Here is a 144,179-nt window from a genome sequence, read left to right on the forward strand (position 1 = left end):
CCCACCCATAGATGCAGGCCCCACTCTTTACAATTCATGCAACACTATTAGGCCTGTTTTAAAACAAATGTTAATTGCATGGAGGAGACCACCAATATTTGCACTTACATGTTGTGTCACCTGCGTGCAATTTCAAATTTGTGTATAGCGCAGGAGAGAAGGAAACGGAAACGTGTACTTTTCATGTTCCCATACGTCTTGCAAAAAAAAAAAGTTAATGCTGCATGAAAATACACTTTGCAGGGGCGTTTACTGATGGATTCCTATGGAATCCACCTGGTTTTGACCATGTGCAAAACCAAGGCGGAATCCATAGGAATTCATTAGTTTCATGCCTGCATGAAAATGTCATGCAGGTGTGAAAAGAAACACACTGACAAGATGAAGGGAAAATGCAAAGCTGAGATCTTATCTCCGTTCTGTGCGCCTTCTCTGCCTTAAAATGGGGCAGAGGTAAATCAAAGTGTAAACCCATTGTGCTTTGCTTTTACGCCCTGAGTTTACCAATGCACCCTATTTATAATTACGATTTTCAATATTTATTGACATTTTGCAATCTGCAGCTCCCTTTATCATTGGTCACGGAAATCTTTGAATTGCTCCTTTGTTGTTCGGCCAGTCTCTACAATGTTGCAACGCACCAGAATCTCGTAGTCAGATGTATTCTGGGACCTGTAGTCCAGGGCACTGAACTACTAGCATAATAGGGTGGCCAACTTCTGAGGGACTTATCTGTACTGATGGGTGTTGTCCCACGCTGTGCACAGACCCTCTGTGGGATCCCAAAGGTCCCGGATTTGCTTCGGGCCTTGGCCATATCAAAGCCTTTTCAGCTCTGAGCTCATACTTCCATGTGATAACTGGAGGTCCAGGCGGCAGAGCAGCTCTCCGGCTCACCCCAGAGTCCATGCAGCAGCTTAACACGTTGCTCTGTACAAACAGCATTACAATGGGAGCAATAAGGCATGAATGGGAGGGAGGGAGACTATTAGCTGGGACTTTGCCCTTAAATGTAAATGGAGGTGATGAGAAATGGGAAGGGTGCATAATTCAGCGTGCCGTGTGAAATAAGACTGGTTTCAAAACCCAAGTGAGGTTGATTTGTCTCACAGTACTTTGCATGTTGCCATGCGGGACGGGGAACATAAAACTAGAAGTCAAAGGGCCTCATTATGAGTGTGCCAGTCCGGTAACAACGGTGTCGGTAAGCCTAGTGTGACGGCACCCGCTCGCAGACCTATATGGAAGCACCCGCACTGTTGTACATGGTGCTGGTGCTTCCATGCTCCCCATTCCCATTGAGTCCTCTGGGACTCATTGGGAATGGGGCTATACCTTTTCTGGCGCCTGACTTTCCGGACTGCCGGGGCTGTAACACCCCGGTAAATCCGGCAAGCCAGGAACCGGAAAATCTTGTAAGTCCGGCGGCAGCCTGTCGGTTTTACCGGCACGGCTGCCACCGGACTTGTAATGGGGCCCATAATCTTTTTGCTCAAGCTGTTTTTATGATAATGTATACAGTTTAAGTTTAGTCCATTATGACATGCTAGATTATTATATTGTGCACATTAGTTTCAAGCCATTTCTCTAAACAAAGCCTTAATAAATATGTATATCAACTAAACCTAGAAAGATTTACGTTCACCTGCTTAAATTGTCCACATCCTGCTTTTACCCCTGTCCAAAGTGTGCGATCCTGGGGAAATCATTTAATCTCACTGTGTGTTATCTGGAGTCCCTGTAAGCGATTCAGTTCATAGGTCACGGTAGTATATTATTAAGTTATTATAAGCTATTATAAAGAATCATGGTGTAATGACTATAGAGTTGCTTCATACCTAATAATAGTGTCTTTCATGTATTTTGCACCACAAAGTTATTGGCCACACAACTTACTCATGGCAACTTATTCTAAAACGACTTCACATGGTGCCTCTAAAATGGATGATGCTTCTTGCAGTGCCCTTGCTGTGAAGTTACTTACGTTGGTGTGAACACGTATGCAAATTGGGATGTGTGCATACATTTTGCCTCACAGGGCCTGGACAGGCCTCTAACTGATGAGTGTCCTGCATCTGTAATGGTCCTGTCGATTCTTTTTTATTGTGCTGTCTATGTGTAAAAATGCCAATGGACAATGATTTACCCAAAAAGTGAATGGGAGGGGAGGGGGAGCGAATGACACTGTATGGAACCGCGTGCATTGCAGGCCGCTTCTGATTTGCTACCACGTCTATAGCGTCCTTTGAAACCATTTTGTAAAGTTGGCCTCCCTAATAGCATTCTTCAGTCATTCTGAGGAGACGGGGGTGGGGGGGTGTTTCAAGGTTGGGATGACAATGGGCTGAGCTATATACCTGCAGGCTTTTTATTTTACTGCTGGAGGAGGCTTGATAAGGTGAGTTGTGATCACAATATAGCCACAGTGTGATTATGTTGTTGATGGGGCTTTTACTTTAATCTTATTTATGGGAGGGAGTACATATTCATATAGCCATCAGGTTTTCCAAGTATCCGTGTTTGATGCCCATTCCCAGCGCTCCAGATGGAATATGCTATGTGGATCCTATGATCTTGTGCAGGTCATGCACAGGTGTGTCCCCTAAACAGGTTCCACGGTTCCAGGACTTAGAAAATAAAGAGGCTGCACGTGGAGAAGGGCTGAGGCCATCGACTGGATTAGTTCTGTATTCTTGATATTCCACACTGTGGGTCTCTTGTTGCTTTCAAAGTAGTGCAACGCAAGAGGAAACAGCATGAAATGGTGTGTGCGCGCATGCTCCGTGCAGTGAGCTGTGGCCAGTGAGCAGCAGATGGTGCCGGGGGACAGTGACTGGAAATGCCTTTACAGCAGGGGCATTCAAACATGTATTATGCTGAGTCCCCTTGAGTAAGAAATTGTTCCCAGTGTGAAGACCACTGCTACAATCGTGTCTGAACAGAAGTCGGATCTGTTGGCCATGCCAATGTTTATGATACCCCTTGTGATGTTGCTGCCATTGTGTAGCTTGTTTCGCTTTTTTGTAGAAAGAGGAAAGCCACATTAAAATATGCCATAAAAATAAACTTTTTTAAAAATGTTTCCAGTGGAGGGAAATATGTATATTTCAAACGCAGAGCCAGAGGAGGACTTCTTTATTTCAGATATAATTTCCGGGGTATAATAATTACATTCATGAAATTCTGGCACATGTTGAATTATAAAACGCATCTCCTGACATCTTCATTTACAGGTGTATTTTGAGTTGGTCTATTGTGACCTTTGATGCTTACCAGAACGCCCTGATTTTCCAGGAAGTGCTAAGCTGACTCCACTGAGAGGGGCATCGATTTTTGTCAATTGTTAACTCAGAGCGGCAAGTTTGGAACGTGTAACTATTAGCCCGTCGTGTGCCGTGGAACCAGGAAAAAAAAGTCCAGACGAGCGAGAGGTCTTAGAACTGAGCTCAGAAAAAGCGGCAATGCAAGCGAATGCAAAGAGGCAAATGGAATGAAACCCTAGAGCAGGACATCGAGAAGAAGCGAAGCAAGGAGACCCAAAACGAAAGGCCGATTGATTCGATTGCCCCAGATTGCGGCCTTTTCGCTTCCGCTGGTCATCTCAATGACTTCCGCGTGGTTGCCTCCGAGCTTGTTCCTGGGACTCTTGCAGTTGTGCCTCGTTCCAAGGGATGCCCTTTCTTGTGGTGTGAACGGACCGGCCACATACTCGCTCTCGTTCTCAGCAGAATGGACACCCAACTCCTTCCCCAAACACTACCCCACCCACAGGCCGCCTGCACAATGGTCCAGTCTGTTTGGTGAGTCACCGCCCTCCTTTTCGACGTCAGCAGTTTATTTATATGTCAGCACCAGTGGTCGAAGTGTTATATGTATTATTGATGTGTGTCAAAAGTTCAGACATTATATGCTGTCCTATCTGGATGCGGTGTCAAGAATGACAGCAATACCTGAACGCCACATTCATATCCCTTCGAACCTAAAAGAATATTTAGTGGAAAAAACAACAAAACCCCATGTTAAGATTGTGTATAGGGCTCTCTTTATTTGTTAAATGTATTTGTTATATGTTGCTGAGAGATGAGTGTGTTGCATGTGTGGTGGTGCGTGTGTCATGTATGCTTGTGGCTTATGTGTGCATGCATGCAAGAGGGACTGCACTTAGGTGTATATGGCATGTACTGCACTGTCCCCCTCCCACTTCCCCCCGCACTTTTCCTCTTCCCCTGCCCTTGCACAATCTCAATGTCACCTGGCCTAGTAGGATCGTTGTCTCTGTCTTCCCTCTGTTTCCCCTCCCTTGCCTCGTCGCGCCTTGAATCTCTTGTGTATATGCGTGTTATAAATGCCATATCATATCATATCATATCATGGGTGGAGGATGTTTGAATTCCGTTCAGAACCGAGTTGTCATGTTAAGTGTGACATGACACTGCCTGTGTGAGAGGTATGCTTGCATGTGTTTTCTTGCTGCCTCGTTTTACTTATTCCGCTTGTGTATGTTTGAGTGTTGTAAGTGCATGGATAGATAGGTTGTTGTGCCAGTGTGTGGTTTTGGTGATGCTTGGTGATGGTTGCAGTGCACAGATGTTATGAGGTGATGATTGAGTGTTAGGCGAGTACCTTAGTGGTTTGTACTCTTGTTGGGTCTGTCTGATGTGGGCAATGTTTGGGAGCAGACTACAATTGTTTTGTGTCTGGAATTTGAGGGTGGAAGTTGGTGGATTATGTGCCTCTTCTGTGCTTGTTGATCCTGTTATGGGCAGCATCACCTTCCCTGAGTGTTAGTTTGTTGGACTCTGGTGGTCAGTATGTCCCGCCTAGGCTCTGCATCGATGAGACAGGTTGCACCCGGCTCCGGTGTGTGGCAATCCGTGATCTCATCCTGTTTTCCCCACCTCTTGGTGTATAGTTTGTCTTTGCCTGTTCCCCATTGGGTGTTTGTGCTAGGGTGGGGCAGACTTTTTATTCGGGGTGGAAGCTCTGGATGGAAGGCTGTTGGTTGTGGCGGTGGAATGCTGTGTGTGTGTGTCTGAGGTGCTTGATTGAGTCTGGTGTGTGTGACCTTCTGTATGAAAGGGAGATGTTGTGATGTATGACTGTTTATAGGAAGGGAGATGTTGTAATGTGTATTAGTCTTGTTCTGTGTCACTGGCCAGGAATGCATGCTGGTAAAATGTATGTATGATAGACAGCTCAGGAGAATGTTGAGTGAGTGTTGTGTGTGAGTGTTCCATGAATGTTATTTGGGGGCCTGAGCTGGATGTGAGAGGATGGCCGGTGGCTCATCCCTTTTTCTGTCACCATCTGTCTTAGTCCTGTCTACCTGTATTCTCACCATGTACATACTTCCACGTAACTGGAGTTGTGCATGATATGATAGTTTATTTATATAGCGCCTATACACAATGGCCTCATTACAGGTTTGGCGGTAGCAGTGCCTATAACAAAGGCACGGCTGCCGCCAAACCTGTGATTTTACCGGCACACGCGAATGGGCAATTACCGGGTCCGCCGAACTCCAACGGGCCCGTTGTTAGCATCCTCCCCATTCCCATTTAGCCCTATGGGGGCTCAAATGGGAATGGGGATGTACCAGGTCTGGGTCCCGCGAAAGGGATTTACTGGGCCCACCAAGGTCGGAATGGCCCGGTAAATCCCCTTTTGCAGGACCTGGACCCAAGTTTGGAGGTAGCCATGCCCTTATGTAGGGCATGGCTACCTTCAAACTTGTAATGAGGCCCACTGTCTCTTTGCACAACCACAGTCATCTTTATGACCTGGTCCATTGCTTGACCTCACCTTCCTTCATTATGGCACTTGGTTTGACTGTTGCAGACCCTATTGTTGTTCCATACTTTGCCATCTGAGGTTTGTACTGATCCATGTAATCTTTTGTCCTCTTTAACTGGTTCCGACCAATTCAATACTCCTTCCTTCCTCCCTTGAGGAAGTCTGAAATGCACCAAATCTCCTACTTCAAACATCCTCCCCCTTGTGGCCTTTCTGATATCAAATCAATTTTTCTAACACCTGCTCTACCAAACCAGGTGGGGGAAGGGCATATTCTGATGTTGGGCTTCCTTCCCTGAGCATCTCAAACAGTGAAATACCAATTGTGGAATGAGGAGTAGATCTATATGCCACCAAGACTTCATCTGCAGCTTTTTTCCCAATGTTTGTCTTCAGCAATAGCACCTCTAATACTGTCTTTGATAAATCTATTAAATCTTTCTACTATCCTGTTTGTCTCGTGATGATAAATGGAACTTGTTCTGTGCTTTATCCCATTGCCTTTTAGAAACCTTTCCATTTCCTCCGAAACCAATTGCACTCCATTATCAGCAATAGTGATTGACAGATAAACATCTCTACTGAAAACTTCATCCAAGAACTTGATTATATATCTTGTATATATGTTATGTACCCATGAAGTTTCAACCCAATGGGATAACATATCAACCAAAACAATACAATATTTAAAATGTCCTATGATGCCTAACCCTACACGTTCTGAGGGAATCTCGGGAATAGACATAAGTGTCATTGGTTCTATTCTTGTAGCGTAACTTTTTCCAGATTCTACACAAACATGATACTCCCTGACCAATCTCTCCATTTGCAAGTCCATGCCTCGCCATCAGAAATCTTGCCTTAATAATTGTTTTGTTTTTGACATACCTTGATGACACTCATGGGCCCTGGCCAAAATATTTCCTCTCACACATTCAGGAGGGAGCAACTTGTCTCTCCTCATCCACATACAGCCTTTACAATGTAACTCATTGAAAATCAACCTTACTGCATCAGGAATAGATCATTTTCCTATTTGATGACTTTTCATCCCACACTCAATGCGTTATTTGGTGTCAGTCTCTCAATACATCATCTTTCGACATTGCCTCCTGCCACTCTACCTCTTGATTCATCTCCATTTCCAATACTTGATCATCCATGTCATCATCACTCAACTTTAGTTCTTCAATCACAATTGTAAATCTACATAAACAATCTGCTCGCTTATGTTTTACTCCTGGCACATATTCAACATCCCATACTCAATCCTGAAGACTGGCAACCCACTTTCTAATCCTGGAGGAACCTTTATCTAAACCTTTGGTAGTTAAAATCTCCTTTAAGGGTTTGTGAACTGAGCAAATGATAAACTTCACGCCCCACAAATATGGATGGAATTGGTCTTTTGTCCATTTTACCGCTAATAATTCTTTCGTAATAGTTGAATAATTCTTTTCTGCTTCCTTTAATAGTCCGGAGGCAAACATGGTGTATTCCATCCCTTCACTCATTTAGGATAACACAGCATCCAACCTATGCTTACTGTCATCAGTGGTTACTATAAGTATCCTACTTGAATCATAACTATTTAATTTTGGGACTTTGTTTAGGGTAGATTTGATGTCCTCAAACTCTGCTTCGCACGTGCTATCCCACAGGAATTTAACACTCTTCTTTACAAGCTTCCTCAAGTTCACAGACTTTGTGGATAAACCTGGGATACATTTGGAATAGTACTCGGCTATTCCTATAAATGAAACAACATGTGCTTTATCACACGGGCTGGAAAAGTTCAGAATTGTATTAACAAGTTATACTTTTGGTCTGATACCTCTCTCAGAAAATTCATGTCCTACATACTGGATTACGGTTCTATGAAGTTTACACTTTTCTTTGCTAATTGTTAAAACCATATTCTAGAAAAGTGTCTAGAACGTTCTTCAATCTCCTATTATGTTCTTCAACAGTTTCAGCGTATATTAAAATATCCTCTTGAAATCATAATACTGCTGTAACATCATGGAATAATTGATACATAACCAGCTGGAAGACTGTTGCAGCAGACACTAGGCCGAATGGCATGTGTTTACATTGGAATAATCCTTCAGGCATAATAAACGCTGGGATATTCCTGGAGTCTGGATGTAGTACTATTTGATGGTGTGCAGACCTTAAATCTAATGTACTCATAATATTGGCACCCTTTATGGTGCTCAACATTACCGCAATATTAGGCAATGGATGTCTATCAGTTATCACAGAACGACTCACTGGCCACAAATCAGTAGAGCCTCAATTTCCCATTAGGGTTGTCTACAATTACAAGAGGAGAAACCCATTGAGAGGAGTCGGTCGTTACAATCAGACCATTCTTCTCCATTTCTTAAAGTTCTTTCTTTACAGCAAACCTGATATGTATAAGAACAGCACTCGTTTTCTGGACTACAGGAACACAATTAGATTTCATCCTTATCTTGTGTATGCAACCTCCATAACAACCTAGTTTTTCCATAAAAATCTCATGAATCTCCACAGCAGAAGATACATCTCTATTCACACCATGCACAGCATACACTGCTTCTTCAGCATGGGGGTCTACTTTTATTTTCAACCTCTTTTGAGGAGACCAGCTCACTAGGGGAAGACTCCCTTTATCTAAAAAAAATAGACTCTTCCTTTGGCAGTCCTATCTTTAAACTGCATTGTAGTCCAGATCCAGCCCAGTAGATCAATGCATTTCCCACCATATTCTACTGGTCTGATGGACAGACATTATTGTCTGTCCATTATTGTCTATACACCCAGCTCATATTTCTTATGTAACTTAGTTTTGAATATTTTCTTTGTCATTAAAGTGTACTTTGCAGCAGAATCTATGACCATTTCAAAGTCTATGCCATGTATCCTAATGGTTGACATCGGTTTCTCTATATCAGCATCCTCATCAGCACTGCTGTAAATAAATTCCTCCTCTACTGTACACATACATTCTTCAAGCTCATCACACAACTCATGTCCACATTCCAAATTCTCTTACTTTTTCCTACAGCAATTGGTGAAATGGCCCTTCTTAATGCATTTTTTACATATGGCTTTGACTCCCAGACATTTGTCATTATTAGCAAAATGATACAGGCTATCATCCCTCATCTCCTTAAACCTGGTGCCTTTCTTTTGATGATTAGCCTTCTCTTATCTAACCTTTTACTTTGTATGGCTAATACGTCCCAACTTGTGCTTCCTCACTCTTCTGTCTCTAGGAATCTGTCATTCGTTCTAATTCTTTGACACACTTGTGGGTGTGTTTTACCTCTTTCACATCTCTAAGCACTTCCTCAAGAGAAGGGTTGCTTTTAGACCATAATACCTCTCCAATCTTGCTGTCAGTGCACTCTGCCATGAATTGATCACAAAGCCTTTCTCTAAGTGTATTTCCAAATTCACAAGTACTTGCTAAACCTCTCATAGCGATAATGTACCAATCCACAGACTCATTCAGCAGTTGCTTCCTTTTACCATAATTATATCTCTCTAACACTATACTTATCGACTTCTCATAATGTCTGTCCAACATCATCATACATTTGTCATACTCAGACAAACCAGCCAACTCTTTTTCAGACCATGGTGGTAGTTTTTCAAATAGTTTCTGACCATAATTTCCTAAACAGTGTAATGGCAAACATGTTTTCTCTCACTGGCAAAATTCAACCTGTGTGCAGCCAGAACATACTGTTCAAACCTCTTTTTCCAACTCTTCCAATGACTATAGGGTTCATCTTGGCTTTCCAAAAAGTAATTAGTAGGGGGTATCACTTGCACCATGTGATACCAGTGTTATCTAGTGCACATCAAGAACAACAGTCTAAAATGTCACACTGTGATATATAAATCATAACTCCCTTGTGCCAGAGAGTTGCTAGAGTAACCATATAACAATCACAAGTAAGCATATATCACTGAGCTAAGAGGTTGCAGTGCTGGTTGCCATGCTGGAGACCTTCACAAAGTTTCCATGTAGAGCAGAGTGGAAATGACACTGTTCCAAAATCCATATGCCGATACAGGAGTGCGTTCTTCATTGAAACCACTGAACACCCCCTCCAGCAAATTGTCACAGTTTCAAAATGGGCGTAAAGCCCACTTCTGCTCATTTCGCTGCTCTGTTTCAGTGTCAGAGCAATGTTTATGACTGTAGCCACGGTAACAAAATGGCCACTATCTTACCTTACGGCATAAGGTGCTTCCTCTCTTGAGCAACTACACGCATTAGGACCAGCCGATCATTATGCGTCTACGTGTATTCGGAGAAGCAGACTGCGGCGGCTCTTGCAGTTGTCATGGAAACAACACAGTAGGTTCGAAAGAAGCACTGGAGCGTGCACAGGCCAACCTTTGTTGCAACCTACAGAGACTTTTGCGGTTGCCGTGGCGACTACTGCTCTACCTGAAAATCGCTCCAGAGCTCAGAAAAGCCTCCAACTGAAAAAAAGGCTCCAATTAGAAATTGAGAGGAATCAAACCACTGTAAAACATTCTGATAGCCGTATGTGGACTTCTGGAGAGGACAATCCACATCTACGTTGCAGCACTCCTCAAGAGTATGCCTCAGCAGCAAGGCTGGGTCTTCTTCTGACACCAGTCATGGCACTCCTCAACGGTGTTGTCTAAACCATCAATACCTAAATTCTATATCTTGCCAAAGATCCATAAATCATTAACAAACCCTTCAGGCCGCCCAATTGTGTCTGGGTCAGGATCACTTCTGGAACCACTCTCAAAATTCGCGGACAAGTATTTAAAACCGTTTGTTTTAGAGATGTACTCCTACCTACAGGACACCACTGAGGTCATTACTCTAATCGAAGACTATCCATTCGACAACAAACGACAAATCTTAGTCAGTCTTGATATAGTATCTTTGTATACTTGCATCCCTCAGGATATCACTTCAGAAGTTCTAGACGAGGTACTTCTGACTAAGAGAACGGAGGGTGATTGTCCCAATAGTTTTATATTTTGGTGTGCGACTATGTCCCTCAAAGAAAACTATTTTAGTTTCAACCAGCAACTTTACCAACAAGTTCATGGCACGGCCATGGGGTCATCCGTAGCTCCATCTGCAGCCAACCTGTTCGTAGAATACTTTGAAAAGAGTGTCATCTATAACCCCACAAATCCATTTTTAAGTCATCTACAGATTTGGAGGCGCTTTATAGATGACATCCTTATGATTTGGGATGGTGACATAGCCTCTTTCGAAGAATTTCAAGTATGGCTTAACGAACAAAACCTATTCCTCAAGTTTATAGCTACCACAAGCACTGTTGAAATTAATTTTCTTGACCTCACAATATGGGTTGACAATACTAATAACACACTTAAAGCTAAACCGTACCATAAACCTACGGACCGCAATTCATTGTTACAGTTCAACAGCTGTCACCCTAGCCATATCAGAAATAATTTACCAGTGGGCCAATTTCTCTGTCTCAAGAGAAACAGTTCGAGCACAACTACTTTTGAAGTAGAAGCAGCCAATTTAAGTTCCAAGTTATTGTCAAGAGGCTATCCCCAGAAAATCATAAAGAGAGCTCACAAACGAGCAAAGAATAACAACAGAGAAGCTCTTCTTGAATATCGGGCTAAATCTAAAGACAATGACCAAATAGTTTTTGTGAGTACTTTTAATACACTTTCTAATAAAGTGAATGCTATCATCAAACGTAATTGGCACATTCTTGATTCAGGAGAATGCCCTATTCCCAGACCATTATGTGCATTCAAAAGAGGCCAAAATATTAAAGACATGGTCACTAGAAATGACATATCAATACACCTGCCGCAGATGACTCTAACTGAGTCTTGGGGTATGCCAAAACCTATCGGACATGCGCCCTGTGGACATTGCAGTTGTTGCCCTAACACCAAGCGCACAAAGCAAGTTGATCTAGGTCTAAAGCAGCCATGGCAGCAAAGACAGTTTACTAATTGGAATTCACAGATGTTCGTGTATGCGATCTGGTGCCCCTGCCACAAAATATATATTGGCATGACGGAAAGGAAAATAAAAATAAGAATTACAGAACATAAAAGCTGTGTCAGGAATAAGAATATTGCAGCCCCCCGCGTCGGTCACTTTTTGGCTATGGACCATACACCAGAATCCTTAACATGGAGCGTCCTGTTACAAGTAGGAAAGGGAGATATCACAGCATCAAACAAGAAGAGACTGTTTGAGAAGGAACAACGATTCATTTTCCTCTGCAATTCAGTCGAGAGAGGGCTGAACAAACAGATTGAATGGACTAGTTTGTGAGTGATAATTGTGTAGCCATAGGGCTTAACTCTGCATTTATGCAGAAGTCATCCACTCCTATCCACACTACAAGACAGATGTTCCCCCTAGAATCAACAAGTTCCAGCAGTGTAGAGCGATATGCCAAAAACATTAGTCAGTCACGAGCACTATCCAACCTAGACTGTGGCAGGCGAGTTCAATACATAATATTATACAAACTTTTGAAGCATGAGCCATGTTGCTTAACAATCATGTAGTTCATTTAGCCTGTGTAAGGAACAATTATATACGGACTGTTGAGGTCTGAATCGTATTGCTCAACAACTATGTAGTTCTGGTGTAACATAGTAGTGGGGTTTTCACTTTGACCCACAGTGCGACAGGCACTACAAGTTAGACCCATTTTCCTTTACAAGATGGCCCCCTTCATTTTCTTGTAGACACCGCTGCCTTTGCCGTCTTTTATTTCTTTGCCCGGACCGTTTTTGATTTCTGTGCTTTTGCAGTATTTGGCTACCTTTCAACTCAGTAGCGTTGTAATGCCTAATGGTGACCAGTTACCGGCACAAAGGGACACTGTACACAGGACTACGTAGCTAGAGCCTATGCAGTGTTCAAGCTTTTTAAGGTAAGTTCAGAATGCACCGCAACGAGTGGGTGTTTGCTGTTCGTTACTGTTGTTTACTTTAAGGGGCCGATTCATGGAACAAACGTGCGCCGAAAATCTACGCGCAAGCAGGCGCAAGCAGACGCAAGCAGGCGCAAGCGGAAAAAAAGAGGCGCACGCGCACGCGTGCGATTCATGGAAGTCCCTGCGCGTGTCTTCCTCGGGATGTGCGCTAAACCCGTGCATGGCGCACACGTCACTGCAACATCCCGAAAGACGTGCGCGACGCGCACAGTGAAAGCGCACAACCTCTGCGCATACACTAGAAAGTGGGCGGAACACGGGGCGTAACGCGCGGAATGGGGAACAACTCGCGAAAACAAGGGCGTAACTGGGGATGTACTGCAGGGAAGCAGACGGAACGCCCACACGCATCCGAACCACACGTATTCATGGAATCGAATAGGGCAAAGCCACGCACAGCGAAAGACACGCACAAGCCCAAACACGTCCGCCACACGAAGGCAGGCGGTAGCGTCCCTGCGCATTACAAAAGTGGCAACATACATCAATAGTGCCTGTGCGAGCGGGGCACGTGTATTTCGGGGTTGCGCGGGAAGTTACACACGTGATTGAGCGGGCTACGTGTATTTCAGGGGTTCGCGTGAAGTTTCTCATGCGATCGGGCCTGGGGGAGCGGGCTACGTGTATTTCAGGGGTTCGCGTGAACTTTCTCACGCGATCGGGCCTGGGGGAGCAGGCTACGTGTATTCCAGGCGTTCGCGTGAAGTTTCTCACGCGATCGGGCCTGAGGGAGCGTGCTACGTGCATTTCAGGGATCAGGGGTTCGCGTGAACTTTCTCACGCGATCGGGCCTGGGGGAGCGGGCTACGTGCATTTCAGGGGTTCGCGTGAAGTTTCTCACGCGATCGGGCCTGGGGGAGCGGGCTACGTGTATTCCAGGGGTTCGCGTGAAGTTTCTCACGCGATCGGGCCTGGGGGAGCGTGCTACGTGCATTTCAGGGGTTCGCGTGAAGTTTCTCACGCGATCGGGCCTGGGGGAGCGGGCTACGTGCATTTCAGGGGTTCGCGTGAAGTTTCTCACGCGATCGGGCCTGGGGGAGCGGGCTACGTGTATTTCAGGGGTTCGCGTGAACTTTCTCACGCGATCTGCCTGGGGGAGCGGGCTACGTGTATTCCAGGGGTTCGTGTGAACTTTCTCACGCGATCGGGCCTGGGGGAGCGTGCTACGTGCATTTCAAAGGTTCGCGTGAACTTTCTCACGCGATCGGGCCTGGGGGAGCGGGCTACGTGCATTTCAGGGGTTCGCGTGAAGTTTCTCACGCGATCGGGCCTGGGGCAGCGGGCTACGTGCATTTCAGGGGTTCGCGTGAACTTTCTCACGCGATCGGGCCTGGGGGAGCGGGCTACGTGCATTCCAGGGGTTCGCGTGAACTTTCTCACGCGATCGGGCCTGGGGGAGCGGGCTACGTGCATTTCAGGGGTTCGCGTGAACTTTCTCACGCGATCGGGCCTGGGGGAGCGGGCTACATCCATTTCAGGGGTTCGCGTGAAGTTTCTCACGCGATCGGGCCTGGGGGAGCGGGCTACGTGCATTCCAGGGGTTCGCGTGAACTTTCTCACGCGATCGGGCCTGGGGGAGCGGGCTACGTGCATTTCAGGGGTTCGCGTGAACTTTCTCACGCGATCGGGCCTGGGGGAGCGGGCTACGTGCATTTCAGGGGTTCGCGTGAAGTTTCTCACGCGATCGGGCCTGGGGGAGCGGGGTACCACTCATTGTCTGCCTTGCGTGTAGTAGAACGCGTAGCCAACACCCGCTGTGAAGTAATAGCGTGTGAACCCCAACGGATGGAAAACACACGCACCGCACGAAAAGCACGTACAGAACATAAAGGTACGCGGGATCTCCAAGCCCTGCCAGGGCAACGCCCGTGCGCAAAACGTCACAGACGCGCTTATGCTGTAAGGGCCTTTGGTCCAATGAAATCGCGTACGCGTGCTGACGCGCTTACGCGCTAAGGGCCTTTCCTCGATTTTCACGCTGACGTGCAGGATTTTCACGTGCCAAATCACTCCGTATCAAGCTGGCCACGCGAAAACACACGGAAGACCACGCTCCTGCCCAGAAGGCCGAATTACTGCCCCCCAGTGCCCCGAGCAGCCTCCCACGTGCCATCTGCTGCTGCCTGCCTGCCTGCCTGCTGCCACCGTGCCCTGCCATTTGGTGCCTGCACATCAGCCATCTGCAGGGGTCCAGTTGCGGTGTCCACCCCTGCTGGTACAGAAGACTCCCGACTCGAATAACATCGCTCCACAGCCCAGCCCCAGGACCCAGTTGCCCACCCACTCCTGCCCCTGGGGTTGCCATGTCGGGCACATCCACATCTGACCCCAGTGGCAACCCCCGGCCAGAGGGGCAGAGGGGCACCAGCTTCACTGCCACCGAAGTTGGTGTCCTGGTGGAGCAAGTCCTGGGGCAGTATGATGCCCTCTTCGGATCGTCCCGCGCCAACAGGGAAGGACGGGATAGGATCTGGGCCGACTGTGTGGTTGCCATCAACGCGGAGGGGGTGGCAACCCGCACCATCCAGAAGGTCAAGAAGCGCTGGGAGGACTTGAGGTCCAGGACCCTCATGAAGGCCCGGCGCCTCGTGGAGGGGGGCCGGGGCCGCATGAGTTCCATCCAGTTGAGGGTCCTGGAACGCGCACACCCAGCGCTCCACGCCCAGGTCCTTGAGAGGGAGACCCGTCTGGAGTTGAGCGGTAAGTGGCCAAGCATTGCTGTGTGAGACAGGGCATGTTGCAGTGTGCTGGTTGTCTGATACTTGCCTGCATGTGTGACATAGGCCATGTACGCATGTATGTGTGCAGGGACATCATGGGAATGCATGTGCGACCTGTAATGTGTGAACCGCACGGTTGTTGCATGTGTTTGAATGCGACATGGGGAGCCCTGCGCAGATTGCACACATGAGAGCATGGCAGACTCTGTTCCTGGACATGGGTGGGGGCTGAGGGATGGGTGCTGATGCCAGATACATATGTGGTATCCATGTCTGTGTGCCTGACCTGCGTGTCTGTGACTTGTGAGTGCCATGTATGCATGACACATGTCTGTGACAATGTACAGATTCACTGATGCAGCCTAGTCATCCTTGTATGCACTGTGATTGGGGTGTACGGGGCCAGATGGATGTGACTGAGGTGAAGTGTGTGCATGTGATAGGCATGACCCATGATGCATGTGAGTCCCATTACATTGTATGATTCGAGAGTCCATTGGACATGCATTGAAATGTCCATGGCACGCACCATGACTGTCACTGTGTGTGTTTTGCCTGGACTGACACATGTGTTGTGGTGTGACATGATGGAAGTGTACTTTGACAGTGGCACTCATCTGCTATTGCTTCCTGTCTAGGGGACCATTGTACAGTACCCTGATGCTTGAGTTCTATGTCTCCCTCTACGCAGCGGCTAGTGAAGGAGAGGGCGGAGACGGCGTTGTGGAGCAAGGCGGCGGGGATGCCCCCACGGCTGCAGCGGAAGGGGTGGGTGAGCCCCCACAGGGGCCTGCTACGGCGGTAGACGGCGAGGAGCCATCCAGGTTGGTGGTTTCCACAGAGGAGGAGGAGGCCGCCACTGAGGCGCACATGGGGCCTGGTGGGGGCATCCCTGCTGGTGCAAGTGGTGCAGTCCAGGGGCAGGGGCAGGAGACAGCACAGGTCACCGTGGAGGGGCCTGTGCATGTCGCTGTCCCTGAACCTGTGGGTGCACCACCTTGCACCAGCAGGGATGCCCCGTCCCAGGCACGTTCGCAGGTAGAGGGGATGTCCATGTCATCTGACTCCCCTCCACCTGCGGACAAGGGGACCCCTGGCCGTGTGGAGAAGGTCCTGATTGGGGTCGCGATGCGCATGGCTGTGATTCGTGATGCCGTGCGTGCTTTCCAGGAGGAGCACGCACGTCATCACGAAGAGCACCGTGCCGACGTGGCCCAATTGGGATCGCCCATGTTCGGGGGTTTCCTGCATGGGTTGGCCAATCTGGCGGCCCTCTCCTCCTCTGTGGAGACTATACGCCAGTCGTTCTCCTTGCCGTCTTCCGGCCCAGATGCCACCAGGGCCCCCTGTGGACCTGCCCTGACCAATGCAGCCAGCTCGGTGGTGATCCCATCCCTGCCACAGTCGGGAGTCAGAGGTCCAGCAGGGGTGGACAACACAGCAACTGGACCCCAGCAGATGGAGGATGTGACGGCATCATCGGGCAGGCTCACCATGGTCAGGGCGGAGTTCTCCATGCGTCGGGCGTTGAGGCGGGCTGAGTGCCTCGAGGAAGCTCGCAGGGAGTTTGAGGTGAACATGGGGTTATCCCTGCGAGACCTCGGGGCCAGGACAGAGTCCTGCCTCCAGGACATCGACATGGAGTTCGATGATGCCCTGGCCGGCAACATCACAGAGTGAGCCGCAGGACTTGCCCGCTGCCATTGTATATAGTTCTTTAGTTAGTTAATGTTAGGTTTCCTTTATTTTTTGAGATTTTTTTGGACCGCTCGGACAATGGCCACTTTTCTGTATATATTTTTTTTATTAGGTAGTAGTAGGTTTCATTTATGGTGTTGGGCTCATGGACCCTGGAATATTCTTGTGTATAGTTGGATTTTTTAAAATACATTTTTTTGATTTATATTTGTGTTCACCATGAGGCAATGGTTTTTCCTTATTTTTTTTCACCATGATTTTGCTTTGGACAACATTAGTTTTTGGATTCCTTTGTTTTTTTGATTTTCACATTACTTATCGGACATGGCCTATTTATTTTGTAATCCCCATTGTTGTATGTTTGATTAGTTTACTTCATTTTCTTCGAGAATACATGTTTTTATAACTTTCTTTTGTGGTATTTTCTCATTGGTTTCATGCATGTCATGATATGGGTTTTGACATTCACTTGCACCCATTGTGTATGTGTGTGTGATGGACATGTGTTCATTTACATACTTGCCATTGGGGTTGTATCATGTAATTGCATTTGCTATGTGGGTGGATGCAATCCTTGGCTGGGTGTTTGTGCTGGGTATGCTGCCCATTACTGCCATGATTGTGTATCGTCAGGACCTGGGGGCAGGGGGACATGGTTGGGGGCCTGCTGGCAGGTGCCCCACAGTGCTGGGGGGTGGGGGGGTGGGAAACATGAGTTGGACATGGGTGGGGGCCTGCTGGCAGGTGCCCCACAGTGCTGGGGGGTGGGGGTGCAAGGGGACATGAGTGGGACATGAGTGGGGGCCTGCTGGCAGGTGCCCCACAGTGCTGGGGGGTGGGGGTGCAAGGGGACATGAGTCGGGGCCTGCTGGCAGGTGCCCCACAGTGCTGGGGGGTGGGGGTGCAAGGGGACATGAGTGGGACATGAGTGGGGGCCTGCTGGCAGGTGCCCCACAGTGCTGGGGGGTGGGGGTGCAAGGGGACATGAGTGGGACATGAGTGGGGGCCTGCTGGCAGGTGCCCCACAGTGCTGGGGGGTGGGGGGGGGTGGGGAACATGAGTTGGACATGGGTGGGGGCCTGCTGGCAGGTGCCCCACAGTGCTGGGGGGTGGGGGTGCAAGGGGACATGAGTTGGACATGGGTGGGGGCCTGCTGGCAGGTGCCACACAGTGCTGGGGGGTGGGGGTGGTGGGAGACATGAGTTGGACATGGGTGGGGGCCTGCTGGCAGGTGCCCCACAGTGCCGGGGGGTGGGGGTGGTGGGAGACATGGGTGGGGGCCTGGTGGAGGCTGCCCCTGGTGACTGGGGGGGTGGGGGTGGTGGGAGACATGGGTGGGGGCCTGGTGGTGGGTGCCCCTGCACTGCTGGGGGTGGGGGTGGTGGGAGACATGGGTGGGGGCCTGGTGGAGGCTGCCCCTGGTGACTGGGGGGGTGGGGGTGGTGGGAGACATGGGTGGGGGCCTGCTGGCAGGTGCCCCGCAATGCTGGGGGTGGGGGTGCAAGGGGACATGAGTTGGTGATCATTGGTGCAAGGAAACATGTGCCTTTGCTGGGGGGCATGCCCATGTTGGGTGGGCTGCCTGCGGGACATGACCAGGGATGCAGGGTAGTCCCCTGTGGTGTGGGCTGCCTGCAGGGGCCGTGGAGGGTGTACAGGGAACACCTGGGAGGACCCACACTGGCAAATCACATGTAGGACTCCCCGGCACCCCTGAAATACACGTACCCTGCTGAAATCGCGTGTAAAACTTCGTGCGCACCCCTGTAATACCCGCACGCAGCCCAATCGCGTGTAAAACTTCGCGCGCACCCCTAATACCCGCACGCAGGCCAATCGCGTGTGGAACTTCCCGCGCACCCCTGAGATACACGCGCCCAGGCCAATCGCGTGTGGAACTTCCCGCGCACCCCTGAAATACACGCGCCCAGGCCAATCGCGTGTGGAACTTCCCGCGCACCCCTGAAATGCACGCGCCCAGGCCAATCGCGTGTGGAACTTCCCGCGCACCCCTGAAATACACGCGCCCAGGCCAATCGCGTGTGGAACTTCCCGCGCACCCCTGAAATGCACGCGCCCAGGCCAATCGCGTGTGGAACTTCCCGCGCACCCCTGAAATACACGCGCCCAGGCCAATCGCGTGTGGAACTTCCCGCGCACCCCTGAAATACACGCACCCAGGCCAATCGCATGTGGAACTTCCCGCGCACCCCTGAAATACACATACCCTGCTGAAATCGCGTGTAAAACTTCGTGCGCACCCCTGAAATACACGCGCACAGGCCAATCGCGTGTGGAACTTCCTGCGCACCCCTGTAATACGCGTACCCTGCTCGCACAGGGCCAATCGCGTGAGGTACTTCCCGCGCACCCCAGTGATACACGTAGCCCGCTTGCCGTGCTGGTACAGGGTTGGCGCAGCCCTTTGCGCTGGATTGGGGATTTTGTGGCTTTTCCCTGCGCGGTAGGCGTTCTTGGGGGCGTAACTGGCGCTGCTGCAAGGTCGCTGCGCCACTGTGCGCCACGGCTGGTTTTGGTGGCTGGAATCCGTGAATACGCTGTGCGCGGAAATGGGTTTTGGCGCACGCGGCTGGCGCAGGGATTCGCACGCGCACACTGTGCGCCAGCCGCGTGCGCCACTTGTGCGCTGTATTCTATGAATTACCCCCTTAGTGTTGCCATCCGCCGACAGGCGGTTCCCCGCTTACTGTTGGAGTGAACTTTGTCTTTTCCTCCCTCTCTCCTTTCTGTTTCTTTCCCCACATCCGTCTAAAGGCACAGGAGAACACCTTAACAAGCCAGCTGTGTGGGTGAGGGGGGTTTCGTAATTCATCATTTCTCAAGACTGTCATGGCGAAACAACGTGTCTTAATTGCCGCCGATACCTGAGACTAAACAATCCTAGTTTAAGGTCAGTTGTGTTTACCATCTCCAACAAGACCAGATTATTTTAATTATTTCAGCACAGTATAGTCATTTTGATAGATACACTAGATATGACAAACGGAACACGTAATTAGAACAGGAGTTGAGAGCATTTACATGGTATAAGTCAATGGGGCTCACTAGTGCACACTTGGTTTACAGAGCGCTACCTATAATAGCACATGATGATAATAAATAAATGATTTGTTTAAAGAAAATTCGATTCAGGGGGTTTTTATGGTCACTTTATTAGTGATCCATAGAGTGTTTTCACCGTGCTTAATAAACTCCTGAATTATAGTAGATAACATATTGTTGTTACTGCTCCACCACTAACGAGGCTTTGCCTTCCCACTTTTTCCAGGGAATTAAACTCCTACACACAAAGACTTTTATGTTACTCCTGCAACTACTTACAAGTTGGCTGTGAGGTAACCCTTCAAGGTATTTATAGTCCAGAAGGCCGGCAAACTACTATATGTAGTGGTTTGAATTAATAGATTCGACTGATTTGTCTGGTTGTCTGTCTTTCTCTCCCTTTTTTTTGTGTAGGTTGGCGTCACACAGCGATAAGAGTCTTCCTCAAAGAATTGCCCCCCCTCCCTTGCACCAAGTTACATTGTCAATTTTTGGAAGTTTTCAAATAATTGTAATGCCAATTGTTGTTTATAGTACATGACCCCTGAAGAATTTCCCGTTAACAACCCTCTTGAAGGAGAATGGGAATGAAACATGTCGGGTTTTTTTCTGTGAGAAAGATGTCACAGTTACAATAAGGCATTTAGAGCTGCTTTGGATCCAGAACCAATAATAGGAAATTATCATTCACTAAAGAGATCCAAATTAGACATCCGTAATGTGGGCTAATCCAAGATGCTAATGTTTTTTTATATATTTTTTATGTTATAAGTGTTGTTTAGCATGCAATTGGATGTTTTCGTTTTAGTTGTGTAATAACCACCACAAAGAGCAGTATTTGTAATAATAATTGTTTTTCTGCTTTCTTGTTGTCCCCCCCCCTTTGTTTTTTTGGTGGCAGTGGTTTCTTCATGTTCACACGGAACTCTCGAGTCCTATCTCAGGACTTCTCTTGTCTTCACTTATTCTTTACTAGCTCTGCATTCAGTCATTGTTTGTTTCTGCTCAAATATACCAGGATTATTGTGGTTGGTATGCTGTTTTTAAGGAAAGAAAATCAAATGGAGTTTTAGAATATAAAATTTTGTAATAAAGCATACCAATATATATATATTTTTCCAATTATAGTTGTAAGTGTAATTTGTTGCAAATAAAGAGGGTAAGTAGTAAGGTTTTCAAATAGTTGAATTTGGATCCCTAAGGGAGTTGTGATGAGAGGAGCTAGGACCCTTCTGTTTTAGACAACGCAAGTATTTTTTGGGCACTGTCCTAGACCTCTCCAAAATAAAAACCCAGTCCTTCTCTAGTTCTATGGTACTCCTCAACGGTGTGCCTCAGTTGCACTCAAAACGGGTTGCAGCTTTTCCACCTTCTCCAAGAAATCAAAAGAATACAACATGATCCATGAGAAAACAAGAGTCCTCCCAGGGTTCGTTCACACAGCAAACGACCATGCAGCAGTTAGGATCGAGCAAAAATGAAGGTTCAAAATGCCAGTACTCAGCGGGGCCCCAGCGTTGTCCAGCTCATTGCCATTGAAAGGATGTAGACACAGCAGGTAGGTTTCGTTCTTCTTTTATTAAGAGCCACACACACTCCCCACTGGCTCCTTCAAAGTCAGCTTTCTTTCTGTTACTCTCCCTTTCTAAAGATGCACATTCTAATGGAAGGTGCGCATTCATACAATTCTAGATACATGTCCTAATTCACAGAAGCGGTTTATAATGGCAATACCCCATTGGTAAACACTCAGTGAATCAGGGCTACAGTGTTCTACATTCACACCCTTCAATATACAGAACACTACACACCTACATTCCTATTGTTCAACATGCAGAATACTAAAGTGAGCACACCAACTACTCTGGAAGCTTTATAGTTTTTGGTTTTGGCTTCTGGTGTTGGATTAGTGGCACCCATACGGAGTCAGAAACTGCTGGAATGGCTACCATGGCATGGGCTATGAAAAAAACACTGCACATTTTGCCATTTCATATGCCTGTTTGTTGCCTGTCACATGCCATGTGCTTTCTTCTTTTGCCCATGTGGCAGCAGGACATGGGCATTGTGAGAAAGAAAAGGGGTACAGAGTGATTGACATCCGAAGAGAAAGCCACAGGGCACCAACAGTGGCAGATTTAAGGCAAAGATCCCAGTGGAAAAAAATGACAAAGGGCCCAAGGTGGGCGGGTCATGAAGGTGGAGCATGGAGTGGGCAGGGTTGCACAATGATGAAGAATAGAGACAAATGTTACTTTTTAAGTTGTATTTTTTAGTTTTCTGTGTTGGGGGTCTGACTCTAACTGAAAACAGCTGGGCCCCCTCTCCAGGGTTTGCTGCCAATGGTGGTAATATTGAAAGATCAAGCCTGAAGCTAATGTTAGAAATGATAGTGTTCAAGGCAATGGGCCATGGGAGGTGACATTACAGGGGGCCACATAACAGGATAATTCTTAGAGCATACAGAACCATTTTGTGCATATTCCCTGTGTTCTTACCCCACTTACGGGAAATGTCATTGAACACAACACATTTAAAGGAGTTCACCTTTTAATCTGAAAACATACCAGGTATTACCTTTTTTGTGGGTGCTGCTTGTGGCACTTGAAAACCCCCTTAACTCCAACTCACCACCTCCATATCTCCTCCAGATCCACAGGGCCCTGCTGTAGGGCAGTGAATGGAAATGGAGAGGGAATAACAGTGAGGGAGAAAAGTAGCGAAGGAGCAGGTAACATAAACACTGATGTGACAGGAGAGTGGAGAATGAAGGAGGGCAGAAGCGTGAGGGTGAGATTGAGGGAAGGCAGGAGATGAAGTGATTGAACGGATCCAGGCAAGAGTAAAAGGGTGAATGGGTACATAGAATGAACGCGGGCAGGAGCATGGGGCAATACTTACTGGGGCACAAGAGTGAGGGGAAATGCAGGGTGAAAAGGATTAAAGGGCAGGGAAATAGAGAGAAGGGGGTTCAGGAGTGTAAGGAGAATGGGGAATAATAGAGGTTTAAAGAGTCAGGGAGAAACAAAGAGTGAGGGAGGGCAGGAGAAAGGGAGAGAAGCGAGATGAGTGAGGAATGGGTGGTGTAGGGGCAGCAATGTAAAGGCAAATGGTGTGATGTGGGCAAACGAGGGAGGGACAAATTGAGTGAAGGAAGGAAAGTGAGTATGTGAATAGCAGCAAAATGAGAAAGAGAACAGTATCCTTAAAACAAAGAACCTTTGGTAGAAATGGAGAAAGAAAAGGCGAGAGGAGGATTAAGGGACTGAAGCAAGAACAGAGTGTGACATAGTGTTCAAAAAGAGCAGGAAAGAGCGGAATATTAGAGAGGAAATTGCTAGTGAAGAAAAGGGGAGGGAAAAAGACTGCTGTATGGGAGAAAATGGAAGCAGGAGGGAAAGCAGGAAAAGGGGAGCATATTTGTGATGCGAGGTGGGTGGATGCTTGACCTAGCTGCCCACCTATATGCAGTCACAGCAGCAATAGATAAATGAACAGATAAACAATGCAAATGCAGTCACTTATATAAAAATGTTTGCTCCACCAGCACCCCCAGTTTCAGCTTTGGGTGAAGCTCATTTCAGTGAAACGATTAGAGGTTGATGACCCAGACACAGGGGTGCTTGGGTTAGGACTGTTGCCCCTTAAAAGGTGTGATTGGTGATGATAATAATGGGAGGGGCATTTAACGCTGTATGCTGTGTAAAATAATAGCTGAAGCAGATTACCTTATATTGAATTCTCCTTCACTGTGAATACCTTTTTTTTAAAAACCAAAATATATTGTTTTTAGGTCCAATTTCCTTTGAAGGCTGCTACTGCAATTGTGCATTCAAGGTGGTGAAAATAAAGCTAAACATGTCTTTTTGCTTGACCTGTTTCTATAACAATGTATGTAATGTCAGGTTGGTTTCAAATGTGATCTGTGTAGTTTGCAAAGCATTGATAGAAACACTAAGGGCCTCATTACAACCCAGGCGGTAAATTCCCTACTTTACCACCATGGTGTAAACTCTGTTTACACCATGTTGGATGGCGGATTTACCGCCCCATTCCAAGGTGAGTGGGGCGGTAAATCCCCATTCCCCATTTACCCTTCCCCATTCCCATTTTCGCCCCATAGGGCATAATGGGAGTGGGGAAGGCACTAATTACGGCACCGTAAATTACGGTGCCGTAATTAGCACCAAGGCGGGTTAGCGCCTTGCATTTTAACGCCTGCTAAAAGCAGGCGTTAAAATGGTAATCAGGCGTTAAGGGTTAACGGCGCCGACGGCGCCATTAAACCCTTAACGCCTGGGTTGTAATGAGGCCCTAATTATTTTGTTTTTGGAAACCCAAACCTTAAAAGATATTAAGATGACCTATCACTGGGAAGATATGTAGTCAAGTACTTAAATAACGGCCTGGGTACAAATACTGTGTTCACCACTTTAACGAAATGTGTGATCCTGGGCCAATCATTTAATCTCATTGTGCTTGATCTGCTGACACTGGGTGTCACTAGTAGTGATTTAGTTTGCAATTTATGCTATTAAGAAAATCCCTCATGGTTTACTAAACTATTGAGTTGTTGAATATTTATAATAGTGAATATGTATTGCACAGCATATTATTCTCTTGGCTTACACATGAAAACCTATTTTAATGACTTTACGAAAGGTATCCTAGGGTGTTTAAGAATGATGTCACTGCTTTTAATGTTATTTGCTGTGATGTCGCTACTGATCATGTTAATCCATGTTTATCAAATTAGTGTTCTGCATATCTTTTTCTGGACAGGTCGGAAGACAAATTAGAACATATCAGTGCATTGTATGCCTAACAGACCCACGGTGTTGTGAATTTGTTGTGCTGTTTATGTGATTAAAAACCTCAGGGAGTGGGGCCCCACGCAGATGCCCCTCTTTTGGCTGTCTTACTACACAGCAACATATTTCTTTCATGGCATTAAATGCGCACTTTTCCTTGTGTGCATGATACAGGTTGCTTTTTTCTGGCTGCTGTCATCTTAACTCAGTGGTATTCAAGCTTGTTCATACTAAGGGCCTCATTACACGGAAGGCGGTAATGGTTAACGACCACCGTTAATGGTAACGGTGACCGTTAACCATTACCGCCTTACTACGAGGTCCCTTAGCGGGTTGGTGCTTTAACGCCTGCTTTTTGCAGGCATTAAAAACCAACCCGCTAAGGGACCTCGGAGCTAATTACGGCACCACAAAATTGCCCTGCCCCTATGGGGCAGAAATGGGAATGGGGAAGGGCAATGGCGGAAGGGGGATTTACCGCCCCTCCAACCTTGGAATGGAGCGGTAAATCCCCTTTCCGCCAAGGCGGTGCCAGTATTTTACCGGCATGAGCCATGGCGCTAATAGCGCCATGGCTCACTGCCTTCCGTGTAATGAGGCCCTAAGCCTCCTCCCTCCACCCCTAGTAGAATATTTCTGACCCCCTACCTGGGAGTTGCTGCTCCCCATCAGGGGGCCTAAAGATGTCTAGGGGGGTCCCAGGCTCTTTAAAATATAAGCAGATTTTCTACTGCTTGTATTTTCTAATAACAGCAGTCTCTTGAAGCCTTATTTTAAAGTGTGTCCCCCCAGCTATCCTTTGGGCCCTGTAGTTTGAAGAACACTGTCTTAACTGAAATGTTTGGCAGCAGGCTGCAGATTGCCTTTGATTGCATCCAGCAGTGTTTACGCCTCTTTGCCATTTACTCTGCATTAGCGCCTTGCTGATAGACTAATTAACTAACTTTTCAGTGGCAGTTTAGTGTTTCAGCTGGCCACTGGCCTTTTACCCCCTGAGATTAAAGGGCATTCCTTTGCATCCATTCTTATTTAAGCAACGCAAGGGTGCCACAGACTGTCCACTCCTCCTAACTGTAGGCAAGGGGGGCCCAATCATATTGAAATGGGTCCCCACGAGCCCTGACAAATGTTTAGATGGGTCCTAAGAGCGAGCAGCACTAAAGCTGCTCTTTTTTGTCCCAATGTGCTTGATTGCCAGCAAGGAGGCACAAGGGCGTGTGTTTTGTGGCTGGTGTGAAGAGATGGTAAGGTGTTGGACCAGGAAACGGTAGGGCCTGGTCGCCTTTTGTCTGCCATCCGACTGCTAAATCTGCCTGTGGGCCCCAGTCCACTGTGCCGATTGCTCCTGTGTGCTGCATAGGTTACCAGGCCTAACATTGGTGACAGATGCTTCATGTTGTCCTATACTCTACATGCCTCCCTGTTCCTACATTTTGTTTCGAGTGCTTGTGGGGCATCGGAAAAGCAGGGACACTGAGCATCTCTCCCACTGCCTACTCTCTAGTTCCCCTGCCCCATGCCCTTCCCCACTCCTAAAGCCAATGGTAGGGGCAACTGGGGAAAGGCAAAACAATAGAACCAAAAAGCCACGCCGCAGCGGGCTGCACTTTTCATGCATTGCCTGACTTCCCACCGTCGCTGCCATGAACCATGGGGGAAGCTGCCGTGAGTGCAACAACTCTGATTGTTTTCCACAGTCAAGTTCCCTCCCCACACCCACGCACTGCCACAGTAGAGGAGCCAGTAACTAGAGGAGGGGCAAAATCCTTACACTTTTTGGCAGTCCTTGGCAATCTTTTATGTGTGTGTGTATGAGCAAATACTTGATATTGTTTGAAGTATCTGTGGTATTGATGGCAATCCGTGGCAGTGTGACTAGCAGCTAGCTAGGCAAAGGGGCAAATTCATTAGTATTTAATATTATTTTTTTAGCAATGGATAGAAATCCTTGGCACTTGATGTCAATCATTGGCAGTGGGGCATTTGACAGCAATCTATGTCAACAGGGCAAGTTCCTGGTCACTCGATTGCAAACCATGACAATGGGGTCGGCCCCTGGGCATACGTTGTAATCATTGGCAATGTTGCAAGTAGCACGGCAGTGTTGACAATTCTTGACACTTGGGAAGGCATTCAATGGCAATCTTATAATGGAGCAAGTACTTAGGCAGTGTATGTCAATCGTTGGCAGTGAGTACCTGGATATTTGATGCCAATTCGTCTAGTTGGGAAGAGTACTAAAGTGGTTGCTGGCAATCCTTTGCAATTGGGATATTGATAGTACTCTATAGCAAAATGGCACTAACCTAGCAAATTACTGGCGCCCTTGTCAGTGGTGCAGGTTTCTTGGCAGCTGGTGTAAAATCACTGCAATGGGGCTAATCACCTAGGCATTGTGTGGCAATTCCTGCCAAGAGGACGAGGAGCTGGGAATCTGAAGACAACCTCTGGCAATGGAGCAAGTACCTAGGAGGTTGCTTGCAATCTTTGGCAGTGGGGCACATTCCTGGAAATTTGATGTCAATACTTGGCAATTGGGCATGTATGTGGGCTGTTGATGTCCAATTTCGGCGCTGCCCCACCCTCACGGACCCTCTCCATTACTTGTTTGATGCACTGCCACATATTGACGCTCCACTGTTCACAAGGGCTGGTATACTGCCCAGCTTGACACTTAGGCGCGACACTGAGCGGACCCCCACCATTCTTTATTCAAATTCGCTGCGGCACATTGATTGCCACTCTACTCATGCAAGTGCCAGCACACCGCTTAGCTTGATACTCCTGTGCGACTCCGCACACCACTCATAAGCCTCCTTTGGATAGTATTGGCATAGCTAGCTCCATCCGCTCCTTTGGGCTTCCGCCACTAAGATACATTCATTTAGAACCGCTGCCTCCTAGGGGCACCCACTTACATGGCACCTTGGCCTCACCTAGCCTGCCCATGCTAGCTTTTGCGATATTCACACGACAATTGCTCTCTTGTGTGCAACGGCGTCTACTCAGAAACGGCTGACAGGGCTGAGACGCATAGCACACCCTGCCTCACTGTGCTTTGCCCATGCTGCTCCATCACGAGCGCTAGCAGAACCTTGTGCCTGGCATATGTGCACACCACCACTCCATGAACTCAGTTGATCCACACCACAGCAAAGACCATATCAATACTAAGCGCCCCGCTATCCCACTGGGCTTCCGGCAATAATCCTAGATCACAGGGTCCCCCTCCTGCCGGGTAAACGCCTGTTCAACATTGCATGGGCTCAACCGACATGGGCTCAATGGTGCCTACCCACCCTTTGTGAGGGATCATCACACCCCCATGCGTGGCCCACCTTTGTGCCACTGCATTGACATGGGAGGCCCCATCCATGGTATAGACTGCTTCAATCACCATTGCTCCCGCTCATTCTGGCACACATCATATGGCGACCTCCATCACTGCCATTTCTCCCACCAGGACCACTTCCAATTTGGCGCCCCCTCGGGTGGCTACCACTTCTGGAGGGCCACCATGATAACCACCAGTACTCGGCCCACATGCATCAGCCACAGTCCGCTTATCAATATTGTACCACAGCGCTACTCACACCCTGAGCCAGGCACCACGCACACCCCTCGTTACCTCTCCATTCCCCACTCCCCATTTTTTACCCTCTTAGCTGCTAACCAGCCATCAACTCTATTGCTCATTTCAGTCACAGCACTGTTCATACCTACGGTTCATTCTCCTTCTCTCTAGTGACTATCCAGCTTTCTTGATCAAGGACCATAACCACAATATATTACCGGTAAGAACCTCAACAACCAGATACTTAGACCTCTGGGACTAAGCCCATCCCATCTAACTTATTCTCTCTCTTTTCTCCCACCCTTGGTTCAATCTCTCTATTGCTACAATATATACCCAACTGGGCAAATATAACATGCATTATTACCTATGTTCTACCTTAACATGTACATGTGTATAATTGTCACGCCACTTCTCACTGCACCTCACCACATTGTATCTATGAATCATGTGTGTCATCATGTCAATTGACAAACGTTTTTCCATACTTTTCATTGTTACCAGTCATGGCAACTCACCACGTCACCAACATGCACTCTCACTTTGCCAAAAACAGCACAGCCTTGATAAAGACCCTTGATCGAAACACTTGTTGGCTTTCCCCATGTGAATAGCACTACAGGTGCTCTGAAAACCTTGGCAATTCTTTGCCCATAAAATGAAGACTCCACACTCAATCAAGTGTCATGACACATCATTTACCCATGCCACCAGAGCATCAGTGAATTCTTCACGAATCCAGCGCCAAAACAGACAGGGTTTCCATCCCATCCTCATACCCCCGCACACAGGACTTTGGGTGCTTGTCCCACAGAAACCCTGAAACTGGCAGCAGGAGGAACTATTGATTTTGGAACTAGATCGGCGTATGAATATGTTTTTCCTTTAAGTTCACACCCTCAATTTCTACGCAATGTAGGAAGTACATGGGCAGTTGTCAATCCGTGGCAGTGGAACACATTTCTGGGTAACTGTTGAGTACTTGGCAATAGGGAAAATACATGGGCAGTTGATTGCAAGGGAACAAGTACTTGGGCATTTCATGCCAAACCCTAACAATGAGGCAAGTATCAAGTTAGATGATGGCATGTATTGCAAATAGGGATGCTAATTGGGCAACATAGTGAGTTCCTGCATAATGTATAACAATGCCCGGCAATAGGGTGAGTATGGGAGCAATTCATACCAATATTTTTAATTGGCAACATGGTCAAATACTGCGGATTGGATTGTAATCCTGAGCAATGGGCACATTTCTGGAGATTGATGGGCATCATTGTCACTGGAGTGGGCTCCTGGTTCTTTGATGCCTCCGTCTGGCAGTGGGTTAGGTATCTGGGATTGTGATGATGATCCCTGGCTCTGGTGCAAGCAAGAGAACTCAGAAAAAAGGGTTGAGCCTTTCACACCCAGCACAGGCAACCACAAGCAGAAAATGCCAGGTTGACAACTGTTATATTTTTTGAATAATTCACAAAACATTGGCGTTTGAACCTGCAACTTTGTGCAGTCGTGTGACTCATTTAATTAAATTTAGTATTATCAGATAAAGCCAATAATCCATGTTAGAGGATGCTTATTTGTAAATTAAAGATTTTCACCATGTTTAAGTTTTTCACTGCATATATGAAACTATGAAAATGCTATCCCACATGGGTGGGGTTATCATTTAAATTGATAAAGCCTAGTAACTAAGAGGTACCAATAAAAAAAGGGGCTAGGTCTGGATAAAGGGAATTGAGAATATTTGTCCAATCCCAACTAAGAGCCAGTGAGCTGGCATCTCATCATTTGGACGTTTTTGAGGTGTGGTTTAGATGTTATAAGGTAACACACAATGGGAATCAGGGTGAACTGCCTGATTTCGCCTGAGTGGGACTGCTGCAAAATTGCTGGAAAAATAACATTGTCTGGGAGACAGGAATTGGAGTTAACCAGGAACAGATACAGGGGCTGGGATTTAGACAAGAACAGGGCAAATTAAAGCTGTAGGCTATTCTTGACTGAATCTGGAGAGGCCTTTAACCTGATGTGTCTCCTGTGTATCCAGAAGCCTTGGGGACTTTTCCCTATGAGATGAAACCCATAGATATTTTATGTAAGTAAACTGTTAGGCAAGAATTGATGTAGTAAGCCTGTGGAGACTACACCACCCTTGTCCTCTTGGTATTAGGTAACCCACCTATTGTTATAGGTCTGTACTACACAAGTTGGTAGTGTGACTGAGGAGCCAGACTTATCTCAAGAGGGGTAAATGGGAGCTCTAGAGCTGTATTAATGCAATGCACTAATACAAGTAGCCAAAGAACACTTACACTCAAGGTGTTTAGTTAAAATAATTATTTATTTAGTTAACAGTTATTTTTAAATAAGGATTATTTAAAAAGGGCAATATGCAACAATCAAAATACACTTCAAAATACTTTCCAGAATCAATACAAAAGAAGTAGATGCTCTTTAGAGATGCTTCATACACACTTCCCACACCCTGAGGTGATTTCACTAACTAGGACAGTAATTGCATTTGTACATCACTTATACACTTTGGTAGATTATGAGGTTGGCAGAAAGGAAAGGTTACAGAAAGGAAAAAGGTTAAACAGGTTCTCGGAGCATGTGGGCACTCTAGATCCTTCAATGAAGTCTAGATAAAAACTGTTCGCAGTAATAGTAGTTTAAAACCAATATATCACCTATGTGGGACAGAAGAATCAAAGTCAATGGAATAGAAGAGTCAGCAGGGAGCCAGGACAACCAAAGTCAACTGGAACACAGTCTATGGAGCTGAGGCACTTCTTACACAGTAAAAGACTTGCACAAAGTTAGAGAGTCTGTTGAAGAAAAATCACTGTAGGGTCACAAGTTGTTACACTTGTGAAAGGTTGGAGCTGAAATCATCTCTAGAAAAGTAGCTACTGCAAGTCTCAACTGAGAAGAGCAAGCTATAGACAATGTGGTAAGTACCCCAAAGTCAGAACAGTGCCTTTGGTTAGAAGAAAAGGGTCCAGCTGGCTCCTGTCTGGTTGCAGCAATGCAGATCCTGTGTTCCTGGGCCTAAGTCATGGGGACAAGATGGAGGGTGTCTGAGGACTCCTGCGGCAGCAATTCAATGGTCGGCCGCAGCTAGGGCTCTTTTTGGATCAGCAGCACTTTGTGGTTTCAGTACTCAGTAAACAGCACCACCGCGGATCTTGGATACCAACCGGTTTAGCTTCCTTCACTCCTTGAGTCCTGCACTCTGGTGAGGTGACTCGAGCTTGGGTCATCCTGCTTTTGGAGGGTCCTGGCGAGATTCCTGGAGCTTTTGGCTGGCTTACAGATGTTGCACTCGACTACATATTTCTCGAACCCTGACACTCGGTTCCTGCAAAAGCAAAGAAGTACAGCCAGTTTGGGAAGATTCCCCAGCAAAGTTCATTTAGGGGTTAGTTGGTCCCAGTAACCCAAGGGAAGAAGTCGTCCCTTCCGGAACTTCTATTATCAATCAGAAATAGGAGTTTCAGCACAGCAGCAGGGCTTCACTGGGCAGTTCAATGGTCCAGGAGGATGCAGCATGCTTCATTCACGGTTTCTTCACCATGGTGTTCTTCCTAGTGGTTGACTCTGTCTTCAGTCTAAGAAGCCTCACATTTAAGCAGGTTTCTCCCATTCATGTACAGCATAGTTGTCACTCATACAGCAGGGTGGCTGTCCTGCAAGGGCAGCCAGCCAGCCAAACAGGACTGGGTGCATTCAGGATATCCCTAGAGACAAAGGACGGGGGAGTTTCAGGCACCTCCCTCCCTGCGGTAGAAAAGCACAATGGTAGGAACATTAAACAACTGCCACCAGCCATTTAAAGCAGTGAGGATAACGTAAACAATGTTAGTGTACATGAGTAAGCAGGAAAAGGGGCTACTAAGTAAACCCCCAGTACTCTACATAAAATGGGATGTGTCGGACCTACAAAGAGAAAAGGTAAGTAAAGTCAATTTTACTTTACTATTCTTGGGAACATTAGTTCTCACAAGAAAAAGGTATTTAATCCCTATGAGAAATCTAAAGGATTTCTCTGTGACACTGCAATGAAGGTGTTTGGGGATGCTTGTGGTCTCGTGCAGAGGGAATGTGACCTAGCAGTTCGGGCTGGACTGCTCCTTTTGGGGTGGGGCCAAGCCTGATTTGCATATGGTCTTTTCCCTTCTGTAATGGCTTGGCAGGCGAAGAACGGTGGTCTGGAGGGTTGCCCAGAGCAACGCCAGTGGTTAAGATTCATTCTAAACCTTCCAGCCATCACCTCTTTGTTTTTGCTGTGTCACCCCGAGTGGGACGGGTATGCCCAGACGTGGGTCCCGTGCCTGCTGGGCCTAGAGACCCAAGCTACTCCTCACTGATAAGCCCCAACAAGGGCGAAACATGTTTGGGGATGCTTGTGGTCTCGTGCAGAGGGAATGTGACCTAGCAGTTCGGGCTGGACTGCTCCTTTTGGGGTGGGGCCAAGCCTGATTTGCATATGGTCTTTTCCCTTCTGTAATGGCTTGGCAGGCGAAGAACGGTGGTCTGGAGGGTTGCCCAGAGCAACGCCAGTGGTTAAGATTCATTCTAAACCTTCCAGCCATCACCTCTTTGTTTTTACTGTGTCACCCCGAGTGGGACGGGTATGCCCAGACGTGGGTCCCGTGCCTGCTGGGCCTAGAGACCCAAGCTACTCCTCACTGATGAGCCCCAACAAGGGCGAAACATGTTTGGGGATGCTTGTGGTCTCGTGCAGAGGGAATGTGACCTAGCAGTTCGGGCTGGACTGCTCCTTTTGGGGTGGGGCCAAGCTTGATTTGCATATGGTCTTTTCCCTTCTGTAATGGCTTGGCAGGCGAAGAACGGTGGTCTGGAGGGTTGCCCAGAGCAATGCCAGTGGTTAAGATTCATTCTAAACCTTCCAGCCATCACCTCTTTGTTTTTGCTGTGTCACCCCGAGTGGGACGGGTATGCCCAGACGTGGGTCCCATGCCTGCTGGGCCTAGAGACCCAAGCTACTCCTCACTGATGAGCCCCAACAAGGGCGAAACATGTTTGGGGATGCTTGTGGTCTCGTGCAGAGGGAATGTGACCTAGCAGTTCGGGCTGGACTGCTCCTTTTGGGGTGGGGCCAAGCCTGATTTGCATATGGTCTTTTCCCTTCTGTAATGGCTTGGCAGGCGAAGAACGGTGGTCTGGAGGGTTGCCCAGAGCAACGCCAGTGGTTAAGATTCATTCTAAACCTTCCAGCCATCACCTCTTTGTTTTTGCTGTGTCACCCCGAGTGGGACGGGTATGCCCAGACGTGGGTCCCGTGCCTGCTGGGCCTAGAGACCCAAGCTACTCCTCACTGATGAGCCCCAACAAGGGCGAAACATGTTTGGGGATGCTTGTGGTCTCGTGCAGAGGGAATGTGACCTAGCAGTTCGGGCTGGACTGCTCCTTTTGGGGTGGTGCCAAGCCTGATTTGCATATGGTCTTTTCCCTTCTGTAATGGCTTGGCAGGCGAAGAACGGTGGTCTGGAGGGTTGCCCAGAGCAACGCCAGTGGTTAAGATTCATTCTAAACCTTCCAGCCATCACCTCTTTGTTTTTGCTGTGTCACCCCGAGTGGGACGGGTATGCCCAGACATGGGTCCCGTGCCTGCTGGGCCTAGAGACCCAAGCTACTCCTCACTGATGAGCCCCAACAAGGGCGAAACATGTTTGGGGATGCGTGTGGTCTCGTGCAGAGGGAATGTGACCTAGCAGTTCGGGCTGGACTGCTCCTTTTGGGGTGGGGCCAAGCCTGATTTGCATATGGTCTTTTCCCTTCTGTAATGGCTTGGCAGGCGAAGAACAGTGGTCTGGAGGGTTGCCCAGAGCAACGCCAGTGGTTAAGATTCATTCTAAACCTTCCAGCCATCACCTCTTTGTTTTTGCTGTGTCACCCCGAGTGGGACGGGTATGCCCAGATGTGGGTCCCGTGCCTGCTGGGCCTAGAGACCCAAGCTACTCCTCACCGATGAGCCCCAACAAGGGCGAAACATGTTTGGGGATGCTTGTGGTCTCGTGCAGAGGGAATGTGACCTAGCAGTTCGGGCTGGACTGCTCCTTTTGGGGTGGGGCCAAGCCTGATTTGCATATGGTCTTTTCCCTTCTGTAATGGCTTGGCAGGCGAAGAACGGTGGTCTGGAGGGTTGCCCAGAGCAACGCCAGTGGTTAAGATTCATTCTAAACCTTCCAGCCATCACCTCTTTGTTTTTACCATACAAAAAGTAGACACCTATGGAGTTCGTCAGACTCCAAAAACAAAGGAAACACATAATCAATATCAGGTCAAAACACATGAGAGAGTGAGAAAAGGGCTCACTCACTCCAGGGTTAAAATTAAAAAAAGTCCTTAAGTCCAGCAAAACAGCTGGGGGTCTCTAAGGAGGGAGTAATTTAGCACTAAAATGAAAAATCTCCTGAGCTTAAACTTATCCAGCAACACCAGGCCTTGTGGGGATCTGTTTGACTCAATAGCTTTCCAATTATTGATTGGGTGGGCAGACAAAGTAGACCCCTAGAATTTTCTTACCAAATAATAAATGAATGAACTGCCCTGTAGCCAACTAAAACAGGGTGATTAAGTTGAAATTCGAAATCAACAACATCGCTTCCAGTGTGAATAAAAAACATACCCTGTTAAAGTGTTTTGGGACTATTTCTCATTGCCATCCTCAAAATTCCATAAAGGGAGGGATGCGTGAAAAACCAAATTCCCAACTGTTAACCATTTCCCAGACCCTGTCTTGAAGCAGAGGGGTGCTGAAAGTAAACTGAATATCTGGGGTTTGTGCTGGGGCAGAAATGTGTCTTGCCAAAATTAAATAAAGTGAAGTCTCTGAAAAGCAATCTCTCTACTGAGAGTGGGAAAGTGACTCCTAGTAGGAGAGAGATTCTTCATTGCATTCTGGTGAAGGAAGAAGGGTTCTATATATATAAAAAGTATTTTGTTTCTAAAAGTCTACTGTGGGCAATTCCAAGTGCGCAGGGAGATTAAAAAGACAGAGCACTGCATGTGACAAATTGCTTTTGGAAACAGAAAAGTGCTGCACATCATTTAAATGAAACTTCATGTAAAGTTAGTACCAAGTGTATGATCCGCTCATGTTTCAAGGTGCTATATGTTATTAAAAGTGAACCCCATTCAAAGTGTTTGACTGTACATGTTGTGGGGTTGACGAATCTGTGATCTGTTTTATCCTGAACGAACTAATGTTTTCAATTTGTGTAAAAAGAGATTATTAGTAAAGAAAAGCATTTGGGCCCCGGAGTGAGGGGGCATGATTTGTGATTTTGTACAAATATATATTCTTTCTATACACAGGCCTGGCTTTTGGCTTACCTATTTCTAAAGTGTGAGGCACCTATGTGGTTGTTTATGAATCACAGACAGGGGTAGATTGAACTTAAAAGTAATATTGGTGTAGTGCTTTTGATTGGGGGGGAACTGAACTCCCTGTATTGATTGTTACCGCATAAATATCTCCATCAACAGATTCATCTGTCAACTCCATAGATGATGCTTGTTTTGTGACATAACAAGGCAGGAGTGGTTTGTCCTCAAATCGGATTTATGGTGGTCAAAACACTGATGATTGTGACCACATGAAAAACCTTTTGAGCGAGGTAGCCGCGGCAGATCAAGTCACTATAGGTGCGATCAAACTCATGATCAAGGACCTGAGCGTTCCTGGGGATTTATATCGTACAGCCTCATATCTGTGGGCTACACTCTTTTTAAACATAATTGAGTCAGTGCTGTCATCTAGGGTTTTACTGCAGGTGTTGTTAACCTCTTCGACAGTGCCCATTTTTAGGAAAGCACAGACAGATGGTAACTATTGTTATAGACCCATTTCACTTAGTGACATCTTACCCAAATAATGGTTAAGGCTATTTAAATCACATTGACATATCGATAGAGCACTCGCACCCCATATCAGACAATCAAATTGGATTTCAATCCTCACTAGGGACAGCATAGCAATGTTTGAAACTATCCTTAGCAATGTACTAGTTGCATGTGGCCATGAAGTGGACACGCTTCCTGGGCTTCAGGGACGTGTCTATGGCATTTGATAATGTGAACTGTGCTGTGGTCCATTCTCATTACCTTGAACGTGGAAGAGAGTCTATTGAGGAGTAGTATTGTGCAACTGTACACCAACATAGATGCTTATGTTTCGTATTGGAATTTTTTTTAAACTCCCCTCAAATTTGACTTTTCTAATGATCGAAGGCAAGGTTGTGTTAAAGCACCGCTACTGTTTAATGTGTATGTCAATGGGCTTGAATGATATATCTATTGGGCAATGCCTGGACGGTAGGTAGATCTGTGCCTTTGTCCACATACGCTGATGAGGCGGTGTTAACTGGCAGTAACTCAGCAGCTCTGCAACAACTGACTAATAGGCACTTGAAATTCATGAGTTCCAGACATATGCCCATTAATACAGCAAATTCACATGCAATGATATACAATAATGACAAGAAGAGGCTTTACAAGCTTAAAGCGTATGGTGACGTTCAAATACGAGTAAGCTCCTATGATTGTCTGGGTGTTCGATATTCTGACAATAGCACATGGAGTGGCCAGCGAATACGACTAATATGTTGTTTAAAAAGCCACACTCATTGGGGAATGTTTACAAATTGAGCGGCCTATGTTGGGAAGGCATTCAAATCCAGTTTAAAAATTATTTGAGGGTAAGATATGTGGTACTGCATTACATGGAATAGAAATATGGATCTACTCGAGATTGCTAGTATTGGGAAGTTTAAAAATTATTTGAGGCTAAGATATGTGGTACTGCATTACATGGAGTAGAAATATGGATCTACTCGAGATTGCTAGTATTGGGAAGAAACACACACATTCTTGAACATTCTTATGAAGTTAACAGCTAAGGATTTTATATATTTGGAAAATTCGGTGATACTCATAACTGCCAAATTATCATATATTACGACTCAACATCTGGCTGAATGATAAGGCGCTTTTAACTCGCATTATCCAATAATTTTATGATAATATATTATTTTTGATTGTTCTGTATTTTAATAATTTTAATGGATTTTTATTATTCAAAATAAAGGTAACATGACTGACTGAAAATCATTCCCGAAATCAATTTCGTTCAACATGCGCAAGGCATATACACGTATCCACCTTCTATCTAATATGTTTAAATGTCAGCGTATATGAACTGCTTCTACTAAGATGTGTTACAGTGATGGTGTTCCAATGTCATATCCCTTTCTGCAAACTCAACTACCAGCCTAACAACTCCAAGGCGGTTATGTATCAGGGTCTGTTCCATCATAATTGTATTTTAATGATATTTACAATGTATTATTTAAATAGCACTTTCGTCAAAGCGCTTTCCATAGCACATATGTATATACTATTTTTATTACACAATCATATCAGAAGGAAGAAAGGTAAGTTGCCCTTGTCGAGATTCAAGCCTGCACCTGCAGATCACACACTGGTCTTAGCAACAAGCGCCTAATCCTTCGAGTTAGGCACGCTAGGTTATAAATCCTGTATACAAGATAGAACTGAGGCTGCTTTACAGATACAGTGCCAGGGCGACATGTGCCGTGCCAATGACTTCTGAAAGGGAGATAGTACTGCCATGTCCCTCATCACCTCTGTCCCACATCACGTGACTGTGCGGCACATCCTGTACATCTGAATGGGAAATGTGGCCCACTGGGTTGTCTACAGTAGGGTCCAATGATATTGAAACAACAATGTTCAACAAGAATGCCACCTTGCCGGCTCTCTTGTTTATGAATCCTGCGCTTGCCTGCTCCCTCGTTTATGACTCCTGGGCTTGCTGGCTCTCTCGTTCATGACTCCCACACTTGCCGGCTCTCTCATTTATGACTCCTCTGCTTGCTGGCTCTTTCGTTTATGACTCCCGCGCTTGCCAGCTCTCTCGTTTATGACTCCTGCGCTTGCCAGCTCTCTCGTTTATGACTCCCACGCTTTCTAGCTCTCTCGTTTATGACTCCCACGCTTGCCGGCTCTCTCGTTTATGACTCCCACGCTTGCCGACTCTCTCGTTTAAGACTCCTGCACTTGCCGGCTCTCTCGTTTATGACTCCTGCGCTTGCTGGCTCTCTCGTTTGTGACTCCCGCGCCTTTTATTGTCAGTAAATGTGGAACTTGGCTTTTGTGGGCCAGTTTAGTGCTGTGTAGTAATTACAGCAGGCACACCGAGTGGATATCACGTTTCCCATCGCTCATAATTAGTGCCAAAAACGTAACACTGAGGTTAATCATTATCGTGTTTGGAGCTATAACCCTGATATAAATTAGGGAAACATATTGCTTGTGCTATCTTTCACATATTACCTGTTTACAAAGCTTATACTCTCACTTACCCGGGACCAGGACCAACTCCTGGATGTTGTTGGGGAAGAGAATGGCCTCACTAAGAGGACAAGCCAGCCTAGCCTTTCCATCATACCCCTTGCGCTGCACCTATTGATGTACAGGCCGCCCCCACCATGATCCTGAACAAAAACATACTTACTGGAGCCACCTCTGTCCCACAGCACCTGACTGTGAGGGAAGTCCTGTGGGTGGTCGATATTGGTGAGGGCTCCTCCCTCTAGTGGTGCTATCTTTACCCCAGCCAGGAAAGGAGTTTGACAGAGCAAGGGCAGCCCCAGTCCATCTCCCACTTCTTCACCTTTTCCTTTCTCCTCCTCAGACTAAGAGAGTGCTAGCTTACTTCATTAACAAACTGACAGCCGTAGAGGAAGGGCAGGCGCAGCTAGCAGAGTTTAGGTGGGAACTGGTGGTACCTGTGAGTTGATGGGGCAGGTCCTGGTGCAGGTGCAAGAGTCACTGGAGGTCAGGCAGCAGAATGGTATTCAGCAATAAAGTCGCCTGACAAAAGGTCTCAAGGGGGCAACATTTCCCCATATTTGCACTCCTAAGAAATGTAAGCACTTTCCCCAAATAATCTAGTATGGGAGTATGTAACAGCAAATAATACCCGCCCTAGAATATGTGGGGGAAGGTCACACAAGAATTGAGGAAATAATGGGATGAGTAACTGGAGGCAGGGTGGGAGGCAGCATACACATGGCTGGAGGCAACTGAGGTTTGGGCAGAAGCTGCAGCAGCTGCAGGACAAGGCTCTGTTGAAGCACTTGCACTGCATTGTGAAGCATTGTCTGGGGAGGACAGCTCAGGGGAAACACGCTCTCCTTGGAAGCAAGATGACATTGAGCAACACAGGTTCGATCCCCGGGTCGGATCATAATCAAGCCCCTAAAGAAGCGTAGGCACAGAGACATTACGACTCAGAGGATACGCAGGTTTCCCAAGATTAAGCCTTCGGGCAGAATATTGCCTCCATCCATCCCTTCTGCTGTCATTGGCAACATGGCCCGCTGCAGCATCTCCCACGGCCACTAGGTGGTCAAGGCTAGCCTAGGTTGCACATAGTTGCATAACACCTTGTCAGATCTCCTGGCCTGCCAGGAGCCGAGCCCGTCCCACATGCAGGTCTTTTTGGGGTGGGATAGGAGTACTCTTTCATACTGCTACAGTCCACTACACCACCTCCTCATCACAGCAGCCCTCAGTCAGTTCCAATCATAATTTCAGCCACAGCCAGGTTGTCCCACCGCCAGTGGGCAAAATCGTGAAATTGACCCGTGCTTTTTTTTCAACATATCCACCATTGAATCCTTTTTGCAGGGCAAATGTCCCTTTCAAATCTCAAACCTCTATTCGTTTTGGATTTTTCCTGTGTGCTTTCATCCTGGCCTTCGTTGTTAAAAACAAATTCTGTTTATGATTACAAAGCAAAAAAGTATTTGTGAAATATGCAAATTGTTATATTGTTTGCTATAAATATCTGGTCATTTAAAACAGATAAAAATCACTGCATCTGGATAGTTCTTTAGGCCACCCCTTTCACCCTAGATTGCTTGATCACCACTCTTTGGACGCTGGATTCTTTGGTCTCTTCCCCCTTTTGGACCTTGGATAGTTTTTGACCTTCCTTCTTTGGACTCCCCATTAAAACACTGAATTATTCTGATGAAGTGTACTATTGTGTGTTTATTTGTAAAATATTTTTAAAGGTTTGTAATAAACCGATAAAATAAAAAAAAAAAACAACACTGAATTATTAGATTTTTGGATTTCCCACTACTGGGTTACATTTGTGCTTTTTAGGTGATACTTTCGTTTTTTTCATGGGGTATTTGGGTAGGGGCCCCAATGGCCGCATTCGTTCATGTTTTTCTGTTTTTAATACATGCCATGTTTCTTGATTCCTCTTCTCCTTCCATTACAGTGCATTTCTGATCATTTAGAGTCACATCTATTCAATTTTGAGGGTGGGTAGGTGAAATAGAAGGCTATAGATAGAGAGGATATGCTAATGTCTCCATTCTAGGTGTAGAAACCGGGACATGTACAGGCTGGGCGTGTACGTTATTTGCAGGATGGGCTACTTACTGTTGAGCTTATGGCCCTTTAGGAACGTGCATGCAATGAATGGATTCACAGAATAACTCAGAGTTCAAATAACAGAACCAACTTAGGAAGATGGCAAATTACTGTTTTATTAACAGTTATCTAAAACAGGGAGTTACAACGAACATCAACAGACGTATGCTCTATTTCTCTCTGCGATACTATCACACAACATGGACTTTATACTAGAAATACATCAGAGGTTATGCCATTCTACGTGGCAAATAATAAAAAACCTACTGGGGATTGGGATAGGCTTAAGGGGAACTTCTAAGTATACTATCTGTTTGAACTGGGATTGTAATTGGCTGCCCACTGTCATATGCCTACCTCTAAAGCATGCCATCTTCAAGACCATTATGGTACACGGTTTCTAATTGATCTTCAAACTATATGGATCTCTCCAATTGGTTGGCACACTTGTGTCATGTCTGGAACATTCGGTTAATTTAGCAGCACGTAAGCCCAGACTCAGGTGCTGTCACGTCCCCGGTCCTGCCCTCCTCCCGTCACTCACCAGGCACCATCCGTTCCCGTACCCACCACCCACACCAAAGGGGAAGACACGGCAGGCGGGGCGTCCAAGGGGGCAGAACCACCTCTTTCCGCCCATTTCCGTGCTGGCGCCTGCCACGGCGTCTCATCCATGCCCGACGGCTCCGGCGTCGTCGGCTCCAGCTCCTGCGCACGGGGGAACCTGATTGCGTCTCGCTCAGACGATCACGTGACTGGCCACGGGATCGTCTGTAGCCGACGCTGGCGTCCACATCGGACGAACACCAATCACTGATGGCGTCCGACCATCACGTGACGCTCCTGTGTGGTCACGTGCCCTGTCACGTGATCTAACTTTCCTTCAAAAGGAGCTGAGAGGAAACACTCAGTGCTTCACAGCTGTTTCCACCAGAGACCTGTTCGGCATTACCCTTGTTCTTCTTGATACACTTTGGAACTCGACCATGGACCGTTACTTGGACTTGTCTTGGATTTCCCTTTTGTTTCAACGCATCTTCTGGACCCTTGGAACTCTTGACCCCACTTTCTGGCCCTGGAATTGCTCTGGATTACCCTTCTGTTTTGGCGAACTTCTATCCACGCAATTCCTGTCGATCACGTTTCGTCTCCTGAGTCATTTGGGGTTCACCACCTGGACCTTGGATGGATTTGCTATCTGGTCACGCTCTGGCTACCGGTGTGAGTTGGAGGAAGTGCTGTACATCCCAGCCTGCTGTCGGTCTTCCCTCGTTGTCTATTCAGGTCTACTACCTGTCCTATCATCCCCAGGGTAAGCTTTGTCGTTTTTCCTTGTTTGCTTGCACTGCCATTATTGTTCAAAGTATACCTGATCCTAACCTTTGCCTAACAGCACTCAGGGGTCCTTCCGGTGTTCCTGGTATCTGATTGACGACACCACTCATCACCTGTGGCCTCAAAGATTGCTAGGGCAGTTTTCTTTACCTGCTCGAGCGGTACTTGGGGACGGAGGTAGTTTATAGCTGCACGACCATCAAGGCGGATCACCAAGATCAGAACAGGTGCAAGGAGATGATCTGACTCTACCTCCCCACCCAATTAGCCCAGCATCTCTCATTGCCCATGCCTTCTTCCATGAAGATTGTCTTTGAACTTGGCCTTGCACAGAATCCTTGTCTCTGGGAATACATGATAGTGTGGGCATTCACTATTGTTGTTCTAGGACTCTATTGTCATCCTTAGCTCAGGAGACCACAATTTGGTGCATTTTGCAGGTTTTAAATGTCTTAAATGAATACAACTTGGCACTCTTGGTATTGTGCCTTTGTACCTTAGCAAGGGATGATTCATCCTTCGCACATTCACTCCTTTCCAGAATATATAGCCGACCTCGGCTGCTTCAGTCTTGACTCCAGGCCAGACAACCTCGCCATGCAGCTCCCCGATTTCAGCTTATTCTTGCTGTGACACAATTCTCCCTTTCTTCTTCATAGGTCCTGGCTCGCTAAAATTCATGATACCGATGTCCACTTCTATACAATGGTGGCTACGCCTGCATTCTATTCACTACATATAGCCAGCTTCTATGATGACTTAGTCTACCTTGCGTTTCAGCACCTGTATAATTATTGAACAGTTGATTCTCTGTAGCACTCCATGCACTTGTAATCTTCTTTTTCATATTTAAAAGTACACTTGACTCTTTACTTCATCATTAGTTTCTGTAAGATCCATACATACTCTTCAACCAGTATCCTGCAATGTCGTTCATATTCTCTTATGACATCACAGACTTCTTTCTTTGCTCTCTTTCATAATCCTTCAGGGAGTTACTCCCACAGATTATCCTCCCTTCGGGGATGCATTCAATAAGGTTGTCTCAATGGGTAACTTCTTTTGAATATACGCTGCGTTATTGGCACAACTGCTGGTGTCAAACATGGCATGATCTAAGGCTTCTAACATATAGGAGGTAGGGGGGCGGATTTCCTGCAGAGGCAGCAGCTGCTCCTCTACATTCCCCCCTCTGGTCGAGTCCTCGACCACCTCCTCAATTGTTTCCACATCCTGGTATTTTCTCTTGAAGAAGTGTTTCTTTGGTGTCCATATCTTCATCACCCCCTCAGGGTGCTGGCTGATTTGACATGTTCATCTAGACTCCAGGTCATGTAGTTACATTGCCCATTCGGAGTACAATAGACCCATCGTCCCACATACTTCTTATGATTCTTTGGATACTGTGACTTTGTTCCTTCTGGTGCTACAATGCTAGTCTCTATATATTTTCTGACAGCTTCATCAGTCAGCACCTTGGTGCTATGTTCAGGCTTGACATCGATCATGATCTTCATTCCTACCACCTTTTTTGCTGTTTTCTTGCATTGCGCAATCACTATGCTGATTACACAGAACCCTGCAGAGTCATGCAGTTGCTCCTCTAAATTGTGGTACCTTCTGGGCAGACTGCTCGTCTAACCAGGCAACTGCTCTAAGTAAATCCGCTTTACTCATGAATAGAAAATAGTGGGCTGTTTCACCCGTGGTAAACTCCTTTTTGGTTCATTCTTCCAGGTGTAAACTGGTACAGAGGCTGCCAAGAATTGTTTTGCTAAAATGACGCTGCTGTGCGACTCACCCCCCCTTTTGCGCCAGATCAGAGCAGCTGCTATTTACAGGTGCTATTTCTAGTGGTAGAATAGGTGTAAATGGCAATCATTATTCTGGTGGTCGGACATTTTGCACTTAAAATACATGCCGAAAGACCATCTGTTTGTAAGCAGTGAAATCAGATGGATTCCATGTGAAGATGTACTCTGTGCGAATGAAAAGAGTTGTTTTGCACATGAAATAAATGCAGAAGTTCTAATCATGTGTTACATGCCATCCAATGGTAGGCATAGAAGTGTGTCAGGTGGACATTTAGTTTCTGCCTGTTTTTTCCAACTCGGCCGGCCCATCAAAATGAGGATTTCACTGTCCTTAGTGGCAGTAATGGGGTTTCCACTGTACCAAGTTCTGGTTTGATGTGTGAAGACTGATACACATTGCTCACTATATTCAAAGGTTTCATGTCCCTGATCCAGGTAGCATGTAAAACCCTGCATAAAATGGCCTGATACAACTCTAGGGTGATGGAGTCCATCACACATCTCTTGTCCAATAGGATGACACACCATGAAATGGTATATTCTTGAAAAATGATTATACCTGCAAGAACGTAAGGCCGTCTACCTTTTTCCCGATCATTCCTCCTTCATCTATCAAATTATGTAGTGCATGGAGAGATTTCTGTGCTTTTGATGATTTCTCCAGGTTATCTTGTCATCGTTTAGAAGACACATCTAAAAGTAGTTTGGGTAATAGTCAATCCTCCTGCTATAACAATACATTTTGCATAAGGCAGACATTGTTCTGAATTATATGAAGGTGGCTGGGTCATCAACATTAGGATGAAAGACATTACACAATGTATGTATCTAGAGGCACAAACTGCCATGATTTATCTACCTGAGACATGAGTATTAATCAACTGAAGTTTGAGTTTTAATTTTTTAGAAGTCATGACAACTATTTCCTGATGGGTGACCTGTGCCCAAAAAAAAACTGAACTCCTATACATGAGGAATACCCAAAACATTAGGTGTCACTTTGGCCTAAATGAGTTTCTTCTATGAGGCAGACGTCTAAACTAATACGTGCAATATGCCACACTACCACTTGGATTTTTTCATCTATTTGTTTAATGTCAAAGATTATCTTCATCAATCCACACCACTACAAAGCGTTCCCACAAGGCAAATGAAAAATAACTGCCTTTTCCTTTTTTCTTTTTTAGGAATGCAGCACCATTTAGTAAAAAGAAAGAGTTGCGATTAATCCTTTGCACTCTCTTTATTACACCACTGTAGTGTACCATTCCTGTGTTTCCACCTTTATGCAGCCCCTTTCCACCCCACTTAGTGTTAAATACTGCTCCTTTGTTCCCACATTTTACCCAGGCCAGTCTCCCACCCAACAAAGCCCAGACAAAAACAACTTTAACAGCCTCCCTCCGTGGGCACTATACTGGTGCATGGCTTTCAGACTCTGTGTCTTCTGTCAGCTTAACCCTAACTCACCCACTTGCTCTTCCTCTGCCAAATTTGGGTCAGAAATGTTTTCACGTCACATGGGGAGTTAAATGTGTGCATAGTTATTGTACATAGCCCACAGTCGCCTAGAAAATCGTATCTTCGTTCTTCAGAGCCTAAATCAAATTTGTATCTATCCTTTGGGAAATGTTTTTCTTGCTGACCCATTTTTAAAAAAGTGTAATTTTCACTGGGGCCTTAAGAAAATGTACTGAACTATTTCCAGGAATTTTTCTCTGGGCCATACCACCTACTGGATTCTTGTGGGCCCTTTAAGTGTTTTTTTTAGGAGTTTAATATCGTACTGTAGTAGTCTTCAAATTGTTAATAGTAAAAGGTTTGGGGGTTGGGCCGATTACTCAGATACTTTTGGAATGCCTGGACAATGAAGATTTGAAAGCTGTATTCTGTCCTCAAAGGTATCCATTTGTCTTCCATATTCTGCTTAAATGAATCAAAAGTATAATGCTCTCAGCATATACCTTGATTGCTCCTTCAATAGAAGACACTTGTTTCTCAGTTGTACTGTCTCATGGTAATTAAATATCCTTAACACGGTCCGTTTGGCTGTTTTCGTCTCCTAGGTTGCATCCACAACTTGGACTTTGTCCTGTGGGCCAATGGCTCTTTGGTCTCACCTGGGGTTAGGATGTTCGTAGAGCTTGGAAAGCCACAGCTGCTTATCGAAGAAATGGGGTTAGCCGAAGACAAGGTATGGAGCTGGTTCCAGGCTGACCCAATTCAATCAGGAGAAGGAAATACTACCACCACCATAAGCATGAACTCCTCACACCCCCTTGTGAGTTACAATTCACTATTTACATTTTGTTCCACTCTATAGTTTTGTTAAATATAATACTTAGAATGTTTTATATTTGTGTCTAGGTTTCTGTGATTGTGCGAATGGTGCCAAGTCCTGATTGGTTTGTTGGAGTTAGTTCTCTGAATTTGTGTGAAAACGGCCAATGGACGCGCGGAGAGAAATGTGACCTCTTTCCATGGGATGCTGGGACAGATAGCGGGTTCACATTTTCATCTCCAAATTTTGAGACCCATCCTCAAGAGAAGGTTTCTCAGATCACAGCCACAAACCCTTCACATCCAGCAAACTCCTTTTACTATCCAAGGATTCAAAATCTGCCCAGACTCGGACACTTGGAATTTAACCTGTTTCTCGCAGAAACAAATAATGCAACCTGGAATGGAGTTGAAAGTTCACCTGTTGATACAGAGAAAATTGTTGTCAAATGTGTTTTCAAGGAAGAAAACCACCAACATAGCAATGACACGGGACAAAGCCAGCAGATGGGAAATGCCAGTGAAGAAGAATTTAAAATACCTGTCATGGTGAAGGATCACTGCGGAACAAGTACTACTTGTTTACTTTTGTGAGATATTTCTAAAGCAATGACATTTGATATAATATATTTAGTGAATGGGTAGAACTTGAAGTGTAAGACTGAACAGATGTTTTGTTTGTTGCGGATCGCATTTATTTTGTGTTTTGTGAGGGGATCTATTTGTGGCATTGTTGCTTATGCTGCATTTGAAGTTGTGAGCATCTACTTCGTTTTTTTATTTTCAATTTTAATTTATTAACAAAGCCCACTCTACAGAATCTTAACAACCAGTATAACAGTCCCATCACAAGAATAGCTAATAAGTTCTAAACAAGCCCTTGTCAAAGAGTACATTTATAACAAGAAACAAGTGTCACTGACATCTTTGGCTGAGGGAAAAAAACCTATGTCAAGCCGGGACATCTATCAAATTGTAATAAAGCAGTGAGCAAGATCAAGAAATGGTGGGACACCTTGATTGCATACCATAAAAGGCTCTTATAAAGGGGGTGGCATCGTAGGGGTGGCAATTTTGTGAGAACAACCTCAACCCCAGTCAGCAATAGAACTCTAAGAACGGGCCCCAGATATCCGGAATAGTATCCAGGACTCCACTATTCTTGTAGACAATCCTCTCTAAGGTTGACAGAGTTAGTAGATCATCAATACAGTCTTTGATGTTCAACCAATTTGTTGATTTCCAGGTAAGTAGAATCATTTTCTTTGCCAGAATGCATCTCGTGAGCAGCCAAGCTATTTTTCCTTTCATTAAGTCTTAAACTAATTTGTCCTCACACAGGACAACTAGGGAGGCTTTCATTGACACATCAGTTTCCAGCACAAAATTAATTCTCTTCTATACCACGTTGCAGAACTCGTTGATCTTGTGGCAGAACCATATCAGGTGGGTCAGTGTCCCTCTATCTTTCTTACATTTCCAGCATACATGCCTGTCCCATAGGCTCCTTCTATACATTTGCTCCCATGTCCGGTATGTTCAGTACAGCAGAATAATCTGACAGGCTCTCGGGCTCCAGTCTTCTGATGTTAGCCGCATATTATTGCTACATCTCTTCCAACATCCGTGACTCAGGATTCCTTCAAATGTTGGAGCCCACATTGACAAGATTTCTGTGTCCTCTTCGCCTTTTGCAGCCAGAAGACTATAAAATATGGCTCGCTGATCGGCATTAGCTATGGAAAGTTCCATTTGTGACCAGGCCTCATTTTGGGGAAGTGAGCAAGGTGTACGTCCCATGTTCTTGGTCAGAATTCCTCCCAGTTGTGGACATTCTGTATGGGTACATTCTCATAGATAATGTTGCTGACAGAGTAGGCTATAAGGGATCCAAATCCCATATTTGAGTGTACTCTGACATAGCAGATACCACTCAGATACCAACTGGGGAAAAACATAAATCTGGAGTTGAACCATGGTGAGGCCTCTAGGAAAACATACGTGTCAGCGCTAATTCTATGAGATATAGAACACCAGCTGTCACATAAATACTTTGTGGGGGGATTCTTCTCTGGCCACACAGAGAATGCCAAGTGGTGGTTGGAGAAATTGGGAAATTGGGGAAGTACATACCCACTGAAAGAGTCAGCAGTTGCAGTTTCCAAAGGGCTTATTTTGGTGGTTTCCCCACCCATAAGATCATTACATCATAACATCAATTTCCTTGAAAAGACCTTTTGGTGTCCTAAGAGGGAGCATTGAAAGGATATAGTTGATTCTGGGTGCTATGATCATTTTGATGTTGTTGACTTTTCTCCACAGGGGAAGTTTAAGAGTGACCATCTCTCTGAGTTCGATTTGATCATGAATAGCAGCTTTGCAAAATTTGTCTGCACATTTTATTCACCTCAGTGGAGTTCTAGATTCCCAGGTACACCACGTGAAATTCCAATGATCAAACAAATCACTTATACATTTATGGAAGGACTGGTAAAATCTCTGACTTGTTCCAATTCACCTTATGACCCAAGACTCCGGATAAAGTTTCAATCACATCCATAAGGGAGGCCATGCTTATTTCAGCAGGATCTTGTTTGACTACCAAAAGTTATTCTGTGTATAGCCAAATCTTCCCTGATTCTCACCCATAACCACATCCTCAAATGTTTCCATCTTTCCTTAGCATAATAGCCAGAGGTTCCACTGCACCAATGAATAACAGGGGAGAAAGTGGACAGCCTTGTCGAGTACCCCTTTGAAGGCCAAAGTTTCTAAAATGAGTCCATTGGTGTGAACACTGGCCGAAGGGTCTACATAATAAAACTTCACCCCTTGTCAAAATATTGGTCCACACACACACATGTCCATGTTTGCAAAGAGATATCTCCATCCAATCCTATCAAATTACTTTTTTGGCATCCAGAGAAATTGTGGCCATCGGATTGGAGGCAGTCCTAAAAACAACTGTCGTTTTTTCTCATATTGTGCGCAACATGTGCAGGGTTCAAAATTGAGGGGCGATGGGAGTTATATAGCTCATGCTTGTGGCCTGTGTTACCGTGACTCCAACAGCTACCAGCAGCTACTTTTGGCTCCCCAGGCTAACTGATGCTGAAACAACACAACCATGTCAATTTAACTCTGTGTATTTGGGGGATTCTATAGACCAACATTAGGACACATCTATACGACATTTAAAGTATGAGGGGTCATAAATAATGGACAAAGTGAAATGTTTGCATCTTATGCTAAAGTTAGATTTGCCAAACGCTATGTACAAGCTCCTGGTTCCGCAGTGGTAGTTCCTGGTTACAGGGTTATGCTGGATACCCAGGAGCTGCTTTTAGCTCCTGCTTTTCAAATTTTAATTTCAATCCTTGCATATGTCCTCGGAACAAAGGCAGTCAGGTTTTCATTAACCAGCAGGGGTATCACTTTTCTGAGCCTCTTGAACAATACCTTGGCTAAGATCTGACAATCAGTGTTGATCAAACTAATAGTTCTGTAGTTGGCATAGAGCATTGGTGACTTGCCCTTCTTCAATAGGTTAGTAATTAAGGCACGCCTTAGGGAATTCATTAAAGTGCCTGATCCAAAAGATTCACTAAACAGTTCAGGGAGGAGATTTATGGCAAAGCTAGGAAGGATATGGTAGAATTCTGTTGGCAGTCCATCTGTGCTAGGTGTTTTATTCGTGCTCAGACCGAGCACATTTCTTCCACATAGAGAGACATGTGTAGTCTCATCTGTGAGTTTGTGCAGGTCAACTTGAGACAGGAGAGTTTCTATGTCCATAATATTGCACTTGGCATTATAGTTTTATAAGTTTTCATAGAACATCTTAAACTCACCATTGATTCCTGCTGGGGTCCCTTTTAGGGTATCCTTATAGCCATGAGGACCCTACAGCTTTCCTCAGTCTTGTATCTATGGGCAAGGTGGTGATCGCCTTTTTCTCCCTGTTCAAAATAGTGTACCCAGATTCTGAACATGGCACTCTCCACTTTGTTCAAAATTATCTTGATCTGCTCATATTTTTTCTTTCTATGTCCCTCCAGGAGGGTTTTATTTTTCGTGACTGCGCAGCGTTGCACAAGAACCTTTGCATTGTTAGATAAACTTTTCATCTCCTTTTCCTATAGGGTCCTGTCATATTCATTATCACCTCTCTCATGCCTTCTGTTCTGTTTCAGTCAACAAAGTATATCACTCAGATAATTTCATCTTTTGTGGTATCCCTCTTTATCACAGGTGTGCTCATCCTCCATACTTAGGATTTAACACGCATATACATGTCAAGGACAAATAGACACAGACTAGTGTGTGATCCATCACTTCAATGGTACCTATCTCTGAGTCATAACAGCTTGAGGTCGCTTGACCTGGTGTTAAGAAGAAATCTATTTATGAGCAAACATCGTGACATGCTGAATGGAAGTTATTGCCTCTTCTGGATGGATGCTCTAATCGCCAGATGTCTGCCAAATTAAACTCATTGTTCAGGTTGCCCAATGCTCGCTTTCTTCTTTTAGCGTATTGAGATTTAAATGAATTGGAACAATGGCATGGTATCCAGCGCTTTGTTGAATTCACCACCCAGAATAATGGAGTTAGCATTGCAGTCTTTAATATGTTTATTAATTTACTTAATTTCTAAATCGCTAAAACAGAAGCACATGGGTATAGTAGTGCTAGACAGGAAGTAACAGAATACACAGAGATTAGTTCCACTGACGAAGGCATTCATGAACTGGGAGGGCAGGAGTTGTTTAACCAAAAAATATCATTTTCAGACCACGCTTGAAAAGAGCCAGAGAAGAGCAGGCCTTTTGGTCCGGAGGCAGGGCATTCCAACATCTTGGTGCCGCGTATGGAAAAGATCCATCAGCGACGAGTGATAGTTTGGACTTTGGGGTTTGCAGAAGGCAGGAGTTGTTCGACCTGAGCGTTCTATGATTAGGGAGCCATGACAATCTGCCTGATAGATAGCCCAACCGTTTCCCATAAATACAGTTAGGTGTAATGCACAGTGTCGAAATTTGATATGTCTGTCGATGGGAGCTAATGTAAGGACCTAGCATCAGCTACATGATCGGACCTACGCAATCCCATTACTATGCAAACTTCATTAATTTGAAGAACCTGTAGGTGATTGATTTCACCCCTACCAATGCCTTGCAGAAGGCTGGCGCAATAGTCAAGACAAGCTCTAATAATCACGCGAGCAAGAGTGGCGCAGATGGTGGAGTCGAAAAAAGGTCTAAATTGTGCAAGTAATTTGATGTAAGAGGAGGTGCCTGAAACTAGGCTGTTGATGTGCGCCTTCATGCTGAGTTCTTGGTGGAGCACGACTCCAAGGGTCTTGGCCTTTGGCAGGGTAGCTAGAGTGTATTCAGCAATTTGAAAGAACTGGTTGTCAGCATCAAGCTTACGCAGCTGGGGTCCTGTACCTGTAATCATGATTTCACTCTTTGTGTTGTTTACTGCCACCTATTATCAACCCACCTCCAAGGATCACCAACAAGGATTGATCCTCTCTGGGCCTGTACCCCATGCAGCTTCAGGAGTGGCCCTGCTACTCTACACCCTGACACTGGATGCTGTGCATATAAGCATGCTGCACCTATGATGACCCACAGTGCAGATAAGGAGCTGGAGCACCCTGCTAAAATGGCAGCTGACCTGAATCTGAAAATTGGATGCCCCCTCTCTATAGAGTGCCTCGCTGATGATGCTTTGAGCAACAGTAATGTCTCTATGGCCACGCATTGCTATTGGTCGGCGCCTCCAGCCTTATATTCAGCATTGGAGGCAAGCCAGCAGCTGAAGCTGGTCCACCTCCAAGGATCACTAGCAAGGATGATCATGTCTGGGCCTGATGGGGCTGGGCAGAAAGGGCACCTCACTCTGCCAATGAACATTACGCTCCTTGACCTCTCCAGCTTATATCTGACATCGCTGCCTACCCCTTATCTCATGAGACCGCAGAAGCGTAGCATCCGGCTGCAGGTAGGCAAAGTGCTCCCAGCATTCCCGACCATTGTGCACCTAGGTCTGCCCCGCTATGTGCAAGCACATAGGCTAACATGTGTGCCACTCAGCCCCATGCCGCCCCAACCTGTTTCCTTAAGCCCAAACGTCCATTATCACTTATCCGCGTTTGACCTGATCGGCCTGCAATTGCAACTCCACAGATTAATCTAGCCCACCCCTCCTGCAGCACTACACGCACCATGGTTCTGGATCCCCCAACTTGCAATTTAATTGTGTGCACAGTACAAAGGCAACACGTTCTCCGCATCTACTGGCTGCTGTTGCATTGTGGATCCTACCTGCAATCTCTTGATGCTTGGCGCGCCCGCCTGCCGTCAGCCTGCATCCTATATTGTGTATCCCGGCATACCACAAACTGGCAACCTTGGCCCCAACATGGCCAGTCTCTTGACCCCAGAGGTCTACACCACCGCAGCAGAAGCAGTATTATTCCAGTCCAGTAAGTGACCCGGATATCACCATTTACCTGAGTGAGCTTCGCACCAATACTTGCAACGCAGAACAGCTGGAGTTCAGAGACCCTCTTGCCCTCACCAGACAATGTCAAGAAGCACACCACAGATGTACACACTTCTATCGCATGCCACACGCCGGTCATAAACTTTAACCACTGCACCACACTCTGTCGGAAATCCACACCCAAGCTAGCAGTTTTCAATGCACGTGAGGCCCGGACTCCTGCAATTGTGGCTGGCTGCATTCCTTTATCTGCTTACAGCATTGTACGTACTGTGCCTGCTCATAGGATTGATCCATACTATACTGGGGATTGCCAGCTGGGTGGAATACCCAATGATGTACTGAACATTGCTAACTTTGTATCTGATATGGGTCCATTGCATGTTTGCTCTGTAAGAAATGTACCCAGCCCTACATGTGAGGCCCCATGCATGGTATCACAGGTGGACTGCCCTGTACCTCTGAAAACGACTTGTTTGATTAATGCACCTTGCTCCCCCCTTCACACCATGAAAAATGTATCTGGTTCCCCCAATGATGCCTCACACACCATATTGTTTCTAGTAATAGTTGTGTGCTAAATGCACCTGGTTCCCCCCTCGATGCTTCTCACGTGGTATTATTGCCAGGCTGCCTTGATCTGATTAGTAATAGCGGTGTGCCAAATGCACCTGGTCCCCCCATGATGCTTCTCAAACTGTATTATTGCCTGACTCACTTGATCTGATTAGTAACAGATGGGTGCCGAATGCAACTTGTTCCCCCTATGATACGGTTTGTACTGTACCACTATCAGGCAACCAACTTGCTCTGCCGAACAGGTGTCACCCAACCACATCCAATTCTACTAGTCCCAATGATCACACCTCTATCCCCATAGTAAAAGTCCCTCACTTGAACTGTGCTCCAATCAACACTTGCTCCGTACCAGCGCATGCACTAGACATCAATGACCTCTTCACCTCTCGCAACCTAGACCCCATGGCAGTTTTTCTGAAACATGGTTGCTGGAAGCATCGGGCCGGCCCTCTCCTTAGCTGTCCCTTTAGGTTATACCATCTTCTGGAAAGACCGAATCAACACCAGAGGAGGAGGGGTTGCCCTAGTGGCCAAAGATTCCATCCCCATTGAGGAGACTGTTAACCATCTGCCATCTTAGGTATTTCATACATCCATGGAACTACAAATGTGTAAGATAGTCAATCAAATGAATGAATACAGTGAAAGAGAGTTCAAGCTGTACTGAAATCTGAACAATCCTTAAGCCATGCACATGCCTGTAAAGGGTCTGGTGTTAACTTCACCACTCATGGTAGGAAGAGATTCAATGATGTAGGTTTGAGGAAGGTAACTCTAACATCATGCTCCCGAGCAACCTTCTTGGCCTCACAAAAGCCATCCTTTTGCCACAATGTCCTTTGGATAATCACTGTAGATCTGTATAGGGTTGCCACATGATAAGTGGTCCCGAGCTCCTAGCCTTTTGGAGCATAGCTTCTCTTACAGAGGTTTTGACAAAGGAAACAATTAGTTGCCTTGGTCTTCTGGGGTCCTTCTTGCCAGCCCTGAATACTACATCAAAGTCATTCTTATGTAAGGTAGCTCTCCTCTGGCACTCTGACAACACTTTAAACACCAAGTCAATTGGGCTGCCCTGAATGTAGTTTGACTCACGAACCCCGAGAAGGCAAAGGTAATTCATCCTGCACTTAATCTCCAGGTCAGAGGCTTTTCATCTGCAATTTATTAATCTCATCACTAAATTCATTATATGCTCTGTAGCCTCCAGAGATCTCACCCTCTAGGCTTCCTGATTTCCTCTCCACTGCAGTCACGTGCCCCTCCAGTGATGAGATATTACCCAAAAAATCAGGGAGAGCGATCTTCATTTCACAAACATCATTCAAACCTCGCTTCAGAAGTGCATAGATATCTGATGAACTCAGAGTTTCCTTTCATTGGTCACTATCCAGTGGCACATCAGGAGTTTGCTTAGTCTTTTTGGATGTTGTGTTGTTAGGTGTGTCAGTTTTCTTCTTGCTGGTTATCATAGTATTTGGCAGATAGCCTTCTTCTTCACGTAACTTAATTTCGGCTAGGGGCCATAAATGTTTACAAAGAAAAAAAGATCAAATAAATACAGTTGAAAGCATCCCAAATAAATGTCCTAATTACTCAGGCAGATTTAAAGAGAAGCAGATTATTAATTTAAAAAGACTTGGCAATGACTCTCAGCGGCCACAATCATCTTAATACAGATTAGAATTAAATATGGGAGGGTGTCATGGGTTCTAATGAACAGTAAAGCTTGTAGTTCTGGGCCTGAGGGTCACGTTCAAGAGTCTGATCCCTAACAGGGTAGCATTTGAACATGAGAGCATGTGTCCTTCTGGCATATTGTCACAGGCCTGGAGGCTTGGTTCGATTAGAGAGTTTTGTGAGGGTCGGCATCTCTTAATAAAGTTCAGTAGACCCTTGGCTGCACCATAGTCTCTGAAGTCTATTAGAATAGTGTTGTATGCATCAGTTCCCTGGCCATGGATCCTGGTGCATCGTGTTATTTGAGCCCTTGTGATAAATAGGCACCCCCTCACCACCCGAATCCAATGAATGCTCTTGTTTAGAAGGGCGTTGCAGGGCTCATGATGGTTCGGGGGCAGATTAGACACGGGGGGGTCATATGCCTTCCATTATTAGCCATTATCACGCTGGGGATACAGTCCTGCCCAGTTATAGCCCTTCCGGGGACAGTGGTGACCCCAGCTTTCTTAGAGCGCGGGACATGCATCAACTGTGGGGGGATGAGAGGGCAGTTGATATTTGTGACAGTAGCACAGTTAGTGGTGTCTGGCTTGGTCAACCCCTCCGTATTCACTCGTTTGGTTATTGGGGGTACACTGAGATCACAGCTGTTTTTTTGGTCGATGCTGCTCTCAGGGTCAGCAGTGCTATTTAGTCCTGTTTTGTGCACAGGTGAGCCAGCTTCCTCCATTCTGTCTCTGGTCCCTCCCACGTACCCCTGGCCCAACAAATGCCTCTTTCAGATGAGCCCCGGTTCCTGCCCACCAGTTCCATTAGATGAGTAATACATTTTCTGAGTGGCAAGAGTTAGCCAGCACCAAGGTGCATTGGCATGCGCAGGGTGATGCCCCCCTCCCTTCTGATGGGTTCAATTTAATGTTGGCCAACTGTTCACAGGGTAGGGGATTATCTGATGGATATTTATCGGACACAGGGTCTCTATTTGCTCCCACAAGTACAGTGTGTAGCCCCCTATCTGCCACTTGTTTGGCCTCAATTGTGGCTGTTCGTTCGTTCACTAGTGACCGATTAGCAGGAGCATTCGGGCTATTGTTTGACTTGATAAAGCTAATGGAACATGTGAGCTCCTCGGGGTCAAACCTTTTTAGATGCAATGTTGGCCTCCTGTTCAGAGTTGTTGTATTGCAAAGAGCAGACGGGTCCCAAATGATCTTCGACTCAGGGCCGCTAGGGACCCAGGCAGATGAACCCATGGGAGCAGACACTCTGTGTTGGAGTCACAAAATCAAATTCAGTGGCCACCCCTGGGGGTGCAACCATAGACTTGGGCGGCAACACTGTTTCCCCAGTTCCCAGGCCATCAGTGGCGGAGCATGTCAGTCTATTGTATTCGAGATTTGTGGGGCCAATAGTGTTTTGAGCACCCTCTGCCCATGGATTAAAACTGAGAGGTGGACCAGATGAGCCCAACAAAAGTAGTTATTTTGCTGATAAGGGAGTGAACATTCTCAGAAGATCTTGAAATTGTATCTGGGTCAGCTGAAATGGGCTCAGTGGGGAATACGGCTGGCTGCAAAACTGTTGCTTAAATGTTCCTTTTAACTGACTAGATTTACCTTTTCGGTGCAGCGACCAGTGCAGGGACTAATATTGCTGTCACATCAATGCTATCATGGGCCCCAGGTGCCTCGAGGAGTAACATAGTCAGTGCGGTTGCTGGATTTCAGCTCTCCAGTTTCAAGTTGCAGGCAGATTGGAGCCAAACGTCTGTACGAGAACATCCCTGCTACGCCTCTGCTACGGGCTGTTAGGTCAATGTTAGGTCAATGGGTGCAGCATGAAATGCTGACATAGATTGGCTCTCAAATGGTTTCTGCCACCTACCATCTGTTCACTTACTGTTTGCTCACCCTCGCTCAGTTTCCCTGAGACTGTGCCAAGGTTCTATCAGGGTTTCCATCAGTTCAATCAGCTGATGTCGGCACAGACCCATTGTGAGGAAGGGGATTCGAAAACAGCAGGATGATGGTGAGACCAGGCTCCACGGCCACCACCGGTGATTAGAGGAAAGGCCCTAGAGCCATCAAGCCGCACTGCCTAGCGCCACTTCTGACAGCCACCGCCAGCATAGATAACCTATTCAATGTAGCTTAGCCAATGGGTCAGCCTGGGTGGCAGGCAGGAGCTGCTTGCTCAAGCTAATACTACTTCACGCTACTGCTACGTCACATAAACCATTTTGTTATTCTCAGTATTGGGCTTTGCCGGGCTAGACTGATCCCAACCCCTTAAAATATAGATTGTCAGACCAACAGAAACAAAAGAAAAACATTTCATGATCCTCAAATTGAGTAAATAAGTGCATTTTTACCATGTATTTGCTCCTGAACTTCTGACTCTTTATTTACATGTAGTTATTAAGTGCTGCTACACCACTGTCTGTAATGACTCCAAGTGATGTCAGTGCTGATACTGTGTGATGGGGTCCATGGGATGTGGTCTTGCCTGCAAACATAATATGGTATCTTCCGAGTTAAGGGTTAAGTAAATGTTTATCTGATCTGTAAATAGTACAATTTCTTCAACAGAGCTTCACTTGAACATCAGGGATCCTTGCACTCTTACAGCGTTCCTTCAGTGTTCCTTACCAATTACCCTTTGTGACATATGCCATACACAGAGAAGAATTGCATTGATTACCTCTGGCCCTTGGGGCCACAAATAGTCAGGTGTTTTCAGGCTACAGAATATTTACAGAAAGAATGCTCATGAAGTAGGAAAATATTTGAGTCAATTTAATGCATCCTTAAACTGTCTAAAAGATCAATGCATTAAATAGGTATTACCCTTATTTTAGGATGAAATTGTGTTAAAACCAATAGATCATGTATGAATAATTACATAGGTGCCATTGTTATTGAAATGATTGTCTTATTTCAACACAGATATATTACATGATAGCTGCACTGTACGTGAGAGCGTATCCTATAACTCAATTTATCTACCTCAGAAGGATGACGGTCTAATTTATCTGTGGCAGGATTTAAATCTACTGGTTTCTGTCAGATCTCACAAGCAAGCAAGCACTTAACTCACTGCTTTAGCCAACTCCTCCAAGCATATTGCATAAAAAGAGTTGATCAAAGGGAACCTAAAACCAATTCCAATGTTTACTGTGTATTTGGAGTGAGGAGCCCGAAATGAGACACAGACACAGAGGATTCATGGTGGTTGTTATAGACTTTGTTTCAAATGATAAAGGGGTTGGAAAATGCCTCACTGTCCCTAATCTAGCAGATATTTCTCTATCTCAACCAAAACTAAGGGTCTGTCAAGTGTCAAGATGTCCAAAGCAAAAATGTCCTGTGTCTAAAATCCAATCCCAGCCCTCACATTCTAAAACTAACGCTAAGGTGCTAAGGGTGTTTTGTTTTTGCCTGAAAGTGCACAAATGTTCAGACTCAACAGAAAGGTATAAATCCAACAAAGGTTCCAATAGGATAATGTACTCAGTTCTGGGGAATTATTCCCTTCACCAGGTTCCTCTTCACCAAAAAAGAAGTTCAAAAGAATAACCAAGTTCTTTATAACCTAAGAGGATAACCTCTTCCTTTTGGTGTAGCAATCCACTCCTGGGAAATTAATCCCATCCCCAGATCTTTTTCGCATTTAGTGCAATTCAAAATCCCAAGGGCTTGAATCTTCATTGGGATTCTCTTTTTATGATAACACAATTTGTGTGTGGGTCTCAGACTCACAGAATACCTGGTAAACTCTCCTGTCAGGTTCTCTTTCACCTTCAATGCAACTCAAAATCCTAAGGGCATGAATCCTCCTTGGGATTCTCTTTTACCATTCATTTCACACACTTGATTTCACTCGGTTTTGCCTGGTATACTCTCCTGCCAGGTCACAGTTCCAAAATGTACGTTACTCCCTTTGGTTTGCCTTAGGAGGAATGAGACACTTCTCCTGGTTCACTCGCAGACTTACACAGCCTGGTTTACTAGCCTGTCAGGCTTTTTCTCCTCTTATTCACACTTTCTCTCCACCATAACTTTCTATCTCTCCACATTAGGGCCAGTGCCCTTTTATTAACAATGTTTGTGCTTGGCTTCCCTTCACCTTCTAACAAGCGGGTCCTTGAAGCTTGTTTGTCACTGTTCGTGCCTTCAATCTCAACACAGCATTCACCCCTAGGTGCAGCAGTTGCCCACTCACTCTCTATGGGCTCACTGTGTGGCTTGAGGGATCCTCGCGTCTGTCGTTCCTCCTCTTTTCCTGTTCGCTGACTTTGCGGACATACATTTAGCTGGGTAGACTTTGCACCACCTTCCTGTGCTTCTGCTGCTTCTCCTACCTGCAGGTATTCAACAAAGTGCTTCAGTCGGCTCGGCCACTGTGCTCAGAAGCCTTTATGCTGCATTCCCCGGTTTGCCTGTTTCTGGGATTCTGCCCGGTGTCCGAATAAAGTTGCACGGTTCTCTCCCTCGCGAAAGCCTCGCTGCTGTCTTTCCCCGCATCTCCACCATTCGTGTTCCGCTCGGTATCAGCATACGTTACAGAGTGTTTCTCTCTCTCTCTCTCTCTCTCTTTCTCTCTCTCTCTCTCTGTTTCTCTCTCTCTCTCAGCTGTGTCCACTTTACACTTCCAGGCACTGCTCAATATCTTCCAAACACTAGACAGCTGCGTTGGCTTGCCGTTTCTGCCACTCTTCATTATTCCATACCTATTCCTCGTTTCAGTACTTACAAAGGATCAGTATTAAATGATACGGTCAGCAAACTTGGCAAATTGTTGAAGGGGATTACTACAATAGGCCATTATGGCATCAGGAATGGAGGGAGTATCCATAATAGAGAGAGGGGGAGACCATGTCTCACCTGGTGATGTTGTGTCATTCCCCATAGAGTCACCTCCCCCCATGTGATCCTCCCTCAAATAGCCACCCCCAGGGTCAGGATCAGGTTGCAGCTGCTGTCCCCTGGCCACATGGGGAGAGGCTGTTCAAGGGAAAGGAGTGATGACATCATCAGATTCATCATATTAGACAGACATTTTTCTTTTTCTTTATTGTTTTGCATGATATTGCTATATTTATTCACTGGTAACATCCATTAAATGAATTCTTCCTCTTCCGATACCCACAACAATGAAATAGGCGAAGTCCTCTGCGTGACTGAAGTAAGCATACTAGCTCTTTTAGTTTAACCAATGGTTTAGCACCACCTCCTCCCTTTAAGACATAAAACATAACACTCAGACAGCTCAAGCACCTCCCCAATGTCTGAAGACACATTCTACACAGGAGCGCATGTGGGGCTGCATATAGGAATGTGATGAGGAAGAGGAGGACCTCAGTATATTGAATAATACTGGTCCATAATCATAGCATTAACAATGCATCCCTCTTCCTCCTCGCTGTTTTAAAAGAAAAAAGATATAGAAATCAGTGCCAGGACTCTGACCAACACTCCTTTGTACCTTTCCACAAATCATACATTCAACATGATCCATGAGGAAACATCTGCTTGAACAAACAATCAATAGGACAATTGACTGCTAGGACCCCTGTAAAATCAGCAGTCTTGTTGTAAAGTTGAACACAAAACCACTCAACTGCAATATAACTGTGCCACTACTATGTAGCAAGACCAATAGAGACACATTTGGGAACAACAGTGGGATTCAAGAGGAGACTTCACAATCAGTGGCACATCCAAATGGAATGAAGAAGATGTAGGCAATTTCAAAGGCCAGACAATAAGAGATAGAGCTGGTTTATTACATTGCCATGCACTACAATACAATGAAGGCTACCTGCCACCTTATCCGACGCATAACATACTGGCCTTTTCCATCTACAAATGCTAATCCTCCCTTAGTACTGCATATAGTTGCAAAATGTCCACCCTGTATCACTTACCAGGGCCAAAGCCCACATAGCAATGTAAGCATTTTCACAGCCCCAGCAGCCCTAGCAGCTGTAGCCTCATAGTAGTGCTTTTCAGCTACTGCTACCTTTTTAGAATTATTGCCCAATTCCAAAGCTAGACACAATGCATAGAATACAGTTTGAAATCCTCTAAGTCCCCCTGTTCCTCATCCTTTGCAGACATGGATGGTTCAAGCTCCCTGGTAGAAAACAAGTCCTGCTCATGGAATGGAACGTCTAAAACAGGGAACAGAAAAGAAGTGCCACTTCAATTAATATAAAGTAGGAGTAAGAATCAATCTTGTAGGAGTAGACTGAGATTTCCAATATCATACCATAATCCCATAATATCAGTACTCTTGATACTTTTCTTCAGTGGTGGCCTGTGTATAATGGGTCCATCTTGCCATCTGTCATTATCAAGCACTGCATGAAACCTCTGGTGGAACTCCTTGCCAACACTGACATCAAAATACACTTATATCCTAATAACACACAGCTTTACCTAAAGATTTGCATCAATGACATCCATCATCTGAAGCACCGTCTCCCCCCCTCTCAAACATGGATTTCAAGCACCTGCCCAAGGTTCAACCTGACAAAGAGCAAAATAATTATCTTAGGAAATCTGCCCAAGCATGCCTAAGTGCAGAGTCGGCTAATGGAAATGAAGCGCAACAGATTCATACTTCAACTCTCACCCAGTGCAAATTCGCTAGGATTTCCATTTTTTGAGGAAATCCGAAATAAGCTGGCAAAGGTTCCCTGAGATTGTTATTTTCTTCTTTGGGGGAATCCAGAAACACAGTTTCAGTGAAGCTTTGAGCCCTGTGTGCCTCCCAGCAGTTTAATTGTTTATGGGAGAGGGAAGCCTGCAGGAGGGGTAGTGTAGATATTAGAAGGCCATTAGAAGGCCTGCAGGGGGTATGCTCTGATTGGCTGTGTGTGTGTGTCTCTATGGGGGCAGGGGATCTGATGGACCTTTCGTGTTAAGCACATGACCACGGAAACTTGTCCCCTTATATCAGTGGCTGCATTTTGCTAGATATATTTGTGGCTGTAAACACCTCTTGGATCGTATCATAATCATCACTGTTGTTGTACCCAGACTACTCAGACACTTTTTAAGGTACGTTTAGGCTGATACAGTATTGACCAACGGTGTTGTTGGTGGTCGCGTGTCGTACAGTGTTTGACCCATGACCCATGCTCTGCTTAGCTGCACTTTTTCCATTCTACCGGAACTTTGGTGCATGACGGCTCAGAGCAGAGGGAGGGATTGCGGCCTATGCTTCACTCCCCCTTCCCTGGGGTCAATAGGGTCTCCAGGGCTCGAGTCCTGAAAATGAAAGTAGGGGGACTCTCACGAGCATTGTTAGTTCACAAGCATCAGAGTGAAATACCATTTCATTAAGGCTTACCTTGAAATAGTTAAGTGTCTTGTTTCAGAGGTGGGAGACAAGGCTTTGATTACCAGCCATAGCACTGCAGCGTGATGCTATTCATTTACATACTTCCCAACCTTTTGAGACAACGGGGTGGGTGATATCCTATTAAAGCCTATGGATGGCTAAATGGTGCGAGACACCTGCCCAAATCTTTTATGTTGTTAGGTATGCATGGTGTAAAGCCTAAACATCTTCAGATGGGACTAATGTGTAGGTAGGCAGTTTAGCAATGGATTGGAAAAGGGGAAGAGGTTGAGCACAGTTGTGTGAGGTTTACTGTCTACAAACTGCCTGAGCTTGAGATTGCTGCACACCCTCCTCCGTCCCCTCAAAATGCAGCAGCCCTTTGCTCAAAAGACTTTTCATCATTTATTTGCAGTTTTTTATAGGGAATAATGGGTTAGGAGGGGAGTGTAATAGGGAGTATGGGGGACCAGCCCCCCATAGAAATGCTGTGAAAATGCGTGAATTATCCAGGTCGGTGGAATGTCACAGATTCTGCGAATAAACATTGTGTGGAGCTCACGTCCATAGTACACCAGTGCTTGTGCAGAAACCCTGGTCAGAAACGCACTTCTTGCAACCCCTTTCTACAGTTGACATTCTCCCCAATATGACAATGAAGGTGCTCGGCCGTTTACATCCTAGAGCTTTACACATCTCTACATCACACATCTCTACATCACACATCTCGCAAGGTGGGGGAAGTGAGTGAAACAAAGGAGGTGGCAGATGGGCAGGTGTGTGGATGCTTTTGTCCGGTGAGACCCGCCAAAAGCGAGTGAGTTGAGAGCTATGTATTTATTTACTTTTTTAAACACAGAGGGCAGGCATCATCACCTACTGGTCCTTTGACTTGACCCTTGGAAGTATGAGCCCTGGGCTTATTTGTTCCAGACTTCCGTTCACTGCAGCTCTCCGGGTGCTGCTCCAGGGATGAAAATGTTCCCTAGGTATATGGCCAGTCCCGCTTTTAAACACACAGTGGAAGGGTTAATTAAAAGATTACTTTTTTATTTGGGCAATTCTCGTTTGCAGGTCTTTGTTATGTCAAACACTATGAAAGCCCTCTAGTAGTTTCACATCGATAAGACCAAGCAGCTGTACAGCTGCTATGTCTGTGCTTTGTGCCGCACCTTGGTCCCGTAATAGGTTGGGAAGGTAGCTTGAGCTTGTAGACAGAGGACAATAGGGTGGATTTCAAGGTTAACCTCTCAAACCCGGGCATATGTTATTCTTGCAGCATGTCATTATTTCCCTTTTCTGTTCTGCTTAAATTCGATTAGTTGGGGTCCTGCAATGTATCATAACAGTCTCCAAGGGACCAGCCATAAAACAAGGGACTTGTAGCACGCTGCTTAACCAAAGTGCGTGATCCTTGGAAAATAATGTAATCTCACTGCACATTGCCTAAATAAATTGTGAGTTCTAAAAGCCTGCCATCTTTTATATATAACAATACCAGTACAAAAACACGTCAAAATAAGTCTCTGATTGATAAACATCTTTGAGCAATGGTTGCATTAGGCTCAACCAACTTTAAAGGTAATGACTTAACAATAAACCATTATACTGACATGTTGGTTGGAAACACTGAGATGTTTCAGCAGAGCATGCTTCGAAGGCCAGACTCCAAAGATAGTTAAAGAGGGTGTGAGAATATAACTTAAGTGCAAGTGTGGGGAGTGAGAATAACAGACCACCCTGATGCAGAGTGAGAGAGAAAACAGAAATAGTGCGTTCACCTGAATCGTACCCAAAACGAGAGCAAAAGAAAGCCAAATACTGAAGAACAGAAAGGGCATCAGAGAAAGGGCACACAAAGTGTGATCAAGTGGCATATGAGAGCCAGGTACAGCATAGGCCAAAATACTGGCTTAGTGGCAAAGAACACTGTTGTATGGTGCTCATGACTGCCCTTTCTCGCCCCTTGATGAAAGTGAAATTGATAGCTGAGGTTTAATGCTCTACCAGCAGGGAAGTGTTTGTAATCAGCCGGGTAGACTGTTTGATAGACTGGGACTCTTTGCTACCAGCCAGTGCTGTTATGTTAATGTCTTTTTTCCCTTTGCAGTGAACCAATCAGATTTCCAACTGGATTTGAGAGGTTTGCCATCCAGCAATCATAATAGTAGTCACTTGACTGAAGAGGCCCAAAACGAGACATCTGAATTCACCCGTGGTAAGTGTGACAGATTTATTTCAAATGTTTTTTATTGAATTATTTATTCATAGAACTCACAGGGAAAGCAATGCAGTTTTGGCACAAAACACTTAAAAATGTACCGTGGATAAAAGAGTGAAGGACATGGGTCCTTGGCAATGGGTGGAGAGGATGTGACTTGAAGACCAGATGTTGTAGGGGAAGGTACTGGTAATGAATTTGAAAGACAAAGTTAGTGACATGCCTTTTCTAAGTTCTTCTTTTGTAATTGTTCCAAGAGGCTTCTCTGGCATTGAGCAATGCCCTGCAAACCCAAGACCGCTGAGGATTATGCACGGGAACAAAAAGATTTTACAGTAGAAGAACTCAATGGTAATAAAGTGTTAATTTGCAAGGCTTACAGAGTAACACTTTAATTGGTAAATGGAAGGACTTCAAGCCGAATCGCTGAGTATGTTTGTTTGTTTGTTTGTTTATTTATTTATAATGCGCCCCATACCCATAGGCAGCAGGGCGCAGCAGAAAGAAAATGCGAGGCTTACAATGTTATAGAAATATACAGTTATGAAAAATTATCAACATATACAAAAGAAAATTACAGATATATAGAATATACAATGTCCTATACAATGATATACATATACAGCAATATATGTGTGTGCAAATATGTAAAGGTGGAGAAGTAGGATTAATATGTGTAGATATGATATAATGTATAGAAATTGTTCAGGTAGGTAGTAGGCAAGGTTATATAATACTGTTAGGGCAGTGACTAAAGGAGACTACGATGATGTGTCTATGGGTTATTGGAGTTCAGGTGTTTAATGAAATTCCTTCTAAAGTGTAAGTAGGGTTGGTCTGCTCTCAGGCTATGTGGTAAGGAGTTCCAAAGTGTAGCAGCTTTCACAGGGAAGCTGTTACCTCCGATGGTGGAGAGTTTGAATCTTGGGATTGCCAGGCAGTTAGAATTCACGGTTCTAGTCTGTCTAATGGATGACTTTCTCTTTAATTTGTCCATCAGGTAGCTGGGAGCAAGATCTAAGGTTGAAAGATCTGCCAAAATCTGAAAGTGGTCTGTGCCAAATGTCCCTTACAGAGACACTGACGTGTTTTAAAAGAAAACGCAATGAGGAAAAAGATGTGGCACATGAATTTGCACGTGCCTTAGTGCAGGCTGGAACCAGCTTGCCTTACAACAAATGCAAAGGTACCCCAGGGCTCTATGGCAAGTGTGTGCCCCTGGAATGACAACTTGCACCAGGCAGATGGTCCAATTGGTAAATATATACCAAGAAAAAATTCCCAACATATAGCTGCAACTTACAGCAAAGATACTCTAAAGTCAAAGCAGATAGTTATAAGGATTAAGGTGGCCAATTTTTCCCATCCACAACCTTCAAAAAAGAACAGGACAGACTGTGGACCAGTGTTAAAATTGGGTTGCATAACAGAGTTTGCGTAAACATATCAATTATCTGAACCATTAAATGGCTGACATAAAATAGTAATAAATAAATAATCAGTCCTTGCTATTGCAATTTTTTCAAAAATAACAATATTGGTATTTAATCCGAATATTTTTTGCATACATAAAACTCTTAACAATAATAAATCATTGTGCATCCATTAATACATGAAACCATTATAAATACTGAAAACCAGAATATACACACAAAAAATGAGGGGGGGGGCGAAAGAAGAAAAAATAGACATGCGTGTTCAAAAATAAGTCAAACAAACGAAAGAACACAGTCATTTAGACACACAAGCATTAAATGATTGTAAAGTATCTTGAGTTCATCACATACATTACATGATTGAGGAACCCTATGTGAAAGGAGTTGAAACTGTACCAAAGAGTGGGACAAAGGACCACACTCTGTCAGCCCAACATACATGAAAATCTAACTGCGGTCTACGTCAATAAGGCCTATGCTGCAGGCAATATTAGAAGTGTAACAAATCCTTATACGGTATCATATTATGCAATACATGTATTGGACCATCAATATGAATAATGGGCAACTTCTTCATTAGGTGAGTTGACGTTTCGGCTGATGTCTAAGATTTTGATGACGAAAGCCTTCTTCAGGACCCAAAAACAATTTCTTTTGGAGGACCCTTCGCACATAGAGGAACCAATCTGCAACTTTAGCAAAAGGTTTCAAGAAAGGATACCCAAAGGTAAATGACTCCAACCGAACTTGGTTGAAAGTAGATAGATGAGTCCACACAAATGAGGTGGTTGTCAGACAGAGTCCAGCAGAAAAATGTTTTGTGGACTGCCCTCAATTCGGGCCCAGCGGGGCCCCCTTTACCCATATAAGAGGGATTCAAAGATGTTTGTAGGGCATGCTATGATGAAAACATGTTTTAATGCCAGTCGTAAGGCAATGTCCTCTGGGCTCAGAAATACCTCAGCAGCCAAATGAAAAGGTGCATCAGAAAGCCAAATGAGTATTGTATACTCCGTGTGTTGAACGAGGTTGCAGAAACACAATAGTGCCTCGCGAGCCGGAAAGAAAGCCGTGTTGGTAAACATGTCACCCAGAGTGGGACAGGTATGTCCAGACTTGGGTACCGTACCTGCTGGGCCTAGAGACCTAAGCTACTCCTCACTGATGTCACCCAACAAGGCTGAAACATGTCTGGGGATGCTTGTGGTCTCGTGCAGAAGGGATGTGACCTAGCAGTTCGGGCTGGACTACACCTTTGGGGGTGAAACCAAGCCTTATTTTATTTGCATATTGTCTTTCCCCTTTTGTAATGGCTTGGCAGGTGAAGAACGATGGTCTGGAGGGTTTCCCAGACCAATGCCAGAGGTTACGATTCATTCTAACCCTTCCAGCCATTACCTCTTTTGTTTTGCCATTGACACCTATACTAATGTCACTTATTATGTTTACCTACGCCTGTTTACCTGATGTAGCCCCTCGTGCCATGAGGTGAGGGTTTGCCAGATTGTACGCCTATACTAATTTCACTTATTGTGTTTACCTACACCTGTATATCTGATGTAGCCCCCTGTACCATGAGGTGAGGCATTGCCAGATTGTAAACCTACACTAATGTCACTTATTATGTTTACCTACACCTGCATACCTGATGTAGCCTCCCATACCATGAGGTGAGGTTTTGCCAGATTGTACACCTATACTAATATTACTCCTTATGCTTACTTGTACCTGCACGTCTGATGTAGCCCCCGGTACCATGGGGCGAGACTTTGCCAGATTGTACACCTATACTAATGTTACTCTTTATGCTTACTTGTACCTGCACATCTGATGTAGCTCCCAGTACCATGAGGTGAGGCGTTGCCGGATCTTGCATTCACAATCTACCCTTTGTAGCCTTCATGCTCAGTTCTACACTCTGTGGACTGTACTCCTGCACTTGTACTGTAGCTAGCTTCTAGATGCCTCAGGGTTTTGTGCCCTACAATAAATGTTACAATAAAATAAATATATATGAACAGGTTATGTGATGATCTATCTAACGGGAATGCCGATTTCAAGGCCTTCCCAAGCAAGACCCTTCCGACTTACTTGATTGAGTTGTAAAAGCAGCTTTAAACTCCTCCGATTTGATTATGAATGTAGTTGACGTTGTGGTCCATTCCGGTGCACTATTTAGATATGCATGTGAACTGAATCGCAAATACCTAGAATGTTCCTCTTTGTATGGCATGAAAGAAAAGTTCATTCCAACTGTCTTCTTTAGCCAATGGTTCTCTGTATTGGAGGCAGTGAACACCATACTATTGTTGTGGCAACCTTTTACCGATTTTCTCCTTAGTGATGAGGCCTCAAGCAAGAAATGTGAGGATCTGAGGGCACACATTGATAGTGAGGTGCAGAAAAGCACAGTCTACTTTGTTCTTAGATTTTTGTAAGAAAACATGACGGCTGTAGTTGATATAATGAAAAGGATGGAATCTGAAAACACATATATTTACCAAGTGTACAGTGTCATTTGAAAGGAAGCTGGGTGACACTTTCAGTGACTTTGGCCCTGTAACATATGCACTACTGGAATGTCTGCCAGTCAGACAAAGGAATGCTGAGGAGAAGTTTTGTATATTCTTCTCCACAATACATGAAAAATGGTAAGCAAGGCTCTGTAGAAACATCCCATCAGCCACCATGTCATTCGAAGTGAGTAATGCCTCTTTGTTGTATGCCATGCAAGTACTTGATCTCTTCCACAAAAAATGAATTGTGTCCAGACTTTGACAAGTATGCATTTATTTTTCACCATTTGAATGACTCTGAGACTGTCCAATGCCTATTTGCCAGTGCCTGTGCCTGAGAATCTCCTGGTACATGAGTATTGGGTGGGCAACCACCCACAGTGGCTGATATATTAGTTTGTGTGTTGCATATTTTGGCCTTGCCCGGGTCCAGAGCCGATGTGGAAAGGTCATTTTTACAAGTCTTCATGGGAAGAAAAAAAAGGGTAAGGATGGGCAAAGAGTCCCAGAAAAAGTATTGCTTGATTTACTGCAATCATTTTGACTTGTAGAAATGTTACTTATTACTGGATTAACATATTAATCTTTATTTTCCGGAAAGTTTTCATAACATCTTGTTCGGAGAGATATTACCCTACTTATGCACTGAAAGAAACAATAAAATAATATTTGTGTGTTCACAGTGGCAAAAACTGTTATCTGCGATTTTTTTAAGGGTGCAAACGGGAAAACACTGATGAGCACAGACCCAGAACATTTTTGAAAACACTGGAAAAACACCACTGGAAGTAAAAACAAAACACTGAACACTAAAATTATCGTAGCTTTACCATCACCTCAGAACTCTCATTCAAGACACACATCTCCAAGAGGACCGAAACAGCATCATACCAGCCCATGTTCCTCTGAAATGTCATGCCTTTCATCTCTGCTCCAACCTTCAGAAAAAGTAATCCAGCCCTGCTCATCTCCCACCTGAACAGTGGCAACTCCCTAATCGCAAGGGTTCAGGATGAAACCTAGGCCCCTCTAACACAGGACTATTCATAGGACTATTCTGAGAATTGTAGCTTGACAGCAGATTTGAGAGCAGCATTCAAGTGAAATTATACCATTGGCTAAAAGCCATATGCAAGGGTTGAGTCTTATAGGCATTCCTAAACTTTAAAAGTTCTTCTGCTGGGTCTTAAATGTAGAGTAAATTGAGTTTGTGGCCATGGAGCCATGAATGTGGCACCCTGTCCCTCTGAATCTTGTAACGTTAGATATGTGAATGGTAAGCCAAGAATGGTAGGCTGATCTGAGGTATTTATCTGCCACGTATGGCTGAAAAATCTTAGACACTGTATTTAGAGATCTGTGGACAATGAACAGTAACTTGAACTACGAACTTTCTTTTATTGATAACCATTGTGGGAACTTCAAGTCTGTGTGATGCGGCCAAAGCTTTGGAGTCCATAGACGAGTCATGTAGTTGGATTCTCAGCTCTCTGAAGCTTGTTTAGTGGTTTTGCCAGGCTCCCTCTATAAAATGCATTCCAGTAATCAAGCTGAGATGTCACTTTTGGAGTAAAGGTGGATCAGAGTGAGGATCCCACTGAGAGGGTAGAGGTGATGGAAAATGATTTTTGTGACTGGATTGACGTGAACTGAATGAGACGCAATTGCCATAGTTTACCCCAATGTCCCATGCCTTTGTTACTGGAATAGGGGTTGGTCCCAATACGTCTTGCCACGGGGAGATAAATGGAGGGAGATCTACTGACCCATACACATGAGATGTGTCTTAGATCAATTTAAAATGAGCCAAGTCTGGTACATCCATTGCTTAACTTGAATAAGCCTATCCATCACTAAGTGGCAAGCCCAAGCTGGGTGTCTTTTGAATACAGCTGGAATTGTATTTAGTATGTTTTCCAAGCTTCTCAATAATGGGCCCTTGTAATTATTTAAAAAAAGATTAGAAATAGAGTTATTCTGTAAGCAACCTCTTAAGTGATGTGGGGAAATCAGAAGGAAATTATACCTTTCTGATGACAAGGAGCGTGACATGGGAAGAAATCTAGGAGAATGACATTTTATCTAATAGTTGAAGTTGTTGGAAAATTATTCTACTAATTGTAGTGTCGGCATAATGATTTCACAGAGCCCAAATGTAAGAATAGATTTTAGTCTGATTAAAGAAGCACCAATGGCATCAATATTAACAGTGCCAACATGTCACATGTACTTCGCTCATAGAGCTGTATATTGCAATCATAAAAGAATGTATTCATTAAATTGGTTAAATGAAAGCAGGGGTGTTGCTAGATCAGGAAAAGATCCGAGGCTACGCTAATCTTGGGACTGTCGGGACTGGGGGCTAGCTAGCCTTTTTGGTTGTAACCCCTTAGCTTCTATCCGGGGCTACAACCAAAAGACCCGGGGCTATAGAGCCCTAAATCCACCCAGTAGCAACGCCTCTGAATGAAAGGCATGGTTATGCCAAGTGGCAAGGTTATGTTATGTTATGTTAACTGAACTTATATAGCGCACGGTCACCCAAGGGCATCATGTCGCTGAAGAGGAGAGCTGCTTGCTAAAGGAGAAAACCAGTGGAAGAAGATGACTAGAAAAGGATGGTCTTAAGGGCTCTTCTAAAATCAAGATGATTGGGGGCGTCTCTGAGTGACAGTGGAAGGTTGTTCCAGAGTTTGGCAGCTGCAATGGAGAAGGCCCTGCTGCCGATGGTTGGCAAGGTGGCTCCAATCCCTTATATTGGTGATCATTTGTGACAGTGAAGATATATTGATCACTTAACAAAATATATAAATGTACATGGGCTGGTGTTGGTGTGCTGTGCATATTGATTTCAGTACCCGAGATTTGTGCATGGCAGTGCATGGATCGAAATTGATATGGTGCACTGTGTCAGATGTCCCTCACAATGAAGCTGTTTGCTCCAGTGTGATGCACTTTCACCAAGCAGATATGATAGGCTGTATGTTTAAAAAATCCAATGGTAGTGTTTCCCAAGTAAAAACATGATCATGCTAGGATGATAATGTGTTTCAGTGGGGAACAAAGGCATAGCTTTGTTTAGCTGTTGTCACACATTTCTGTAGGGGCAATGTAGATTGTAACACCACAAGAGTAACAAGCTACCCCCTCCTCCTGTTCCCTAAATATGCAGCTTTTGAACACTTAGCAGTCAAAAAATTCAATAACTGCAGGCGAGTCTTTAGCTTTTGTCTCAAAATATTAAAACCACAATGTATTCATTTGGCCAAGAAAAACATATATACACTGATTATGACAACTCATCTAATGAAATAACTCACAGGACATATATATTCAACATATTAAAGTGCAATCATGTAATCTGGGGTTCGTTTTAAAGTGCCATTTGTGGAAATACCGTACATTTTCAATGATTTCTATACATGCTACACCATGGTAAAACAGTAATCATGGTGATCTTTTCAACCTCAGTAGATTTTTATTTTTGAAATTTCAAATGTGGTATATACAAACCCGACTGGGTTTGTTGTCTGATCACTGAACAGACATTTGTTTAGTTTACAAAAGTCTCACGTCCTTCAAAAACTGGAAAAATAACCCCACAGTAGTGTGGGGCAATTTTTCCAGTTTTTAAAGGGAGAGATTTGTAAACATTTGGGTCTAGTTCCTCTCAGAATGGGTACCCATTATATTGGAAGTGCCAACCATTCTAGAAGTCTTGCCAACATAGTTGAAGCTGCAGGGAGGCAGTTAGAAACATTTCTCAATTTATATTCATTAACATCATTTTAAAATCAATTATTTTCTGTAAATTCACAAACAGTAATAACCACATGGATAGTCTCCTATGACTTTAGCCCCTTTTCTTTTCGTCTTGTACTTGGCGGACATAAAATCATCCCAGAAAAAAAGTGCAAGCATTTCCACTGAAGCTCGAAGGGACTACTTCCTTGGATCCTTTATGCAGATGATGTTGTTTTTATTGATCAAACGGCAATAGGGCTCCAGCGGCGAATAGTGGAATTCAAGAATTATCTCAACCAAAACAAAATGAAAATCAATGCAGATAAATCAATGATCCTGGTAATGCAATCTGCACTAGGCGCCAGGAAGAACAAGACCCCCTTCACTTGGAAAATCAAAAAGCAGGTCTTGAAAATCATTGATACTACAACATACCTTGGGGTCAGAATTAATCAAAATATCAACAAACAGGCGCAATATAATTTAATCAGGGAAAGGCTAGCTAAACTAACAACCAAGGGGAGGGCCCTGCACCGGAGATACAGAACTTACTCCATGATTCTGATTATCTCCTTTTACAAACAAAAGGTCGTACCTATCCTGACCCACAGAGCCGAGACATTTCTAAACCTGTCCTGAGCAGTATGGGGGAAACTTGAGGCCTATTTTTTGCGGAAAATTCTCAGACTTCCAAACTGCCTAAAAATGGCAACAATTAGATATGAGTTAAGACTTCATCCATGGTCTCAATAGTCTTATGGAAAACACTCTCCCTCTATCGCAAATGTCTATTGGAAAATCCTCCAATCCCTTTTGAGATTTTGGTAAACTCAAGGAACAACAAGGGTGAGAAACTTTTTTGTATCTGGAAACAGAAATGTAGTCATCTATTATTACAGAACAATATTTCAATAGAGACACTCAAAGATAATCCGGATAAGGCCAAGAAACTTCTACGAGAGAAGGACTGGGCTGAAACGGACTCCCAGAAGGCTCAAAATATCTACTGTCATAATATCATCTCGGAAAGGAAAAAATTGAATCACCCTCCCCCCCGTACCTTACAAGATTCCCTTCATCCCACAACAGGGACCTACTGATGCGCTGCAGACTCACAGGCCGATTCATGGAATAATTAGCGCGGAGCAAGTGGGCAAAAACATGCGAATCGCAGTGGAATAGCGAAAATCACAGTGCAAGTGCGAAAATCGCACGAAAAGCAGCGCACATCGATTCATGGAAGTCCGTGCGCGAGAAAACCAGCGGATGTGCGATAAAAAAGTGTGCAGCGCACGTTGGCGCACAGGCCATCTAACAGCGTGCGCCAGGTCACAGCGAAAATCGCACAGGCCACAGCGAAATTCGCACATAGCGCGGCGCACGCAACAAAAGTAGGCGGAACACGGGCGTAACACTCGGAATGGGGAACAACTTGCCAAAACGTGGGCGTCACGGGGGAAGTACAGGGCACAAGTGCGCGGAACGCCCACACGCTCGCCTACAACACGTATTCATGGAATAGAATAGGGCAAAAAAGCGCACGCTCAAACCAGCGCACAGGCACAAACACGACCGCCACAAGAAAGCAGGCGGTAGCGTCTCTGCGGCTGTAAGAAATGTGTGCCAAAAGGTGCGCCAACAAATAGCACCTATATACTGCCATGATGAATGTCCTATACTGTGGCCCTCCTGGACAAATGACGTGCAAAGGGGTACCCACAAACACGGACACCCGCTGACAAAAAATACGTGTGCGTGTATACCGGGGTGCGCGGGAAGTCTCACACGCGATTTGGCCGGGTACGTGGATTTCAGGGGTGCGCGGGAAGTTCCACACGCGATTTCAGCAGGGTACGTGTATTTCAGGGGTGCGTGGGAAGTTCCACACGCGATTTCATCAGGGTACGTGTATTTCAGGGGTGCGCGGGAAGTTCCACACGCGATTTCATCAGGGTACGTGTATTTCAGGGGTGCGCGGGAAGTTCCACACGCGATTGGCCCAGTGCGAGCAGGGTACGTGTATTTCAGGGGTGCGCGGGAATTTCCACACGCGATTTCAGCAGGGTACGTGTATTTCAGGGGTGCGCGGGAAGTTCCACACGCGATTTCATCAGGGTACGTGTATTTCAGGGGTGCGCGGGAAGTTCCACACGCGATTGGCCCAGTGCGAGCAGAGTACGTGTATTTCAGGGGTGCGCGGGAATTTCCAAATGCGATTTCAGCAGGGTACGTGTATTTCAGGGGTGCACAGGGAAGTTCCACACGCGATTTCATCAGGGTACGTGTATTTCAGGGGTGCGCAGGAAGTTACACACGCGATTGGCCCAGTGCGAGCAGGGTATGTGTATTTCAGGGGTGCGCGGGAATTTCCACACGCGATTTCAGCAGGGTACGTGTATTTCAGGGGTGCGCGGGAAGTTCCACACGCGATTTCAGCAGGGTACGTGTATTTCAGGGGTGCGCGGGAAGTTCCACACGCGATTTCAGCAGGGTACGTGTATTTCAGGGGTGCGCAGGAAGTTCCACACGCGATTGGCGCAGTGCGAGCAGGGTACGTGTATTTCAGGGGTGCGCGGAAATTTCCTCACGCGATTTCAGCAGGGTACGTGTATTTCAGGGGTGCGCGGGAAGTTCCACACGCGATTTCAGCAGGGTACGTGTATTTCAGGGGTGCGCGGGAAGTTCCACACGCGATTGGCCCAGTGCGAGCAGGGTACGTGTATTTCAGGGGTGCGCGGGAATTTCCACACGCGATTCCAGCAGGGTACGTGTATTTCAGGGGTGCGCGGGAAGTTCCACACGCGATTTCAGCAGGGTACGTGTATTTCAGGGGTGCGCGGGAAGTTCCACACGCGATTTCATCAGGGTATGTGTATTTCAGGGGTGCGCGGGAAGTTCCACACGCGATTGGCCCAGTGCAAGCAGGGTACGTGTATTTCAGGGGTGCGCGGGAATTTCCACACGCGATTTCAGCAGGGTACGTGTATTTCAGGGGTGCGCGGGAAGTTCCACACGCGATTTCAGCAGGGTACGTGTATTTCAGGGGTGCGCGGGAAGTTCCACACGCGATTTCATCAGGGTACGTGTATTTCAGGGGTGCGCAGGAAGTTACACACGCGATTGGCCCAGTGCGAGCAGGGTATGTGTATTTCAGGGGTGCGCGGGAATTTCCACACGCGATTTCAGCAGGGTACGTGTATTTCAGGGGTGCGCGGGAAGTTCCACACGCGATTTCAGCAGGGTACGTGTATTTCAGGGGTGCGCGGGAAGTTCCACACGCGATTTCAGCAGGGTACGTGTATTTCAGGGGTGCGCAGGAAGTTCCACACGCGATTGGCGCAGTGCGAGCAGGGTACGTGTATTTCAGGGGTGCGCGGAAATTTCCTCACGCGATTTCAGCAGGGTACGTGTATTTCAGGGGTGCGCGGGAAGTTCCACACGCGATTTCAGCAGGGTACGTGTATTTCAGGGGTGCGCGGGAAGTTCCACACGCGATTGGCCCAGTGCGAGCAGGGTACGTGTATTTCAGGGGTGCGCGGGAATTTCCACACGCGATTCCAGCAGGGTACGTGTATTTCAGGGGTGCGCGGGAAGTTCCACACGCGATTTCAGCAGGGTACGTGTATTTCAGGGGTGCGCGGGAAGTTCCACACGCGATTTCATCAGGGTATGTGTATTTCAGGGGTGCGCGGGAAGTTCCACACGCGATTGGCCCAGTGCAAGCAGGGTACGTGTATTTCAGGGGTGCGCGGGAATTTCCACACGCGATTTCAGCAGGGTACGTGTATTTCAGGGGTGCGCGGGAAGTTCCACACGCGATTTCAGCAGGGTACGTGTATTTCAGGGGTGCGCGGGAAGTTCCACACGCGATCTCATCAGGGTACGTGTATTTCAGGGGTGCGCGGGAAGTTCCACACGCGATTGGCCCAGTGCGAGCAGGGTACGTGTATTTCAGGGGTGCGCGGGAATTTCCACACGCGATTTCAGCAGGGTACGTGTATTTCAGGGGTGCGCGGGAAGTTCCACACGCGATTTCAGCAGGGTACGTGTATTTCAGGGGTTCTGGGGAGTACCACACGTGAATTGGCCGTGTGGGCCCTCCCAGGTGTACGCTCCACAACCTCTACGGACCCTGCAGGCAGCCCACACCACGGGGGACTACCCTGCACCCATGCTCATGTCCCGCAGGCAGCCCATCCACCATGGGCATGCCCCCCAGCCAACCCACATGTCACCTTGCACTACTGATCAACAACGCATGTCTACCACCACCCCCACCCCCCTGCCACCATGGGCATCCTCCACCAGGCCCCCACTCATGTCTCCCACCACCCCCACCCCCCAGCAGTGCAGGGGCAGCCTCCACCAGGCCCCCACTCATGTCTACCACCACCCCCACCCCCCAGCATCCAGGGTCACCCTCCACCAGGCCCCCACTCATGTCTCCCACCACCCCCACCCCCCTGCCACCATGGGCAGCCTCCACCAGGCCCCCACTCATGTCTCCCACCACCCCCACCCCCCAGCCACCAGGGGCAGCCTCCACCAGGCCCCCACTCATGTCTCCCACCACCCCCACCCCCCAGCAGTGCAGGGGCAGCCTCCACCAGGCCCCCACTCATGTCTCCCACCACCCCCACCCCCCAGCAGTGCAGGGGCAGCCTCCACCAGGCCCCCACTCATGTCTACCACCACCCCCACCCCCCAGCATCCAGGGTCACCCTCCACCAGGCCCCACTCATGTCTCCCACCACCCCCACCCCCCAGCATCCAGGGTCACCCTCCACCAGGCCCCCACTCATGTCTCCCACCACCCCCACCCCCCTGCCACCATGGGCAGCCTCCACCAGGCCCCCACTCATGTCTCCCACCACCCCCACCCCCCAGCATCCAGGCTCACCCTCCACCAGGCCCCCACTCATGTCTACCACCACCCCCACCCCCCAGCATCCAGGGTCACCCTCCACCAGGCCCCCACTCATGTCTACCACCACCCCCACCCCCCTGCCACCATGGGCAGCCTCCACCAGGCCCCCACTCATGTCTCCCACCACCCCCACCCCCTGCCACCATGGGCAGCCTCCACCAGGCCCCCACTCATGTCTCCCACCACCCCCACCCCCCAGCCACCAGGGGCAGCCTCCACCACGCCCCCACTCATGTCTCCCACCACCCCCACCCCCCTGCCACCATGGGCAGCCTCCACCAGGCCCCCACTCATGTCTACCACCACCCCCACCCCCCAGCATCCAGGGTCACCCTCCACCAGGCCCCCACTCATGTCTACCACCACCCCCACCCCCCTGCCACCATGGGCAGCCCCCACCAGGTCCTCACAAACCCCAATCATGTGCGTAATGGACAGCCTCCACAGCCAAAAAGCCCTACCAAGTAACCCATTCACCCACATGGAAATGGAAATCACATGTTACACCCCCAATGTTCATTAAGCTAATGAACCCATGTCCGTCACACACAATGGTTGCAATTGAATGGGAAAACACACAACATGACATGCATGAAACCAATGAGATGATACCACACAGTGAAGTATGGAAACAAAATTGTATTGAAAAAAATAAAGAATGCTAAAGAAAGAAAACAAACTACAATGTGAATGAGAAAAAAAAAGCTGCATGTCCGTATAAAAACACAAAACTGCAAATCAGAATCCAAGAAATATTTGCCCAAAGTCAAAAGTAAAAAAATCTCCATGCAATAAAGAACTATGTAAAAAACTACCAAGGGTCCATGAGCCCAACTGAACAAAGGAAACCTACTAAAAAACCTACCTAGAAATCAACTATATACAAAAAGTGGAGCAGTGTCCGTCGACTCCAAATCATAATAAGAAAGAAAGGAAACCTAAAACTAAAGAACTATTTACAAAGGCGGCGGGCAAGTCCAGCGGCTCACTCCGTGGTGTCCCGGGCCAGGGCATCATCTAACTCCTGTTCGATGTCCCGGAGGCGGTCCAGTTCCATGGCCCCGAGGGTCCGCAGGGACGACGCCGTGTCCTCCTCCAACCCCCTGCGGATTGCCTCGAGGCACTCGGCCCGCCTCAGGGCCCTCCGCATGGAGTTCTCCGCCCTGACCATTGTGAGCCGCGCCTCTTCCGCCCGCCGCCGCTCCGCACCTATGGCGTGGCCCAACCGCTGCCACACGGAAGACACTCTCTGTCCTGGGTCCCCCTGCCCTCCGGCCGATGCCTGCCCCTCCGATGTCGAAAGCCCCGAGCCTTCATGTCTCCCACCATGTTGCTGCTGCTGGTGCTCTGCCTCTGCCCGTGCACTGCCTCCTGCTGCCTGCACATCCTCCGCCGGCTGGGGTGCAGTTGTTGATGTGGCCACCCCTGCTGGACCTCCGACTCCCGACTGTGGCAGGGATGCCTCCTCCACCAGCCTGGCCGCACCGTCAGAGGCAGCTCCACAGGGCACCCAGGTGACTGATGGGTGGGAAGATGGCACAGAGGACGACTGGCGCGTAGGGGGTCCAGTTGAGGAGGGGGTCGGAGCAAGCCCCATCAGACAGAGGAATCCGGCCTGGGTGACCTGTCCCAGCAGGCTGACGTGGTCAACGAGCCATTCGAGATGACGTGCAGTCTCTCCATGAAAAGACTGCAGGTCACCTCGCATGGCCCGTTGACGCAACGCCACACCAGCCAGGACAGGCTCAACCCGGACCTGGATGGCCACGTCCGCAGGCAGAGGAAGGCCAGTTGACGTCAGCTCATCCCCTGCCTGAAAACGGGTCTGGAAGTAGGCATCCCTGCTGGTGCAAGATGATGCAGGGACAGGATTGGGGACAGGATTGCACACAGGCACCTCCACGGCCGCCTGTGCTGCCTCCTGTCCCTGGTCCTGCACTGCACCACTAGCACCAGTGGGATCCCCACCTCCAGACCCCGTCTCTGGTGCTTGCACGGCCCCCTCCTCCACCAAACCCCCCACCAACCTGGATGACTCCGTGCCATCTTCCCCTGTTGGGCCCTGTGGGGTCCCAGCTGCCCCTTCTGCTGCCGAGGAGTCCAACTGCAACCTCCACCTCTTGGACCTCCTCCCGGCAGCTGCGGCCTGGGACGCGGCACCGGACTCCTCACTCCCCGATGAGATGACAACACGGGAGGGGAGCCGGGCCTTGCGTCTCCGGCTGGCAGTCGGATCCCCGCCGCTGTGCTCCACAGCACCTTCTCTGCCCTCTTCATCAGTTGACGCTGCAGACAGGGAGAAACAAAACACAGGCATCAGGGCACTGTACAATGGACACATACACGCATGACAGTTGCACATGAGTGGCATTGGCAAACCTCAGACATGTCATCACAATCCCCAACACACATGTCATTGCAACTCGCACACATGAGCCATACCAAAGCCATATCGCAACTGCCACCACCATCCCTACACATACAACAGCATCAGCAGCCAAAGGGGAGCCAGACATCACATGCAACACAGGAAGTGCACCACACATGTACACACACCACCACACTTGCATGCATGTCTACACCTCTGCCAAGTGTTGCACTGTTCAGACGGGCATCCATGTCACATCTGACAATCAGGCTTCCACATACCGCTGTCACATGCATCCATGTTGCATCACTGTTGCACCCTTGTCAAATACACACACATGCACATGTACACAGTGCTCATACATGCAGCCGAAAACAACATACATGCCTGACATGACGGACATGTCTACCTACATACACATTCATCCAAACATGTGTGCACGCACAACTGCATTTGCCATGCAAGCCCACACACACAAGCACCATCCATGTCTCACACATTACAGCCCTCGCATGTGTCAGCCCCACGGCCCTGTACACCCCCACCCATACTCGACCCCATACAAACAGATGTGCAACCGGCACAATGCCGAATAATCACCACACGCACTGCTCACAATCAGGATGCATGTACACTCACCGCTCGACTCCAGACGGGTCTGCTTCTCTAGGACCTGGACGTGGAGCGCTGGGGATATGCGTTCCAGGACCCCCATCTGTTCCCCATCTGTTCTTCCAACAAGTGGCCCCGGCGCCCCTTGGCATCCGCTGCCTTCAAGAGAAGTCACACTTTCGCTCCCTTGACCGTTCGGGCGGCCAGCTGTTGTACGCTCCCCCAGTAGTGTGCAGGATCATAGTGGCAGCATGTGTCCTGCACAACGTTGCAACACGCCGGGGCCTGGCCGTGGACATGGTGGTGCCCCCCCATCCCCAACCACATGCACAGCCGCAGCGCATGGGAGGGGAAAGGGCACGGGGGGAGGCAGCCCGTACACAGCTAGTGGCTAATTACTTCACATAGAAATCACACCCCTGTGGAGTGCACACTGCCCTGGCACATTCCATCTGACAATCAATGATGACGCAACCTGACACTGATCCTGAATGTCTGGAGAAAGAACCGTGAAAACCATATCAGCCTGAGATTGTTCACCTGGAAGTGTCACAATGTGTGCATCCCTACCCACACAGACACCACCAATGCAGTTTTGTGAAGTTACACATTCAACCAGCTAAAATGAATACCCACTTGCAAAATGCAACAAGAGGACAGTGCCATGTCAGCCAACCCAACCCCAGCACCGCCACACGACACACCGTGCCATGTCATGCTATTTGCAGGTAAACAAATTAATCCCCACAACATGACACTAGTGTCACAATGTACAGTGTCCCTATTAGAAACTTGCAACACCTGAAATGCTCACAGTAATGCCGGACCAACAACAAACTAGAGCACGTACTACCATTAACATGACATCACTAATGTTAAATATTAGTAGTCTCACCACCTGGAAATGCCTGCACTCCCACCACTACCAACTGTGCAGTGTTGGCGCCATGTAGAGTTGTAGGTGCACTGCTGCCAACATGGACCACATCTCCAGACTAGAGGTCCTTGTGTAGACATGAGGAAGGGACCTGCAAATTGGGAGGTAGACACAGAAGATGAGTTACACATCAATGCAACATGCAGTGTACAACACAACAGCAATATGCACTAGGAATGTATACACAGTATTGACTACAGACTGCCCACACAGCTCATGGGAGTCCAACGTCACTGTGTAATTCACTGTCACTTGGGCACACCCTTTGCAAGCCCATGGAAACGGGAAGCAGGAGGGGTGTGTGTGACTCAAACCCAAGCATCTGAACCAAATACATTACAAGCCTGCATGTGCCCAGCCACAATGCAGCGTATGCCCACAGGAACCACGGAAGCCAACAAATCGTCCCAAAAAAATTGGGAATAAAATAAATAAAAATAAAAAAATAAATAAATAAAAAAAATCAAAAATGGCCATTGAAGGGCCCGTGGGGGTTGGGGAGGCCACCCAGGAGGTCCGAGGACAGGATGCACACCAGAACCCACCTGCGTGGATCCTGGGAAAATAAAACACCTCCATGGGCTCATGGCCCACACGGCTACCCTATTGTGGGAGTATCACTGCTGTCGCTATTATCACCCTGTGCAGCTGCATAGTCTGCTCCTCCATGGCTGCAAGCATGCGGGTGTGGTAGGTCTGGTTCTGGAGGATGAGTGTGCGGAGGTCCCCATGCAACAATTCACGGGATGCCCGGACCTCCGCCCTCGTTGCCTGCATCTCAGCTGAGAGCGTACGGGTGAGAAGCTCCAGCTGCTGTTCTGTCCTTTGGTGTGTTGAAGCCTCAAGCTCAACAAGAGTCGTCCTGAGGTGAAGGAGCTCCTGCCTCAGGGCTTCCCTGTGGCCCTGGGACTCAATGGAGATGGCCTACTGCAGAGTCGCCAGTGCCGCCCGCCTGTCCCTGTTGGACCCCAACATGTCCTCCCTGTGTGACTGGCAGTTGGAGTCGGTTGCCTGCTCTAGTCGCTCCATCAGCCTTTCAGGGGGGACAATGGAAGTGGCCACCCTATCCATGGCCTGAGCCATCATCTCGGATGATGCTGCCTGTTGGGTTGCCATACCGTAAATGGATTGCTCCCATGCGGTATTGCCAGGTGGCTACGGCCACCACGTCGGCGGGCACCACACCTGTCTGGGGCAAGGCGAACTGCGCCTTGCTGTGCCAGCACTGCCTGAGGCTGCAGGACTGCATTCCCCCTCTGATCTGCTGGCCCAGGAACAGGATCAGATGTCGCGGAGTGTGACCCTGCATCCGTAACCACCAAAGGCGTAGCTGCCAACACTGACATCCCCATTGAGGGTTCTGACCCTGGTGCAGGTGGGTGAGACAGAACAGAATCCCTCCCTGGAACACTCACCTGCGACGGCACGTAGGTCTCATCCGAATCAACACCTGAGTACAGCTCGGGGGAGGTGCAGCCAGAGACACCCCTTGAGAGCACGACCTGCAGCACTTGTGGGTTCTCACCCACCACCACACCACGTCCCTCACTGGTGGTTGGTCGGCCCTCAGACCCCTCCTGGATCTGCACCATCTCCACAACCCCAGCAGTATCAGGTGCGTCTTCCCCTGCAAAGACATTAAAACAAAGAAATGGAAACAGGCATTAGCACCATGGCACACAATGAGGGCTGAGAAGCAAGAGAACCAGTACTTGTTTGACACATGTCCCACATGACTAAAACCCTCCCATGCATGCACCCTCACTGCGTATGAAGGGCAGGCAAATGGCACACACTGATGACACCAAGATGGAAGATGAACACATTTTCTGCATGCTGCCTGGCAGTGGCATCACACATTGGCCTGTGATTGCCAGGTGAAACACACATGCCATCACACGGATGGCATGTACCATTGCTATTGACTGAAGATGGAGAGGAGGGCAGCACCTATTCATTCAGTCCAGTTCCCACATGTAATAGCTTTTCTAATTCAAACAGGTCAGATTCTTCACCTGGAGCTGCCAGTCCGAAATGGTGCAATTGCACAGGGACATGTCTGAACAAATGATATCCAGGTAACAAAGTCACTCCACTTTACCATAGCCATGTCAGACATGTGACTAGAGGACTGCGACATGCCTAGTAAAAGTGGTGGAATGCAAACAATCTGACTAAATGAACAGTGAAAAATTAAGCAACAATGTTGTGGCAAGGTGACACTTCAAGGGCAACTGGCGTGCAGTTGGGCTAGATGTCTACTGTTGGCAGAAGGGATACTGCTATGGCCAAATGCAGCTGCGCAGGATGTATTGCATGAAGCACATGGCTGACCCATACGACTCAGGCGCACACACTCTCACCTGGCACACAAACAGAAGCCCTCACACACACCATGCACATGGATGACACACACATGCATGTGCACTCACCGGACAATGCCTCGTAATCAGCCAAATCTCCCACGCCTTGGATCTGTTCCTCCGTGACGTAGGTCCCAGCGACTGACTCATGTGGAGTGAGTTCCATGTCTACTACTGGAGACCCACCTCCAGTCACTAGAGTTGCGGCATGACTTGAGGCCAGCTTACTCTTTGCCCTGCGCTTTAGGTCATTCCAGCGCTTATAGCAATCATTGGCTGTGCGCCTCACGATTCCAAGGGCACTTACGATGTCCGCAACGGTCTGCCAGTGTGCCTGGCGTTGTGCAGGTGTGGTCTTGGATCCTGCAACAATGACCATCTCGTTGTCATGTGCGGACACATACTCGACAAGTGCATTCAGTTCGTCATCCGTGAAGCTGGGCTTCCTGGATGGGCCGGACGAGCACTCTTCCTCTTCCGCTTGGAAGGTGGTGGTGATTCTGAGTGTCCTGCGCCGCTCTAGACACTAGGGGCAGGAGCCCTGGTGGACTCTGTATCAGGAGTGTGGGATTGCACACTCAGCATGGGAGTTGGTGCAGGCATTGGCTCTAGTGTGATGGTGTCAGGGGGAATGTCAGCAGCATGGACTAGGACCGACACTGTCCGGGCTGGGTGTGTGAGGGCTGGGGTGGATGGAGCCGCAGCTGCCCCTGCAGCCTCTCGGCCCTGCCTACTTGGTGCAGCAGATGACCTTGCTGCCCCAGATGCACGTGGCATGGTGACATCAACGTGCACCAGCGCACGTGTCATAGGCCTGCTGACCTGGAAGTCAGCCATGGAGTCAGCCAGGTCTGGTGCCACAATGGGCTGGTCCAACAAGGGCTGAGCATGGATGGTGTCAGCCATATCAGCCTCAACGGGAGGGGGGGGATTATGGGTGCCCTTGACTGGTCCTCCACACATGGGGGGACAGGCTCACCCTGCAAGTAACAACCACGTCCCCTACCGGATCCACCACGGCCACCACTTGTGGCTCTTCCACCTTTGCCACCCTTACGGAATCCTCGCCTCCCAGCCATGGCACTGATGTTAATGTGCGTATGTGAGTGGCTGTAAAATATTGTCCTGGGCAATTGGGGGTCAAAGGGGTTGGGTACCAGATGGTAATTGTACCCTAGTGCTCTTGCAAGGCTGATTGTAACCCCTGGGGAAAGATGACGGGTCACGCTACGCACAGGAGCCCCAAAAAAGGGAGATGACGTGCACGCAACCCCTCCTAGACCACTTGTGCAGAAAGAAAAACCTGCACTACGCTGTGGCACCCAGTAACACAAGAATGAACGTATGCGTGTCACACGCAGCCTAGAATGACCTCTGAAGGGGTAGGCTACACACGGGGCAAGCACAGATGTTAGATACGTGCGTGACTCACCGTCTGCCAGGTAAAAGAGCGTGAAAAAGCAGCGCGTTTGGTTGGCAACACCCCCGCCAAAAGAAGATTTGTACGCTGTCTGAGGAGACAGGACAACAGTAGAAGGGAACACTGTTTGAGGGAACAGGCCCAGGTAAACCAGTAAAAGAGAAAAAAGAGAAAAAGCTGTCAGAGGTAACAGGGAATACGAACTTGAAACGCCGTGAAGTAAATCGCGTGTGAAACGACAAGAAGTACAGAATTCACCCACTCGCTCTCCACGAAAAGCACGTACAAGGAAATGGTGTTCTACGCGTACCTTTTATACAGGCCCACACGTCCAGCGTCACTTACGCGGCGTGTACGCGCTAGGGCCATTTCCACCAATTACACGCTTTGTCACTTTTGCGTGTAGGGCCATTTCCACCAATCACACGCGATGAGACTCTGACGTGCAGTCTTTCCATGTGTGCTCTGTCATCACGTGCTGTGTGGGAAACACCCGTGCGGGTCACGTCACAGACGCGCTGAGGGCCTTTGGTCCAATAGAATCGCGTATGCGTGCTGACGCGCTTACGCGCTAAGGGCCTTTCCTCGGTTTTCACGCTGACGTGCAGGATTTTCACGTGCCAAATCACTCCGTACCAAGCTGGCCACGCGTAAGCACACGGAAGACCACGCTCCTGCCCAGAAGGCCGAACTGCTGCCCCCCAGAGCCCCGAGCACGCTCCCACCTGCCATCTGCTGCTGCCTGGCTGCCTGCTGCCCCTGCACTGCTGGGGGGTGGGGGTGGTGGGAGACATGAGTGGGGGCCTGGTGGAGGCTGCCCCTGCACTGCTGGGGGGTGGGGGTGGTGGGAGACATGGGTGGGGGCCTGGTGGAGGCTGCCCCTGCACTGCTGGGGGGTGGGGGTGGTGGGAGACATGCATTGTTGATCAGTAGTGCAAGGTGACATGTGGGTTGGCTGGGGGGCATGCCCATGGTGGATGGGCTGCCTGCGGGACATGAGCAGGGGTGCAGGGTAGTCCCCCGTGGTGTGGGATGCCTGCAGGGGCCGTGGAGTTTGTGGAGCGTACACCTGGGAGGTCCCACACGGCCAATTCACGTGTAGTACTCCCCAGAACCCCTGAAATACACATTCCCTGCTGGTATCGCGTGTGCAACTTCCCGCGCACCCCTGAAATACACGTACCCTGATGAAATCGCGTGTGGAACTTCCCGCGCACCCATGGAATACACGTACCATGCTCGCACTGGCCCATTCGCGTGTGGAACTTCCCGCGCACCCCTGAAATGCATGTACCCTGCAGAAATCGCGTGTGGATCTTGCCGCGCACCCCTGAAATACGCGTACCCTGGAGAAATCGCGTGTGGAACTTGCCGCGCACCCCTGAAATACACGTACCCTGCTCGCACTGGGCCAATCGCGTGTGGAACTTCCCGCGCACCCCTGAAATACACGTACCCTGATGAAATCGCGTGTGGAACTTCCCGCGCACCCCTGAAATGCACGTACCCTGCAGAAATCGCGTGTGGAACTTGCCGCGCACCCCTGAAATACACGTACCCTGCTGAAATCGCGTGTGCAACTTCCCGCGCACCCCTGAAATACACGTACCCTGCTCGCACTGGGACTATCGCGTGTGGAACTTCCCGCGCACCCCTGAAATACACGTACCTGCTCGCACTGGGCCAATCGCATGTGGAACTTCCCGCGCACCCCTGAAATACACGTACCCTGCTCGCACTGGGCCAATCGCGTGTGGAACTTCCCGCGCACACCTGAAATACAGGTACCCTGATGAAATCGCGTGTGGAACTTCCCGCGCACCCCTGAAATGCACATACCCTGCAGAAATCGCGTGTGGAACTTGCCGCGCACCCCTGAAATACACGTACCCTGCTGAAATCGCGTGTGCAACTTCCCGCGCACCCCTGAAATACACGTACCCTGCTCGCACTGGGACTATCGCGTGTGGAACTTCCCGCGCACCCCTGAAATACACGTACCCTGCTCGCACTGGGCCAATCGCGTGTGGAACTTCCCGCGCACCCCTGAAATACACGTACCCTGCTCGCACTGGGCCAATCGCGTGTGGAACTTCCCGCGCACCCCTGAAATACACGTACCCTGATGAAATCGCGTGTGGAACTTCCCGCGCACCCCTGAAATGCACGTACCCTGCAGAAATCGCGTGTGGAACTTGCTGCGCACCCCTGAAATACACGTACCCTGCTGAAATCGCGTGTGCAACTTCCCGCGCACCCCTGAAATACACGTACCCTGCTCGCACTGGGACTATCGCGTGTGGAACTTCCCGCGCACCCCTGAAATACACGTACCCTGCTCGCACTGGGCCAATCGCGTGTGGAACTTCCCGCGCACCCCTGAAATACACGTACCCTGCTCGCACTGGGCCAATCGCGTGTGGAACTTCCCGCGCACCCCTGAAATACACGTACCCTGATGAAATCGCGTGTGGAACTTCCCGCGCACCCATGGAATACACGTACCCTGCTCGCACTGGCCCATTCGCGTGTGTGACTTCCCGCGCACCCCTGAAATACACGTACCCTGATGAAATCGCGTGTGGTACTTCCCGCGCACCCATGGAATACACGTACCCTGCTCGCACTGGCCCATTCGCGTGTGTAACTTCCCGCGCACCCCTGAAATACACGTTCCCCGCTTGGCGTTTGCTGTTTGCCAGCCCGGTGAACTGGTCCAGGGTTAGTGCAGCCCTTTGCGATGATTTAGCGATTTTGATGGCTTTTCCTTGCGCGAGGGCGTTCTTGGGGGCGTTACTGGCGCTGCTGCAGGGTCGCTGCGATTCTCTGCGCCACGGCTGGTTTGGGAGCCTGAAATCCATGAATACGCTGTGCGCGGAAATCGGTTTTAGCGCACGTGCCTGGCGCAGTCAATCGCACGCGGACACTCTGCGCCAGCCGCTTGCGACACTTTTTTGCGAAATTCTATGAATTACCCTGTTAATTTACTGCCGTCAAGAGAAGTACAGTGCTTAAGAAGAATGATTAAAATGCAAGACACATGCTGTCGCTTCTGTAGGATCCCTGAAGTATTGGAAAGCACGAGGCATTTGATACTTTCTTGCCCGGAATTCCAAAGAATAAGGAGTCTGTATTAGAATGCCTTAGGACAGCTGATAAAGTCGGCCAGACATTAGATGCACTTAAACTGGTGGAACAGATTTTTCAAGCCCTGAGGGAAGGTGACGAACAGTTTAACGATAAATAGGGTAACAAGGAGGTCACCTAAAGAGACTGTGAGAATGGAATAGTAAATTTCTGTATGTTAAAGGTTGACATTTTGTGTTTGGCAATAAAACAAAAAAATAAAAAAAGATACAAAAAATAACTTTAGGTAACTCCCACAGAGTCATTTGAGTATTTGATCCATTAGTAGCATCATGTTTACAATGAACTAAATGGTCTCTTAGTTTCTTAACTCATTTTGTTTCAAAGAGTGGATGTTGTTAGTTCGGAATGCTCAAATTCACCAGCGGCCAATGTTCATGAATAGCTTGTTTAATTAAAGTGAATTTAGGATGGTAAGTCAAAACACAGACAAATCGCTCATTTGTTTTTCTGTATGGTTTTTCTAAGAGATTCTCACGTGGTGTATATTTTGCTCTCTTAGATGTTGAAACCAATTTATTTGCATATCCTCGTGTTAGCAAACAATTATCAAGGTCTGCGACATGTTTCTTAAATTAAGTAATCGAGCTTCAATTCCTCCTAATTTTCAAATATTGTCCAAGAGGAAGATCATCTTTTTGTGCTCTTAGGTGGAAACTAGAGTACTGTAAATTAGTATTCGATCAGTTGGTTTCCTAAATAAGATGCATACCAGTCTACCTTCATCATGGTAGATGCGTAAATCCTCAAAATACATATTCAGATTATGGTAATGTAGAGTGAACTGAATGTTAGGGGTTCTTTCATTTAGCAAAATATGAAAATGTAATAATGTTTGGTAAGTTCCTTCTCATATAGTGATAACATTATCAACATACTGTTTCCATAGACATATAACTGCTAAATAAGGGGTTAATACCTGCAAGCAGATACAGATATTTAATTTCAAAGAGCGCCATGTAAATGATGGCCTAGCAATGGGGCAAAAGCAGCCTCATAGCTACACCCTTTTTTTTGTAGAAAACATGAATTATTGATTGAACATATTTTTTTGTTAAGGCAATCTTGAAAATCCATAATTAACCTAATGGAAAGTTCCTTATCGCATGCTTTATCATCTGGGGTAGTTTTAATACAATTCAGGGCTTCCTCTTGTGGTATGTTTGTTTATAATGCCACAATATCAAGAGTAACCAGAAGTGGAGCATCAAGTGAAAAATATTTTCCTTCAATTATTTGAATAATATGTGCAGTGTCCCTGATATATGTAGACCTTTTTTGGCATAATGGTTTTTAAAAAATCAACACATTTTTACTATGGTGTTCTAGAATGCAATCACAAGCAGATATACTTGGTCTACCCAGAGGATCATGAACATTCTTGTGAATTATGATAACACATAGATAGGTTTGCGTGGATTGTCACTATTGAGAAATTCTAATTCTTCTTTTGTTATGTCTTGATTTTCAAAACGTTTGTGAGTGATATTGAAAATTAACATTTGAAGTTCTGGAGTTTGGTCTTGTGATAGCTTCATATGATGTTCTGGTACCAAAATTAGGTCAAACCCATCTTTTCATATTCATGTTTGTTTATGATAACCAAAGACACACCTTTATCTGTAGATTTAATAGCTAAATTTGAATCGTTTTTTAGTTCAATTAGGCCTTGATATTCTACATGTGAAAGGTTGCTTTTAAAACCCCATGGATGTTGCAATATGGTATCCAGTTCTTATAGTACCACTTTTTCAAAAGTTAAAATGGAGGCAGATACCATTGAACGATTTGGCGTAAAAGTAGATGTACTTCTCAGGCTAGAAATGGAATTACAAATGTGTATTTCATAATGTTTAAAAAATCAATAATACCTCCCTCATTCTGCTAAAACTGTAATGAGAATGAGAAACAAAGTGGCAGCGAGGATGCCTGTGTCCCGAGAGATCACTTTTCTAGCCAATAATACAATTTCACCATAGTAATTGCCTTATTTGAAATTTTAGAGGTAGGCCTACACTTGTTTGTACTTGCCTGGAGTTTTAAAATTGCTGTATGATTAAAATATACTACTTCCTAGTGTGAATGCCAGTATTGAACCCTGAATGATTGTGCATGAACATACTGTGTGGTTAATATTCTTATTAATTACTATTATTATTTTTTCATTGGTATTATCAGATGTACTGATAATACTAATGATAATGATATCATGTTTTAATAATGTGCCCCATTCAGGATTCCTTCTGTTTCTAAACTGTGCAGTAATAGGCAAAATCATCATCCTGCAGTAAACCAAATGTGTAACTACATTTTCCACACAGACAGCAGTGCTTAAATGTAAAGTAACACATAGATTTTGGACAAAGTGGATTCACATAATTTCAGGACGTTGCACTATGCTTGTTTTTAAGGCAAGAGGTTTGCTGTCCTAGGCGAAATGTTTACAGCAAAAACAGTGGATTCATCTGTGAGATGATTTCTGTTTCTATCCATATCTCTACGGGGAAAATAACAAAAAAATGGGAATCTTTCTACGCCCTACTAAGGCAGAGTGGTGGAAGAAATTAATGAAAGGGATCACTTAGACAAGGAATGAAGCACAATGCACAAGGTCGGTACCCAATGGAAAGTGTAAGGCCTTCTCTTTGACTTCTAACATTTGTAATTTTTTTTATCGAACAGATACTAAGTGAAATAAAATGCTCATGGAACTATAAATAATGATTTGGGTTACTTTCTTGTAACGTATTGGCATTGTGATGTACACAAATATTGTCAAATATGGGTCTGATGCAAAGATCAACTGTAGATACATTTGTTTAAAAGGTAATAGATTTTAGTACAGTGAATGTCACTGCAAATGAAAAAGAAGCAAGTGGCTTTCATCAGCCACAGCCCACCCCATCAACAGTACAAAACATAAAACGGCCTAAGAAGAACAGCCTGGCAAAACGAAGAAGGAAACCTTAGCTCAAAGGATCAGGAGGACAGTATCACCAAAACAAAATGGGGGCAGACATGGCCAATCAGGGACATGAGTCAAAGCAAGAAAAGTGGGTATCATGCGAGTGATTGGTCAAATGCCACTAAATGGGGAGGCTGGACTGGAAATGAGGAGGTGGGTGGGCCAAAGGACTAACATAAGCTTTAAAGTAACACAGAAAAATTACTATTGGCTGAAAGGAAAAGGTATTCAGGGTTAGGTTGGGGAGGATGTCATGTGAGAGGAGAGGTTACTGGGATTTAAGCAGAAGAGCAGAGAGCATTCCTTATGTAGAATAAAACTTAAGATGGAGATTTACAGAGTCTTAGAAGACATGCATAATCATTTTTTCAAATGAGTTATTTTAAAATCCAGGTACAAAGCACCTTTTTGGGATTGATTCAATTATTCATTTGTCCAGTTTTGTAGCAGGTGGCCCAGTCCCTGTAGCTTGTCGAACATATGTAAATGATTTCTGTAATCAACAGTCATTTTGAGATAGAAGTGCAGTCTTCATAGTGCTTTAGAAACTAAAAAACAAATGGCTATCGATTGTCACAGACTCTTCATTAGCCAGATTGAGATTGTCTGCATAGCTTGCCTCCATCTAATGAATGTCTTTAGTGTTGGCTTCCAAAGTTTGCATTCTCTTGGATTATCCCGTCTTGTATATTCCAGGAGAATGCCTGCATTGGATAAAGGTCTTCTTTAGTGCTGGCTTCCAAAGGTTGCATTCTCCCGGAATATACAATGTGGGATAATCTCATTGATTAAGCTTATTCCATCATGTATACTGCAAAAGAATGCAGAAGTTGCACCCCAGTACTAAACAAGACCTTAATCCAATGCAGGCAAATTATGCAGACAATCAAGGCTTGTTTTAAGAGGATTTCAGTGCAGGGCACAGATGTAAATGAAGTGTCTGAAGGCACACTTTATTAAGACATTTGTACTAAACCAGTAGCGCTACTGCTTCATAGAGCCTGCTCAAAGAGATTCCATGTGGGTGTAGGGATTAGCATGGCCATGGACAATCAATGGATGGGTAAATAACCAAACAACACCCTAGGCTGTGTCTTTACTCGCATATCATGGCCCTCCTAGCACTACACCAATGCAATAGTTTCGACATATAAGTGGAGCTCAAGTGTCACCAAATGGGCAAAACTAAAAATCTTGAAATGTGGGGGGTGTGCTAAGCAGGGGTGTTGCTAGATCTGGAAAAAATCAGGGGCTAAGCTAATGTCGGGACTGGCAGGACTCAGGGCTAGCAAGCATTTTGGTTGTAGCAACTGAGCTTCTATCTGGGGCTACAACCAAAAGACCCGGGGCTATAGCTCCCTTAGTCCCCCCCCCACCCCCTAACAATGCCTCTGGTGCTAAGGTTGCAAAGCTAGTGACTGATGGTGTCAATGGTGGAGAGGGATTGTTTATGCTAAGGGAGGGGATGTTGATTTTCCCAGTCTGTATAATGCAGAACCCCACCACCATCATATGCTGGATGTCGAACCAGGTAGTTCTTGAGGAGATGGGTTTTCAAGTCCTTCAGGGCAAAAGCCTATGAGGGATGTTGCCCATTGTAAAGCCGGTGGGAGAGATTTCCAGGCTCTTGCGGCTCATCCTGAGAAGGTTTTTCCTAGAGGTTGGATCCTTTTGCAGAAAGGGAATTCTAAGTAGCACTTTGCTGTGTGTCGCATGAGATTGCCCTGCGACAGACGGTTTGCCTCTTACTGAAGGTGTTTGGATGGCTTTATATGTTAAACATGCCATCCTCAACATGCAAATGGGGCTGATTGAGAGCCAATGGAGTGTAACTAGTACAACAACATGCAAACTGTAATCATGTGCAATGTTCTGTTCCACGTGAAAACAGCTGATGCACAGTGGGCGTGGTCTACCAATCTTTGAGAAAATAAATGGTGCATTTGGTTAACCATATGTCCATTAATAAAAATGTAAAACTATATGTATCAAACTGTTTCCCTTTGCGTGGCCGTGTGGTTGTCCATCTCATGGAGAGTTGCCTTCGCACCATTTGATTCACGCACCCATCTACTGATCCTTATAGCTTTCTCCTCTTTCTACTTTTTCTCCTTTGTTATTTTTCTTACTGTTCCATAACTACGTATTATTCTTACGTATGTGTGCTGATTAAGATGTTTCTATTCGACAAAAGTTTGTTGCCTGTGGTACAATACTAACTATTGCTTGTTCTCTTCTTAAGGTCGAATCGTCACCCCCCTGGACTGTGAAGTCTCCCATTGGTTGTCGTGGGGACTTTGCAGTCAGTCATGTGGAAGCGGCATCCGGCAAAGAACAAGATACATTACTCTTCAACCAGCTAATGATGGGGATCCCTGCCCCCCACTCTTGGAAAGGGAAATGTGTGAGCAGCCCCCTTGCTCTACTTACCAACCCTCCACCACTGAGAGTGCGAGCACTACACACGCACCAGGCAAGAAGATGCTAAGTTTGAAATGGAAACCCAGCCAGAGCAAACCTGGTGTTCTGTGGAGAAGCATCTATCAAAAGCTCCTGGGTCACGCCAAAGGTAATATGTTCAGGACAAAAGTACATAGGAGATACATTTAGGTTTCTTAAACATATGTTCAGCCCTTAGCCATTTCCAAATATAATCTTTAACATGGATATGTTGATGCAAGTGACTCATAACTCCATGATTGTGGTGGGAGTTCCAATATAACACATGATTTTAAACAATGCTAACCCTGCGCGTTTGGCATTCTCGTTGTATAATTTCATCACCTTGAAATACAATGGTTCTCTGCATTCAAGCTATACGTCATTAAATTCGCCATTTATCATAGAGAAGTGGGCTTGCTTAAAGGGAAATTAGGCGCTTATTTTTCAAAAGACGTTCTTACCAATACGTCAGAGGTATCCATAAGCCTGTCTCTCTGTAGGCCAGTCAACCTCTTCTATGACATTGTAATCTCCCTTCATCCTAAATTCATTTAATTGATACTTCATATTGTGGTAGAGCCTACATGCACAGTGCCATCAGCCAATACCAAAGACAACTGTTTTACTCCATGTGAGTCATGTTAACCATTTATCAGTTTGTATGCGATTGAAAATCATTTGCATACATTTTTACACCAAATAATGTTCAAAACACTGGAGAACACGTGTGAAAATAATTTGTGTGCAAGTTATATGAATGCATTATATTTCAAATGTGAAAACACCAACAATGGGGTATTGACTTACAGAGACATTGGAAATGGGTGGAGAACCTTCATCACCCACCTACCCACCTACCTACTTCCGGGCACAATGATCATTTCCTCAACCTAACGGCAGTCAGCCTAGCCTACCCTGAAAAGTGCAGCATGCAATTTTGGCCCAGTCAGTCACCTTATGAAACTGCATCTCACAATACACTGCTCCTAAATAGGAAAACTTTGAACGCCTAAAAATGAATTTCTTTTGGGTGGTGCTCCATCACCATCAAATACTACAGAGTGCTTTACCTGTTCAGTAATCTGTTCATCTCCATTTCTTCTTGGACAGCGCTCCATTGCCATTTGCCTCGGCTTTCCCCTATTTAAACCCCCTCACATACATAGATATGGCCGTATGCCACTGGGGACAACCGAAATGCAATGAAAGAGTAGGGAAATCCACCTATAAGACTTTCACATTTCATTTTATTTTTAATTAGGCATACTCATTTCTTTTCTTTTTACTGTTAAAATAATCATGATAGTTAAGGTGAGTTTTGCTACTGTTTTTTGGTGTTTTATTTTAATTGTACTCTTTTTAAATTTTTTTATTAAACCTTTTCAGCATTCTGTATTCTTTAACTTTTTAATTACAATGGATCCTATCTTTGATGGTACATGTATAATTGCATTAGCATAAATCTAGCAAATGGATCGTCCACTTGTATTCAGTGGTTTCGGGCACAATGTTCTGTCACTCACAGATATCACTACCATCAGTGTCAGCTACCTAGTCATCAAACTCCAGATGGCAGGCTTTAAGTGGACACCATCAAAAAGTGATGTCTCTATGCGCTTATTGGCCATCCTCACTTTGGTGTTCAAAACCACTTTTCAATTTACCCATCCCCATTCCCATTTGAGCCCCCATAGGGCTCAATGGGAATGGGGAGGGAGATAACAATGGACCCGTTAATAACGGGCCTGTTATTAGCTCCCTGGTCCTTTAGCGGCTCCCACTAAGGGCGCCTGGTAAAACCAGCTGCCCTTGGCGGGACCCGCTAAAGGACCTCATAATGCGGTGGTAAGGGGTTAACGGCACCGGCACCCTTACCGGCGCCGTTAACCCCTTACTGTCAACTTCGGAATGAGGCCCATTGTTCTCTTAAGGGCCCAGTTTTGGAAAGTAAACACTTTTTCAAGCCATAATGGCATTAAGTCAAATTCTCGGGCAGTGATACATTCTACAAGAGCTTGTAGTTTATAGCACCAATGGTAGTCAACATCAAGGGTGGAGCCATTGGTTCTATTCCAGGATTTAAGTGGCTACTCCCAGGAAGAGAGAAATGTCAACTGTGAAGTGGATTTTAGTACTGCTGTGTACTGGGAGGCTAGGAGATTGGAAGCCACCACACAGTCCATTAGACTTCCTCAAAGTGAGGAAATTACCTTGCCACTTTGAGTAGACCAAGGTTCGGGTTCAGTTTGCATTCTTGCCTCTCGCTGATGTTAAATCCAATGAAGGCAGTGTTCCTTTTATTGATTGTGACTCATTACACAACCCAAATGTAGGCTGCGTTGAGGTTTAAAAAGTTGCGGCACTGTTTGGCCTGCTGCAGATTTTATGCAATTCTGTATGCAGTAAGCAACAGCTAATTAGTCCTGATTATTTATTTATTTAATGTTATGTTTATTTCAATTATGACCATTGCCCCTGCATGACAGAGCTCTGTACATGAATAATAAATATACCATAAAAAAACAATACAAATACTAAACGAAAATACCAGCATGCAGCAGAATTAACACAATAAAGTCAGTGCCTCACCCAGGAAGTAAAATATCATACAAGTATGAAAAAACTAACAGACAAAGTTAGGCTTTAAGCTATTTACAGAAGACGGGAGGCCATTGTAGCAAAGCGTTGTCCATAAATCTCCTGTACCGGAAAGAAACAAAGTGGAATTAAGGAACCTCAAGTTTGAATCTCTTCAGGCTCCTGAGAGCTCTAGAAATATTGGACACCACTAGTTTAAAATATAAGAACATATGGGTCCGGATAGCTTTCTGATAGTTTCAAAGGTCAAATGGATTTATTCCCTGCATAAAAATACAATGAATCAATGTCGAGGGTCCAAAATCAGATCTTTAGCCTTAACTTATACTCCTTCATTTTGTTAACTATACATTGATCCTCGTTAGGTCAATTTTTAGAGTTATATTTGGCTTTCAAGTCAGACCATTCAGCCTTCAGTAACTTTTCTAATCGTGTAAAACATAAACTTCAGCAACACAGGCGCACAATTTGATATTTTACCCTGACACTTATTTTGACTAGTCTAAATGGCGAATCAATGTCAAAAGGCCAAATTACAGAAATGTTTCTGTGGTGCAAGTGCAATGTCGCACAGTATTAGTCCCAGGGCAAAGTTTGCATCTCATTTCACCCAACACCCAGCATCCCTGAGATAGGTAGGGTGGGGTATTCGAGGGCTGAAGCAGCTCTGAAGTGCAAGAGGCAGAGGGTCTCCAGCCAAAAGAGAACATATCTGAAGAATACCTTCTTGCAGCTACCAACTATGATTCAATAGCAGCTTTTCTTACCCGAACTCTGAGCAGCCTGATTGGTTGTTCCACAGCTCAGAGCATTAAGTACTCTGACGGATAAACCTGTGGCAAACATTTGCTATCTGATGATCACTGTATCAGTATACTAATGATCCACACACCCTGTGGGACAACTGTGGGGACTTATTCCAATTTAGTGACAAGTGAAGCGAGTATGAGGACAGCAACAATGGATTCTCTAGGTCTAAGAGCTGTCTATGCTTATTTTAATGTAATCACAATGACTGCAACATTTACTGTTTGTACTAGTATCTCTTTTTTTCTATTTAAACTATTTTATGTATTGCCATTTGTTAAGACGGATTTCTGAACTCTGTCCTGGTGGCGCAGAAGTTCAGAAGGCCAACCTAATTACTTGGAACAGGGTAACCTCTGGACAAGCCAGACCAATCAAGGTAGCGATCGCGGCGGTCAAGACTAGGTCTCAAGAGGGGTGAGGGTGACTGAAAGCCCGCAATGTGCACACAAAGCAAGAGCGCTTACAAACTACTCCACACAGTTGTTATATCAAAAATAGATACACATTTATTTTAAGGCCTTTAAAACAATGACCGTAGCGAGAAAATCACAATATCACAATATTAAACCAACACATACCATATCAACACAATATATATACAAATACACAGTCGCAAGCGTTTAAAGCACGAAATATGTAGTCCACCTGAAAGGAAAGGAAAACAAGCAGTGCGATAACGCTTTAGACTCAGTTCGCCTTCAGAGGCACCTAACTAGATGGAAGTCCGAGCCCTGCGAAGAGTGGAGCCTTGTGCTCAAAGTACCTGCCACGCCGGTGCCAACGGGCAAAAGGGGAAGCTCTTCGGAGGAAGTCAGGCAGTTCGGGTTAGTGCACAGCAGAAGGAGAACAGGTTCCGCAACTCAAGCGCAGCCTCCACAGCGGGCAGAAGCAGAGCGCGAGTACGGCCAAAAGGGTGCTGTTTTTACACAGCAGGGAAAAGCAATGGGATACTGCAGGAGGGCAACCAGATCCTAGCTAAACTACTCACCGGTCCCCGAAGCAAGCAGACCCAGGCTTCTCCACATTAGTTTCAGCAGCTGGCAGGTTCAGAAGAGCAGGGAACGCCTTGTAGTCGTGTAGGGCAAAAAGACGTCCCAATCGACGAAACCAGCACAGTTTGTTGCCGCAGCAGGACAACGGAGCGGCCGTGTGTATTCGAGCCAAATGTACACTCCTCCCTTCAGACTTGGGAACGCCAAGTGTACGAAGCGTGGGAGAGTGACAAGGACTCGGAATACATCACAACCTGGCGGCAGTTACAGAGCAGGACTCCCTTGTAAGCTGGTCAGTCAACTGGATGGCCCAGAGACACTTCCGAAGGCTTACTTGGCAGGAGATGATGAAGTCGCCGGGAATAGCTGTTCCTGCTATTCCAAAGGTCGAAGCACCAGTACAGGCCTTCTGGTTCGATCCAAGGAGGAAAGGGTTTCACAGGACGACAGCAGTGCAAAGGAGGATTCCTTCAGCGGGTCACCAGCGATTCCTCGGTCCAGCCTCGTAGTTGCAGGATACTTGGCTCCTGTATTCCTTCATTCGTGAGAACTCAGGAGATCGACATGGTAGTGGTGTTTCCAGCTCCCTCTTATCCACGGTTCCCTTCGCGCCAAAACGGAGGGGAGCCAATGGGAGATCCGCTCATCAACACACATACCATACGTGGACCAATCACGGACCACGGTGGTCCCAGGCATTCACACCACCCTAGACTCTCTGGCACCCAGGATGTGTATTGGGACCAGACATCCCAGCCCACACCCTGGAGGCACACAAACGACATGTAGAAGCCCGCGAAAGCAACCACGTTTCGCGGGAAAGTACATGCCCAAATAAGGAAGGCCCCGGGTCGCTCGACCTGGGGAAGGTGAAGGGAGCAAGACGGTCAGTGACAAGACAAAGGAGCCTCGTGGTCTGGCCATTTTGGGAGCCAGGCCACCATTTTGGGTTCAGTGCGAAAAACGTGCTCAGAACGCCAAAAGGAGCTCAAAATAAACAAAACGATCGCTGCCACCATTCGAGTCCCTGAATGACTTGCACCGATCAAATACCATCCTAAAAGAGTATCTAGGGCCTGTAGAAGGCTAGAGACCCAAGAGAGCTGTAACTTAGCTTACAGTGCCCTCTTGTGTCATGTTGCACTAAAGCCGCAACACGATAAAAGAAACTACGGGAAACAGCGTTCCCCGGTACTGACTGTCTTAAGGGCATGTCAGTTTCCCCCGTAAGAAAAGGAGCGAAAGCCCAGAGGAGTGCGGCAGAAGGCTGCACTTCTCTGGCAAAGTCAGGCATAAGGTGAAAACAACAGCAAAAAGTTTAGGGGTTGCCACATGGAAGGAAAATTACCTACAATTATGAAATCTTTCCTAACACTCGCCCCTCCCAGACTATGGACAGGGGGAACTAATCCACCCCTGGATGAGTCTCTTGTTCAGGTCGGTTAAACATTCTGGACAACCCATCAGCATTGCTATGTTGGACACCTGGCCTATGCTCAATAGTGAAGTCGAAGCCTTGTAGACTTATGGACCACCTAAGCAACTTTGGATTCTCCCCCTTCATGTTCATTAGCCACTTTAACGGCTTATGGTCAGTCTGCACAGTGAAGTGGGTCCCATAGAGGTAGGGCCTCAGCTTCCTTAGGGCCCACACAACAGAGAAACATTCTTTCTCTACCGTGGACCATCTGAGCTCTCTGTCCTTAAGCTGGCGACTAATAAAACCGATAGGGTGTTCCTTACCCTTCTCATCTACTTGTGATAGTACAGCTCCTATCCCAGTGTCAGAGGCGTCCGTCTGCACGATAAAAGGTCTTTGATAATCCGGGGCCCTAAGGACAGGGGCCTGGCACAAGGAGTCTTTTAAGCCATTGAAGGCCTTCTCACACTCGTCGGTCCAAGTTACCTTCTTGGGTTTCTTCGGAGTTGTGAGGGCAGTCAGAGGAGCAGCTATGGTGTCATAGTCTGCCACAAAAGTGCGATAATACCCCGTGAGTCCTAAGAAGGCTCTCACTTGGGTTTGCGTAGTGGGGGTAGGCCAGTCTTGTACTGCTTGTACTTTACTGGGTAGAGGCTGTATCCTCCCTCCACCTACTTCATGTCCAAGGTAAACCACTGAGCCTTGTCCAATCTGGCATTTACTAGCCTTTATGGTCAAGTGGGCTTTCTGAAGAGCCTGGAGCACAATCCTGAGGTGTTTCACATGGTCTTCCCAGGTGGCACTGAAAACTGCTATATCGTCCAGATATGCAAGGCAGAATTCGTCCAACCCATTCAACACATGATTCACAAGCCTCTGGAAAGTGGCAGGTGCATTCTTCAATCCGAACGGCATTACCCGGAATTGGTAAAGGCCGTCTGGAGTAGAAAATGCTGTCTTCTCCTTGGCATGTTCTGCTAAAGCTATTTGCCAATAGCCAGCAGTGAGGTCAAACGTGCTGAGGTACTTGGAGGCACCCAAAGTATCCACCAGCTCATCTGTTCGAGGCAAGGGGTGGGCGTCTGTCTTGGTGACAGCATTCAGAGCCCTGTAATCCACGCAGAACCTCAATTCAGAAGTGCCTGCCTTTGGAACCAACACCACTGGACTGGACCAAGGACTACTAGAGGGTTCAATCACCCCAAGGTCTAACATCTTGTTGACCTCGGTCTTAATATAAGACCGTACTTTATCTGACATCCTGTATCCCCTACTTTTGGTAGGTACACTGTCTCCTGTGTCAATGTTATGTTTGCACCAAGGTGTCAAACCAGGCGACTGTGAAAACAGGGGGGAAAACTGCCTAAGCAAACATTTCACCTCAGCCTGCTGATCAGAAGTCAGATGAGGGGCCACTCGGACACCCTCAACGGAGCTATCTGAAGGACCGCTTTGGAACAGGTCGGGGAGAGGTTCAGACTCCTCTTCCTCAACGTCTGACGCCAGTAGCAGTGCTGCGATTTCGACTCTTGGGACGAAAGCCTTCAGCCTATTCACGTGGAACACTTTTGTTATATCAAAAATAGATACACATTTATTTTAAGGCCTTTAAAACAATGACCGTAGCGAGAAAATCACAATATCACAATATTAAACCAACACATACCATATCAACACAATATATATACAAATACACAGTCGCAAGCGTTTAAAGCACGAAATATGTAGTCCACCTGAAAGGAAAGGAAAACAAGCAGTGCGATAACGCTTTAGACTCAGTTCGCCTTCAGAGGCACCTAACTAGATGGAAGTCCGAGCCCTGCGAAGAGTGGAGCCTTGTGCTCAAAGTACCTGCCACGCCGGTGCCAACGGGCAAAAGGGGAAGCTCTTCGGAGGAAGTCAGGCAGTTCGGGTTAGTGCACAGCAGAAGGAGAACAGGTTCCGCAACTCAAGCGCAGCCTCCACAGCGGGCAGAAGCAGAGCGCGAGTACGGCCAAAAGGGTGCTGTTTTTACACAGCAGGGAAAAGCAATGGGATACTGCAGGAGGGCGACCAGATCCTAGCTAAACTACTCACCGGTCCCCGAAGCAAGCAGACCCAGGCTTCTCCACGTTAGTTTCAGCAGCTGGCAGGTTCAGAAGAGCAGGGAACGCCTTGTAGTCGTGTAGGGCAAAAAGACGTCCCAATCGACGAAACCAGCACAGTTTGTTGCCGCAGCAGGACAACGGAGCGGCCGTGTGTATTCGAGCCAAATGTACACTCCTCCCTTCAGACTTGGGAACGCCAAGTGTACGAAGCGTGGGAGAGTGACAAGGACTCGGAATACATCACAACCTGGCGGCAGTTACAGAGCAGGACTCCCTTGTAAGCTGGTCAGTCAACTGGATGGCCCAGAGACACTTCCGAAGGCTTACTTGGCAGGAGATGATGAAGTCGCCGGGAATAGCTGTTCCTGCTATTCCAAAGGTCGAAGCACCAGTACAGGCCTTCTGGTTCGATCCAAGGAGGAAAGGGTTTCACAGGACCACAGCAGTGCAAAGGAGGATTCCTTCAGCGGGTCACCAGCGATTCCTCGGTCCAGCCTCGTAGTTGCAGGATACTTGGCTCCTGTATTCCTTCATTCGTGAGAACTCAGGAGATCGACATGGTAGTGGTGTTTCCAGCTCCCTCTTATCCACGGTTCCCTTCGCGCCAAAACGGAGGGGAGCCAATGGGAGATCCGCTCATCAACACACATACCATACGTGGACCAATCACGGACCACGGTGGTCCCAGGCATTCACACCACCCTAGACTCTCTGGCACCCAGGATGTGTATTGGGACCAGACATCCCAGCCCACACCCTGGAGGCACACAAACGACATGTAGAAGCCCGCGAAAGCAACCACGTTTCGCGGGAAAGTACATGCCCAAATAAGGAAGGCCCCGGGTCGCTCGACCTGGGGAAGGTGAAGGGAGCAAGACGGTCAGTGACAAGACAAAGGAGCCTCGTGGTCTGGCCATTTTGGGAGCCAGGCCACCATTTTGGGTTCAGTGCGAAAAATGTGCTCAGAACGCCAAAAGGAGCTCAAAATAAACAAAACGATCGCTGCCACCATTCGAGTCCCTGAATGACTTGCACCGATCAAATACCATCCTAAAAGAGTATCTAGGGCCTGTAGAAGGCTAGAGACCCAAGAGAGCTGTAACTTAGCTTACAGTGCCCTCTTGTGTCATGTTGCACTAAAGCCGCAACACGATAAAAGAAACTACGGGAAACAGCGTTCCCCGGTACTGACTGTCTTAAGGGCATGTCAGTTTCCCCCGTAAGAAAAGGAGCCAAAGCCCAGAGGAGTGCGGCAGAAGGCTGCACTTCTCTGGCAAAGTCAGGCATAAGGTGAAAACAACAGCAAAAAGTTTAGGGGTTGCCACATGGAAGGAAAATTACCTACAATTATGAAATCTTTCCTAACACCATTGAAAGCTTGTGGGTTTGTACAAGGACAGCATCACAGCAGCAAGAACACCTGTTTCGCAGTGAATGCCATTTTGCCATTTTGAAACAGGCATTCTTGAAGCCATGCCGCTTCTCTCCATACCTGAGTCTAGCGGATTATGAAGAACGTGTATTATCCTCCTTAAGAAGCAGCATAATACAAATGTAGAGGATGGAGAAATTAATTGAAACTTTGGATGAAGCAAAGCAACTGTGTACATAAAATCTCTTATTTTTATATGGAACATTGATCAGTTCACTATAGTCTCCTACATTTATTTTCTCAAAAACTATCAGTAGGACCATAGGGCCATAAATAGCAAGGACACAAATGAGCGAAGGATGGTTTAAAAAAAACTGTTTTACAAGCAACAAAGGAACAGTGCTTTCAATCTGCGACTGTTTACTAAATTTAATACAAAGAAAATTCATATGTCTGCCCAAATTTCTAGTGATAATTAACTGTGTGTCACTGATTGTGTTACCTTTGGCAGGATTAAAGAATACAACAAGAGAGCTACATCCAGTACTTCTGCATTCAACTTAAAGAGGTCTACGTGTCATCATGACTGTCATTTTCCACATAAAAGAACGAATGCTGGAGAAATATTATGTATATGTGTTATGTGTTGTGTTAATATAATATCATCTCCGAACATTGTGTTTGTTGTTGTATTTTTTTAAACATTGTTATCAACTATTGTTAAATGATTATAATGTGTTTCCTAGAAAATATAATTTAGGGGGGAATATAACCACCAACATATCTTAGAGAGAAATTCATCTTAACAAACTCTACCAACAAAAAATCCTGCTCATTCCTGGGTGATATCCAGGTAATGCTACAACTATCAGGACCAGTCACACTTGATTTTTATCAGCTATTTGAGATATATTCACGTACCGAGTAACACCTGTCAGGTTTCTGTTCATTTAACAGTACCTTGTTGTTAATGATCCCTTTTGTTTTTTTGGATGTACAGCTATGTACAGCAATGCATGTCCATACGACCCACAGAGTTCGTACAGATATTGTGGGATTGGCGAGTCAAAAATAATGCAGCCCTTCCATTAGTAGCCGCAGTCACATGGAGAAAGAAAGAGTCAAATATCAGTTCTTCATGAAAGAATCAATAACAAAGGTATGTTCCTCAATTACTAGTGATTACACTAATACATATACTTCTAAAACCATGTCCCTCGATTCTTTTCACATGGATCCTCTCCTTTGGCTGCGTGCCTGTGTGCCGGACATGGCAACCAGCTGGCAATAGGAAATCTTCGCACAGTTCACATAGCTATACAATGCTATCCATAAAAACTGAAATAACAATGTTTTCTTTAAGGCAATTTAAGCTACTACCATAAAATCTACAAACATTGGGAATGCCAAGATTACGAATACTACAAATACTTCCCAAATACAAGTCGCATTACAATCAAACCTATTAAGGTTTCTCATATCCACTACACTGCTGCTTTACAGCACTTGCTTTAAATATTAGTTATCGTATGTCAACACTAAATTTAAAGTGAGTTTTATGTAGTAATGGCACAGTGTGAGTTAATGTTGGATTGGTAGGGAAGGATAGTTAAAGGGAATACATCTGGGAAACGTGTTTGTAGTAATCTGTGGCAATGTTTGTTTACTTTACTTTTTTGTAGTTAGTGGCCTTAACACACTCTCAAAAACAAATGTTTTAGTGAATTTCCACATTTAAAAACTATTTATAGTTCGAGATCTGTGGTGTGTGTGTCTGTGTGTGTGCATGGGTCTGTGTGCGTTTGTGCTTTTGTGGAGGTGTCACCTGCATCATCACAATATTTGATGTCTGTACTCATAACCTGCATCAGAACCCACACCAGGCATATGCACCAAAAACGAGAAACCAGAAAACACACCTTGAACCTACAGCCAGAACTGATCGCAGAATCAAAGCATAGAACCCACACCAGATTCTGCATTCACACTCCACATCTGAAATCTGCACTCCAAATTTGCACCGAAGATCTGCACTCCCACACCTAATTCTCCCTCTCAATCACACACCAAATCTGCACTCCACGTTTGCATGTTTCTCTCCTGCTTCTGTTGGATTTGCTCAGCTATTCTCTGTGTGTCTGAAGGCATTATTCAGCGAAATCACTTTGATATGTGGAAGCCACATGTGTTGTGGTTTTCTCTCCTTCTGGTTGATCTGCTTTGCTAGCAGTGTGCTAAATCAAACAGAACAAAAGGGGCAGCATCAGATGATGCATGTTCTAGGTCTCTAAAGTGTAAAAGGAAGATGTAAAACTAAGATGTAAGCGATTAACCTCTTTCGTAACACAAGAGAAGATTTTTAAACCGGGTGGAGATAGGCTAAGGCACCGAATGGAATGTTTCCGACATGTTCCCCCTCCACCTTCAAGTGCCTCATAGTTTTATGCTAGTATGAGATTTTTTTGCTGGCGTAAAACCAGTGGACTTCCATGGCACCTGCCTGTATTAGCACCTTCTAAAAGTCGTAGGATGGCTAAGAATCCATTGTAAATACTGCTTGCCATGCGTAAACGGCAGGCAGCATTTACACTTCTTGCAAAACGACGTGGGAAAACAAGGCGTAAAAGGATGTTGGCTGTTTGTACTCTATTGTTTTGCACTTCAGTTTTCAAATGAGGAAAATCAAAATGGGGGGAACCCAACAGCACTTAAGTACTAATGTTGTTGGTCGTCTTCAAGCAATTATCACGTATTATAAAATAGCACCCTCTAGGATTACTCTACTTAAAGGTGCTTTTTATTTTTTATTCCAGACCAGCTGCACATGTTAATGCTTTCCTCTTCTCTTTGATCTGAACAGTTAGCATTGCACTGAGACTAATATTTGAATGGGAGAAAGATGAGATTGCATTGTATGTTTCAAATGACTTTCATATACTCACCTTATTTGTTTACATCAAAACCTACTGAGAGGATGTGGAATATAGCTAAATATCCCAGGTTTAGCTGATCTAATTATTTTTTATTTAGTTTGGGATGGGGCAGATAATCCTGCATCTGCCTAGAACCCTCTGGTCGGTTGTGTAAAATGGGATCAGGGTGGAGAATGGCCAGCATGGCTCGAAGTACCTCCAAGTGAATCGCCTCTTCTTGGGTGTTTCCTCTTATCACTGTGGGAACTTGACTCATTGCCTCTTTCAGTCTTTCACTTAGTGGCATGGTACCTATATATTCCATACTCGCTGGGTCTGCAGGAATGTTCAGCATAAAGGCTTCAACAATTTATTTTGTTCAATCAATCTTCAAACAGTGCTTTGCTCCTCACCACTTTTCAACTTTTATCCAACATCAGCCGATTTTATTGTTCACCCTTTTAAAAAATGACTATTCAAAATGATTGTCATACACTTTGCACACATTGGAAGCCACTACAGGGTGACCTATTGGAACTAAAGGAATTGTCGGTCACTTCAGAATAGTATAAAACATCTCTACCCATGGATTGTAGGTGTCAGGAACTTTACCTCTTGTTTGGGCAACCATCTTTCTTCAATGGCTTCACTAAATGCCCTTGTGTTTGCTGCTTCTATGTTTCTTTGGGATCCTTCACAATACTGTGTGCATCTTCTGGTCGGATAGTAGCCATTCGCATTCCGTAAAGTACTAAGATACATCCACCACTACCGTGCCCCCCGCCCTTGTCAGAGTGCTTAATTAATAAGGGACAGCGTTTAACATTTTGATTAATAAAGCATGGCTCTTTTTGCCATGGTCCCATTATTTAGTTGTGGTAAAAGGAAATCCTCATCAGACCTTTAGCTAGCAAGAGGCCAGAGAGACTGCAAACTCGAGATTGTAGACTTATTGGAAAGTCCTTCATATGCTCCTGACCCAAAACACCAGTTTGTCACTGCCAACACACTACTCGTCACCATCCTTCATCCATCGTACCTTCCCGTTTCCTCTATTAGGCCAAGGTGTTGCACACTTTTTTGAGGGATCCACACTCCACCTTCCATCTTTTCTGCTCCTTGTTTCATTGTGAAGAATCACCTGCAGGTTTGCAGCATCACTCTGATACCAAAGGCCTGTTGTCACATCAAAACCTGGTTAGTTGTGTATGTTGGTGGCAGTGGAGGGGGGATTTATTTTGCACTGTGTGGGAAGGACTTGGGGCTTATGGGAGATAGCAGGGTAGTCCTCTTGGCGAAATGAGCAGGGATTCTGGCCCCTGCTCCAACCAATGCCTGATGAATGCCTGACAAACACCTTCCCTTGACAGGTTCTTCTCTCCATGGGCAAAAGTCCCAGCAGACCACTGAATTCATCACCTAAGCGTGTTATAGCGAGTGTTGAGGCACCTCTTAGCCTGCCAACAAATATACTAAAGAAGGTGACTTTGATACTCAAATTACAACCTTCCCTTTCACTGAACCTTAACTTCACGCCTCCAATAAGCCTTGGCAGGTTATAGTAATGCCTGATATTCCATCCCATCCCTTTCCATCATCTGCCATTCCACAGATGCTTGTTTTGTCCCTCAAGGGGTAAAATGTATCTATTTGAGACACAGAGTGAGAGAGATAAAAAGAGAGAGAGGGAGAGCTAGGAGAGATACAGAGGGTGAGAGAGGTGGCAGTGGGATAAATAGAAATCAGGCATTTCTGAAAATGGCCAGGGGTAGGAATTCAGGGTTGCAGGTTGTTTTGCCTTGTAAGGCCTACCCCTATCTTTCTCCACCTAACCAACCCCCCCCTAAGACCTCCTACTACACTACACACACACACACACACACACAAACCCACCACAGACAGCCACCACAGGCCTAGCCATTAGCACATCAACAGTAACTGAGCAACAACTAAGGTCTCCTCTTTAGCCTTGTCACAGACCCAGAGTGCTGTACTCTTTCAGAAATTGGTCTCTTCCCTGTGGATAACATACTCCCATATTTCTCTTCTAAACCGTAGAAGCCGATTGACACTCGGGAACCGGGTTCTTCTGACCTGCACCCATCAGAACCATAGGGTTTGCATATGCCTTTCCCACTGATCCACCAATGAAACCACCCCTTTTCTTTTTATTTACAAAGGCAAGTGTAGTGAGGCCACTAGAAGTCACGAAGGGCACTATACAAGACCACTTATATTAACTATAATGTCATTTTTATTTTTTGCCTTGACTGCCTGATGTATCCTTGTGCGGCTTTTATAGGCTGGGCAAAAGCTTTCTCTCCATTCTCTCAACATTTGAAATAATTGTTTACTCAAATGGTGTGGGATATATTGACCCACTCAACGCATTGCCCCACATCACTGAGCTGCATTTGCGCAAGAAACAGCAACCTGGGTGCGCTGGCTCCTGTGCGCACCAGGACCTCAAAACTGCGTTTTGGCAGCAACAGAAAAATGGCTGCACCATCTTGCCTCACACACTTCAGGCAAAATGGATCAGGGGGACACACTGAAAAAGTATGCCAGGGTATTCTGAGACATATATATGGAATCAAGGGAACCGGCAGCACTGCATTGCTGCAAAAGCCAAAAATTCACCTTCAGGATGAAACATTTTCACCCTTTTAAAATGCTGCTTTGGTGCCAATTCCATCTGTCATTCTGAAACCACTGTGAGTAAAAAGGCCCAGTCAAACCAACTGTCAGAGAAATCAAAAGCAACTTCATTTTTACCTCGCACGGGAACACATGTTTATTTCTTGACAAAATGTATCCAGGCGCAGCAGTTCAAAGAGACTTTTTACTCTCTGAGCCAGGTCAAGGATAAATGTATCTATACTTTAGAAAAGAGTCCTGCTGCAAGGAAAATGACTACAGCTTCCATGAGAATGGCATTCGGAGGAGCTGCAATCTGAATTAAGGAAATAAATGATAGCAGTTTTTAACACGTGTGGACAAATGGGCTGTGCTGACTGAAGAGAAAAAAAATACCTGTTTAAAACTCAATTGTTAATGAAAGTCTGCTTACTTAGCCATGCAAAGGAATTATGTTAGCAGTGATAATACACACATAGGATATCTTCTGTCATAGGTTTGTTTAATTCAAGACCCAAAGTAAGAAATTAAACAGTTTAAAACACATAGGCTGGTGTTGCAAACTCTCAGGAAAACCTGTTATTCCAGTTGCCAGCCCTGAAACACCTCCAAGGAAGGGAGATACACCCTAAATCCAGGACACGTAACTGCGAAGTGCCAGCTTGAAAAACTTTGAATGTGATAGAACAATGAAAGTTCACATGCTCATCAGACATTTGTCTGTGCTCCAGGCTGGGACAATAGCAGTCCTGGGACACTCACCTGTCAAGTGTGAAGGGACCATAAAACCTTCAATTAAGACTGAAAACCTCCTTGCCTGGAAGGAATTGACAGCTGCTTGCAGTTGGAGGAAGAAATAAAAAAACAGGATCAAGTAACAAAGGTACTGCCTTTTGGTGCCAGAGACTATGTTATAAAGAAACTTTAAAGACTCTTATTTCTGTAGCAAGAATTAGCAGAAATAAATGTAAAAGTTTGCAGTGTTAAATCTAATTTTGGGGGCCATCTTTTAAAACTTGGTAAAACTCATTGCCGCATAGGGAACAGAAGTTTCAAAATATGACAGATTCCCAGGAAAGTATTAATGGGGCAAACATAAGATTTTGTACATATATCCCTTGGGACAATTCACATTTGTGTATAAAATTGTGGAATTTTAGGCCAAATCTTTTATGTGTAGAACCACCAAAATGTATCAGAAAGGCAAAACAAGGTTGCACAGACTGGAGGTTGGGACTTATCTGTGCTGCACATCATATGTAACCTGTGGGTATAATTTGCCAAGAGATTGCAAGTGTATAAATGTATGTTTTTGGCAAAATCAGATTTTCAGTAAAGTAAATGTGGGACTTTCTGGACATTGTAAACCTCACCTTATAAACCTGACATCATTCCCTTAGAAATTCAACCAGCAGAGAGCAAGGCAGAGATTACTATCCTTGCCCAATCCTATTGTTAGGGGTGTGTGTAGTAAAGCCTGCGCCTGTCATATACTGTGATGATGTCACCTGGCATTATAAATAAGAGCCCCTGACAACACACTGATTCCTGACCGATTCCAGATTTCCTGCCGGCGTCCTGTCCTGTTCCTGTCTTCATCTTACATTTATTCATCTAGACTCCAGCTCGCAACCACAAGGCCAAACCTTGCTGATCTTGCTTCAGCTAGGCCTCAATTCTAAAATAATCCCCATAAACCAAGGGAAACGCTGTGGTGTTTTGGGAAGCATCTTGAATTAACCTATCTTGTCACTTACTGCATGCTGCTGCCATCATGCTCTCCTGATGCCCTATCTTATCCGGTAACCAGAATTGCCAGTCCAGAAGAACTATCCTTTGGTTTCCAGTCCATGCGCACCTGACCCTGTCCCGCTGATTTTGTCCGGCTGTCCTTTGTTAGACCAGATCGGTGTGGTGACCGAGCGCTGACTGTCCAAAATCCAAACTAAAGTGGACTGTGAGTATCAATAGGAACCATAGAACCATAGTAAACTTCGCCTTGCTTTGTTCCATCCCAATCTCTAAGCTATCCTATTCTGACCATGATAACTTATAATATTGTCACAATCATTCTTGCTACCCTGCTTTGATTCCTTGTGCTAGCGCCAACATCTTTAATAATTGTGTCGTGTAAAATTCTCAGCTATTAATCCTGTTTTGAGTGATCGGACTGGGTCCGCCAGGGCGGGCACAGAGGTGCTAGGGTTGAACTCGCGAGTCAACCCCGGGCTTACTGTGTCTCAATCTGGTAGCCTAGCCTGAATGCCCTAGTGTAGAGTAAAACTGTCCTTGTCAAAATTGATTTCTATTCCTTTTTCACGCCTTCATTTTCTCAAAAATGCACCTCACTAGATCTTGCATAACCTCATTTCACTTTCCTATTGTACCTATGATCCATACCTACACCCCAACAATCGCATCACGATTTACAATATTTCACCTGTTTTTATTCAAAACCGTTTTGGTAAATTCAGGCGGGAATTGCAAAAGTGAGTTAATTTTACAATGTGTCATTTTGATTATAAACTGTTTTCAATCTTCCATTCAATTTTGAATTGTATGCTTTTGCTCAATCCATTGCTTGTGATTGCTAGTATATTTCCAGTGTTGCTCCAGTAAAGAATTGCTTTTGTTTCAAGCGTTATATAAACATTCATTGTGTTATTCATCCATTTCTGAGTGTCATTTTAGCATTGCCATGGTTTAAAATCCGCTTTTCTCTCTTGGTTGGGGAAGGAAGATCGGATTTAAATTCTGTTTCTTGTCTGTCATTCCTGATTACCTGCTGAGTCTGTTTATCCACTTAGAATTGATTATTTGTGGGTTGAGGGAACCTTGCAGGGGGAAATTCTAACTCCAGTGCTAATTTACCTAAAATCAAAAAGTGCACCTATTCCCTGGTGGTTTGTAGATGTGTCAATAGAAGGTTAAACTAAGTGCATTGCTTACATTAATATTGTTGTTATCACCCCATTGGTGATTGCTGCCCCATATTAAAAATTGTATGATTTCTTTTGAGTTTTCAAATAAATAATTAAATATTACCTTTACCCACCAGCCTGGTTCATGGTCCATTGTGACCCGGGATATTTAAAAAGGGGGTCTGATATGAGTGGTGTACTATCTCAATATTGAATCTAATCTAACATAAGCATTTCAATTGTGCGCTGCATACTGGGCCGAGACTAAGGTGTGTGTCGCCTGATTGAAATCCTTAACAATGGGATGGATGTAGGGGAGGCAGGTGGGGAATGTGATATGATATGGCATTTGTAACGCGCCTATACACAAGTGTTTCAAGGCGTGAGAAATAGAAAGTGGAGGGCTGCTGTAAGCTAGAAATGTTGCCTTTATATTACCTCTCCTCCTCTGAAAAAGGTATTTTAATCTGATGCTTCCGAAAAAAGTATAACACTCTATTATAAATTCAAATGGATTACATGTGTTGGTCTTTCAAAAAGAAATTGCTTCTGGAGCCAGTGTGTATTGTGATAAATTCATCATCATCAGTGGACGCTCCTGGTAGTCGTTTCTCCTCATTCTTTTTCCTCCTCACATCCTAAGATAGTATACGTGCTGCTAGGTATCCTTCTGCCTCCACTGGTTGCAGTATAAAAGGTATGTTGAAAGTCTTCTGTACATCCTCTGTGCATCCACGCAGTAGCCTTATAAGATTGAAATAGACAAGGATATACTTGTCAGGAAAACTGCAGTTGATAAATAGGATTAGACAATTTGCACAACCCTAATAATCTAAAATTAAAGTGAACTAACGCTTTATTAAAACAAGCTGTGTGTGATTCCCCAAAGCAAGCCATGCCCTGAACATTCTCCAGTGATTCTAAATTATGAAACACATCGACATCTACTGGCATATGCTTTACAATAACCATGACCAATCCTCATTGATCCATAATCCGGGGAAGTGAAAGATTATCCCAGAGATTCATACAGAGTGTTCACATTCTCATGAATCAGTAATAGCCTGGCGCACATTGATTATTACGTTTTCATCAAGGTACATTTTGGATACTACGTAACATAAAAGTAACATAAAAGTCAAGGCACAAAAAGCACCTAAAACCTTTACAGTTAGTGAGGTCAGCGAAAAGGTTATACTAATACAAGGCTATGAAATACCAGTACTCAGTCATTGACTGGATTTAGAGCTCCTCAGAGGCTCTTGAGCAATGAAACCAAAAAGCTGCAAACCAGGATCATGCCATTAAAAGGCAGCCTGACAGTGAATGTGACCGCCAGGTTTATGATTGTTGATTTGATTTTCCTTGGTGGGTAGTCAACCCTTTCGGAGGGCTTCAAGGCAAAGTTCTGCCAGACAGGTGTCAACAGTTACTACAGCGATTCTAATGGACGTGGTAGTAGAGGCCAAATCTATGTCACAAATAACAATTGAATACATGATCCTTATGGTAAAGTACAATGGGGCAGGGGGCATTGTTTATCATACAGGGCATGCCCAACATCCCCTCAAAAGAATGCAGATGGGCTGGATGTATCAAAAGAGCATTGTTCTTCCAAGTTGCCACTGGGGTTATCCTGCAATAAATTAATTGAGCACTATTATTTCAGCTCTGTTAATAAGCAATGGTGCATTATGTTTGCCTATAACGTTTCTATCAGATCCACAATTGGCCAAAAGATGTTGCACTGTTTGCTACTGCTATATAGTATAAACAGAGGAAAGTGTATTTTGAAAAGTGATTCAAAGTTGGTTTGATCTGTATGTACTACACATCAGAAAATGCAGGGCAAAATTTACTTTTTAAAAACGTTTGTGTTCCCCTGGAAAATATGGGGCTCATTTGGATGCGTCCTGCAGGGTAGATCCGAGGCAGAAATAACATGCCTAAACATGTTACAAATGGTGTATCGCTCCCCGCATTTTTAAAATAATTGTGGACCTTTCCCCCTCTAAGCACGCATGACAAAACTATCCATGTACAGGTGGGACGATTGCACACAGGAACTGCCTCTGTACATACATGCGGGAACAATCTTTCCAACGATTTAATGGTGGCAATGCACTCGAGTTTTCCCTCCTAAAATCACTCATGAAAATAGCACCTGCTTTGAACAGGTGCAATCAGGGATGGAGAGTAACGCCAAATGCCCAATTCAACTGATCAGGCAGCAACAGCCCCTCTATCAGGCTACTTATGGACCCATTAACCTATTAGGTAGTGGGGTAAGCATAAAAACAAATGACCACAATCTATTAAATGGATCACCACGGATGGAGCAGGACAACTTTGCTTCCCGTGAGTCAAATTCCAACATTGTTATGCTTTGTTGGGCGGCAGCAGTCACAGGAGTAGTAGTCCAATAGCCTGCCCTACACATTTCCCAGCAGATAGCAAAGTCTGCCCTGCATCTCCCCAGCAGGTAGCCAATCAACCTGACCTTCAACCTTCCAGAAGGTAGGCCAACAGTCTACCCTTCTGCCCATTCAGCAGTTAGCCCATCAACATGCTGTGCAGCCCCTAGCTGGTAGCCCTACAGCCCCCATACGACATAGCGGTTCAGACTTCCCAGGCACCCCTACAGCAGTGGCACCAGGCCAGGAGGAAGGAGATGAAAGTGCAAAGCGTGTACATGCCACAGGTGGGCCCCAGTTGTTTCACCTACCTTTCACAGACCAGCAGGCCCTCACCAACTACCTCCTGGAAATGCCCAAAATGTTCTCCCTTGTGGCCAAAATAAAGGTCGACCTAGGGCCAGAGGACATCATAACATCCATCTCCCCTTGCCTTAGTTGCTCACTGTTCTCTACTTTTCTTTATCTGTAGCATGTCCCAACATACATTGGCCCTGCTGGATGGATCTACACAGCATATCTTTTTCTGCGTCCTCTCCCGGTTTCTAACCACCACGATGCAACAGATGTGCCACCACATTGCGTTTACGACGACCCTGCTGCCATCATTGGCATTAAATCTAGTTTCTATACCATTATTGGATTCCCCAAAGTGGCGGGTGCCTTAAATGGTACAAACATGGCCTTCGTACCAACCAGGACATAACAGCAGGTCTTCCGTCTTCCATCAAAGTCAAAATGATCTATGGCACTGACCTGATCTCCACACAAATGTGTGTAGGATTTTCAGCCTTATGTGACAAGGTTCCAGTTGTTAGAGCCTTTCCCTCCTTACCTTCACTCTCTCCTTACAATCTTCTCTATTTTACCTCTGCCTCTCACACCGCCTATCACTCCACCTCCTGGTCTTTTTGCTTCTCTCACGTCTCCTATCTCTACTCTTCACCTCCACCTTGATCGTACTCCTCCACTCACTCTGTTTCTCTACTCACTTTCCCCTTTGTGATTTTATAGCCTGCCTCCACTCTCCTCCTCCCTCCTAGTCTAACTCTTCGTCTTGCCCTTCTGGTCTCCACTCCCTCCTAACACACCTGATCTTATTCCTTTCTCTCACTCTCTCACCCTTCCTGGTCTTATCGCCTGTGTCCAAACTCCTCCTCTGTCATAGTCTAACTCTGTTTCTCACCCCTACTGCCTCCATTCCCTTGCAGGTCTCATGATCGTATTCCTTTCTCTCACTCTCTCTCACATCTAGACATACAAAAAAATTGGCACCACTCTCTAAATCCCAACACCATACCATCCTCAAACCTCACCTGAAAATCTTTCAATACAAACTGACTCTCCTCTGTTTACATAGCCCTCCTCTTCTGTCTAGAGATTTCCTTGAGACTCCTTTTGGTACACAGGTCAGGTGTTTCCCTGGTCCATTCTCAATATTATCTACTCCCAACCCCTCCCATTTCCTTACTTTGTGGGCTGAAATTCTTCCTGGGAGTCTTCATAATGGCCCTCAAGCCCACTCCTTTTCAGCCTCCATGTCCTGTCATGCGATTTCTGGCATCATTGGTTCTCTGTTCTTCTCCTGCATTCGGTAGATCACTGTCCACAAAGGTTTTGTGGAGTGTTCCCTCGTCTCTCCTGGTGCTATGAAGCTCCCTGCTGGTTCCAGCCCCACTGCTGCTTCTTCACTGTTCCCCTGTTGCATGTCTCGGTGCTCTGTGGCAGGTGTTGGGTCTCCCACTCTGCTCCTAAATAGGAGTGGTTAGTCCATCTTCATTAGAACAACCACCTCTTTCCTTCTTTCCTTCTGGTCCAGGCCGGGTCTTGGCTGTTCGACCCGGGTGCATTGTGGTACTCATAGTCCTTGTTGTTTATCTTTGGATGGTGCTGTCTCCAGCATCCAGTTAGCCATTTTATAGGTGTGAGAAGGGTGTTGCATATTAGCTGTAGCTGTACACTCTTGTATACGGACACTTGGCCGTTCTGATCACCAAGCTTCCAGGGAATCATTTGAAAGATTAAAAAGAGAGACCTAGCCAGGAAAGAGGCTGAAAGGCACCAGATAGGGAAAGAGCTACCAATGCATATGTATGCTTCTGCACATTCTGGGTGGCTAGGTAGAGGTCAACTCCCTCACATCACCTGTAGGATAGTGTGTCCCAGCGCTGGTAAGCTGGCTCTCTCATTTTGACAGGGAGACCCTTCCCCTCTGACAGGTTCATAGTGTGTCACACTTATCACTTGACTCGATCGCACTTATCACATGACTCCATAATCCTGGCAGGAACCAATCTGCCACGTTTCATTGAGGAATTACAACAAGGTTGGGCATGAGTCTTGGGTACGCGCAGAACTGCACTATCATAGTAATGCAGAACATCACATACTTACTAATCCTGCAACCCGACCACACAGAGAAATGCCCATCAGATGCCCATCAGAAGCAGTCACTGGAAGATGAGTACATATGCACCTAGGAAACATTGACAGAGTACCTATCTATGCATTGTCATGTGGCCAGAATTCAGATGCCAGTTTCTGCTCCCTGGTTGTCCAAGCACTCCAGAAAAGCAATCATAGACTCACAGAGCATGCCCAGCACAATTAAAACGTAGGAGCATGCATACAAATACAAAATGGAGGCACTAGCACTGCCTGTCTCCCAAGTGAAACAAGGTTTCTCACCCTCTCCCATCCTCATAACAGGTGACCCTACCCTGTAACCTAATCGGACATTGGCTGATGTTGCACCTATGGCAGAGGACCCCTAGATGGCAGTGGTATAATGGGGCACACACCTGGACCTCTTAACCAATGGAACAGGTATTTACTGTGCTAATAAAAACAGGCTTCCTTTACATACTTGAGATGGTGTGATTTATCGTTCTTTTGTGTTGTGTGTTGCATAAAATTACTATCATGGCCAATGTGCTCATGCCCGATAAGGATGAGTAGGATTAAGAGCCGGATGATATAACTGATGGGGGTGGTTGTTGGTGGGCAAATTATGCGAGACAAATGTATCAACTATTTCTTCCATTAGAGGTGAGTCCAACACATTCAATTTAACATGACCATGTTCTCTCCTCCCACGACCCACAGCCAATCTCAGCTGAAAGACATACATTATGCAAACAGGAATTTATTTAAAAGGGGTAGGAGGAGAAGGGCCTGGGTGCATGCCATGGGCCAAAAAATAAAAAACGGGAATGAAAAGGGAATTGGCTGCCCCCAAAGTTCTCATCGCATAGAAATGTCAATACCTGAAAAAAAGGATAATGAAGGGCAGGTCAAGAAGCCTGTGGGTGAATTGACACTCTGCTGGCCTGACTGGGGACTTCAATGCAGAGGTGGGAAGGTGGTGGTGAGAGGAGAAAAGTGACGATGTGGCAGGTACTCTCATCCCATCACACAAATTCCTAAATGTGAGTCAGGACTGCCTCCTGGTGGGCCAGCAACCCATCAAGGTGGCATCCAACTTCATCTGCTGCAGGCTGGCTTCTAGCATCTAGTTGCTGAGGACGTCATTGGGCCAGATTGTGGAGAAAACTGCAGCAGAGGACACAAGGAAGCGGTGATGCGCTTGAAGACTTGTTCTTGAGCAAGCCATGTATTCCCCCAGAGCCCAATTGTGGGCCTCTGCTGCCTCTTTCTGTGCCTCCTATGCCTCTTCCACCAAATTCTCCCTCAGCAGGCCGGCAACCAGAAACTCTTGCTGCAACACCTCAATGGACTGTTGCATCTGTACCATGACTGCCATACTGCCATACTCTTATGTCATCCCACACATTGCTAAATGTGGGGAAGGATTGCCTCCTGGTGGGACAGCCACCCATTTAAGGTGGCATCCTACTGCATTTGCTGCAGACAGGCCACCACCATCTAGTAGGTGAGGAAGTGGTTGGGCCAGATTGTGGAGCAAACTGCAGCAGAGGAGACATGGGAGATATGGTTGGAAGCAGTGGTGTGCAGGGTGACTTGCTCTTGAGCAAGCCGTGAATCCTCCAGAGTACCTCTTTCTGTGCCTCCCAGGCCTCTTCCACCAAGTACTCCCTCAGCAGGTTGGTGACCCGAAACTCTTGCTGCAACACCTCCAGTTGCATGTGTACCATGACTGACCCATGGTGGCATAGATCTATATTTTTTGTGTGTACATTTTAGTTTATTGCAAACTTTATTTTACGTTTCCTTACATTCGTTTCCCTAATTCTCTCTCTTCCACGTTCATTTTTTTTTAAACGTTATAATGTATTTGAAACACTTCATAGATTAAAATGCTCTGTTTACATTGTCATCATCATCATCGTTTCCCCTTTACAAAACATGAATCTTCCCATTGGCCTCATCTCCTTTTTACCAAGACGTCAGCTATTTAAATGCATAATGCCATCATTGTATTAGGGGACGAAAGTTCCCCCTCATCATTTCGTCAGTAATTTATCAAAGTAATCGATCACTGCACAGCCAGCATGAAGTTCTTGCCATACTGAAGTGCATACCACCATTCCTCCATATTTCCGTTGAAAGGAGCAAACTTCCCCAAGAAGGCACTTGTTTGGATATTTACAGCCGGACATTTGATGGCCAGATGTTTTAAAGACTCAATTGGGGTCTTACAGAACCGGCAATAGTTGTTTTAGGTATTCTCATTGTGTTTCAAAAATAACATCTCCTTAGATGGAAGCAAAGTTAGACATAATCCCAAAAACTGGTCTCGATGATATCTTGATGGAAATTGTTGCAGGTAGTTTGCGCCTTGATTGACTCCACGGACTTCAAAACCAAGATCTAGTCTGGTGGCAAATTTAGATCTGTTGTTGACAGTGTCGATCCAGTCCAGCAAACAGATTGTTCCATAGTGTCTCGATATTGGTTCCAGCATACACCAAGTAAGTGGATATCCTTTCTGTCCATTCTTTCAACAGGCCTTGATAAGGCCTTTCAGTGGTCAAATTCAGTATTTGATAAGGAGTTGGTGTTGTCATCATTGTCATTTTTTGCATCATTGCTAATCAAATTCCAAAGCACTGTGGAAAACAAGGACTGTAGCCCAAGTTCATAGCGGATGGCAAAGATTGATACATTTTTTGGCAGTCGCAAGATCTTGCGCCAGAATTGCCCTTCTAACACATTATAGGTGGTTCTGTTGATGTTAAAGCCAGCTTCGCTGCCGAAGGTTATCGTGGCCACAACCTATTGTTGGTAGAACATAATTACCGGTTTTAGTGTAAATTTGCCAAAATCCACATGTAATTTTGCACACGCAACATTCAATTCTTCATCCTTATTCTCAGGTCTTCAGTCCACTGCCATTCTCTTATTGATTTATTTAAGAGAATGCCCAGATATCGAATACTATCCAATTGTTTTCCAGCTGTGAACCATTTATAGTGTTTGCCTTTCTTTCCAAAGTTTGATCCAAAGGTGATCATTTTGGACTTTTTGACATTTATTTCCAAGTCATTTCTTTGCAAATAAGCCTCCAAGTTATTCAACCAATTCTGTAGGCCTATTTGTATGGTGTCGACTAGCATCAAATCGTCAGCGTATGTAGCCCAGCTTATTTGATGTTTGGTAATTCTGGGAGGAAAGGTGTTACAATCAAATAGCGCTGATTGCAAGTCTGCAATATATAGTTTAAATATTAGTGCCGCTAGAGGGCAGCCCTGTTTGTCACCCCTTCCAGTCGTTATTTTTCCTGTCAAATCACCTTCAGCATTGATTCGCACTTGAATTGATGTATCAGAGTGAAGAGATTTATTGGCTTGTAAGAAGTCCGGGGGACAAACCCACTTCCTTAATTTTCACCACATTATGTTTCTATTCACACTGTCGAATGCTCGGCGTAGATCGAAAAACGCCAAGAATAGATTTGGCTGTCTTTGATAGTTTCAAGTTTCAGTAAATTGATTAGTGTCAAATTCAGCTCAACCCTGACTCCTCTAGTGAAGCCTGTTTGTTTGTCGTCTATGATTCCTGCTTCATTAGCCCATTTTGCCAGTCTTTTTTGCAAAAATGAGGCGAAGAGCTTGCCAATGACGTTTAGTAGGGCAATCAGACGGCAGTTGTTTGGAACGGCACAGTCTCCTTTTTTATACAACTACCGCTGATTTGTCTGAAAAGAAGTTCTATAAAAGTGGCTCTTTGTTCTTCTTTAGCATTATATTGGACAGACCGTCTGGGCCAGCTGCACCTGAATATTTTAGTTTTGAAATTGCTTCCTCTATTTCGTCTTTGGTGAAACAGACTTTCCAAGAAACGTCCTTCTCCACACATATATCCACATCTTGTGGTGATGGACTTTTGAACACACTCAAAGTGTTTTACCCACACATTTGCATTTACTCCAATACTCATGTTTACTTTCTGAGTTAAGGAGTCCTCATTCAGTAATGCCCAGGTTTCTCTTCTCTTTCGTGCACACAAAAGTTTTAATATTTCTTCAGCACGTTCTTGATATTGAATTACTTTAAATGAGATGAGCCAATTACGATATTTTTGACAACATTTTTTTTTTCCAGTTTCAGCTGCACAGAGTTGCAGGGCTTCAGCCGCTTGATGTCACGGTTGTATACGAATTGTTTGTTTTACAACTGTTCGAATTACAATTGACCTTTTCACAATTGACCGAATTGTGAAGGTCAATTCTAACATATATGTGGGGGAAAACCCCCCACAAGCCCCCACCCAATGCCAAACCCCCAAAACCCCTATATATATATATATGTATATATATATATATATATATATATGTATATATATATATATATATGTATATATATATATATATATGTATATATATATATATATATATATATATATATATATATATATATATATATATATATATATATATATATATATATATATCTCACAAACAAAGAACAAAGCGGAATACCGCTTTCTGGACGGCACTCTCCTCAATGAAAGAATCACCCAGATACGTTTAAAAAAGGATCTCCATCAAACGTCCTTTATTCAGCAGGTACAGTGGACAGAATAGTCAAGGAAACTTATGACACCAGGATCACTCGTGATCTCCTTTCTACTTATTCTTAATCAATTTAAACCTTGATTTACTTCCAACTCGCACACATGACGATCTCCAACTGAAGTTTGCTTAATTTTCCAAATCAGATTTACGGCATCGTGATCGCTGTTTTTACTTTTAATTATTTCCAGATGCTTAATTTCATAGGAAAGGTTTCTTGAAGACCATATGTAATCGAATGTTTTATGGCTTCCATTTCTGTGCCATGTGTGTGTCGCTGGGATATCACCACTTGTCTGGCCATTCAACATTTCACAGTTTCTAATGGTCAACTCATGCATCCACCATTTGCCTCGTCCATCTTGCAAATTCCTGTAGATATCTTTAACTTGCCCATTAGCATCGACCCATGAGCAATTCAAGTTGCCACACACGATTATACGTGGATTATGCAATTCCAACATACAATCATTAATCAATTTCGCAACTGAAGAGATAAACTTCCAAGAAGATATTTTAGCCGGGTTCCAGTATGTGTTGACAATCAGGAAATGTTCAGTTGTGTTGCTATCTTTAAAGGCAATTTGTATGGTTGTTCCTTGGACAAATATCTTAGGGTTTGAAGACTTAATTGCTTCCAAATTCACATTAATTTTTACCATGGTTAAAAGTCCGGAAAAAGGATGGCCGGTCCTATTTTTCATTGCTGCATTAAAGAGAACCGTATAACCATCACAAACGGGGGTTCACACAGCCAGGTTTCCTGGAGACATATTAGTTAGTGGTTGCCTTTCTTTAACTCATCCTCCTGAAATAAATGTGAGAACCCTTGCGTGTTCCAAGATATTAGCGAACACTCTTCATATGTTATAGATGTTTTTCTGTCCAACAAGTATTTCAACATTGGGCCTCATTATGGCCCCGGCGCTAAACCATGGTGCTATTAGCACCATGGTCCATGCCGGGGTCCGCCATGGTGAATGGCGGAATTACCGCCCCATTCCGAGGTTGGCAGGGCGGTAATTCCCCATTCACCATGGCCCCTTCCTCATTCCCATTTTTGGCTCATAGGGCTCAATGAGAATGGGGAAGGCGCTAATTATGGCACCATAAATTACGGTGCCGTAATTAGCTCCTAGGCCCCTTTGCGGGTTGGTTTTTTAACGCCTGCTAAAAGCAGGCGTTAAAGTGCAACCCGCAAAGGGACCTCGTAATCAGGCGTTAAGGGTTTAACGGCGCCAACACCCTTTACGGCGCCGTTAACCCCTTAGCGCCTCGGTTGTAATGAGGCCCATTGTCAGTTACCTTCAACGGTGGCTGATGTGAACTTCCAAGTGTTTCTTTCGCAGGGTTTATCTTGACTTTAGATTTCTCTTGATTTAACAACTCTGCCAGAGCCGTTTTGTTCTTTAGAACCACATTGGTTGTTTCTTTTAAAGGGTTATTCTGATCGACCATTTCAGGATTAACCTTGTGCCTGCAATGGCTTGACTCAACATTTGGCAACATTTTGTTGAAATTATATCTCATCCACTTTGTTCAATCTATAACGGCTTCCATTAACTCAGATTTTTTAGCCATCTCACTCCTTGACAGGTCACTTCATCTATTGTGCCATTTAGAGGAAGTTCAGCTTCACGGTCGAGCCTTTTGTAGATGTGATCAGTGAATACTTCCAATGTGTTAAGTTCAGAATTGATCATCGCGAGCAAGGAGCCTTGGTCCTTCAATGTTTCGTTGAGCGACTCGTATAGTTTGACAAATGGCACCATCGAGATTGATGTGGCTGCTAGCACATTATTATGGATCTGGAGTCCGGCTGCCACGGACAGATGCTGTTTATTATTTGGATCATAGTCGTCAACAACTGGTTGTTGTATGTTTGTGTTACAAGTTGAATTTTCAGCACTTGGGCATTCCTCCCTCTGAGGCCTGCCACTGCCACTTCCGATATTTGCGTTTTCGTTTGTACTTTTTTCATGTGAGTACATCTTTCTGATCCTAGTTGGAACTTGAATAAGTTTCCTGATCTGTGGCATACTTGTCAAGTTCTTGAAAGGCCGCAATTACTTTTTTCCCATTCGTCACTTCTGCGTCTAGAGTTTTAAAGCCTGTTGCTACTGAACTATAGCTGGTAGAGGCTCTGTGTTCTCGTGCAGTAACTGGAATCTCACAACTGGCGTTTAGCTTCTCTTTCAAATTCAAAAAGTCAATCTTAAGGCGCTCTGTGATCATGTCCGACTTTTGTTTTTGTGATTTCAGCGAGAACAGATCGTTGTTCAGTAGGCTTATCGGTGTGCTCGCACCTATCCACACCATCATTTCTGTTAGGCGACTTGACCATTTTAGGAAACTCACTTCTCCTTTCCTCGATTGTTGGGCTATAGCTGAAATTCTCCCTAATTCTATTTTGTAACGCTTTGGTCACCTCGGAATCATAATCGTTTTGTTGTTCGTTTTGTTGTTCACGTTCCAGACATCCAATCAGAGCTTTATTCATTTGACTGATGGAGTTGCATAGAATGTCAACGTCCACTGTGCCATCAACTCCATCAGTCATTGATGCATTCATTATAGAGGTCTCAGAAAGGTCACCTTGACATGTGTTGTTACCTTCAAGGCTAGCACTTTTCTCCTTGTTCTGTTTGCACTAGGCAAGCTCACCCAGTTCCATGAGTTCTGATTCGGTAATCTCGAATTTTGAATTCACATCCATAAGAGAGACCTTGTGGCCATTTCAGTGTGATTGGTTCGAAACCGTCTGATTTAACGGAGTCAAGGGGGTTTGAGAGGGGTTTGAACGAGGACATTGCGGGGAGAAAAGACAGGCAGTGAGGAGGGGGGCGGTTCAAGGGAGAGGTCACTAACATGGACCTTCGGTCTTGATTTGTCATTTCGAGATCAGGTACGATTTCACACTCACCTCCATCACTCTGTGTGACAGTGTCAGGCTCCAGACACTGTTGCTGTAGCAGCTTCTGCCTGGAGAGAGGCCTGACGGCGTCTGGCATTACCTTGTGTTTCGTGAGGTACTGAGAGAAACTCCACTATAGATGGTTTTCCTTGAAGCTGCACTGCTTGCCCCTGCCGACCCGAAGACCCAAAGACTTGGCATCTTGTCTCCGTGGCCGCTGCGCGGCGTGAGTCAGTGTTTAAAGGGTAATAAGCAGCAAAAGAGGACTGTAGCAGTAGCACTCTCCAACAGGGTACAAACTAAACAGAATACAGACCCAAAGACTCGTCGTCTTGACTCTGCAGCCACTGCGCAGCGCCAGACAGTCTTTAAAAGGTAACAAGCCGCAAAAGAGGACTGTAACAGTAGCACTCTCCAACAGAGTACGAACTCAACAGGATACAGACGATGGAGATCATCGTCCTGACTCCGCGCATGATCGATATTTGCCAGCTCCCTCCCATTGTGCTCTCCGTGGGCCTCTTCCTCATTAGCTACCTGTGCCTCAATGTTTGTCTCTAAGACACTGTCAGTCATAGGTGAACAAGAAGGCGTAGGGAAGTTAAGAAGAGACCTGAGGCTTTTTGTACCTGGTGAGGGACATACTGTCATGATCTCTGCTTCCAAAAGGTCAGGGTTTTCCCAACTCCCTTGGAAGCAGATCAATAACCCAGGTTCCGAGTGCCAACCAGTCCCAATTGGGACCTTTTGGACCCAGTCCTGGCGCCAGTGGCACCAGGCTCATAAATATGCCCAGTCCCAGCGCTGGAAGCGCCGGGCTCATAATGCTTGGGTGGACTTACCTGCAGCAGACCATGCTGCTTACTTGCCTGCCAGTTGAGTCTCTGATCCTCTTCTGTTTGGAACTACTTTTCCTGTTGGGTGGGGCAGGAGCCACTCCCTAGATTCAGAACACTGGAACTCTTCTGGAAAGCAGGAACTCTTTTCTTACCTAGGCGTGGCTGTGGAAGGAGACACCTAAGCACTACAGGAGGCTATTTAAACCACACCCGATGGATGAATCTTGCTTTGCGTTATTCTGCATCCTCAGCAGCAGAACGCTCATCGTGTCTTCTGCATCTGATCCTGGGCCTAAGGAAAAAGGCTTACCATTCTGAATCCAGTCTTCAGCAACACCTATAAAGACAAGAAAGAACAGGTTAGCATTACGGTCTTCAGTGACAGCTCTTCACTTACCTGGTCCATCGGCTGTCACCAACGCCTCGCGCTGCATTCCGGCATCTGAAAGACAAAGGCTTACCTTCTCTTCGTGCGCTCCGGAGGTCTTCACACTGCATTCCGGCATCTGAAAGACAAAAGCTTACCAACTCTTCGCACGCTCCGGAGGCCTTCGGCGCTGCATCCCGCATCTGAAAGACAAAACAAGGTGCGTTTAAAGACATTGGGGAACTTTAATACTCACGTGCCATTACTCCTTTCCACATCTAACCCAGTGGGTATTCCGGCACCCTGCAGCCGCCCCGAACTTGTACCTGCAAAATAAAAAGACAGTTAGAGCGCATCATGAAGCAGGCAACAAGCGCTTACTTACGTGCTTCCAGGCGCTTCTATTCATCACACGGGCTCCATCTTCAACTCACTTCAGCCCGCCATCCGCCATCGCCGGAACCCTGCAAAACAAGAGACATCATTACTAAAGACTTTAAAGACATTAGAATTACTCGAAACTTACCGTTCGTGCAGTAAACGACGGACAGCAGTCCTCTGAAGTCAAGAGGCCTGCTCCCCTTATCCAGTGAAGAAACTGGTTACAGCACCCTGCCTCGAGGCAGATGGAGAGCACGGCGTTCACTTACCTAAGGTGAGAGCGTTAACCTTTGGGGTTCTACAGGAGAAGAGAAAGGGAAGAAGAGAGAGACATTCAATAACCCAGTTCATTAATCCCACATTTTCTATCTGCAGACATTTTACCCTTCGAGCCAGACATACAGTGCACAGAGGACCAGCCCAAAGAGCCAGCCGTGTGTTACACATCACCTTTGAAGATACGGTATACGCCCAGTCAAGACCGGCGCCTCTACGGGAATCAGGTGAGCGTTACAGAACGCAAAGCCTACCACAAAACTCCCGTCCAAGCGCTATGGAAACCTCGGATACCGACCAGCTAGCCCAGTTACTTGGGGAACTAAGGGCAGAAGTGCATGCAGCCCGTCAGGAAACGAACGCTCTAAGAAGGGAACTGATTATTTCCAAGGAGCGAACAGATGATCTCGCTAGACAATTGCTACAGTCACAAGCCGGACAGACCTCGTTACTCGCATCTGGGGGAAATCTTCCTTCTACATCCTCTATGAATCCAGTGCAGATCAACCTACCTGGGAATGTACCTCTGGCTCCGCCCAAACGATTTTCTGGTGACCCAAAGAGGTTGCAGTATTTATCAATCAGTGCCGGTTGCATTTCTTATGCCGGCCAGCAGCCTTTCCAAAAGATCAAGCTAAAGTAGCTTTCGTGCTTTCGTACCTTAGTGGCAATGCGGCAGACTGGTCGATCCCTCTAGTAAATCAAGATGATCCGGTCCTCCATGATTTTCAAGCTTTTCAGCTCAGTATGGAAAAACTGTTCGCAAGACATTCACAGGGGCAGGCCTTGGACAATGAGCTTCTTTCGTTGCGACAAGGTAATCGAGACCTTTTGGCTTATATTGCGTCTTTCAACAGACTGATAGTGGAAACTCACTGGCCTGAGGACAAAAGGATTACGCTGTTTTATAGAGGTCTACGCGGAGAGCTCAAAGATGTGTTAGCCCAAGTAGTGAATCCCCCACAAGATTGTTCGGACTATATAGACTTAGTCGTTCAAATAGATCACAGACTGCAGAACAGGAAGATCGATCGTTCCAAGTTTGATGCTCGAGTATTTTCCAAACCGCCAACTCCTTCCAAAGGAGTAGACTCCGGGGAACCCATGCAAATAGGGGGTCTGAAAGGTCCTCTAACACAAAAGGAGCGGGAAAGGAGAAAACAGTTGCAATTATGCCTCTATTGCGGAAACTCAGGGCACTTTCTTCAAGACTGTCCGGTGAAACCTGCCAAGAAGGCAGTAGGAGCTGCAGTTACCAAAGTTACAAACTCTGAGCAGGGAAACGACCTCGCCCGACAAGAATAGAGGTCCTCTTGCCGAGCGTGAAAACCAGTTCCGTGACCTCGCATTTCGTGATACCTATGGTCCTCATTAGCCCTGATAATCCGGATCGATTACATGCAATTGAAGCTTACGTCGACAGCGGTGCCATCGGCAATTATGTGGATCATGAAATGGTTTTGAGGATGAATCTAACTCTTTGTCCCAAGGCTGTAAAGGACGTCATTACTACGGTGGATGGTACGGAGATAGCCTCCGGGCCAGTAACGCATACCACTCAAGAAGTGACGCTAGTAAGTCAAGATGGACACCATGAGAAGATCGTGTTCGATGTGATCAAGGCGCCTCAGTTTCAGATTATTCTAGGAATACCTTGGTTAGAGAAACACAATCCTCTGATCGATTGGCGAGCAAGAACGGTCCAGTTTCCAGAATGTGTCTCTATTTGTCACCCTCCACCTGGTGTTGCACTGGCAGCAATTTCTTCAGAGACTCCCCAGTTACCTCCCGAATACCTAGAATACCAAGATGTTTTCCAGAAGGATCAGGCTAACTCTCTACCTCCTCATAGGTCTTATGACTGCCAGATCGACCTGATACCTGGATCTACTCCTCCTTGTAGTAGAATTTATGCCCTCACCGAGCCTGAGAACCTTCACCTTCGACAATACCTGGATCAATACCTGGCAAATGGGTTTATTCGTCCTTCCAAGTCCCCTGCTTCTTCAGCTTTGTTCTTCGTTCCAAAAAAGGAAGGAGACCTTAGAACTTGTATAGATTATCGCTCCCTGAACCAGATCACCGTTAAGAATAGATATCCGTTACCTTTGATCCCTGAACTCCTGGACCAAGTCAGAAAAGCATGCATATATACAAAGCTGGATCTTAGAGGAGCTTACCACTTGGTACGAGTAAAAGAGGGCGATGAATGGAAGACGGCCTTCCGCACCAAGTATGGGCTATTTGAATATCAGGTCATGCCCTTCGGACTTTGCAATGCCCCGGCCGCCTTTCAATATTTTATGAACGATGTCCTCAGAGAGCTCATAGATGTGTGTGTTGTTGTTTACATTGACGACATCCTCGTTTATTCTTCATCGGAATCTGAACATCGGAAACATGTGAAAATGGTCCTCGAAAGATTGCGTCAACACAAACTTTTCGCTAAGTTGGAAAAATGTGTTTTCAACGTGACTGAAGTTGAATTCTTGGGATTCATATTATCACCTGGCGGAGTGCGTATGGATTCAAAGAAGGTCGATGCAGTTCTCAAATGGCCATCACCATCCTCCGTAAAAGGTGTGCAAAGCATGTTAGGCTTCGCTAACTTTTACCGCAGGTTTATCCCGAATTCTCTCGAATAGTCCAGCCCATCACTGCCTTGTTAAAGAAAAACAAACGTTTTGAATGGTCTACCGAGGCGGAACAAGCTTTCCAGGATTTGAAGACTAAATTTATCTCTGCACCAATCTTAAAACACCCTCGCCCCGAACTCCCCTACATCGTGGAAACTGATGCTTCAAGCCTTGCCATGGGGGCAGTTCTATCACAAAAGGACCCGGTAACCAATCAGTTGCATCCCGTGGCATTTTGGTCCCGCAAATTCTCGCCTCCTGAAATCAATTACACGATTACTGACAAGGAACTTCTGGCTATCAAGTCTGCCTTTAAGGCTTGGCGGCATTATCTGCTGGGGGCCCGACACACCGTTACTGTGATTACGGATCACTGAAACCTGCAATATTTGAAAACCGCAAAAGCCCAATCCTCTAGACAACTCCGTTGGGCATTATTCTTTGCCGAGTTTGACTTCATAATTACCTATCGACCTGGTACAAAAAACGGTAAAGCTGATGCCCTTTCTCGGATGGGAGTGGAAGAACACTTGATCAACCCTAAACCTGTACCAATCATTCCCGAACAAAGAATTCTGGGTGTAATCGCCACAGAATCCATAGAGGAAGTTAAGGATAAAGCCAGGCAACTTGTAACTCCAGCAGACATACAGAATTGGCATCTGCAGGGAAAGGACTTTGCAGTAAAGGACAACTTATTGTATTTCCAAGAATGATTATACCTACCCAGCACAGATTTACAGAAAAAAGTAATCTCTTGCTATCACGATTCTTTAATGGAAGGACATCCCGGTATGGCCAAGACCTCAGAAAAGATCAAGCGCTACTTCTGGTGGCCGTCTTGGAAAAAAGATATCAGAGACTTTATAATGTCCTGTGGAGTATGCGCCCAAAACAAGAGTCAAAAGGAAAGACCAGCAGGCCTCTTACGCCCTATTGACATCCCACCTCGCCCTTGGCATACGCTTTCTATGGACTTCATCACCGATCTACGTCCATGCTCCGGATACAATACGATTCTAGTAATCGTGGACTTATTCTCCAAGATGGCACATTTCATTCCGCTCAAAGGCTTGCCAACAGCAGCAACTCTGGCCCGAGAATTTCTCGAAAAAATCGTCCGACTGCACGGTTTTCCTTCGGTTCTAATTTCGGATCGAGGTAGTCAATTTATTTCTCATTTTTGGCGAAGTTGCTGTCGGTCGGCTCAAATGGTTGCAAAGTGGCGGCAGGCAGAGAGGGCACGGCTCACCATGGTCAGGGCGGAGAACTCCATGGGGCGGACATTGAGCCGGGGGACCGTTTCTTGAGGAGACTCGCAGGGAGTTGGAGGAGACCATGTCGGAGTCCCTGCAAGCCCTCGAGGATAGAGCCCAGTCCTGGCTCCAGGATGCCTTGGCCAAGACTCTTTGTAAGAATGGTGAAGCGTAGGACTAGCCTGCCACCATTGTATATAGTTAATTAGGCTTAGGTTTCCTTTCGTTTTATTTTTATTTTGGAGTCAATGGACATTGCTCCACCTTTTGTACATAGTTGTATTTTTGTAGGATTTTTTATAGGTTTCATTTGGTTGTGGGATAATGGACCCTTATTAATATTTCTGGAACTGTGGACTTTATTATTTTGATTTTATAACACACATGATTTTCTTTTTTTATTTAACCTTTGGAATCTGCATTTTGTTTTCTGGACATGGACCACTGGGAGCTTTTCCTTTTGTTTTGATCACATTTTATTTTTATTTTGCATTTCAGTTCAGTTCACAATCATTTATGTTTCCTTGTCAAGGTTGTTTTTCGTTTGGGAGATTTCTGTTATTTAATACATTTTCTTCAATTCACATATTTGTGTTGGATGCTCTCATTGGTTTGGTCTATGTGTCAATCGTTATTGCCTCAGTCATGTGTCGCTGCTGTGTGGCCATGTTGGGCATGTCTTTGGGTGCATGCATGTGTGCTTCTGTGCATGACATCCCATGGGGCCTGTACTGGGAAGTGGGGACAATGGATGGGTGTGGAGTTGCACTGTGGGGGGCAGCGTGGGGTGGGATTTGGGTGGACATTTGGTACATGCATGTATGTTGTGACAAAATGTGTTGGTTGGGTGGCGTCACTGGGGGTGGCGATTGAGGGACATGAGTTGGGGTGGGCGGTGGGGGACATACGTCGGGACCTGCTGGCAGGTTGCCATCACTGAGGGTGGGGGACATGAGTCAGGGCCTGCTGGCAGGTTGCCGTCACTGGGGTTGGGGAGTGGGGGACATGAGTTAGGGCCAACTAGCAGGTTGCCGTCCCTGGGGGTGGGGGACATGAGTCAGGGCCTGCTGGCAGGTTGCTGCCACTGGGGGTGGGGGACATGAGTCAAGGCCTGCTGGCAGGTTGCCGTCAGTGTGGTTTGGGGGTGGGGGACATGAGTCGGGGCCTGCTGGCAGGTTGCCATCACTGGGGGTGGGAGGGACATGTGTTGGGGCTCCCAAGTGCATGGTGCCATGTGGCCTGCCTGCAGGGCATGGTGAGGGGTTGTAAGGGTGTCCCCTGTGGTGTGGGCTGCCTGCGGGGCATGGGAACGGGGGAGGGCACACCCGGGAGGGCCCACACTGGCAAACCGCATCTGAAAGTCCTTGCGCACCCCCGGAATGCACGTACCCCGCTCGTGTCTGCCAATTCACGCGTGAAAGTCCTTGCGCACTTTTTCCATGCAATTTTCCTGGCGGGAGCAGGGTACGTGTATTCTGAGGGGTGCGCAGGGAGATTTCCATGCGATTGGCCTGGCGCGAGCGGGGTACGTGTATTCTGAGGGGTGCACAGGGAGTTTTCCATGCGATTGGCCTGGCGCGAGTGGGGTACGTGTATTCCGAGGGGTGCACGGGGAGTTTTCCACACGATTGGCCTGGCGCGAGTGGGGTACGCGTATTCATTCGGTGCGCAGGGAGTTTTCCACACGATTGGCCTGGCGCGAGCGGGTACGCATATACTGAGGGGTGCGTGGGGAGTTTTCCATGTGATTGGCCTGGTGCGAGCGGGGTACATGTATTCCGAGGGGTGCGCAGGGAGTTTTCCATGCGATTGTCCTGGCACGAGCGGGGTATGCATATTCCGAGGGGTACGCGGGGAGTTTTCCACGCGATTGGCCTGGCGCGAGTGTGGTACGCGTATTCTGAGGGGTGCACTGGGACTTTTCCACGCGATTGGCCTGGCGCAAGCAGGGTACGCATATACCGAGGGGTGCACGGGGACTTTTCCACGCGATTGGCCTGGCGCGAGTGGGGTACGTGTATTCCGAGGGGTGCGCAGGGACTTTTCCACATGTTTGGCCTGGCGCGAGTGGGGTACGTTACGCGTATACCGAGGGGTGCGCGGGGCGTTTTACACGCGATTGGGTTGTCGTGTGAGGGCTGAGTGGCGTTTTTAGTGCAAATTCAATGTTGGGGGACTGTATGCTGGTCCACTGGCCTTTGCGCCATGTAGGGGATTTGTGCGGATGTTTTTTGCGCACGGGGCAGGCTTGGGGGCATAACTGGCACTGCGGCAGGGTCGCTGCACCACACTGCGCCTCAGCTTGTTATGGTTGTTTGAATCCATGACTACGCAGTGTGTCAAAATGGGTTTTGGCCCACGCTCCCTCTCTGCGCTGCCCGCGTGTGCTGAATGTGCACTCAATTCTACGATTTACCCCATAAGTGTTATTTCATTTTGAATCCACCGCAAAATCCAACAGAAATGTCACCTCTGATATTGTCAATGGCATAGGGGTGCTTGCCGTTCAGATTTGGTCATTATCCATGTACACAGTCTTTTCACATGGATTGCATTCACTATGCAAAAAGACAGTGCTGTAATGTAACCACTGCATGCATAAAGACCATGGGCCAGATTCTCAAAAGGTAGTGCAACTGAAAGGAGCACATAGAATGCCCTTGTTTCATTTGCACTAGTTTCAGAAATGGTCTGATCTCCCTATTCTCAATGATAACCTGAGGAAGGGCTAGAAAGTGTTACACAGCTGCACTGTCCAACCGCATGCTATCGGCACTTATTAATGACAGCCTCCAAGCTATCACTTGTTTGCTGTGAGCGCATTTCAAGGCTTTGTCTCTGTGAAATGCTTGAGAAAAAAAAGCAATTTCCATCCCTGTTTGGAGGATGGAAATGCAAGTTTGAGGTCACAGTTTAAACCACAGTTGTCACACTTAAACAAATATCACAAAAGGGTCAGAAATGACCCTGAAGTGATTTACGCCACCCATGTACCTGTTCCCACAGTGAAGGAGGATGACCCTCATTTCTGGGCCTTTAGAAGTGTATACCATTTGTGAATTCAGGATGCACAGAAACACCCCCAATAGTCGTGGACGTGCCCTGCTGGAAGTTGCCTGCACATCCTCCATTGCCAGGGATCCTGTTGCTTGGATGACCACCTCTGCTGAACCTCTGACTCCCGACTGTGGCAGGGATGGGATCTCCACCAGCCTGGCCGTGGTGGATGAGGCAGGTCCACAGGGTGCCCTGATGGCATCTGGGCCGGAAGACGGCATAGAGGACGACTGGCGCACAGTGGGTGCAGAGGAGGAGAGGGTCGCAAGAATGGCCAGCAAATGGAGGAACCCTGCGATAATGAGCCATCCTAGCCAGTTCAAGATGGCAGATAGCTGCTCGTGATGATGTGCATTTTCCTTCCTGGAATCACGCACATCATCACGAATCACGCATGTGCGCATCGAGACACCGACTAGGACAGGCTCAACCCTGTCATGGATTGCCTCTTCTGCAGGTAGAGGAAGGTCAGTTGATGTGGACACATCCTGCTGCCTGCAGACGGGCCTGGAATGAGGCATCCCTGCTGGTGCAGAGAGATGCAGTCGCAGAATCAGGGACATGATTACGCACAAGCACCTCTGCGGCGACCTGTGCTGCCTCCTGCCCTTGCCCCTGGACTGGACCACTTGCACCAATGGAATCACCCCCACCATGCTCCACGTGTGGCTCTAAAGTGGCCTCCTCCTCCTCACCCACCACCAACCTGGATTCCTCTGCACCGTCTTCAGCATTGTCCTGCCCCTATGGGGGCTCACCTGCCCCTTCCTCTGCTGAGGAGTCCACTTCCAACCTTGTCTTCTTGGGCCTCCCCTCAGCAGCTGCTGCCATAGCGGTGGACGTGGCCCAGTCCCTGCGCTCCCGGAAGATGGCATTACCTGGGAGGGTGACTAGGCCTTGCGTCTCCGGCCGGTGGAGACATCCCTGCCGCTCTGCTCCACAGCGCTGTCTCTGCCCTCTTCTTTACTCACCACTGTGGAAAGGGAGACATTGAAGACAAGTATCAGGTGACTGAACGTAAGTCTGCCAGACACAAATCAAATGCACATGAGTGGCACTGTCGTATGTCATAGCCATCATCACCTTCCACGACACACAGGTTCTTGCAAGCAACACACATGCACATACACCACTGCATGACAAGCAACACACATGCACATACACCACTGCACAGTCATGCATCCGTCCGTGTCCACCTCCCATCACAGTGCAATCATGGACAGCTAGTCCACAACAGTCAATGCACGCATTGAGATGTGCATGTGTCATGCATCCATGGCGTTTCCCAGTCACGCACTCACCACTTCTAACACGCACATGTACACCATGCATGTCCATGAGGGTGACATCAGCATCCATGATTCACACAACAGACATGGCCAGGTACAGACACAGGCATGCAAACATGTGTGCATCGTCACATGCAGGTGCACATCATGCATATCAACACACACCCCATTTTCGTTGCACACGCTTGACCGGACTCACATGCTTCACTGTCATGTCCCTGCACACAGACATCCATACATGGTGCATGCCACACATACGTCCAAGGTGCACGCACCTGACACACCTCAACATGCACTATGCTGGAGATGAACACATGGACACTTACCACTCGACTCCGGATGGGTCTGCATCTGGAGGACATGGTGGTGAACGCTGGGTTAATGCGCTCCAAGACCCCAATCTGGTTGTTGGTCAGCTGGTCCCGGCCCCCACTTCTCCACCAGCATCAACGAGGCACCAGGCCTTCCTGAGGTCCCTGGACCTGAAGTCCTACCAGCGCTTCAGGACACAGTCGTAGTCACGGGATGCCACCTCCTCCGCGTTGACGGCATCCACGATGTCCTTCCAGATCCCCCTCCGTCCATCCCTGTCGAGGAGCGAACTTGAGAAGAGGGCATCATAATTCCCCAGGACTCGCTCCACCAGAATGCCAACTTCATTTTCTGTGAAGCTGGCAGCCCTCTGCCTCTCTGAATGGGGGTTGCCACTGGCCCCAGATGGTGTTGAGTCGGACATGGCAACCCCAGAGGCAGGTGTGGATGGGCAACTTGGTCATGGGGCTGGGCTGTGGAGCGATGGTACACCAGTCCGGAGTCTTCTGGGTCAGCAGAGGTGGTCTCAGGTACAGTATCCCTGGCTATGGCTTCTGTGCAGGCACCAAATACCATGGACCGTTGGCAGCTGGCAAACAGGCAGCAGCAGATGGCGTGTAGGAGGCTGCTCGGGGTTCTGGGGGGCAGGAAAATGACCTTCTGGGCAGGAGTGTGGTCTTCATTGTGTTGTTGCGTGGCCAGCTTGATGCAGAGTGAATCTGCACGTGAAAAAACAGCACGTCATCGTGTAATTCGAGGAAAGGGCCTTGGCGCGTAAGCGCGCCAGTGACATTACACACGCAGGCTTTTCCCTCAGCACAGGTCAAAGGTCAAGCAGGGAAGCAGTCCACTGCACGTGCTTTTCGTGGAGACCGACGCGTCTGTTTACTCTTCTGGATTCACACCCGATCACTTCACAGCGTTTGAAGTTCTTACCTCTTCTTTTGGCAGGGCGTTGGCTACACACACAAGCGCATGTGTTTTTCTTTTTCTTTTCCACGCAAGGCAGACGGTGAGTCGTGCACGCTATTTTTCCCACTGTGGTTCCCCCTGTGCATCGCGTACCATTTTTGAGGTCATAGTAGCCCGCGTGTTCCACATGTACTTGTTTTTTGTGTCCCTGGGTGCCACAGCATACCGCTGGAGGTTAAATCCACGCACGTGGGCTACCGGGGTTGCATGCATGTTTTTCTTTTGAATTTTTAATTTTTACTTTTACTTTTCTTTTTATTTATTTAATTTTGTTCTATTTTTTGGGGGGGCCTGAGCGTTGCGTGACCTGTTATATTTCCCCAGAGGTCACAGACAGCCTTGCAGGAGCACAGGGGTACCTATTCCATCCAGTACCCTGCCCCCTTCAACCCAATTGCCCAGGACAATTGTTGAGTGCACCTCCCATCAGCTATTTACCATCTGTGCCATGGTTGGGAGGCCACCAAAGGGTAATGGCGGCAAAGCTGGGCGTCCTCCCAGGGGTGTGTGTGGTCGGGCACGTGGGCGCGGAGACCAGGGGGGACAGGGAGTCCAGGGTGGAGTCCAGGGTGGCCAGGGTGGCTACAGAGGGGGAAGAGGCAGGGGTGCCCCACTGGGGCAGATGCCCAGCCACGTGCTGGTGCAGACATGCCACCACCCCCTGTGGCTCCTGGAGATGCAGCTGTTGCATCACAACCTGGGGCCCATAAGACCCAACAGCAACTTTCATCTGCTGTCACGGGCCCACCGGTGGTGGTAGCTGCAGGTACAGCTGTGGGGACCACCACCCGGGCTCAGGGTTGGGCAGCGCATGTTACGTTGCGTGATAAGGACTCCCTGGATGATTTCCATCTTGTCAGGAGGTGCGGGTCACGTGCGTCCAGTGTAACTGTGACCGGGGCACACGTTTCTGGAGCAGTTATGACATCTGCTGCCCCAAGCAGCTTGGTGGTGGTAACTGCATGGGCAGATGCAGCCAACACCACCCTGGCAGTGAGTCAGACCCAAGCCAGACCTTCCGTCCTCATTCCAACACCCACTCCCTTGGTCCAGTCCACCAACGCTACTGCCCCCACTGATCAGGGCCACATTGGCCACTCAGGGTCAGTACCACCACACAAAAGGAGGAAGCGTGCTCCTGCACAAGAGGCTGAGACCCCAGACACGGCTCCAGCCTCCGGCATGTCAGCAAGCAGGAACTGGACTTCCTTGTGGACTACATGTCAGCACACCAACACGATATGCTTGTGGGCCCACAGTGCCATACAACGCCTCACCAGCGTTGGGTCCACTGGTAGCATGTTGCGGATGGTGTGACAGCCATGGGATTCCAGGTACGCACGGCTCAGGAAGGCTACAAGCGTTGGAATGACTGCTGATGCTGTGCAAACCAAAAGCGTGCCTCCAATTATGCCATGTCTCATGTGACTGGTGGTGGGCCAGCACCAGAGGAGGACTAACTCACTCAGCACGTGGAGATCGCTGCAGAGTTCCTCCCGGCAGAACAAATCCATGGAGTGGGAGAGAGGATGGATTATGATGCATCGTCCAGTGAGCATAGATGCATGTAACTCAATGACATGTGTGTTTGGCGTGTATGACCCTCCCAGCTACAACTTGGGTCCTTCCTTTCATCAATCTCCCTCTCTACCTGTGGTGTTCACCAGGGGTCTTACCTCTCGGTCTGGCTTTCCAAATAGCACATAGCAGCTCTCGCCTACTGCGTTTTCATTTTCTGCTACAACTTCCAGTGCTATGCTGATGACACTCAACTCATTTTCAGGCTGCCCTCGGCCACCTCTTCTCCCTCCCTCATTGCCATTTGAAATTGGTGTACTGCCAAAGATCTCTGTCTAAATGCCAGTGAGACTGACACCCTCCTCATCGGGACACCTTCACCATCCTTTCCCCTCACTCTCTGGCTGGCCTCCCTTGACCCTCCTCCTACCCCCACCTGCAAGGCCAACAACCTTGGGGTCACCTTTGACTCCACATATTCCTTCTCCGCACACATTTCTGACGTCTCTTGAGATATTTTACTTCTTGCTTAACCTCTTCAGGGGTACTGTGCCTTTCCTCTCGTTCACCTACAAGCTCACTTTTTTTCAAGCTCTGGTTGTCTCAAGGTTGGACTACTGTGACAGGCTCTTTCATAATTCTACCTGCCTCCACACTCCGCCCTCTACCACTAATCCAGTACAGGACTGCAAGACTTGTCCTTGGCCTCAAGCCCTGGGATCCTATCTCTCCAGCTCTGAAATACCTTCATTGGCTACCAGTGGATGCAAGGATAACATTTAGACCGTCTGCATTGTGCACAAGGATTCTGGGGCCTGGGTCCAAAATACCTTCAACTATCCCTCTGCCAATACCTCCCCTCTCGTGTCCTTTGCTTCTCTACCTCACACTCCCTCCGGGTCAGTCGTTTATCGAAGAAACAAGCTGGGGGCAGATCTGTGTCTATGGCTGTGACCTCCCTTTCGAACAGCCTACCTGCCACGTTGACACTTGAGGAGAAACATCTCTGCTTCCGGAAGCACCTCAAGACCTTCCTATTTGCTCCTGCATTTGCCCCTCTTCTCCCTAGCTGAACTGTTTCCTCTCTTGGCACTGTGTACCTGGACACCTTATGTCCTTCTGGCCCTGGTACCTGCTCACCCTGCTGCACTGCCTCCAGGCCTCCCATTGCAATGGGTCCTGTACGTGTACCCATTCAGTCCCCCACTCTTCTTCTGCACTCATCAGATTTGCTGTATCCAAATGATCTTGCACTTGCCACTTGCTGGCTGCACTACCACCTTTTGAATGCCTATTCTATCATTGTACTTCATTTTCATTCTTTGGTCTCCTCTGTTTGGCACTTTCCACTTCTCCCCTTTCCAGGGACTTCAACCCCTTTTCCCTTCTCCATGCACTTTTCTTTTCTCCCTTGTTCCTCTCCCTTTGCTTGGTTGTGCTCTGTGCCACTTGTGTACGAGGGCAATCTTGATGAGATGTCGTATCATGTCATATACATCCTTTGTCCTTGGTGCAGTGTGTCTCACTCTGACTGTGTTTATGGCAGTGGCTCCCCATGCACATGTGTGCACAATCATGCTCCATGTGCATTCCATGTATGCCCCTAGGTGTCCTTGACCGCCTGCTCATTGTAGTATGTCTCCAGGATAATCCAAGTGCCATGTTATTTGGACAACCGTTTCATGCTCACTGTGGGTCTGTGTGTCATCACGCATGACTTTAGGGTGTCCACATCTGTGTCGTGCACATGGCTCCCCCTGTTACAGGCCCCCGCCCTCTGTTCAACTGGTGTTGCGTCTTCTGCATGCATGGGTGTACTACTGATGGTTCTCCTTCTGTCCTGTATCATGTCCACTTCTCATCGGCTGTAGTGACATTTGACTGACGACATGCAATAGACGTATGACAAACCTGTCTGCCAATGCACAGTTCTTTGGTGAACCTTCATTGCTGTGCAGTGCCTCCCTGCTATTGCCCAGAGGGTGGGTGTTTTGCGGTATCCATGCTACATAGTGCATGCCATTTGCACATGGTGGCTGCAATTGCCCTTACACTGCCGTCATGTCTGGAGATTGACATCACTACGTATGTGTTGATGTAGGAAGTTGAGGGGGTACACTTGCACTGCACCGCACACACTCACTCCTGTGCCAAATTCAGCCCTTCAGCATGCCAATACAATGCTGCTGTGTGATAATGACCTGCCATGTATGTACCCATGTCCCTCCTTTCACTGTATTGAAAGGCAGTAGCGTAGGTGACTCCTGTGACACATGTACTCTACATAGTCAATGGCTGTTGAGTGCTGCACATGAACATGCATGTTACATGTGTCATGCTGTGTTTGGTGTGATTGCCAGCTGTGGCTATTTGTGTGTTCCCACATGCTTATGCTACGTGCCATCTCTTCGTTGCCATCTCTCATATCTGCCTTGGATATGTGCCTGCAGGTGATGGGCAACATGCAAAACATGCATTGGCTTCATATTTTGCACACATCCTTTTCTGCTTTCGGGATACCCTTGCATTGCAATGCCACTGGATGCATGTTGGTCTTTGAGTTGCATGTGACATGTCTTCTTCATGCGTTGGCTGTCGATGTTGTGATCTGTATGTGTGTGGTATGTGCTACTGACATGCGTGTTCATGTTTCTTTTGTTTATGTTGCAGGAATTGATGCACTGGAGGCAGAGGATTAAGATGTCATCCCAGACACGGTGGTCAGTTCACATGACCAATCAGGCACCAGTGGTGGTCGTGGGGTGGCAGCCCATGAGAACCCAATGGTGCTCCAGGCCATCGTGTCCAGAGCGGACTCTGAGTCCGGCTCTGATGGATCCTCTGACCACTATGTTGAGCCGGATCTGCAACATGACGTGTCGTTGCCGGTAAGTGATCCTGTGTTGGATGATCTTCTGTCTGCGACACCTGCAGTAGGGGGCCAGGCGGGGTTGGAATGTCCGCCTGAGGTGGTTACGGGTGCAGGGTCACACTCCACACCAGTTGACCATGTTCCTGGGGAATCAGGTCGACGGAGGGATGCAGTCCTGCAGCCGCAGGTGGCACCAACCCAGCAAGAACCACGGCTCCTTGGGCCCGGCAGGTGTTGTGTCCGGCAACACGGTGGCCGTGCACCACCAGGGTCAACTGACTGGGAGCATGCCATTATTGCCATAACACAGCAACAGGGGGGAGCAGTTGATATGATGGCTCAAGGTATGGAAAGTGTGGCCCGCTCCATCCTCCCCCCTGAAAGGCAAGTGGCGCTCCAGCAGCAGACTACGTAGGCCACGTGTCGCTCACTCAGGCTGAGCATGGCGGTCTCTGACAGGGCGGGCCAGGCTCAAATGGTGGCTCTGCGTCAAGCAATTGCAGCTCTGCAAGAGGCACACCGTGAGGCCGGTGGAGACATCCCTGCCGCTCTGCTCCACAGCGCTGTCTCTGCCCTCTTCTTCACTCACCACTGTGGAAAGGGAGACATTGAAGACAAGTATCAGGTGACTGAACGTAAGTCTGCCAGACACAAATCAAATGCACATGAGTGGCACTGTCGTATGTCATAGCCATCATCACCTTCCACGACACACAGGTTCTTGCAAGCAACACACATGCACATACACCACTGCATGACAAGCAACACACATGCACATACACCACTGCACAGTCATGCATCCGTCCGTGTCCACCTCCCATCACAGTGCAATCATGGACAGCTAGTCCACAACAGTCAATGCACGCATCAAGATGTGCATGTGTCATGCATCCATGGCGTTTCCCAGTCACGCACTCACCACTTCTAACACGCACATGTACACCATGCATGTCCATGAGGGTGACATCAGCATCCATGATTCACACAACAGACATGGCCAGGTACAGACACAGGCATGCAAACATGTGTGCATCGTCACATGCAGGTGCACATCATGCATATCAACACACACCCCATTTTCGTTGCACACGCTTGACCGGACTCACATGCTTCACTGTCATGTCCCTGCACACAGACATCCATACATGGTGCATGCCACACATACGTCCAAGGTGCACGCACCTGACACACCTCAACATGCACTATGCTGGAGATGAACACATGGACACTTACCACTCGACTCCGGATGGGTCTGCATCTGGAGGACATGGTGGTGAACGCTGGGTTAATGCGCTCCAAGACCCCAATCTGGTTGTTGGTCAGCTGGTCCCGGCGCCCCACTTCTCCACCAGCATCAACGAGGCACCAGGCCTTCCTGAGGTCCCTGGACCTGAAGTCCTACCAGCGCTTCAGGACACGGTCGTAGTCACGGGATGCCACCTCCTCCGCGTTGACGGCATCCACGATGTCCTTCCAGATCCCCCTCCATCCATCCCTGTCGAGGAGCGAACTTGAGAAGAGGGCATCATAATTCCCCAGGACTCGCTCCACCAGAATGCCAACTTCATTTTCTGTGAAGCTGGCAGCCCTCTGCCTCTCTGAATGGGGGTTGCCACTGGCCCCAGATGGTGTTGAGTCGGACATGGCAACCCCAGAGGCAGGTGTGGATGGGCAACTTGGTCATGGGGCTGGGCTGTGGAGCGATGGTACACCAGTCCGGAGTCTTCTGGGTCAGCAGAGGTGGTCTCACGTACAGGATCCCTGGCTATGGCTTCTGTGCAGGCACCAAATACCATGGACCGTTGGCAGCAGGCAAACAGGCAGCAGCAGATGGCGTGTAGGAGGCTGCTCGGGGTTTCGGGGGGGCAGGAAAATGACCTTCTGGGCAGGAGTGTGGTCTTCATTGTGTTGTTGCGTGGCCAGCTTGATGCAGAGTGAATCTGCACGTGAAAAAACAGCACGTCAGCGTGTAATTCGAGGAAAGGGCCTTGGCGCGTAAGCGCGCCAGTGACATTACACACGCAGGCTTTTCCCTCAGCACAGGTCAAAGGTCAAGCAGGGAAGAGTCCACTGTACGTGCTTTTCGTGGAGACCGACGCGTCTGTTTACTCTTCTGGATTCACACCCGATCACTTCACAGCGTTTGAAGTTCTTACCTCTTCTTTTGGCAGGGCGTTGGCTACACACACAAGCGCATGTGTTTTTCTTTTTCTTTTCCACGCAAGGCAGACGGTGAGTCGTGCACGCTATTTTTCCCACTGTGGTTCCCCCTGTGCATCGGGTACCATTTTTGAGGTCATAGTAGCCCGCGTGTTCCACATGTACTTGTTTTTTGTGTTCCTGGGTGCCACAGCATACCGCTGGAGGTTAAATCCACGCACGTGGGCTACCGGGGTTGCATGCATGTTTTTCTTTTGAATTTTTAATTTTTACCTTTACTTTTCTTTTTATTTATTTAATTTTGTTCTATTTTTTGGGGGGGCCTGAGCGTTGCGTGACCTGTTATATTTCCCCAGAGGTCACAGACAGCCTTGCAGGAGCACAGGGGTACCTATTCCATCCAGTACCCTGCCCCCTTCAACCCAATTGCCCAGGACAATTGTTGAGTGCACCTCCCATCAGCTATTTACCATCTGTGCCATGGTTGGGAGGCCACCAAAGGGTAATGGCGGCAAAGCTGGGCGTCCTCCCAGGGGTGTGTGTGGTCGGGCACGTGGGCGCGGAGACCAGGGGGGACAGGGAGTCCAGGGTGGAGTCCAGGGTGGCCAGGGTGGCTACAGAGGGGGAAGAGGCAGGGGTGCCCCACTGGGGCAGATGCCCAGCCACGTGCTGGTGCAGACATGCCACCACCCCCTGTGGCTCCTGGAGATGCAGCTGTTGCATCACAAACTGGGGCCCATAAGACCCAACAGCAACTTTCATCTGCTGTCACGGGCCCACCGGTGGTGGTAGCTGCAGGTACAGCTGTGGGAACAACCACCAGGGCTCAGGGTCGGGCAGCGCATGTTACGTTGCGTGATAAGGACTCCCTGGATGATTTCCATCTTGTCAGGAGGTGCGGGTCACGTGCGTCCAGTGTAACTGTGACCGGGGCACACGTTTCTGAAGCAGTTATGACATCTGCTGCCCCAAGCAGCTTGGTGGTGGTAACTGCATGGGCAGATGCAGCCAACACCACCCTGGCAGTGAGTCAGACCGAAGCCAGACCTTCCGTCCTCATTCCAACACCCACTCCCTTGGTCCAGTCCACCAACGCTACTGCCCCCACTGATCAGGGCCACATTGGCCACTCAGGGTCAGTACCACCACACAAAAGGAGGAAGCGTGCTCCTGCACAAGAGGCTGAGACCCCAGACACGGCTCCAGCCTCCGGCATGTCAGCAAGCAGGAACTGGACGTCCTTGTGGACTACATGTCAGCACACCAACACGATATGCTTGTGGGCCCACAGTGCCATACAACGCCTCACCAGCGTTGGGCCACTGGTAGCATGTTGCGGATGGTGTGACAGCCATGGGATTCCAGGTACGCATGGCTCAGGACGGCTACACGCGTTGGAATGACTGCTGATGCTGTGCAAACCAAAAGCGTGCCTCCAATTATGCCATGTCTCATGTGACTGGTGGTGGGCCAGCACCAGAGGAGGACTAACTCACTCAGCACGTGGAGATCGCTGCAGAGTTCCTCCCGGCAGAACAAATCCATGGAGTGGGAGAGAGGATGGATTATGATGCATCGTCCAGTGAGCATAGATGCATGTAACTCAATGACATGTGTGTTTGGCGTGTATGACCCTCCCAGCTACAACTTGGGTCCTTCCTTTCATCAATCTCCCTCTCTACCTGTGGTGTTCACCAGGGGTCTTACCTCTCGGTCTGGCTTTCCAAATAGCACATAGCAGCTCTCGCCTACTGCGTTTTCATTTTCTGCTACAACTTCCAGTGCTATGCTGATGACACTCAACTCATTTTCAGGCTGCCCTCGGCCACCTCTTCTCCCTCCCTCATTGCCATTTGAAATTGGTGTACTGCCAAAGATCTCTGTCTAAATGCCAGTGAGACTGACACCCTCCTCATCGGGACACCTTCACCATCCTTTCCCCTCACTCTCTGGCTGGCCTCCCTTGACCCTCCTCCTACCCCCACCTGCAAGGCCAACAACCTTGGGGTCACCTTTGACTCCACATATTCCTTCTCCGCACACATTTCTGACGTCTCTTGAGACATTTTACTTCTTGCCTAACCTCTTCAGGGGTACTGTGCCTTTCCTCTCGTTCACCTACAAGCTCACTTTTTTTCAAGCTCTGGTTGTCTCAAGGTTGGACTACTGTGACAGGCTCTTTCATAATTCTACCTGCCTCCACACTCCGCCCTCTACCACTAATCCAGTACAGGACTGCAAGACTTGTCCTTGGCCTCAAGCCCTGGGATCCTATCTCTCCAGCTCTGAAATACCTTCATTGGCTACCAGTGGATGCAAGGATAACATTTAGACCGTCTGCATTGTGCACAAGGATTCTGGGGCCT

General features: G+C 46.7%; 1 protein-coding gene across 1 annotated transcript; it reads left to right on the forward strand.

Annotated features, from left to right (window-relative positions):
- Positions 1-3,413: 3,413 nt before the first annotated feature.
- Positions 3,414-103,729, forward strand: LOC138473786 (spondin-2-like). Its single transcript, XM_069612207.1, has 6 exons — positions 3,414-3,800; positions 46,374-46,588; positions 46,675-47,158; positions 64,820-64,927; positions 93,608-93,934; positions 103,598-103,729. Exons 1-6 carry the CDS (start codon positions 3,605-3,607, stop codon positions 103,648-103,650), a joined length of 1,383 nt encoding a protein of 460 aa, XP_069468308.1. The 5' UTR covers positions 3,414-3,604; the 3' UTR covers positions 103,651-103,729.
- The last annotated feature ends 40,450 nt before the right edge of the window (positions 103,730-144,179 follow it).

This window comes from Ambystoma mexicanum, chromosome 8, assembly GCF_040938575.1.
Source record: "Ambystoma mexicanum isolate Mex_15411 chromosome 8, UKY_AmexF1_1, whole genome shotgun sequence".
NCBI classification, from domain to species: Eukaryota; Metazoa; Chordata; class Amphibia; order Caudata; family Ambystomatidae; genus Ambystoma; species Ambystoma mexicanum.

Excerpts from the sequence above, each read along its gene's own strand:
- LOC138473786 (XM_069612207.1), top strand. The coding sequence starts at position 3,605 with ATGACTTCCGCGTGGTTGCCTCCGAGCTTGTTCCTGGGACTCTTGCAG. Across the intron at positions 46,589-46,674 it reads TGAACTCCTCACACCCCCTT|GTTTCTGTGATTGTGCGAAT; the intron begins GTGAGTTACAAT and ends ATTTGTGTCTAG. Across the intron at positions 93,935-103,597 it reads GCTCCTGGGTCACGCCAAAG|GATTAAAGAATACAACAAGA; the intron begins GTAATATGTTCA and ends TACCTTTGGCAG.